This window comes from Callorhinchus milii, unplaced genomic scaffold (assembly GCF_018977255.1).
Source record: "Callorhinchus milii isolate IMCB2004 unplaced genomic scaffold, IMCB_Cmil_1.0 Scaffold2, whole genome shotgun sequence".
Taxonomy (NCBI): Eukaryota; Metazoa; Chordata; class Chondrichthyes; order Chimaeriformes; family Callorhinchidae; genus Callorhinchus; species Callorhinchus milii.
The window spans coordinates 53,338,219-53,481,636 of record NW_024704743.1 but is presented as its reverse complement, the minus strand read 5'-3'; the positions used below and the strand labels follow the sequence as shown (position 1 = coordinate 53,481,636).

General features: G+C 41.1%; 3 protein-coding genes across 4 annotated transcripts; 2 read left to right on the top strand and 1 right to left on the bottom strand.

The window, feature by feature from the left end:
* Positions 1-9,917: 9,917 nt before the first annotated feature.
* On the top strand, positions 9,918-24,975 carry gpnmb (glycoprotein (transmembrane) nmb). Its single transcript, XM_042346971.1, has 12 exons — positions 9,918-9,993; positions 12,818-12,973; positions 15,753-15,896; positions 16,455-16,628; positions 16,707-16,874; positions 17,811-18,134; positions 19,066-19,200; positions 20,373-20,475; positions 21,778-21,980; positions 23,008-23,086; positions 23,477-23,581; positions 24,638-24,975. Exons 1-12 carry the CDS (start codon positions 9,918-9,920, stop codon positions 24,804-24,806), a joined length of 1,836 nt encoding a protein of 611 aa, XP_042202905.1. The 3' UTR covers positions 24,807-24,975.
* Positions 24,976-27,246: 2,271 nt separating this feature from the next.
* Positions 27,247-34,662, top strand: malsu1 (mitochondrial assembly of ribosomal large subunit 1). The gene is made up of 4 exons (XM_042346970.1): positions 27,247-27,466; positions 30,104-30,285; positions 31,236-31,317; positions 34,194-34,662. The coding sequence occupies exons 1-4, from the start codon at positions 27,247-27,249 to the stop codon at positions 34,424-34,426; spliced, it is 717 nt and encodes a 238-aa protein (XP_042202904.1). The 3' UTR covers positions 34,427-34,662.
* A 1,178-nt stretch (positions 34,663-35,840) lies between these two features.
* Positions 35,841-130,568, bottom strand: igf2bp3 (insulin-like growth factor 2 mRNA binding protein 3). 2 transcript variants are annotated; one of them, XM_042332253.1, is made up of 16 exons: positions 130,319-130,568; positions 128,671-128,731; positions 83,254-83,302; positions 67,782-67,833; positions 67,628-67,691; positions 64,688-64,975; positions 62,329-62,463; positions 60,816-60,938; positions 60,596-60,731; positions 57,300-57,410; positions 49,796-49,861; positions 43,095-43,214; positions 40,936-41,010; positions 40,066-40,197; positions 39,673-39,786; positions 35,841-38,416 (listed from the first exon to the last, which is right to left on the bottom strand). In XM_042332253.1, the coding sequence occupies exons 1-16, from the start codon at positions 130,491-130,493 to the stop codon at positions 38,318-38,320; spliced, it is 1,800 nt and encodes a 599-aa protein (XP_042188187.1). In that variant the 5' UTR covers positions 130,494-130,568; the 3' UTR covers positions 35,841-38,317. The 2 variants fall into 2 exon arrangements, with proteins under 2 accessions (XP_042188187.1, XP_042188188.1); XM_042332254.1 differs by lacking the exon at positions 49,796-49,861.
* Positions 130,569-143,418: the final 12,850 nt, after the last annotated feature.

Genomic DNA, 143,418 nt, shown 5'->3' with positions numbered 1-143,418 from the left:
TGTCCTGTTTCTAGTCTTCCTAATAACTAATCTTTGATTCCCTTCAGCCAATTTTGATTCCAATGTCTGATGAGATTGATAGCAATTATGTCAATTTGTCAAGGAATCTCATGTTCTTTTATCAAATGCCTTTTGGAAGTAATATAATAATCCTTGCATTTGATATAGCACCTTAACACGTCTTAAGAGATGTCCCAAAGCCTTTCATGTCGGGACGACATCCCAAGGCGCTGGACAGAGTACAGCATTTCAGACACGAGGTGGGGTCAGTGCGGTGGGAAGGGGGGTGGCCGATGGCACGGTCGAAGTTGATGGGACTTGGAGGGGGCGAGGCAGAGTGATTGGGGAATGGAATTCCAGAGGTTGGGGGCAGAGTGGCTGAAGGCTCTCCTGCCAATGGTGGAGCAGGGGATGTGGAGCAGGCCAGAGCCAGCAGAGCAGAGGGAATGGGCGGGTTGGTAGGGTATTAGGAGGTCGCAGAGGTAGTGTAGGGCGAGGCCATGGAGGGCTTTTTGGTGAGGACCAGGATTTTGAACTGGATCCTCTGAAGGATAGGGAGCCAATGGAGTTGGGCGAGAATGGGGGAGATGGGGTCATGGAGTTTGGTGCGGGAGAGGACACAGGCTGCAGAGTTCAGGATTATCTCCAGCCTGTGGAGGGAGGAGTTGGGAAGGCTGACAAGCAGGGCGTTTGCATAGTCGAGCCTGGAGATGATGAAGGCATGAATGAGTTTCACGGGCCTGAGGGGTGAGGTAGTGGCGGAGTCGGGTGATGTTACGGAGGTGAGGGAAGGCAGAGCGGGTCATGAACATCTCCTCAACCTCATCACTACAAGCAGAGGAATTAGTCATAAATGTGTAAATATCATCCATTAATCCTAGGAGGAGATGCTGAAGGACACCCCCCAGGCCTGATGTAAACCACATGCATCCCCACTCTGGTCACTCGCTCGTAAAATTCAAACACCTAGATAACATTGTATTATGTGTCTTCACACAGTCAATATGGGTCATCACTTTAAAAATGTTTGAGGTTAGTCAGACATGAGCTACACTTTACCCCTTCTGAATCTGTACTGGTTGTAATTTATCGACTTATTTTATACAGGTAATATTCCATTTTCTTTGTGATGATTAATTCCAATTATTGAGGTCAGGATAACGGTTCTGTCAACTTTGTTGAATATGGTAAGCAGATTCGCTTGCTTCCAGTCTTTTGGAACCTCACCAGTAGCGATTGACTTCCTCATAATCTTGTGTCCCATTTTCATAAATCTCTTGCCTCTGAATACCTGGGGGTATATCTGTCTTGGAGGATTTAATTTTCAACCCTTTGAACCTTTCTAGAATCTCAGTCTTATTGTTATTCATCCTCTGTATGAAACACAATTACTATATTCTATATTTCTGAATAACATCAACCGTATAGTTTGAAATAGAACTGGAATGCTTTTTCTCAAATGAAAAATGTGAAGTTTTAGGCTATATGATCTCAGTGGTCACCTATAAAGGTCAGAACTATTTGTTATGCAAAATTATAATAATAGTAATCCTTGCATTTGATATAGCGCCTTATCATGTCTTCGAGACATCTCAAAGTGCTTCACAGAATATACTGTAAAATATAAATTACAGTATAAAAATAAATAAAAAATAAAAATATACATTTTTGTCAAATATTCTTTTAAAATATATATACAGCAACTTACTTTGATATAGCGCCCTACACGGGGGTTGTGTCTTGGAATGCTTAAAAGTGGCAGAATTTGATGATGAGCCAAGAAAAGGTGGGAGGAGACGGTAGGGACAATCAAAGAGAAAGGTCTTTGGTGTGATCTGAAGTCAGGTAAGAAGGGGACATAGCAGAGTGACTGGGGTAGGGAGTTCCAGATTTAAGGGCTTAGTGACTAAAAGCATAGCCACCGATGGTGGGGCAGAGGTATATGAGAGACATGCAGAAGGCTGGTGCCAGCTGAGCAAGATGGGGCAGGTAGAAGAGTAGGGCGTATATTAATCTGGTGTAATGGATAACAATCATATTGCAAAATTCTACATTTCTGAATAATATAATTTAAGGTATGTAACAAATAATAATAATAATAACAAAATGTATTAATGAATTAAGAGGAAAATCATTGCATTTCATTTATCACATAGTCAAAACATTTCAAGGTGTTTCAACGGGATTTCTGTAAAGTGCAGTGACTGTTTTTGAATTTATGGACACATATTGCCAGACTTTAATCTGATTCCATATGATTTGATGGGGTTTTAAAATAATGTAATCACATGATTGTTAAACAAAACAAGCTCCAGTCAGCTGTACCATGTGGTTTCAATATGTGTGCCTGACTGACTTCTTCATGTTACCTAAGCCAAAAACCTCCTCTCCCACTTGATCATGAGCTTCATTCTCGAAAGTTCTGCACTTTGTAATATTTCTATGAGCATATAATAGCCTTTCTTTATTACTGTTATATGCTGTACACTACCACTCAGAAATAATACAATGCAGTCCATATTCAGTTTATAAAATTCCTATTAAATTGTTTGTTCAAATAATGTTTTTTTAATGTTTTAGTAAATGCACATTTTGACTATTAACTGTCACTTCCGTAGAAATTCTTTGGAAAATAGATTTGTGATTAGTGGAACTGCAAGTCTCTATGATTTTCCCTACTTGAAGACCTCTTTGTTTTAGAAGTATTGTTTAAACAGATAGTCTTAGAAATTATGGTAAATTTGACTCAGTGAGACTATGCTGGTCTTTGTTTCTCCACAAGACCACATTTGCTGATACCCAGGATCAGAAACTGAGACCTTCAGATCTTCAGTCTTCTTCCAACTGAGTAAATTCAGGAGTAATGAAATAACATGTTCCAGAGTTACTCAATTGAAATGACGGAAGCAATAACAACAAATTTATAAATACTGGTGAAATATTTATAAATACAAATGCAGGGTGAAACTTTAGTCAAGGTTTCTTACTCCACACTCCTCTGTTTACCCAGCAATAAGTAGGAACACGATTGTCAGTCGATTGGCGGATCACTCTCTGGGGGTAATAATCCCCCCCAAAATTGTCACTCACTCCACGACTGTTTGTGAGACATTGCTGTGGGCATTTGGCTGCTGCATTTCACCTACAACATACAGTCAACCCACTTTACAATATATCCTGTGAAACACTTGAGATGTCTCAATAAGGCGCTATATCAACTACAAGGATTATTATAAAGAATATCAGCAAGGAAGCAGACTTGGTCCAACCAGTCTGTGCTGTGTATATAACTCTTCATGAGGGATAACAACTTGTAGGGCTGAAAAAGAGAAAAATTGTGGATCGAACCAACTTGTGTGATATTACAGATATCTACTCACAGATATCATAAGTCTCTCCCTGTCTACTGGCAATGTTCCCTTTGTTCCTTTAAAAACAGTCGTCACCTTGCCACCTTCAAGACCCATCTCAAGACCCTCCTCTTTGACCATGCTTTCGATCACCCTGATTCCGCCCCTGCCCTCCACCTTCCCCAATCCCAACCCCCAGCTCGAGTCTGAAACACTTGACTATCCAGTGCCTTGTAACATCCTCCCGACATGAAAGGTGCTATTCAAATGTCATTTTGCTGTTGTCGTCGTTGTTCTTGTAAGATATATATTCTTCTTTGATCCTGTACACTAGTCTGATCTCATCAATCCCAGTTTCCCAAACAATATGGATTCCTTGGAACTGATTTTGTTGACCCAAATCTTTCTGACTGGTTTCTTATCTGTGTTGAGCTGTGGTCTTGTGTTGTTCTGCAGATATTTAAATAACATTAGATTAAAGAAGCTAAACAGCAATTAAGGGGTTGAAGGGGGGTGTTAAATTTGCAGAGGCATTGTGAGAAAACAATTGAGGTAAAAAACACGAAATGCAATCGGTCAGAGTTGGTTAGAATCTAGTTACAAATAGACAAGGAGGAATTGATGACAAAATGTCTGGTGCTTGAACTTTGTATATTGGGTTATGCCTTAACCATATATGGGTAAAACAGATTGCAAATTAAGGTATAAAACCTGTGCACTTAGCATAAGAGTATTGAAGGGAGGCAAGTAAAGAAATGAACAGCGTCAGCTCGCTTCCCAGAGGAACTGGGTAATACCGTTTTCTCTGTAAAACTACCCCTTTAATCATCGTGTAGGTTAACTTTGTACTTGTTGGCTGAATAAAATTGCTTGTCATTGCACCACCATTTTGGTAGTCTCCTCTGAATCCCTCGCTGACTTACATTACAAAGTACATTTTACAGTAAATCCTGTGAAGCTCTTCAGATGCCCTCCTGACATAAAAGGGGTGACATCAAATGCAAGGATTACCATTAATATTTAAGAACCGTGAAGAAGGCTAATTAAATAAAAAAGTGATATGTTTAAATAAAAACAAACTGGAGCTAAACTGAGAATTTTTAAAATTACAAAATTTCCCCCACCCCAATCCTTTCAGTCTCAAAAAGTTAATTTAATGAAACCATAATTTAATTTAAGATGAGAAGTTGGTCAGCTGGCAATGATTTTATTTTTTTTCACGAGGATTCCAGCAAGCAACCACTTAAGGCAAATTTTAATAAAAACGTCAGAGAATTAGAAACATGTCGTTTTTATTTAGAAAAACAAAACAACAAACTGACTATGAGGAAATGTACTTGCAAAGTTCCTTCTTTTATTTGGGGATTCTGGTATATTTGTTTTCTAATTGAACTCCATTCTTGTACCAGTCAAACACAATTAGAATTTGAACACTCTATGCCTCACTACTTAACTGTACATATGCAATATATACCAGGAAAGTCTTCTTTACTTAAAAAAGTGGATGCCTCCATAGTGGCTTAGTGAATAAAAGCACCAACCGCATTGCACCATACAGAAAAAAAGACTTTGTATCTTGGACTTTGCTGAATTAGCCAATCTTAGTTAACATGCTACCATTTTCTTTTTGTTTATTAAATTACTTTTACCAATATTTAGCGAAACCTATACGTCATTCAAAAAGCGCAGCATATAATAATAATAATCCTTTCATTTGATATAGCGCCTTATCACATCTTCGAGACGTTTCAAAGGACTTCACAGAATATACTGTAAAGTGAATTGACTGTATATTTTGTGAGCAAAACGTGGCAGCCATTTGCATACAGCAGAGTCCCACAAACAGTCGGAACCAAGTTCTTTTTATTTTTGAAGGAGTTGTTACTCCCCGGAAAAGTGATCCCTCAATCGACTAACAACCGGGTTCCTATTTACTGCTAGGTAAACAGAAGCATGCGAAGTAAAGAAACTTGCCAGCCGTGGGTTGAAGTGACTAATTTATTTTTGTTTTTTTGTTCTTGAAGGATTATTATCAGGTGTGGAAACTTGCCCAAGGTTTCGCTCTGCCGGGAATCGAACCCAGGTCTCTTGCTTGTGAAGCGAGTGCTCTAGCCTCCGAGCTACAGGACTCTACTTATGTATTAGGCATAAGCAATTGAGTTAAATTTGTAGTTACATAGAAATACTAAACATAAAATGTTACAGTACAGAAACAGACCATTTGATCCAACTAGTCGATGCCAGTATTTATACTTCACGTGAGCCTCCTCCCCCTTAATCCTTTCTCGTGTACCTCTACATTTGTTTCTTCCTCATGTTCTAAGATGTTCCAACCCTTTTGATGTCGGATGTATCCTTGTAGTTTGTGTGGTCCAAACAGTGGCAATGACAGAGTTTCTTTCACTCGGAGCCATGTTGACCTCAGCTTTTTTGTTGGGGAGAACATTCAGTGTGGAATAAGTGAATGGAACAACCCTGTAACCTTCAAATCCAGTAACCTGTTCATGGACAAATCTTGTCTTCATAGGTACGAAGATCATAAAACACAAAAGCTTATTTGATGAATTAATATCTAATAAGACAAAGTTCTCAAGTTCAAAATGGCTGTGGAAACCTCCTGTACTGGCCAGGATTGAGATATCAATAGATGTAATAGTCAAGTTAATTCCTGTGTCCTGTGTTACCTGCGTTAATTGGGAGTCTCCAAGTTCTACATTTTTAGAATCCTACCAAAGTGGAAAGGGAAGGATTCTATAAATATCATAGCTCGGGCAAAGAGTCAAAGACAATTCTGTGCTGTACTTTGGTGAAGATCAAAGTTCAATAAAATTACACCTATTTGGACCGCTTATGAAATATTTCAATGTAATTCTTGGGGTCAAAGACAATATTAAGAATATGCCTTTCAAGAAAGGTCAAGCCCCCCCTAATGATTTAAACTTATTTAGCAAGACCTAAAGTCCAGGAAAGGACTCGTTCACACAGACTTCACAATCCCAGTTTCAATACCCGGTTGTCTTATCTTGGGCTGGGGCAGCAATAAGGCTATAATTGACCTCAACACCTGGATTAGGTACAGAAAGTTCAGACAGGATTCCTGTTTTTGATTACTAGCGAGTGAAGGTGCTATTTTCTTTTTGTTGTTTCACAAACTCACAAGTTGAATACACACACATACACAAACATACATGAGCTTAGCAATTTTGCTGCATCTATTATCGGTCATAGCTGTTTGTGGGACATTGACAGTGCCTTCTCACCTCAGGCACTGACAGTATCAATCTACATAGATGTACTCTACACTTCACTGAGCCAATGTGGAAACTCAGAGGCTTGTTCAAGCCTAACTCTAACTCTCTGCTTGCCACATTTCCCAATTTTTCCCTCAACAAGCTGCAGATCAACCAGAACTCTGCAGCTTGTGTCCTCTCCAGCATTAGGTTCTACAAGCCAATCACCCCCATCTTCACCCAGCTCCACTGACTTCCCATCCCCCAGAGAATTCAGTTCAAGATCCTTGTCCTCACTTTTAAAGGCCTGCACAGTCTTGCCCCACCCCTACTTCTGCACCCTCTTAAAATCTTATCAACCTGCCTACTCCCTCCACTCAGCAGTCACTGGCCTGCTTCATGCCCCCTGCCCTGCCTATCACATCATTGTTGGTCTGGCTTTCATCCTATCTGCCCCCACTCTCTGGAACTCTATTCCGGAGTCCCTTTGCCTTGGCCCTTCTCTCACTTCCTTCAAGCTCCATCTCAAAACCTTGCTCTTTGACCGTGCCTTTGGTAATCTCCCCCTCCCACCCCTTAGCACCAACCCTCCTAAATCCAACCCCCAGCTTGGGTGCAAATCCTTAACTCTTCAGTGCCTTCGACATCCTCTTGATATGAAAGACGCTATTTAAATGCAACTTTGTTGTTGTTTGTTGCTGTTGTTGTTCAATAGTCTGTGAAACATTTTTAGATATCCTCCCAATGTGAAAGGTACTATATCAATTGCAAAAATATTATTTCTGCCTTAAAGGGTCACACAAACCATTTACAATACACGAGAACCTGTCCTCTAAAAGTACTACACATTCTTACATGTTAAAAACAGAGGGAGTGATTGAATTATGGAAAAGCATTGCAGTGGACTGTATGTGTTGTTTTCAATTAATTATGAGAAGAAAACTGTTTTGTTTAGTAATTTCCAACCTTGCAGGTATCTGAAGATTTGATAAGCTATCTTCAATGGGGTTAAGTCAAATACAGATTACTTTCAGATGATATGTTTGTGTTCCTGTGCCAAGCACAAGCTGAGCAATGTGGCACTGAATCCCTCAAGTGGTCTGGAAACATTGGCTTAGTGAGTCAGAAAGTTGTGGGTTCAAATCCCACATCAGGACTTGAACTGACATAGTCAGGAGATGACAGTCCAATGCAGTGCTGGGGGCGAGTGTTGCTTTGTCGGAGGGCACGCTAAACCAAGGTCCATTCCTGTTCAGGGGGACTTTAAAGATTCTACAACACTATTCGAAAAGAGAAGGGAGTTTCTCCTGGTGTCCTGGCCAACAATTCCCCAAATAAAATTGGTCATTCATTTCACAGCTGTAAGTAGGACATTGCAGTGCTGCTGCGTTTGTCTACAAATACAGTCACCACACTTTACAGTAAATCCTGTAAAGTGTTTTGAGACGTCCTTTTAATGTGATGAGGTGCTATACAAAATGAAAGGATTATTATTATTATTAATATTAATATATTAATAATTATTAATATAATAATATCCTTGCATTTGATATAGCGCTTTTCATGACTTTTAGACGTCTCAAAGCGCCTCGCAGAATACAACAACAACAAGATTACATTTGTATAGCGCCTTTCACCTCGGGAAGATGTCCCAATATACTGTAAAGTGAATTGACTGGATATTTGTGGGCGAAACGCGGGAGCCAGTTGCACACAGCAGTGTCCCACAAACAGTTGTGGATTGAAATGACCAATTTTTTTTTTGAGGGATTATTATCAGGCAAGTGGAGTAAGGAAACTTGCCCAAGGTTTCACCCTGCCCGTAATTGAACCCAGGTCTCTCGCTTGCGAGGCAAGTGCTTTAACCTCTGAGCTACAGGACTCCATTATAACCTTGCCCTCAGAATCACTTCATATTCTCATTGAGAGTTGGCACCCCACACTACATTTGTGAAACGCCCAACAGTCGGTTTGGAGACCAAAAGCATAGACAGATAACATCACTTTGTCAGATAATATCACACAGGACCTTGGGTTAATGTCTCATCTGAAGGACTTGGCATTTCTTACAATGCTATATTATCTCTGAGTAACTGATAGAATGAAGTGGTACTATTTCAGAAATCCTGCTTCAGCTTGTTTTGCTGATGTGGTTTAGTTGACAGGAACTACAGTATGTAGTTGGTACCTCAAGACACAACCTGGATTTCAACCCAATTCGATGTGATCATTTCTTAACATAAACAGTTCGCTTTCTCGGATTCCAATCAATGGGTAATCTTACTGAACTAGTTAGCCTACAAATTATTCAGTCAATTCACTGGACAGTATATTCTGTGAAGCTTTTTGAGACGTCTCAACGATATGATAAGGCACTATATTAAATGCAAGGATTATTATTGTTACTATATGCGTTATATGTGGAAAGAATCACTGGTGCTGAGCACTACAGAAACGTTGAAACCAACCACCTCTTCTAGTTGAGAGATTGGAGGTGTATAAAACTAGAGGGTAGCGTCTCTGGCAGCTGATTAGTCAAGACAACAACGTGCAACTCCCACCTGAGGCTGTGTGCATCACTTACAATCCTGCTTTCACCTGAAATAAATGTGTAAAAAAACATTTTATCCAGTTTGCCTCGCACGATCGTCTTGGCGACAGGGTTCTGAATTATGCCAAACATTGGCGCCTTGCGTTAAATTCGAAAGATGGAGGGGAGTCCACATGTGATTCTTTTCTCAAATGGAAAAAAAACAATTTACTTAAAGTTTCACCTTTTTTCCCCTTTCAATGCCAAATGCCCCTCCTCAAATCATACCCCGTCTCTTTCTTTCTGCTGATTTCCCAAACACAATTAAGGTGGGTCTTTGACACCGAGTAATGTGAGAATCTAGCTCAGTTACAGTGAGAGGTGATGCCCCCTCCACATGGAAACACAACGTAATCGTGAGCCAAACCAAGCTTTTGGTTGCCAAGTCCTCTTCCCTGAGTCGGTCCCGCTTCTTCCTTGTCACCATGATCCAGCCCGCAGATGTGGTGCTAACATGTGTCCTCAAGGTCACAAGCGGATCGAGCAAAATCATTGGGGAATGATTCAGAGACATCTGAGTGAGTTGAGGGGAGCCACTGGCTGACAGTAATGAGGAATCAGTCGGTTCTCATTTAGACCATCACATGATAAGTCCATGAAATTGCTCATTTGGCTGGGGAGAGCCTCAGTCAGCCTTGGCTGTGTTCAGAAAGCACTTGGAGTCGTTGCACAGACATTTGCAGTGAGCAGAAGTCAGGATCTTGCCTTGGTCTTAAAACATCTTCATCCTCACAGTTAATCCTGAGCATGAGGGCTTTCCCTTTCTTAGTACTGATCGGCATCACCTTCCTGGCATCAGTCCTGGAGATAACTGCTCGCAAAAGTAAGCTGTATTTTATCCTTCTCCTCCCAGCCCTCTTCGCCAGGCTCCTCTTTCATTTTTTTTAGATTTTCTTTCCATTTCAGCAACTAACTGTTGCCAGTTGTGAACGTATAGCATGTTAAATACATTTTATCCCAGGGCCACTTGCTGGACAATTATTGATGTATATTCTGTCTATCTTCATATGAAGTTGATTGGTGTTGGTGTGTGCGGGAATCAATCTCTGGGGCTGTTGGTTGTCTGCTCTTATCATTCTTGGGAATGGGAAGGTGCTTAACTTTTGCCCTGAGCCTGAGGTACCTCTGTAACTTAATATTAATGCAAGTAACTTCAGCCCTAGAGATGGCCTGGCCTTCTGTAGCAATGTGACTGTTACCGGTGTAAAACCTTGTTTTAAATGCAAATAAAATTGGTTACCCACTCCATGGCTGTTTGTGGGATATTGCTGTGTGCAACTGGCTTCCACATTTCACCCCCGAAATACGTAGTCACTGCACTTTATAGTATATCCTGTGAAACATGGCTCGACGATGTGATAAGGCACTATATCAAATACAAGGATTATTATTATTGATAATTTAGTTATTTATTGAGAAAGGCAAACAGGACAATAGGGACAAATTGTCATAGAAGTTCCCCTTTACTCAGAGTAACGGTACTGTGTTGAGGCATACGTGTCTGCAACAGTCATAGTTTGATTCTTGTTGTGGCTCAGGTAAGTTGAAGGTACTTGCATGGACATTACTGAGTTCAGCATAGAGCTTTGGCTGAATTACCTACAGACATACGTCTTGAATGGTCTATTACTATTCAAGACCTTCCTCTTTGACTATGCCTTCAGACACCCTCCCATCTCCAACCCCCTACCCTCCACCCATCTTGATTCCAACCCTTAGCTTGGTGCAAACCCTTAACTGTCCAGCAGCTTGGAACATCCTTCCAATGTGAAAGACGCTAGATAAATGTAATTTTGTTGTTGTCTACTCTCAAGTGAAAAATGGCCACAAAGCTTCCTGCAGAATTCTAGGAGTCAGGAGGAGCCAATAGAGGTGGAGGAGGAGAGGAAGCAGAATGAGGAGAGGAGAGTAAATTAGGAAGAGGAGGAGATAGAGAGGAAAAGAACTGACATGAGGAAAAGTGATAAGCAGTGCAAACGGTTGGTACTCTGTGTGTACAGTGTTTTCCTGCTCCGGTGCACAGATACAACTGTCTTTGTGGCTGCTGGTTTGCTCGTTGTGAAATGTTCCCAGCAGTAATTACCAGTTTGCTTGCTATAGATAATTAAATTAAAAAGCTGGGCCTCAAAACAAAAGCGTACATTCAGATAACCTCTGAACTGGTTGAGTGTGTATCATTCTCTGTAAGTTTTATTTATTGTGAAAATTCTTGCAGATTTACCAAAGTTAGCACTTTGTTCAGTAAATGCACTTTGTGGGCTATGAAGCTATATGTTGCACTTTAATCACTGTTATGATTTAAAGTTTTGTTATGTAATTTGTTTTCAAGCAGAGCATTAAACAAGAGCGCTATCAATTTCCACACTGCTAATATCCTGTGGATCTGTAGTCATCTGACAGTCACATGAAAAGGATTAAGATTGTTTGCCTCTCTTCCTGTAACCCAAACTGCTCTTGTTTTCAAAAAATTAAATCCCAATTTGAATATTTTACAGATAGACTTATAATAATAATCCATCCCTTTGATTTAGCACCTTATCACATCATTGAGATGCCTCAAATGCTTCACAGAATATACTGTAAAGCGAATTGACTGTATTTTGTGGGTGAAATGCAGCAGCCAATTGCACACAGCAGTCATGAATTGAGTAACCACATTTTTTCCAAGGGATTATTACTCCCGGAAAAGTGATCCACCAATCGACTAATCAGGTTCCTACCTTACGGCTATGTAAACAGAGGAGTGTGAAGTAAGGAAACTTGCCTAAGGTTTCGCCCCACCCGGGAATCGAACCCAGGTCCTCTCGCTTGCAAGGCGAGTGCTCTAACCACTTAGCTACAGGACTCCACAATTATGAGTTCTATTTCAATATTTTAGAATTAGCAGAATTATTTGATCTTGTTTGTGATGCTGTTTCGTCTCCCTTTATATTTTGTAGTTTTTTTTCCTATATTAAGAAATTATTCTGTACACCAGGTTGAAGGAATGGAGGGATATATTGTAATGAGTTTACGTACTGTACTTGCCACTGACCTAGCAACAGGGAAGGGATAAGGAATGCAATCCTAATTCCTTAAATATTGACTTTTTAAAAAAGGTAATGATTGTATCATGTTGGCATACAATGCTAATGCTATTCAATTGATATTATTTGATTAATAATTCTATACAGAGTACTTAGTTTACTTTTTTTAAACAATAAGTAGCTCTACAAGTGAAATTGGGGATAAAATAGTAGCAGATAAATCTAGTGTTTAAAAAGCAAGTGAAGAATGCACTTTTCCAACCATTTGTAAATGTCAAAATCACTCGTACTGTTTAATAGTGTGTATTAGCACATTGTAAACCAGAGGAGAAAACATTGGTTGCATTTACTTTCCACATTCACTGCTCCTTCATACATGGTGCTAACATTTTCTCTAATTTTTCTGACTTCAGTAATGTACGTGAATAAGTAATAAGCTAAATAGAACAGTCACATGACCTGAAATCTCTGTGCAGGTGCTGGGGTTTGGAAGCATTGATATAAGTTGGATAATGTGCACCTATGCTCTACACACTGTACAGTGACCAGATAAAAGTTTAGCAATCAAAACAAAATTTTATTTATTCCGATGTGCTTCCAATTATTTCTTTGTTTTGTCAGGTTACCGTGACGTGTTAACCCATGGAAGGAAATTGTTCTTCACCTCTCGGCATTCTATCCATCTACCTGGATGGCTCCCTGATAGCAATTCCTGGGATGACCAAATCTATCCCTCTTGGAGGAAAAACGACATCCGATGGAAACACTGTTGGAAAGGTAAGTAAACGTAAAAGTATTTTTGTTTGTATTGCAGGGATTATATTTAGATGGGTAAAATGTTTCCTCTTTGACGTTGAATCTTGCTTAGTTAAAGATGAGAAAGTTTGGATTGTTAATGGTCATCTGTGAAATAAGCATTATTTTTTCCACACCACAACAGCCTGGCTCAGTTGGCAGCACAGACAGTTGTAAGTTCAAGCCTCATGTAGGGCTATTAAGTTCACTGTACACTGTTCACTGCTCACTGGTAGAGCATTGCATTGTTGGAGGTGCTCATTCCATGGAAAAAATGTTAAAGCCAATGTTCCATTTGCCCATTCAGATGGATATTAAAAATCCTATGACATTTTTTGTAATGAGAAAGGAATTTCTCGTGGCTTTCTGGCCAACCTCGGATAAAATTAGTCATTCACCTCATGATTAATTATGCACAAATTGGCTGCTGTGTCTGCCAGCAAATACAGTCACAACACCTGACAGCATTTACTTGTGAAGTCCTTTGAGACACTTTGATGTTAGAAGTGCTATATAATGTATTATTATAACTGTTTTCTGATTCAGCAACTCATGATCAGAGGCCTCTGTAGTGGTGCGAGAAATGAACATTGACGCTCTTGCAAATTTGTTTTGAGGCCTGTGTTGGAAATATAGGACACCTGAAACATTTATGCCACACTGTTAAGTTCATAAGTGTAGGCACACATTGTGCCTCAAAATTGAAATACAGACTTGAGTTATTGGTGCAGTGGACCTTCCATACTAGATGCCAGGCTTGCCAGTGCTTTCAATGACAAACAATACAATTCTACCTGGTTAAAATCCAGCAGTACCCTAAGCATCGAAGCCTCAGGTATTCCCAATCTGCGACCAATGCTCTGTAGAATTAGGTAAACAGGATGCATCCCTCCACCGAGAGTTTCATTCCATTCCAAATATGGGAATTTCTATTTCTAAGTGCATTCAGGGAATTCCAAGTTTGGTTGAGACACTCAAGTATGGTGATGGGTTTCCGCATATAATAATAATAATAATAATCCTTGCATTTGATATAGCGCTTTTCACGTCGGGAGGACGTCCCAAAGCGCTTCACAGAACACACTGTAAAGTGAATTGACTGTATATTTGTGGGCGAACGCGGCAGCCAATTGCGCACAGCAATGTCCCACAAACAGTCGTAGATTGAAAATGACCAATTTATTATAGTTTTTTGTTTTGGAGGGATTATTATTAGGCGTGTGGAGTAAGGAAACTTGCCCAAGGTTTCGCCCTCTGCCTGGAATTGAACTCGGGTCTCTCGCTTGCAAAGCGAGTGCTCTAACCACTGAGCTACAGGACTCCACAAAGCCAGCTGACCAAAATAAAATAATGGGATGCAGATAGAAAGTTATTTGAGACATACAAACTTTATTTTTGCTGTGTGATATAGTCTCTCAATGGTCTATTGGGTAATGGCAATATCTGATGCATCACAAGACCATATTAGTAGGTCATTGGTTTGAGTCTTAGTCCACACTGAAATTGGTTGATTTCACATTAGGCCTGAGCATGTCAGTTAGAGAGGGGAAAATCATCCAGGGGTCCTGTTTCCGGTCGCTATCCTGAGCCCCTGTGGGAAGATAGGTGTATGGGCGTGCTGATAAGGATAGTATTGGGTTCAGCTGTTATGGTTCCCTGTAGTCTAATAGCCTGCCACAGGTTTCAGAGGTGACTGGTACTTGTTGAACCTTTTCCGGTACGAGGCAAAATTGCCTTTACAGAGGATGAAGGTTTGGGGAGGACAGGACAAGGGGTGGGGGGACGAAATTGGGAGGAAACAAAAAGGGAGGTGCACGGCACTAAGACATGCTCAATGCAAATTCCTGTCCTCAAGTTGCATTACATTCAATGAAACAGCCTGGGGGGGTGGTGAGGAGTGGGGGTGGTGGTGGTTGTGTGTTCGAATTATCCATCTGAGTCATGAATTAAAATGAATCCAAGCCATTATTTATTCAGAAAATGTATTTTCTATTAATCAGTGGATGAAACAATTGTGATATGTGTCATATCACAATTTAAGAAAAAAGTGATACACAATAATTATAATAATAATCCTTGCATTTGATATAGCATCTTATCATGTCTTCTAAACGACTCAAAGCGCTTCACAGAATATACTGTAAAGTGAATTGACTGTATATTTTGTGGGCGAAATATGCTAAATCGTGAGGGCATACAATAGCGCTATATGCCTAAGAAATCTACAGCTGTAAGTTCCTCCCAGGGCACTAGCTAAACCTTCTACAATTAAGACTTCACCCACAAACACACAGTCACTGCACTTTACAATATATCCTGTGAAATCCTTTGGGACCTATTCCAAATGTAAGGATTATTATTATAATTTTCACAAAATTATGCCAGATCTTTGAAAAGATCTGCATTGTAAGACTGGAAACATGAAAAAGGCTTTCCCTTCTATTGGGGAAGACCTTAGTTTATGAGATGGGTTGTGGTTAGTATTGTTACTTGAATCGGACTTGCTGGATCCTGAAAAGCATGAGCTGGGGGGAGGGTAATATTTATCTTATTATCAAAACCAGCATCACCTTATGCTGTGTGTATGTGCTCTATTCACTGTGAAACCACATGAGCTCCATAATTAAAATAAATAATAATTATCCTTGTCTTTGATATAGTACCTTATCATGACGTTGAGGTGCCTCAAAGCGTTTTGCAGGAATTGTTTAGAATTTGTATATCATATGCTCTAATCTTATTGGTTGTTTTGCTCTTTCAGGTGGAAAAGTAGTAGCTCACTTGACCAACGATGGACCGACCCTGGTAGGAGCAAATGTAACCTTTGCTGTCATGCTCGAGTTTCCCAAATGTCAGAAAGAGGATGATAATGGCGATATAATATATGATTCAAACTGCAAAAATGGTAAATATGCTTATAGAGTGGAACAGACTTGGAAATGCTACGTAGGAACAAAACTTAGCAATGTCTTTTTTCTGCATTTGCAGCATTTCAACAGGACATTTTCTCTCTGATCTTCTACCCTACTCCTCCACTTGCTCCATCTGCTCAGCTAACTCAGGTTTGCTGTGCTTCCCCAGCCTCTCCATGCTACCCTTGATGGCCCAGAACTTCAGATCTTACATCCCTAACCTCCATCTACTCCTCCTTCTCTATGTATCTTTATTTCCCTCCTCAAAACCTACCTCTTCAAACTCACCTATGGCCACCTCCCCTTTCCCCTTCTCCCTTCCTTATTGTTCAACCCCATTCTTGTAGAGTGCTTTGAGACGTTACTCTATGGGAAAAGTGCTATAAATTCAAGTCGGTGTTGTATGATGAAGATTGCTTATTTCAAACTCTTCGTAAGATTTTCTTCTGTATTACAAGTTATAGGTTTGATTCCTCTGTGTGGTATGAATCACTAATAGTGGTAATAATAATAAGTTTATTTATTAATAATAACTATTGTTTACTTTGCAGCCTCCTCATTCTTTCCTGGTCAATATGTGTACAACTGGACATCTTGGATTGATGACTATGGTTGGTTTAACTGCACCAAATTTACCAAGTGTAATATCTTCCCAGATGGTCATCCTGTCCCCAGACACACAGAATGGAGGAGAAAGAACTTTATTTATATCTGGCACACACAAGGTTGGTACAGTGAACATTTCTTTCCAGTCTCAGAGATCCTCTGGTACAATTTCTTAACCAAACCTGTTTCAAATTTAGGTCAATATTATCAACAAACTGGTGGCTCCAAGATGATGCTCTCTGTCAATACAACTAACATCACACTCGCTGACCACATGATGGAGTTGTCTGTCTACCGAAAAAATCATCATGGCAAGAACAAGTATATTCCAATTACAACAGCAAGTGACCCATACACTGTTACAGGTAAGACTAGCAAGAGGATTGGGTTGATCTTTTTATGGAGTGTGCATTGGTTTCAAAATGTTTGTGTTCACCCAAAAAAGATAATAATAATCCTTGCATTTGATCATGTCTTCAAGACTTCTCAAAGCACTTCACAGAATATGCTGTAAAGTGAATTGACTGTATATTTTTGTGGGCAAAATCTAGAACCAAAAGCCAGCAGCAAAAGCAAGTTTACTGCCATGTCTGCCGGCAAAATACACAATCACTCCACTGTACATTGAATCCTGTGAATCGCTTTAAGATGTTCTCCTGACTTGAAAGGTGCAAATGATTATTAATTATATTTATAATTAAGTGTAATGATTATTATTATAGTTGGCTACTATGCCTGTAGCCTACAAAAATCAATCCAGTGTATTTATCATAATAATAATCCTTGCAATTCATATGTCACTGATTCACATTGTCAATATGTCTCAAAGTTCTTCATGTGATTTTTGTAAAGTTTGCATAGTTTTTTGTATGAAATGAAAATGAATAGTAATTTTATATTTCCTTGACTGAAATATAATATACAGGTTTTCATTCATAACATAAGCATAAGCACTCTGGGACGCTACCCCGCGTGAAGGCCGCTATATAATGGCAAGTTCTTGTTGTATAAGACATATTTCCCCATTGTAAAATGTATTTACATTCTCAAGCCTGAGTCATTAGTACCCAGAGGATTGGCTGCTTTTGCTACTTTAGAAGATGTGCTGATTGTTGAGCATTAGGATTGTCGGTACCCGGTTTCGTATCTGCTGGAGACATGTAGTCCGGTTTATGTTGAAGACAAATTGAGGAGCAAAACCTGAGTGCTAGATATCATTTATTGTCACAACTCTATTAAACATGATAAGTTTTTACCTTGTATTTCTGGTTGTCTTACTGTAAAGTTATTTTATCTTCCAGACAAGATTCCAGTTTTCGTGACTATTTCCCAGAAAAGTAAATGCAAGAACGATGAAAATGTTTATATAAAGAATCTGAAAATGATTTTCAATGTAAAAATTCAAGATCCCAGCAACTACCTAAAGAAGGCAGCCATAACCTACCGCTGGAATTTTGATGATGGAAATGAGTCCGTTTCAAAAGTCCGAACTACAACTCACAATTACACAATGTTGGGGCAATACACTCCTACTCTGACTGTTGAAGCAATCATACCAGTCCCTTGTAGCTCCATTAAAACAACCACGATGAGTCCTACTACTACTACACCAAACCCTACAAGTGGTAGGCTTGTGTTTTTTTTCCTGATTATTCAGTGAAATATCAAAATTAACCTTGTACATACTATAAACATGTAACAATTGTTTAAGTTCAGAATTAATCCTTGATTTAACTTGGTAATTATTAATATAGTTTTCATTATTCTAAATATTCCTCAAATAGGTTTATCTTTACAATATATCTTAATGCAAAAGTATATAATGGAGTTTATTTTTATATTCCTAATATTGCTGGAAACTAACCCTGGCCATAATGTAACCCCTCCTGGTTTTGTGTTCGTGATAACCACTCTGAAAACAGCAACTACTCCAGAACCCACAACTACTGCAGAAATCACCACAACTCGAGAACCCACCACGACTGCTGAATCCACTACAACTCCAGTACCCACAACTCCTTCAAAATCCACACATGCTTCAGAATCTACATCCACTCAACAGCCTACAAACACTTCAGAACCCACAAGCACCATGTCTCCTGCAACAAACTCCAGTAAGTGTCTTGTCGTGGGAGAAGAGTTTAGAAATCAGAGTGAAAATTGAATAATACTCGATGCAAAAGAATCAAGACTCAGAAAAGATTGAATGGAGATCTTATTAAATATCTTATCCTTTTCAAAATTGATATATTGTAGTTCATCAGTGGTGAGAAAGAGTTAATTTTGTAACATTGTTGTTTGTAAACTAGCTAGATTTGCCTCATAGAAAAGCTATCAATCTGATTTTATTATTCAAAATATAGTGATAGTTCCTGGTAATAGTTCCACTGATTCATTCTTATTTGAGATATTGACCTATTTCAGAAAACTGTTGTTTGGTATTTACTTGTAAAGCAAAAATCTATTTGCAACTAATATCTCCTTTACTGTAAACACATCCTCATTGACCAAACAGCATCAATTTGTCATCTGTACAACTTGTTTGCACCATTTCAGCTACTGGCTCACCAATGACCATGGGTAACACCAACTCTACGAGAAGGCCAATGCAGTTGGCAAGGAGACGGACTCCCTGCTTAGACTGCTATATCTCCCGATATGGTTACTTTAAAACAAACATCACTATTGTTGGTAGGTATTTCTTTCTGAAGGTGTTGTGCAGTTACAGTGACACTTTTTGAGGATTTGTGAGTTAATCAATTCGAATTTGTAGTTATGAAAGCTAAAGCCTGCCCAAACAATGGGGCAGTGACATAGCTAACTGGTAAGTTTTTACTGTTAATGAAGAGCTGGTTGTTTCACCAGCTTTAATAGCATTACACATGTTAAGGGTCATCCAGTCGATCAGATGGGAATTTTTAGATTGTAAAATCTTAAGTAAACAATTGCAGTTAGATTGCACTTATATTACATTTAATGCAAAGCCAAATTGGGATTAGATTGCTCCTACAACTATTCCCTCAACTGGATAGAGAAAGGATTAACAACAACAACAACTTGCTTTTATATAGCGCCCCTCGTGCAGGGTAGCATCCCAGAGCACTTGACAGTGGCGGAGCATGACACCGAACCAGGGGAGGTAGAGGTGTCTCTTAGGCACGGTTGAATAGGAAGGTCTTCAGGTGCGACCTGAAGATGGGGAAGGGAGGGGCAAGATGGAGGGATAGAAGAAGAATGTTCCAGAGTTTCGGGACCTAGTGGCTGAAAGCACGGCTACCGATGGTGGAATGGGGGGCATGTGGCCAGAGACAGTCAAGCGGAGGCTGCGGGTTGAGGGGTATGCACGTCAGAGAGGTCGGGAGGTGCCAGGGCATGAAGGGATTTGAAAACGAGTGTGAGGATCTTGAAATCAATCTTTTCGGCGATAGGGATCCAGTGGAGCCTGGCTAGAGCTGGTGTGATGGGGGTGCGGAGTATAGAGGAGATAAAAGCCACAGGATAGGAGACATTGATAGGAGCCAATGAGTATGGCTTCCATCTTGTCAACATTTAGATGTAGGAAGTTTTCGCTGATCCAGGCCCTCATGTCTGCCAGACCTGGAGTCGAAGCTGGAGAAGAAGATCATATGTTGTATATTGAGATTGTGTCAGTTTAACAAGGAAATCATGTTGAATTGACACATGGTCTAGTAGTTCTACTGAATATTGTTATAATAAAATAGGAAAAAATTGGACTAAACACTTTACAACCGCTTGCTTGTAATTTTTTTTAATGCAATAGCACATGTCTCTTAAATGCTTTTGTAGAATTAAGATTGTAGGTATATGTAAAATGCAGCAGAATTTTTTTTTATCTTTGTCAGATGGAATACTTGAAATGAAGATTGTGCAGATGACCAGTGTTCAAGTTGCCACACAACCTCTGGCAAATTCCATGGTAGACTTTGTTGTCACATGCAATGGCAGGTATGGGGCTGACTTTATTCAAGATCACATACTTACTTAAGAACATAAGAAATGCTAGCCAAAAAAAAGACCAAGGTCCATCAAGTTTGTCTTCCACCTTCCTGGCGGTCGCATGCACATATGTCCTGAACTACCTATGTACTATATCCCATAATGTTATTTCCTAAAAGAAAACTATCTAATCTGTGTTTGAATGAATCAACACTTCCTGCTTCAACCGTCACCCTCGGGAGCCTGTTCCATAGGTTTACCATTCGCAGGTTTACTTACAGTTATACTTGTCGCTGTTTCTTTTACAAAGAATAAAGTAACTTGTCATTGGCGATTTGTAGCATTGTGAGACATTCCCATCTGAACTGTCCAAGTCAGGAAAAGCCTTTCCACGCTTAATTAAAAAAATTGTAGTTTAACCAACAGATGATTCAATCATGGATGAGTAAAAGTTATTCTATGAATATTGTATATAACCTCTTTGGAAAGGTTAGATTCAATTCATTTACTTAGGCATTCTCTCACACACAATTAAACACTAATTGTCGCTATCATATTTATGGAGAAATCCCCCACTCTGCATCAAAAGGTGGGGTTGGGGGAATCATTTAAGTATGAAATCCCATTTCTCTGTGTTCTATGCCACTGAAGATTTTAGTTTTGGAGAGCATAGAGATTGGTGTAGATCAGTTCAAAGCTGGTTAGATCAGCAACATTTCTCTTGTTTTAACATGTATTTGTTCTGATTACACTCAACACACAAAACTTCCTCTCAAATGCACTGGTGCTGGATCTTGAGCTCAACCCTATATGGCAGAGGCTGGATGTTCAATGCACACTACCTAGTAGCATAAAGACATAGTATTGGCATCTCTTAAGTGAACATCAACTGAGCCTATGGAAGTAATGATAGTAATAATCTTTGCATTTGATATAGTTCCTTTCATGCTCCTTTCACGAGGATATCTCAAAGTGCTTCACAGGAATTACTGTAAAATGTATTGATTATTTTATAGCTCAATGTAACAGCCAATTTGTGCATAGATTTTCATCTAAATGCGATCGAAATTTATAGACTTCATTGGAGAGCCTGTTTAAACTTCCTTGTATTTCTATATTTGCCCACAAAATACACAATCAATCCACTTTACAGTACATTCAGTGAGACGCCTCAAAGATATGAAAAGCTGCTATATCAAATGCAAGGATTATTATTCACTGAATATTGTCTTCAAAATAACATAGGTAGTTATAATCCAGAACCACGTCTTATCGAAAGCCTTACTTTTATGGACATTTTGTGTCTTACAGTATCCCGACTGATGTGTGCACTGTGATTGCAGACAAATCATGCATGGTGCCAAAGAACATCATTTGCGATCCCATTAAAGCAGCTGACATATGCCATTTTACCCTTCGTAGAGGATTCAACCAATCTGGGATCTACTGTGTGAATATTACATTAAGTGATAATACTAGCTTAGCTGTCGCTAGTACTCTAGTATCAGTTAAAGGTATGTGGCTATTTGTGCCTTCACTTCTTTACGTAATGAGAACAATTAATTTTTTGGACTTCACTATGTAAAAATACAACATTCTATTACAACTATTACAACTGTTGCAAATTGAGGTTTCTGCTTGCACTCTGGTTACTTATCCCACAGCCTGATTCAGTGCCATTTGTGCAACATAACCATTGGATTGAGTTTGTATTTGAGATCACCTGATTCCCTTCTATAAAGGCATGGCATGTATTCAGAGAAGACCACTCTTTGATTTTGTGATGCACAGAATGATGACAGGGAGTACAGAAAAAATACAAGTCCAGTTTTTTTTTGAAGAAACATAATTTAGATTAGACACAATCCCCTTCACAAGTATACCCTTCTTTGTGTTGCTCCTTTTTTTTCCTTTCTGGCTCTCCAGCCACCATTTCAAGATCCTCATTGCCTCTTTCAGATCAGACACTATATGTGCATATATTTAAAGCATTTTTTATTCAAACACTTCCCTGTCTCAATCACTGCAATGATTCCTAACTGAATGTCAATCTGGATGCTGATCAATTGTTTCATTGGCCACCTTTTCCCCTTTGTTTTTATATCCTTTGACATCTGTATTGAGTTCTCCCTCCAAAACTGATCTAATTCTTCACAGCAACTGTATATGTTAAATCAGCAATTAAACTTCTCAAACTTGAATAAATGTGAACTGAGCACTTATTCATGCTTGGGACTGCTTTGCTTAAACCAGTACTTTGATAAAATTGAGCGACATAAATCACTTTATAGGGTAACATAATGGCCACATTTCTTGTCATTTGACTTTGGCCAGAAATGGTTGCCAATTCCTTCCCAATCTTTGAAAGGGACACTTGTCACAGAAAACAGCTGAGACAGTGATGTGAATGAATCAAGGCTCATGGTGCATTAGAGGTTAATTGGCCTCTTTCTTTGGACATGAAAATTCTCAGGAGAGATTTTCTCCCTCTTCTTGTCTGTTGACTAAATGTAATTGCTCCTCTTATTCTTCTTCCTGAAGGTACAAATTGTATAAACTGTCCTCCTCTTCCAAGAGGCCATTCTTCTTGGACACTGAGGGTGTTGGGAGGGGGTGGTTGGTAACAATTGGTCCATAAGAGCTGAGAATAGTCTTTCCCCATATACATCAATACAGTGTGTGTGATAATGGTTAGGAATAGAAAACTGGTCTTTTTCTCTCTTCACGGAAAAGGTGGCTTTTGCTGACATTTTAGAGCAAGAAGGATTCAGTTGTCTCTTCTGTTGCTTGAAACTACAATAGGAGTTGCTATCACACTTGTGCTTGAGCCAATCATTGCTTTTGGCCAGGGTCATATGTTTCCTTTATTATAAACCTTACTTCGATTGTGAAGGAGAGAACAATAAATGAAGGTTACTGAAACACGAAGATCCCAGAGAATGAATGATGTTTGCGTGGCCCATGTTGTTTTTAAAAAGTAGATGTTTTGAGGTTCAAATTCTGATTATAGTTTTAAACTTACAGGTTCAAGCAATGCTACAATACAACAAACCATCCTAATACTTGGTGCCTGTCTAGTGATTCTTATTATTGGTGTGACTGGCTTATTTTATAGGTAAGTTTAATTCTCCTCCAGGATGAGAGAAATCCTAAACTGTTTTTTGGAATGTTTCTATTGCCAACCAAAGCATTTACAAGATATCAGAATGAAGAGTACAGTTCTGAAACCATTCAGGTACCATTCCCTCTCTGAAGACAAATAAATGCTTTTACTGTTCCATCTCTAAAGTAATTGGGTGCAGTCCTATATTTGCCCAAATTAAATTTCAAAATGAAAATCTTTCAGTCTAAAATTCTAACATCTGTTGAAATGAGTGTCTCTGGTGTCTTTCCAGATCACATAACTAAATTGGATCCTGTATGTCTGAATGGCTTGCTGTAGGTTCTATGTAGTTCTATTGTGTACAATCCAGTGTTCAGAAACTTAAAAACACTGATAGATTATTTTTATAAACTTAAGGTACTTTGGAAAGTATACCAATCAGCTGTTAACCACCCAACATTAAGATATAGTTTAATATTGCAATAGGAAGATGGTATGGTGGTGATCTTGAAGGGTAAGAACATATGGGCTGAGAGCTTTCTTCATCCATACCTACCTTTTAATTGTGTGATGCATCTATAACTAATTCTTACAAACATTAGTTGTGACCAGTTAACCAGTTACTGTGAAATTACAGGTGCAGAAATATTTCCTTTCTTTTGGGTGATTTTTTTTATTATTCCAGTTGCAAAATAAAGTAAAATGACCAAAAATAGGTCAATCACTTCATGTGAACATTGCTGTGTGCAAATTGGTTAATGCATTTCCCCACAAACACCCAGTCATCACACCCAATAGTAATTACTACAAAGTGCACTGAGACATTTCAATATTATATTATTATATTCAATAGTATAAGGGCTTCATTTATTATTAGCAACACTGTAAGCTTTTCTGGGGAGGGGGAGGGTGCATGGGGGACAAGGAAGAGACAATAAATTAGACAAAATTTACACCACACTAAGAAAGAAGCATCATTTGAAGTTATGTAACTTGTTTTATATAGCGCTCTGGGATGCAACCCCCCTGAAGGGCGTCATATAAATTCAAGTTGTTGTTGTTTTGCAGGCGTTACAAAGAATATATACCAGTTAACAGACAGGAGAATGTGGGCCAAAGACAGATGGTGGTGAATGGTGAAAACAGCAGTGTGTATTTCAACAGCCTGAAGGCTGTACTTTTCACTGCAAGCAATGAGAAAAGCCCCCTGTTGAAGAATGCACCTGGAATCAATTAATGGGAGCTCCTTATTGAAGAAGAGCCCTGGTTGAGCAGTATTTAACTGCTCGTCTCAGAACCAGTGTTGCTTAAGCAAATCTCGATTATCGAAACGCCCACTTGCATTGCTTTGACTCCTCTCTGTGAACAAATGGATTACAACTTGAAACATTTGTTCCCCCTCCTTTCCCTGAAGATAAAAGCGAAACTGTACTATGAAAAATCTTTATTGTATATGATGAAACAAACACTTGTTGATGTAACTCTATGCTATAGTGAAAATTATTCAACATATTTCTGATTTAACTCTTTCCATTCTGCTACAAAATGTAATTTCTCTTCACCCTGCAAAGTACAGTAATGGTAAGGTGGCAGTGTATTGTCTAGTTTATTTGCAGTTGTTCAAATCCTGCTGCTGAGGTTACTCTGCTGCTTGTTTTCTAAGTCCATCACTATAAAGGGATGTTTGGAGAAATGCATTTGCTAATGAGGGCTTCATACTAATTTAAATAGAGGAATGGCAGACAAACTAACATTACTTTTTCAGGATGTTATTCGAATGCTTTGGATGCAGACTATGCCAAATGCACAAATAATAATGCTCACAATAAATTTTAATCCATACCTATGTTTTGTCTTTTGTTTGGGTTGCTTTCCATCCTCTATATAATAACACTATCAAAATTTCCTTCCTGTTACATCAGTTCCATCACATCAGAAAACTGAAAACAATACATCAGTTGTCTTGCTATCTAAGGTTGCTTAGATTTGGTTATGTCCAAATTTGGCTGGACAAGTACTCATCTAAAGAATAAAAATTAGATTAAGAGTAATGGTCTAGGATTATAGGAGGAAGGCCATTTGGCTCCTTGAACTTAATAATAATAATCCTTGCATTTGATAAAGCGTTTTTCACGTCTTCTAGACGTCCCAAAGAGCTTCACAGAATATACTGTAGAGTGAATTGACTGTATATTTGTGGACGAACTTTTGCTGCTGCTTCTCCAATGAAGTTATATATTCTAAGGCCAATTCCTTGGTCTTTCCCTGTAGCCTTTTGGATTGTTCCTCTTCAAAATTGTTTGAGTCAGTTGGGTCTCTGACAAATGCAGCAAACCATCACCATGCTTAATAGTGTTTTGATGAGAAATTCCCATTGTATAAGCGGAATATATATGTGGAATTCTCAGTGCCAACATGGGGCTTGAACCCACAACCTTCTGGCTCAGAGCCAAGAGTGCTGCCAACTGAGCCAGGCTGAACCATGGGGTAGTTAAGAACGAAGAGGCATGTCACATATTTCACAAATATCTGGCTTATCTTTTATCGAGTGGCTAGAGGCCCCTTCCTTGATTATTAGAAATTTCTGCTGTACTCAGCTTTGCTCCCTGCAAACTTCTGGATTCCTGGAGAGGATTCCACATCCCGACATTCTCTGTGTGAAAACGTTCCTCCTAATCTCTGTTCTGGACCCCCCCCCCGCCTCCAGTTACGATTTTAATATCATGCTCTCCAACACGAGACCCCCCGACCACTGAAAATAATCTTTCCCTCATCACCCGCGTTTGTGGAGTCGTGTAGCTCAGTGGTTAGAGCACTCGTTTTGCAAGCGAGAGACCTGAGTTCAATTCCAGGCAGAGGGCGAAACCTTGGGCAAGTTTCCTTACTCCACACAGAGCCTAATAATAATCCCTCCAAAAAACAAAACAATAATAAATTGGTCATTTTCAATCTACGACTGTTTGTGGGACATTGCTGTGCGCAATTGGCTGCCGCGTTCGCCCACAAATATACAGTCAATTCACTTTACAGTGTGTTCTGTGAAGCGCTTTGGGACGTCCTCCCGGCGTGAAAAGAGCTATATCAAATGCAAGGATTATTATTATTATTATTATTAGAGCACTCGCCTCGCAAGTGAGAGACCCGGGTTCGATTCCTGTCGGGGTGAAATGTTGGTCAGGTTTCCTTACTCCGCGCGACTCTGTTTACCTCACACAGTGGGGGAGGAACCCGGTTATCAGTCAATTGCCAAATCCCTTTCCGGGGGTCATAACCCTTTTTTAAAAAAAATGTCGTCACTCAATCCACCACTGTTTGTGGGTCACTGCTGTGTGTGAGCGCCACTCACTGTCTGTGGGGTTTCGCCCACAACACACACAGTCAATTGCCTTCGCAGTGTGTTCTGTGGAGGGGGAGAGGCGAGAGATTACCATCTAAACCTCCACCGTGTCTCCCCCTCTCTGAGCCGCACACAGACAGTGGGCACTGTGCCCAACCCCAGTGTGCGGCCCAGTGTGTGCGGGGGCGGGGCGGGAGGGCGGGGCGGGGCTGTGCTGGTGTCCGGGGCGGGGCGGGGCTGTGCGGGCCGGGCCGGGCCGGGCCGGGGGTGAGGGCTGTGCTGGTGTCCGGGGCGGGGCTGTGCGGGCCGGGCCGGGCCGGGGGGTGAGGGGAGGCCGGGGATGGCGGCCTGGCTGAGGACACTGGCGGCGGCGCTGGTTACGAACACTCGCTGTGGGGGGCGGGGGCTCCGCGCTCACCCCCGAGAGCCACCGACTCGGGGCTGCACCAACTGCCGGGGCCCGAGCCCCGGCCCCGGGCCCCAGCCCCGCCCGGGGAGCAGCCCGAGCCCCGGCCCCGGGCCCCAGCCCCGCCCGGGGAGCAGCCCGACCCAGGCCACAGGTGAGGCCCACTGCAGCCCGTGTGTGTGAGGGGGTTGGGCCGGGGTTGGGGGTGGGCCGGGGGTTGGGGGTTTGGGGGGGGCGGTTGTTGGGGTGGGGTTGGGGTGGTCCGGGGGTTGGGGGGTGGGCCGGGGTTGGGTCCGGGGGGTTGGGGAGGGTGGGGTCCGGGGGTTGGGGAGGGTGGGGTCCGGGGGGGGCGGGGTTTGGGGAGGGTGGCGTCCGGGGGGTTGGGGTTGGGGAGGGTGGGGTCCGGGGGGTTGGGGAGGGTGGGGTCCGGGGGGGGGGGGGGGGGCGGGGGTTGGGGAGGGTGGGGTCCGGGGGGTTGGGGAGGGTGGGGTCCGGGGGGGGGGGGGGGGGGGGGGGGGGGGGGGGGGGCGGGGGGGGTGGGGTCCGGGGGGGGGGGGTTGGGGAGGGTGGGTCCGGGGGGGGGGGGGGTTGGGGAGGGTGGGGTCCGGGGGTGGGAGGTTGGGGGGGTGGGTCCGGGGGGTTGGGGAGGGTGGGGTTGGGAGGTTGGGGAGGGTGGGGTCCGGGGGGGGGGGTTGGGGGGGGGGTTGGGGGGTGGGGGGGGTGCGGGGGGTTGGGGAGGGTGGGGTCCGGGGGGGGGGGGGGGTTGGGGAGGGTGGGGTCCGGGGGGGGGGCGGGGGTTGGGGAGGGTGGGGTCGGGGGTTGGGGGGGGGGGGGGGGTGGGGAGGGGGGGGGGGGTGGGGAGGGTGGGGTCCGGGGGGGGGGGTTGGGGAGGGGGGGGTGGGGGGGGGGGGGGGGGGGTCCGGGGGGGTTGGGGAGGGTGGGGTCCGGGGGGGGGGGGGGGTGGTGGAGGGTGGGGTCCGGGGGGGGGCGGGGGTTGGCCTGACATATGGAAACCCGTCTCTATCAGAAGATCCAAACCAAACTGAGAATTCCATCATCCCAACTACACATGGACATTCCCTGCCTCCTCCATGTCCGTCTTGAGATCAGAACCAAACACCTTCCTCTTCAACCGTGGCTCGGGTCAGCTCTCTCCGTGGCTCGGGTCAGCTCTCTCCGTGGCTCGGGTCAGCTCCGCTCTCTCTCTCTCTCTCTCTCTCTCCGTGGCTCGGGTCAGCTCCGCTCTCTCTCTCTCTCTCTCTCTCCGTGGCTCGGGTCAGCTCTCTCTCTCTCTCTCTCTCCGTGGCTCGGGTCAGCTCTCTCTCTCTCTCTCCGTGGCTCGGGTCAGCTCCGCTCTCTCTCTCTCTCTCTCTCCGTGGCTTGGGTCAGCTCCGCTCTCTCTCTCTCTCTCTCCGTGGCTCGGGTCAGCTCCGCTCTCTCTCTCTCTCTCTCCGTGGCTCGGGTCAGCTCCGCTCTCTCTCTCTCTCTCTCCGTGGCTCGGGTCAGCTCCGCTCTCTCTCTCTCTGTGTATTGGTGTCTGGCACAGCCACTGTTGTGCTCTGGGTCGCTGCCCCTCGCTGTATAAATGAACATTGTTGTTGTTCAGGTTAGTCAGGATAGTTCTGAGCATTTGATCAATAACAACAACAATTTACATTTGTTTAGAGCCTTTCATGTCAGGAGGATGTCCCAAGGCGCTGGACAGTCAGGGATCTGCACTGAGCTGGTGGCTGGGATCAGGAAGGATGAAGGGCGGGGAGGGTAGGAGGGTGAAGACACGGTCGAAGAAGAAGGTCTGAGATAAGTTTTAAAGGAGGCAAGAGGAGGGATTGCGGGATGGAGTTCCAGAGGGTGGGGGCAGAAGATCTGCCCACCAATGGTGGGGCGAACGAGGCAGGATACGCGAAGCAGACTGGAGCCCGCTGAGCAGAGGGCGCGGACATGTTGGTAGTGGGTTAGGAGTTCACAGAAGTAGGGGGGAGCAAGGCCGTGGAGGGCTTTGAAGGTGAGGACCAGGATCTTGAACTGTATCCTCTGTGCAATGGGAAGCCAGTGGAGTGGGGCGAGGATGGGGGTGATAGGGTCACGGAGCCTGGTGCGGGAGAGGACATGGGCTGCAGACTTCTGGATGATCTGCAGCCTATGGAGGGAGGAGCTGGAGAGGCCGACAAGCGGGGAGTTTGCGTAGTTGAGTCTGGATGTGATGAATGCGTGGATGAGTGTTGAGCCGAGCAATGTTATAGAGGTGGGGAAAGGTGGAGCGGGTCATGGTATGGATGTGGGGACAGTTGAGGGTCGAAAAGGATGCCGAGGTTCCATGTTGGCTCCATGAGGTGTAGAGAGCATCCATGAAATGTGATGCTGTCAGCGCCTGAGGCTTGTTGACATTCAACTGGAAGTTAGCTTTCGTCCAGGACTTGATGTCCGACAGGCAGTCTGTGAGGACAGCAGTGGAGTTGAGGGTGGAGGTAGAGGGATAGAGTTGAGTGTCATTCGCATACATGTGGAAGTTGACCCCATGTCTATGGATGATGTCACCAAGAGGGACACCGCCCTTGATGGGGTTGGAGGAGAAACCGTTAGTGGAGACAGTGTGAATTTTGAAAAATACTTGGAATTCAGTCTTAATTTGAAAACTGTTTTTTCTGCAATTCTTTAAACCTAATCAAGGCTTAATTTGAAAAATGTTCCACAATTCTGCACAATCTTAAATTTGGAGCAAATGGCCTTACAGGTTTGAACTTGGTGGAGAAGTAAAGGATTAAACACTTTCACTTTTGCTTTTAAATAGGTTCCATTTACAAGTCAGTGTTCACCATTGATTATTTGGTGGCTTTGCTGCGGCAGGAGAATGCGAAGGATATATGTGTTATTAAAGTGCCGGAAGAAATAAAGTACACAGATTATTTTATCATCGTGAGTGGAACTTCTGCAAGGCATTTGCATGCCATGGCCCATTACGCCCTTAAAGTGGTAAGTCGATCTTGGGAAATGTTGTCACTGAATGAGTTATATTTGTTTCGGTTAATCACAGTGCCTGTAAACTATGTGAATGAGACTTGCCAAGTCTTTGAACATGACTCAGTAGTGATCTGAATCTGTGCATGAAAATAGCAATAATAAACATTTTTTTAAAAAACGTGAAAGCCACTTTCTGAATACTCACATTCTTAGGAGGTCACCAGCTGTGAAATTATAGAAACTCTACCTGATAGTGAAATTAACCTTGTTTCTACTCTCAATGTTTTAGTTCATTTGATGGCGATAATAATAATAATAAATCCAATAAGTAATTGATGTAAGAACAGAATTACTGGAAATTTGCAGCAGGTCGATCACCTGAAACACCACATATATTTTGACTAAACTGATTATTCTGCAGAGTAGATATTATTTAAAGCACCTGGTCTGCTGAATGGTCACGGACATCCTATAGCTCAGTGGTTAGAGTAACAAGAGACCTGGGTTCGATTTCTGGCAGAGCAAAACTTTGGGCAAGTTTCCTTACTCCACACGCCTGTTTACCTAGAGGTAAGTAGGAACCCGGTTGTTAGTTGATTGGCGGATCCCTTTTCCTTCAAATTGTTTTTAAAATAATAATAAATTGGTCACTCAGCCCACGACTGTTTGTGGCACGCTGCTGTGCGCAATTGGCTGTCGCATTTCGCCCACAACATATACAGTCAATTCACTTTATGGTATATTCTGTGAAGCGTTTTAAGACGTTTTGAAGATGTAATAAGGCGCTATATCAAATGCAAGGATTATTATTATTATATGTTGTGTTTCAAACGCTGTTCTTTATAGTAAGTCACTGCAGGAAGTAGGTTGGCTAAGTAAATTGTACACAAGTATTGTAAGATTGGATTCAATTTCTCAATAAAATGCTTTGGTACAACCAAAATAATTTTGTTATTCATCAGTATAAACAGTTAAAGACAGAGCAGCTTCCTCAAGTCAACATGGAAGGAAAAGATACTGAAGACTGGAAATGTATAGATTTTGGTAAGTATCAAATATCTAGTGAACTGTACGATAACAAACTTTAATAAGACAACATAGTTATTGGGCACGAAATGCATCAATGCCAATAATATATGGCGTTTCAGATCATAAAGCTGGCCTAGCAAAGATGCCCTTTAATAAATGTTAGGTCCGGGAGTGTAGAAGTCTTAAGCAAGAGTGTTTGAAACACATTGTGAAGTACCTCTCTCACATTCTAGATCCTGAAGAGGGGCGTGGGGAAACAAGTGCTGAGCCAAGTAACCGGGGGTGGAGGTGTGGAGAAGGAACAGCCATAAAAATGTTCCTGCTTGCTAAAGCTCACCCCTGTATAAATCAAGTTCTCACTTCAGATGTTTGTGCAAATTGGCTGCCACATTCACCTACAAACAGTCAGAACACTTTACAGTAAATCTTGTGAAGTGCTTTGGGTGGGACCTTTTAATGACATGATAAAGTGCTATATCAAATATAAGGATTATTATTACTGTAATTATGAGTGGGAATCACTGGGCAATTAGGCAAGTTTCCTTACTGCGTATGTCTCTGTTTACCTAACAGTAAGTAGGAACCCGGTTGTTAAATCGTTGGCAGATCTCTTTCCCGGGTAATAATCTGTCAAAAAATGTTTTAGATCACTCAATCCATGACTGTTTGTGGGACATTGGTATGGCAATTGGCTGCTGCATCAATTGGTGCATTGCTTTCCAGGGCTAATAATCCCATCAAAAATAATAATGATAATTTGGTCACTCAATCTCTGACTGTTTGTGGGACAAACAGTGGGACGTTGCTGTGCGCAATTGGCTGCTGCTTTTTGTCCACAATCCACTTTACAGTATATTTTGTGAAGTGCTTGAGACGTCTCAGTGGTGTGATAAGGCACTATTTCAAATGCAAGGATTATTTTTATTATAAATCATATAGTTAGAGCACTCACTCGCAAGCAAGAGGACCCAGTTTCGATTCCCAGGCGGGGCGAAACCTTAGGCAAGTTTCGACATGCCTCTATTTACCTATTTACCAGAGTCCTGTAGCTCAGTGGTTAGAGCACTCGCCTTGCAAGCGAGACACCTGGATTCAATTCCAGGCAGAGGGCGAAACCTTGGGCTTCCTTACTCCACACGCCTAATAATAATCCCTCCAAAAAACAAAACAGTGATAAAAATTGGTCATTTTCAATCCACGACTGTTTGTTGTACACTGCTGTGCACTGCTGGCTGCCGCGTTTCACCCAAAATATACAGTCAATTCACTTTACAGTATATTCTGTGAAGCGCTTTGAGACGTCTAGAAGATGTGAAAAGTGCTATATCAAATGCAAGGATTATTATTAGCAGTAGTGGTAAGTAGAAACCCGATTGTTTGTCGATTGGCAGATCGCTTTCCGGGGGTAATAATCCCTCAATGGCTACCAATGTTCCACACTCAATCCACGACTGTTTGTGGAACACTGCTTTGGCAATTGGCTGCTGCTGCGTTTTGCACACAAAATACACAGCAAATTCACTTTACAATATATTCCGTGAAGTGTTTTGAAACATCCCAATGACGTGATAAGGTGCTACATCAAATGATAAAGTCATTTCCCATGTGGTTGGTATAGCCTTTTAAACAAAGGAACAAGGAACTGCCACATTATAGAGGAGTTCTTCAGAACTATTATTTGTACGCTGAGAAAGCTCTCTGTAGTGTGGCTGGATGTAGAAACAAATTGCACCACCAGATGGCAACACGGCAGTGTTGCTCACTTTCTTTAGTTCAGTGTGGACCAAAAGGCGGCCCGTGGCCCACAACCAGTGAAGACATAAACTTGGGATATAATTCATTTGAAAAACTACTTCCTAGTAGCTCCAGCTGGTACGCATTCAAGTGGACTTGTTTGAATGCTGGCCTTGACTGATTGGGATATGGTATGGTACTGAGTGAACTGCAGCTGTTTGCTAGGGGGTGTGATGGGGAGGGGGCAAGGTAAGAATTGTTGAACATGTCAGAAACGTTGCATAGGCTGAAATGACACTGAGAGTGTGGTTCATTGGTAGCCATGGTAGGAAGGAGACAAACTCCAAGGGAGTCTCTCGGCTGATTTCAATGCGGGACTATACTTTATTGCTTAACTCTGAGAATGGAGAACTAGCAGAACTCCAGCAAAAGTCCTTCAATTTGGATATGGAGTGAGACGGATCTTGAGTTAACAAGTTCCAGATTTCTTTGCCTTTAGCAAAGTCACTGTGCATGTGGCTACAGGAACATTGATGCTTTCCCTGTAACTATTTGAAAAACCTGCCAGCACTCTGTGTGGTTTCACACATTTTGGTTTGGTCAGCCGGGAGTCTGACATATGTGAAACCCATCGCCATGCTTCAAGAGTATCCAAACTAGACAGAGTATCATGCATCCCACCTACACATGGAATGTGCGCTCTCTCTCTCTCTGGAGGGACACACCCTGCTTTTCTAATTCCAGAATGTATTAGGCAAGAGCCAAGGCTTGGGGACCCCAGAATATGCATTGGAGAACTGCAGAAGTCTAGCCAGCTAAAACTGCATAGGCTTTCCCACAACTTGTCCAGCTATGACCATCCCACCTGTTAGGGCTTTGGTTTGCACAACAACTAGAGCTGAATGGGAAGAATCCCTGCCCCCAATCACTGGTCTGCCACTCATCCTAACAATATCAATACTGTACCATGCTTTGCTGCTTAACTCAGGTTTCAATGTGTTCAATAATTCTTAGAGCACTGAACAGTTTTGAGTATGACTTCAGCAGGGCCCTGGCTCAGAGGATTGACTTGGTTCTGATATTCCATTACCATTAATCAAGCGTTAGTAAGTGTTTAAGTAATACAATGTCATGTTTTCTATGTGCTTTTTTGAAAGGTAATATTGTGATACATTTCATGTTGCCTGAAACCCGGGAAGTCTATGAACTGGAGAAACTCTGGACTTTGCGTTCACATGATGATCAGTTGGCGAAGATACCCCAAGAAATGTTTCCGTCTGATTTTATATACGAACCAACAGATGTGGGCCAAAAGGAACAATCGCTTCCCAGGGCAGTTTTGGGAGAATCCACACGTGAAGCTGACAGCAACAGCAGGACCTTGTTTTGAAAATAAAATTGCTCGACAAAGCCAACAGCTTGACTCGTTTGGTTTTGCTCAAGGTGTTTGATTTTATAATCGGACAAAGAAATGAACGACAGTGCTTGTGAGACTCTTGATTGGGGAGATGACTCTGCCACTGAATGTTTTGATCTAAAATGTGCAAAATGTTGAAATAAATACACCAAACTGTCAAAAAGAAAAACTATTCTGAACCACATATTAAAACACAAACTACTTTGGAAGGAAATGTGTTAAGTGTTTAAGCATCAGAGTCTAGTAGATAGTGTATAAAGGGTGGATTATTTACCTTTTCACTAAGCTCCCAGAGGGGAGTTTATACATCTAGGCTTGTCTTACCCTCCAATAAGTTCTTGAATACTCATTGAGTTTATGCTGATGATGAATGATGCACCATTAACCACTACCAACTCAGGCTGGACTCCCACCCCATTGTACTAGGAATTGCATTTCCTACATGATTCATTAAATTTGGTTGAGTGACAACTGATAATTAAAAGGCCTTTTGTAGCAAAAGGTCACTGAAATTTACATCCCAAATCTATTTAAACTCTTATTCCAGAAGTGAAAAGGGCAATTCTAATCCTTCATAACACCTCTTATGACTATGAAATAGAATCTATTGAACAAACAGTGCTGGTTTTAAAAATCAATCCAGACTGCATAAACTTAATCTTAAATCGAGTAAGATCTCAAGAGACTGAAGTTCATCTGTAACTGAACCCAAAATGCTCCCATTTACTTATGCACATCAGCTAGTTTTTTTTTACATTTTCTTAAAGATATCCATTCCAAGCTGTTTTTAAAGCAAATTCCTTTTAGAAGCTGGAAAACTCAGAGGAGTGACATTGCTTTAATTCTATCCAATCATGCGAGGTGGGTCAAAGGTCCTCAAGGTAAGATGGATAACAGCCTGTAAATGATCGCAGCTGGTGGGGGAAAGGAAGAAATAAACTTAAAAGTCTTATAGGATGAGTAGGAGACCACAAATTAGATCTTATCTATTCAAAATAATAAATTGCAGGGTCTAATATATTGGATACTTGTCATTGGAGTTTTAGTTTCTTAATTGTTTTCCTTAATAAAGAACTGGATTTGTGCAAATGCAAGTTTCCTTTTGTAAGATGCTCACCACAGGAATGCTACTCAGATACAATCTACCTACAGAGTGGAATGACAGGAATTCTTCATAAGGAATTCCATTCAGAAATACTAAAAATTAGATCCCAACTGTCAAATATTGTAACTCCATCTTTCTCCTATTATGAAATGAATGATGTGTGTTATACAAGCAATTTATGTACAAATTAGATGTTGTAATGCCCTGTGCAACAAACATTTGTTGGGTCTATGTGGTACATTCCACTAGAACACTTCAAAGACACCAATCATAAACAAATCATATAGGAGCTAAATTCTTTATTTCATACAGAGGCATTTGACAAGTGGGGCTGCATTGGGGGCACAGTATTCAGATGAAAGAAAAAGTGAGCCATGTAATGTTTGCTGGTATCACACTTCCATTTACAGTACTACCTTCAACTAATGCCAGTTATTCCAAATACACCAGTCTCATTTGAAAAAATGAAAAATTAAAACAGGTTCTATCCTAGCAACAATCTCTATACAGTCCAGAAATTTAAATGATACAACAGCAGATATGCCAATGCAAATGCAGCATTATATGGTGAAATCAAAATCCATGGTAAATCAATTCCTTATCAAAGGTTACTTGCAATAAAGAAAATACAAGTGGGCTTATGACTTTCCAGCCTCACATCAACTCTTTTAAGCTATTATTAAATGACCTTCTGTAGTTCAGTAATTTTATCAATGTAAAAACAATTTCTAAGACTACATGGAAAAGTCACTGCCAAAAAAAATGAGAATTAATTTTGCTAAAGCTACAACATAAGCTTTTGAGAATTTTTAATTAGTAATGAATAATATGCAGGCAAAAAATACTTCAGACCATTTTTAAATTGTCCAAATCTGTACAAAAATGATCTTTGGGAAAATTAACCTATCCTATGCAGAAATGCCTCTAATTCAAATGTATCTAAGAGGTAGATCAAAAAATTGATGAAGTAAATGGTTATGCCAAGTTGTGCCCCTCCAATTCAGTGCAGCATGATGATTCTGATCATCTCATGCACAAAAAAATAAAAACAAATCACAAAGGTTCAGAGGTAATAGTATGGTTCTGCTCAGACCACATACAGCAGTGTTTATGCACCAAATATGCACTGCCTTAGTTTAAGCACTGAGGTAGATGGAATTTGGGTTCACTGAAGAAATTGATCGGAGCATTTCAACTTTACCACATATTATTTTAGCTTATTCTATCATTCTGTTAGACTACATTCTGGGAGGGGGGGAGAGAGGGAGAAGGAGGAGATATTGGCTGTCAATTTGGCCTTTTGGCATTGAAATGTATTGCTATACTGGTGTAGAATGTGCATAAAGCCTGCTGCATTCTGGTTAAGCCGAGAGAAGGAGCAGAGAAATGGAGCTTGCAGCCCCCTCAGTGGCTTAGCGTGGCCCACTATAGCAGCTGCATATGTAAACTCTTATTTAGTTTCAATAACTTTAGTGTGATCAAACAGTGTTTGACCGTTTTTCTGCCCATGGTGACTGAAATGGGTGGTTCAGTAAGTTCAACCCAGAGTGTGCTCCGGCAAAGTGTGCCAGAGTATTCTCTAATGGATTAAATCGCTCTACCAATAACTGAAGATGAAGCTTGCTCTTTGAACAAAATGGCCAAGTCCAAATGGACTGCGTCATTATGTATCAAGAGGCTGTGATGGCCAAAGGCACCAAGGGTCCATGCATTAAAAAATTACTCAGTAACACTAAAAGCCAATCCAGTTTGCAGCCACTTTTTTTTTCAACCCAAGCCTCTTGCCATCACTTCCTTGTTTTGTTCCCAAAAAGTACCATCAATCAAAAATAGGAATTAAACACTTTCATCCCATCTTAAAAAAAGAAAAAAAATGGCATTGCTGCTATCAGTATATGTTGGCATCATTCGGCGTCTTTCAAACATTCACAGAATTTTGATCAAAAGATGGTGTTGTGAACCTCAGGAAATCTGAGGCGATTCTGATTATCGAGTACTCCCATCAGCCAGCAGCTAGAAGCAAGACATCTACATCTGTATTTTTCTCTGTAGTGCTCCTGGCTTGTAGCTGATCAAATTTTACTTTTTTTATTAAAAAAATAAAATGCTCAAGACTATTACTTTTATAAAGTATACAAAATAAGCAAAAAAAAGGAACAATTGAGGTACTAAATGCCTGAGGTAGTTTAGTAAAATGCATAATAATCAATTCATGCCCTGGCCAACACCATTCAACACTTCCCTTAGGTTCTCACGGCAGTGTTTCAGTAATCTTTGTAAAATAACCAAATTTAAAAAGCCATTTTTTGTGGTGGGACAGATGCCTACAAACTAGCCACCCCCTTACCCCCTCCCCCAAAAAACCTCAAGATTTTATAATGACTGGAACTATAAGAGCAATGCCTTTTTGTAACCAGTGAAATCAGAAGAGAAAGCTTCATTAAACCCAACAGATCTAAGAGCTTTGGGAAAGCTAACAAGGCAGTTTAAAGTTTTGAAATTAGAACAAAAGAAGGGAAGTGAAAGGGTCTTATTTAAAGCTGGGTTTCACAAGGTTTCTTTTTTGAGCGCCTAAAGGACACATTCTCACAGAGACAGAGTTCAATTGTTGCCTGGTCCTCGACAAAGATGACTGGGGAAGGTGGAACATATGCTTCTTTATCAGTGATGGGTTTAAATCCTCATCTACGACTACACAGTCCATCTCTCTCTTTGGTCTGGCATCTGTCTCGGTGGTTGGTTTGAAATCCTGAACCTTTTTATTTTCTTCGGGACTGGGGTTGTCCACTCTGCGCCGTCTTCTGTTGCTGCTGTCTTTTTACCTGGGCCAAAATTTCTTGAATTTTTCGTTGAGCAAGCTATTTGTAAAAGGGATGAAAAAATTAGTCATCAGTTACTCAGTTAACATTAAATCCTCCTTCACTGGATACAAAACAAGGAAATTTAAGGAAATATAACATTTTATCTTCTAACTACAGCAGTAATTCAGCCTGGCTCAGTTGGTCTCTCTCTCGCCTCAGAATAAATTTAAAAAATCGTTCCATTTGATTTAGCGCTTTTCAGGTCTTCTAGATGTCTTAAAGCGCTTCACAAAATATACTGTAAAGTGAATTGACTGTATATTTGTGGGTGAAACGCGGCAGCCAATTGGCACAGCAGTGTCCCACAACAGCGTGGATTGAAAGTACCAATTTATTATTGGCTTTTCTTTTCTTGAGAGATTTGCCCAAGGCTTTGCACTGCCGGGAAAAGAATCCAGGTCTCTCGCTTGCAAGGCGAGTGCCCTAACCACTGAGCTACAGGATTCCACAATCCGACTCTACAGGAATCAAAAGATTATGGGTTCAAGTCCCAGTGTTACTTTTTGAGCTCACTTAGTGTAGGCTGGTATTCCAGGACAGTACTGGGAAAGCACAACATTGTTGGAGATGAGACGTTAAACTACCTATTCAAGTGAACGTAAAAGATCCCGTGGTACTAATCAAAAAGACAAGGGACTTCTTCTCAGTGCCCTGACCAACAATTCCTCAAAATGAAATTGATCAATGGCCGTTTGTGGGACTTTGGGCACAAATTAGCTTTGGCGTTCGCCTACAAAATACACTACATTCTACAGTAAATCATGTGAGGATCTTTAAGACACCCTCTCGATGTGAAAGGCTTGTATCAAATGCAATGAAATATTATTCTTGCATTACATCTTTGTCTTTACATTTGTATGGCGTTTTTCTATTTCGAGTTGGATGTTATTTTGCACAATTTGTGGTTGCAATTATTGTTTCAATCAGCAGTAGCAAGAGTTGGAATTGTTGAGGGTAGAAATTATTCTGGATTACTAGATTCTGATTCTTAAATACAATGGAAGACTGCCTCAGCAAGGAGGACCTCAAAGACTAAACTGCTATGTAAGTCACAAAGGCTGCTGTTGCACCTGCCTTTCATTTTCAGACAGATATTATAAATGATTCAGAACCCAGCAACAGCCTATTACAATTTGACCAGTTTCTCACTTGGTATAAACAGAAAATGATATCCCTGCTCAAAAGATGACGTGTTTTAATTATCTCCAAGTCCCAAGTGATTTTGTACTGGTGTGTAAAAGGAAATCTCTTACCTGACTTGCAAAGAAGTGACCGGTTATTTTGACAATAACCTGATCATTTTCATCTGGAATCTGATCACGAGGAACTACCACTTCTGCACTTGTGAGGTTCTGTAGCTCATTTACCTGAAACATTTTAGGTTAGGATTCATGAGCTGAAAGCTAGAACAGTCAAGAGCCAAGTACCTCAGCCTATTTGGGTTTGACTGACAACTTACTGACATGCATCTCAGAAACTGACAACTATTTTATATATATTTTATTTTACATTATCTTCCATCCTCCCCCATTGATCCAAAAAAAAGCCCAAATTCAATAAGCATATAGAACACCAGATAATTGATAGAGGAAAGCACAGCAGAGATTTAGATTAAAGCAATGAAATATTTTGGAAACAATGCTCACCGTTTTGCCCCCTTTCCCAATAACCCGGCCAGCTGCATGGGATGGTACTTTGATATGGGTCTCCAGTTTCACTTCTTCTTTGGGTCCAAAGAAATTCTCCTCTTTCAGTTTGCCATAGATTCGACCTTGAGCCTGAAGAAACAAAATTTTCCAGCTACATCTGCTTCTCAAAGTAATGACTTGGTGCCCATGCAGAATCAACAGTATTTCTCAGGCTGTTGAGATTTCCAAGCTACCTGTAACACAACCTTAATGTACAATTTGCAATTCAAATTGCTGTAACAATGCTGTCCAATAATAAACACGCTTTATTGTAGCGCAAATTTGCCTATACCTTTGTACTCCTGTGGACCCCCACATGTAGAACTGGCTGGCTTGCTTCTTGTGTCAGCTGGCTTTCTGCCCTAAAATGGCCAACGTCTGGGTTAATAGGTGCAGAAAGTGAATTTGGAAGGAATCTAGTATATCCTCCATCCTCGCCAGGCTCTATTGGTCTCCCATCACCACAGCAGATCGAGTTCAAGTTCCTCATCCTATCTTTTAAATCCCTTCATGGGCTTGCCCCACCCTAGCTCTGTGACCAGCTGACTCCACACCAGCCCACTCAGTGGGATTGCTTGGTTGATCCCGTCACACCTGCCCAACCATCAGTATCTGGTTTTCAGCATATCTGCCCCACTCTCTGGGCCTCCATCCCCAAGACCCTTCGGCTTGCCCCTTCCTCGCTTCTTTCAAGGTCCATCTCAAGACCTTCCTCTTAGTCTGCGCTTTTGGCCATCTTTCCCTTCCCCCCCAGCCCTCCTCCAACCCCAGCTTGTGTGAATATCCAAGACTGTCCAGCACCATATCATATAAATTCTGACAATTTACCTTAAACTGAGCTTCAGGTGGTCCTGTGATGATCACCATACGCTGTTTTGTATCTGGACTTTCAGCAGGAGCAATCTTCAACAGAATACATTGTATAAATATAAACATAGAATACATCCAACAAATATAGATACATCTTTAGAACTTAAGTTATGATGTAAAATCCAGAGTATATATTGATTTACATATGTATAATATATATATTTGGCTCTGTTTCCTTATTTACAATACTCTTAAGAGATTCTCATGTCCACTAGCCAAAAAGACCAACACAAACTCTTGTGCAACCTCCGAATATGTCTACAGAGGGCGCGTTCTTCAGCTGAAAGCTACTGTGGGAGGGAGGCTTGATTGATCGAATAGTCCAACAATACATTCAGAGGATCACAAGTATGAATAGCAACCTCAATTAGGATTAAAATACCAATTGCAATATTCCACCAATTCTCAAACTGGCTACTAGTTTAGTGTGAGCTAGCACAGCATTCCTTTTCATTGTAGATAGGAGGGAAAATGGCAATGCTCCCAAAACATATAAAAAGCTTTGTGACATTAGCACATATTGTGGAATTCAGGCTTAAACAAAAGTATGATGGCCATAAAAGGAGTAAGAATGGCTACACCTTCGTTGCAATCATGAAATGAACCAGTTTATATTCTAGAAACCATTTATTCTCTTAGATTCCTTTTCCCAACTAAAGATATCAAATAATATATAGGCCATGGAATTCAAAAATTTCATATTTAGCTGAGCTAACACTTTGTTCCATTTCTTTTCATACACAGGATCCCAGTGGCACATAGCTGTCCATCATACTATCATACTCGATCTAGATCTACACGTAGGACAAATGCTCAAGAATGGGTCAAATTAACATCAAAATTCACTTAACCTTCAGAAAGCCACTAACTACTTTCTAGTTGTACAAACAATAAGGGACACAATCAAAGCTCAAATTCAGGATTAGCTTGCATTTTTTTCAGCTGTGAAGCTATTATATATAGGTCAAGCAATACTTTGGCTCAGTCAGCAGCCTTTTGATCAAACATTTATGGGGTTGAGTCCTATACTTGAGATACTGAATGGCTGTTGCATTGTTGGAAGTATTCTTTAGATGACAAGTTCAATTAAAGGTCCAGTCTGCCTGTTCTAGTGCCTCAGGTGAATATTGAAGATTTAATGTCACGATTTCAAAGAGAAGTGATCCTCCGCCTCCCACCAATGTTCCTGCCTCACCACAAATTCACCATTCCCCAAAAAAGTCATTTATCTCAATGCTGATGCAGATTGGCTGTGTTGTTAGTAGCTTTAAGTGACTATACTTCAAACAATGTACGAAGTGTGTGAAGAGGTGCAAACACGATAAAGCAAAATGTCACCATCATTAAACTAGCAAGAAACATTGTTTGATCAAGTTAATTACTGAGCAAAAAAAGCTGACTCATTCTGAATGAAGTTTCTGAAAATTTTTGCAACAGATTTGAATTTGTCTCTACAATAAGCTGGCAAACACAGTAGACTGTCTTGCACAGTGTATTAGGGGCAATTTTACAAGAACCTAATATTTACAGTCAGAACTTAAAAATATGAAAAGACTGAGAAGTCTAGAACAAATAAAACCTTTGGGCTAATCCTGTGATCTAGTGGGTAAAGGCACCACCCATCACAAATAGAAAGTTACAGCTTCAAATTTTGTCCTGTGCTGAATTAGCTGGTGTATTATGATGGGCCAAGGATCCCACATTGCCTTCAGGGAAATGTGGATGTTGGATCAGAACTGTTTCTCAAGTTTGTCTCTCCAAGAATGGGAACATTCACTATCTGGACTCGCATATGACAACTTACCAATTTGGCCAAGGCACCAGAGGGCAGCACAACCCCAGCAACAGTTAATTAAAATGCATTAAATTCATAATGCATTTGGTGAAATCATAAAACACTTAAGAGGCTGCAAAATGGTTTAGAAATTGGTTAAAAGCAACTCCATAAAATCAGTTTACATATCAAATTAAGTATTGAACTGGTGAAAACATTCTGTAATTATTTCCAACAACAGTCACTGGTATCACTTGGCAGTCATAGATTTTATGTCTCAATTTTCACCATGATTTGTTGCAGCGCATAAATTCTTTGTCAAGTATAAAATGCTAAGAGTTACCTTAATGGAAGCTCCTGCGAAGCGAGAGAGTTGTTTGATGTGTTGTCCCTGTTTGCCAATAATTGCACCCACAGCCAGGGCAGGGATGAAGACATGAACCGTCTCAGACTCTGACTGTTGCTGAAATTAATATACAATCATTAAAAGTGTGCAACTGGCAAATACAAGAAAGGTTAAGCATATGCTTTGGCTAGCTCAGAATTTTATACAACGCAATTAGGAAATGCACAGACCAAAGAGACCATGTGGCATGTCCCAATAAAAATACTGTCAATTAAATTCTTCCTCTAATATCTATTATTTCACTCTTGTATGTCCTAACATAATACACCTCCACCACCTCCTTGGGTTTTTCCACATATGCATAACTCTGTATAAAATGCTGGGCAACCTTGTTATAATATGCCTCACTGGAGTCTGCATATTTCCTGTAGACCCATGATGTGGTCCACATCCAGCTTGTAGCAGGGACTGGCTGGCGTCTTACACGTTTCCAGGCAGTCACTCGGTCAGTCACTACTGCTCTCTGCAGTGTTAACAGGGGTCACCCTGTAATTAAGCCTCGAAATTCCATGAACCTTGCTAATCACAAGTTGTACATTTGTTGACTTATGTTAAACGTTGTTAGGTTTCACTTTGTCCATGCCCTTTAAGGATCTGGAATACTTCAATAAGATCTTGGGTGTGAACATTTCCAGCTTCTGCCGCCTCTCCTAACTCAGCAGTAATCTATTGGATATTATAAGCTTAGCCTCTGAAGGTTAATCTCACTAAAATAGAAAAAAAAACAGGTTCAAATCGACCATTTAATTGTCCGAGTCCCAACTAAAAAATTAGCTTAACTGATCTACTATAAAAAGGTTATAAAGAGTACAGAATTGTTGGGAGATTCTGTTAATACCACCCCAATCCAAACTAGAACAGCACAAGATTCTGAAGCTTAAAGCAACGGTAAAAGCATTGCTAAAGAGAGTGGTCTGGAATTTCATGGAGAATAAAGTGTAAACATATTTTCATAAGGAAGGTTAATTAAATGTCTGTGTCTGTAATTTTGAAATGACCTCTGGTTTAGACAGCAGTTGTAAAGCAAATAAATTTGAGTTACAGTACAAATAAATGCATAAGCAACAAAATAATGGGTAACCCAAAGCAAAAGTTTACATGAATAGCAACTGATTAATTGTCTGATGATTCACTCTCCTTGGGGGAAAAAATCATGCAAAAAATATAATGAAATAAGAGCTAAATGTAAAGCTCTTGTTCCCAGCACTCCACCAATTTGGAGCTGGTTGATAGGAGCTGTCAAGTGTAGTTTGAGATAACTTACTTTCCTTTGTTATTTTCACTCCCTGAAAGAAAGTGCCTAGCTACCCACTTCCACAGCACAGCTGAAGACGACAAAGTTACTGCTCAAAATCTTTTAAAAGTGATTGTTTTATGGCATGTATTATTTATTAATTTACTCAAGAAGTGTTCACAGTCTGGGTCAGATGATTGAGAACAGTATATAGTGCAAAGTTAATTGGTTGGTTAAAGCTTAAAGACCCAGCCATTGTACCAAAATGTAATCATTCTATGGCGGCTTGGAGAAAAAGGAAGAAATGCAGACACCAAAACATTGTAGTCATTTTGAAGGTGATTTTTTTGTGGCAATTTACTCGACATGAAACTTCATAACCACTGCTGCAAATCCAGTACACTGGCAGCATCCAAACATTTCAATTAAAGATTTGTAGCTACTTACAGCTAGAATTAAAAATGCAGGAAATGTTGCTGCGCACACAAATCTGGTGTGGACATGGAGCCCAAAATTTCTGCATTATAAATTAAATTTGGGGATGAACAGTCTTAAACTCTTTTTGTTTTAAAAAGCACCATATCCATATTAAAGAATTCAGTGCGTGAATTTTTTTTTCCTAACCTCATTTGCTAGTTAATTAACTATCTTAAATTGATGCCCTCTAGTTCCTAACTCACCACCCAATGGAAATAATTTTTCTACTTTTAAAGTCTGTGTGTATGTACATATTAAACATTTATAATATTAATTTGGCGCTCTGAATTAAAAGCTTATTCGTTGCTCGGAAAAGGGGATGAAGTGATTGCTGATATATTTCCATCCTTATTTCGTAGATTCTGTAGAGGGATTTCCCCATGTTTTATTATCAACCCAGGTTGTCTGAGCTTGATTGTTTGCAGCTACACGAACAACACACGCTGCAGAATAGGTTCAGAAGGAGTCAAGCCAGGCGGGTGCAGCTGAAATGTGTAGTGACTAAGCAAGTCGTCATTCGATAACGATACAACAGACAATTGAAAAACATGATAGACACTGAACAAAATCTCACAAGGCTCAGATATCACATGAGACTCAGAAATCACACAAGATTGAAGTTTTTTTTTGTTTGAGGGCAGGTGGGGGAAGAAGAGGAGGAGAAAGACAAACAAAAAACTGAATCAGGATCCTGCCAAAATTTAAAGATCTGCTTCAGATTTTTAAACAGATTGAACTTATGCCTCTTTGTCCAATTCCACACTTATGGTTAAAAAAACTTAAATTTATAGTGTCTTTCATATTGAGAAGACGTCCCAAAGTGCTTAATAGTACTGGCTGGGACCTCTAGTTGGGGGTGTTAGCTGAGGGGGTGGGAGGGGAAAGATGACCAAAAGCAGTCAGAGAGGTAGGTCTTGACACAGACCTTGAGCAAGGTGAGGTTGGGAGTCAGATGGTCTCCAGGATGGAGTTTCACAGAATGGAGGCAAAAAAAACAAAGTCTGACTGCTGATGGCAGGAGACATGAAGCCGGAGGGTAATAATAATAATCCTTGCATTTGATATAGCGCTTTTCACGTCGGGAGGACGTCCCAAAGCGCTTCACAGAAAACACTGTAAAGTGAATTGACTGTATATTTGTGGGCGAACGCGGCAGCCAATTGCGCACAGCAATGTCCCACAAACAGTCGTAGATTGAAAATGACCAATTTATTATTGTTTTTGGTTTTGGAGGGATTATTATTAGGCTCTGTTTGGAGTAAGGAAACTTGCCCAAGGTTTCGCCCTGTGCCTGGAATTGAACTCAGGTCTCTCGCTTGCAAAGCGAGTGCTCTAACCACTGAGCTGCAGGACTTTTAACTATTGCTATACAACTTGCAGCAACTGCAATGAACAAGATTGCATGAAAATAACAATTATTCCCAGACATCAAGCCAGTGGGTATTACATTATACACAGAGTCCTGTAGCTCAGTGGTTACGGGCATAAGCGAGAGACCTGGGTTTGAATCCCAACAGGGCGAAATGTTGGGCAAGTTCTTACTCCACACGCCTCTGTTTACCTAGCAGTAAGTAGGTACCCAGTTGTTAACTGATTGGCAGATTGCTTTTCCGGGGGTAATAATTCCTTCAAAAAAAAATAATGAACTGGTCACTTCAATCCACGACTGTTTGTGGGACATTGTTGTGTGCAATTGACTGCTGCGTTTCACCACAAAATATACAGTCAATTAACTTTACGGTATATTCTGTGAAGCGTTTCGAGACATCTCAAAGATGTGATAAGGCACGATATCAAATGCAAGGATTATTATTACATTATTCCCATCATAAAGCAATTTGTGCAACTGGAGGCAAGACCCACACAATCATGCTGTTATTACATCATGCAGATATTGCAATTTATGGAGTAGCAGTTTATTTTAAAAGTGGGGAGAGATTGAGAGCATTTCTGAATAAGTCATTGAAATATTCACTGAGATGATGATCCAATTTCCATACCCTGAAGTTATACTTTTTAGCTTTTGGATAAGAGCAAGAACAAAAACAGACCTTAGTACATGTCACACGCCTTTCAGAGCAATAGCATACCAGTGAGCTACTGCAATGCCTAACCCATCTGCTTGTACTAATTTAATGGGAGTGAAGTCACATCTGTGAACACACCCTTCAGAAATCACGACAGCTTGGCAGAGCAGTGTGGAACTCAAACATCACGCTAGATTCTCTTTCTGAATCAGAATATCTTAGATATGAAGTGGCAGGTGCTGCAACTTGTGCAAAAAATAGAATTGTGAAATAACCAATTCATAAAAGTCTCATAATTCATAAAAGAAAACTTGACAGAAAACTGTCCACAATCACCTCTCTTGTTCTGAAAAAATTGACTTGCAGATTTTGCAAGACCAGAAGAGGAATCTCTTTCATGTAACTTACAGTCCACAATGAGATGAATTAAGTGTTCAACTGTCCTAAGCAATGAGAACATTGTCGACCCAAAATTCCAGGAATAGTTAGGGAAGCAAATAAATTAATTGCTTTAGATTACCAACAACTTGTGGAGGATCAACAGTCAAACAAGCAATTGAAGGAAGTACTTTGTTCAATTGACAAAAGTATTAATAATAATCATTTTTGCATCTGATATAGCACTTTTTCACATCTTCTAGACATCTCAAGATGCTTCACAGAATATACTGTAAAGTTAATTGACTGTATATTTGCGGATAGAGTGACCAAATTATTTTTTTTTTCTTGAGGGATTATTAATCCCGGAAAAGTGATCCACCAATCGATGAGCAACCGGGTTCCTACTTACTGCTAGGTGAACAGAGGCGTGTGGAGTAAGGAAACTTGGCCAACATTTCACCCTGCCGGGAATACAACCCAGGTCTCTCACTTGAGACCTGAGTGCTCTAACCACTGAGCTACAGGATTCCATTAAGGAAACATAGTGCAAACATTTGCTTGACCTATGAATAGAAAAGCTGCAGTGAAAAAGAGAAAAGATACCGTGTTATCATGTTCATACTTGCGGACTGATAACACTCTTAAGCATGCAGGCATATGCCGAACCTTATTAAAACAAGTTATTTACAAAACAACCTTCATTTTGAGAGAGTTTAGATCAGCAAGTGTCAGATCAAATTGATGTCTTTTGAAGGAACATTCAATGGAATATTTAATTGAACTTTAGGCTTTCAGGGTTCATCTTTGTTCTAAGCATCACAAACAATTAAAAGTTCAGTTTTGCAATTTATACATTGAAATGACAAATATTTACATAAAGTGAAAGCTTTTTTTAAAAAAAGACTACTGTAGGTTACCACTGAAACAATTTAGCTGGTTAAGGTTAATTACCAGGGCTCTAAGCTAATTGGGAACTCAATGAAGACTTGTGACTTCTGAAGCAATGCAATTTGAATTAGCAGCTTTTGTTTAATGTTGCACTCAGTCCAGGACAGCTTTGTTAGCACCCATGCACCCAATTAATCCTGCAAGTATTACATTTCAAAGATTTTTTTTCCCCAAAAAAAATCTTTGTAGGAAAGCGACTTGAAGGGGATTGAAAAAAGGCAGGACAGTGGGATTGATTGAAAACCTTGCTTTGAGAGCAAGTCAGTGTAGTTTGATGGGCTGGATAGCCGCCTTCTGTGGTACAAATTTCTATTAAATAACCCCCCCCACCCCCTTACCATTTTCTACAATATGTATACATTACCAAAACAGTTACTTTTATACCTGCAGAAGATGAGTCATAAAACCAAATACTTTAAAGTCCTCTTTAAAGTGTTTGAAATTTGTTTTAAAGAATTACATCACTTCCTCTAAACTTAAATACGTTTTTTTAAAAATACTGCATTTCACAATTATAATCCTAAAGACCATTCTTACTCATACATTAGTGCAAAGCTCGTGAGTTTCTTCTTGTAGAATATTTAATGTGTACTCTAGAATATGGTGCTACAAATGGCTTTAACAGCCTGCAGCATTCACCAGAAAAAGTACATCCGCATCTAAACCTTAAAAAGGATAACACTTCAAAATAGAAATTGATGAAAATGTCAGGTATCCCAGGAGCACTACAGCTCTTTCTAGCATTCCAGAATAAGCAAGGAAAGCACACCCTTGAGCCTCATAAACTGAAACAGCAGCAGGTCTAATCAGGATGGGCACCCTGAGATCAGTGGTTTATTTAACAAAATATTAGTAAATTTTAAAAAACGCAGGGTACCAATTTCACATAAATACTCGAGGATAAGCCTGAAGGACTCTTCCTTGGAATGACTAAGATGTGACAGAAGAAGAATTCAGAAATCTAGTAGCTGTTATTGAGCAACTTGGGGTCTCGGATTTAAAAACAACAACAAATTGCATATATATAGCGCTGTTCACGTCAGGAGGATGTCCCAAGGTGCTGTAAATCATAATGTTAAAAGAGACAATACAATATTAATTGACATTTATATAGCACGTTTTGCCTTGTGTTGATGTGTTTAATTATAGACACCACAAGCTGAAGTGAAAGTAGTTTTCCAAAGATCATGTTTTTGAAGTAAAGTATTCTCATAAAAGTGAGGACATTACCTCTAGAATACTGTAATTTACATTGAGCTTGCTCTGCCTTCAGTTAGAAGATAATGGTTGAGATGTGTAAGAAAACAAACAATGGAACAGAAAAACTTTTCTAAGAAAATACAAACTGTACTAAGGTAGCGTGCATTCATTTTTTTTCACCCCCAACAGGTGTGTAGGTAAGCTTAATTTAAAAACATAAGACAAAACAGCAATAAATTTTACTTTAGTTGGTTTTGTTCAGTTGAAGCCCTTTTTGTACTATCATTTACTATACTTTTTGTACTATAATGAGCAGCAAAGCAGGTCAGGCAAACAATGCTGTGCAGAGCAGACTAAAAATAGTCACTTACAGCGAATTGCTGGCCCCCTGCAGCAATGCTCGGTGCCCCATACACATCACAGAAATGTGGATAGCTCTAAATCAAAGAAAATTGGCATTTAATAGATTTAAATCTTCACCATATTTGTTCAACTTAAGTCACTACATGAACATTGAAGGCATGAAACAGAAGTTCCACCATGTTTACATTTTCACTAGGTATATTTACAGTGTCTCACCACTGAAATAAATGATACATGCAATATAACCACACATTTAAGAAATTTTGATTGAATTATCTGAAGTGTATATAAAGATCACAAACATGTTGCTCCTTTTAGCAGAAGTATTAAAAACAAAGCATATAAAAAGCACCTAATTTATAGAACCAAATACATTGCTTGTATTACACATCAGAAATTGGATTGGCTCTGATACTAGCTACAATCAAAGGTTTCAATGTTCTCTTAATCCAAGTATATTAGATGCTTTATTAGAGCTGACATCAAACCTAACTTCAATGGATGATTTCATTACAGCTCCAATTCAAAATCATGCTGAGCATATAATTTAACCGAGACCTTTTCGGTTGTTTGCACTAAACTTTTACACACACCGGACCCAAACTGCAGTCTCATCTCAAGGGCAATGGATGGCAGTACAATTGAGGTGAACAGTTGCTGAAGTGCCCTACAGCTTTTGGACAGTGTCTTAATTACAATCCGTTACAAAGATGTGCTGGTTATACAATGTCTTGAGATCCATTAGAATTTATTATTAGAATGTGTTCTAATACATCTCCACAGACTTCTCTTCCCTGCTCTCCTCACTCAACCTCTCCTTACACATAAACTCCCCCACTCACAGTCACGGCCACCCACTCGATTTGGTGATCACCCGGGGCCTCAGTGTCTCGGATGTCACTATTACCGACAAGGCCATCTCTGACCACTACTTCATCTCCTTCACCACCTCCACCCCCCTCCCCACCTCCACCAGACCCACCACCATCTTCTACCGCCCTTGGAAGAAGTTACCCCCACAATCCCTAACCGATGCCTTGGAGTCCTCTGAACTCCTCTCCCTCTGGCCTTCAACCCTCACCGACCCCTCTTCTCCTCTCTCCCTCCTCCACAATACCCTCTCCTCCACACTCGATACTCTTGCCCCCATCACTTCCCGCACTGTCTCCTACTCCCGCTCCTCCCCCTGGTACACCACCCACCTCCGCTCACTGAAAAGCCAGGTGCGGGCTGCTGAACGCACCTGTGTCAAATCTGGCCTAACGGTCCACCGACAAATCTGGCTGGACCTCCTCAAAATTTACCGCTCCACTCTAGCCTCGGCCAAGTCGTCCTTCTACTCCAGGATAATCCTGGAGGCGAAGAACAACCCCAGGCTACTGTTTTCCACCACAACCCGACTCCTCCGTCCCCCCCACCACCCCGCGCAGGTCATCTCCTCCAACCTTCACTGCGAGGAGATGCTGGATTTCCTTGAATCCAAGATCAAGGGAATTCGCTCCGCGGTCACTTCCCCTCCAACATCCACCAACCCCCCACCCCCTCACTCCGACTGCTACCCATCCTCCCCTACTCACTTTTGTACCCGTTTCCCCACCCTCTGTCACGAAACTCATCCTATCCCTAAAACCAACCACCTGCTCCCTTGACCCCATCCCCACTCCACTCCTTATCTCCCAGCTCCACTTTCTTGCCCCACATATCACCGACATCATCAACCTGTCCCTCTCCTCTGGCTCTGTCCCCATTCCCTTAAAAACTGCCACCATCACGCCCACCCTGAAAAAACCCTCCCTTGATGCGTCGCAGCTATCAAGCTACCGGCCCATCTCCAACCTCCCCTTTCTCTCCAAGGTCCTGGAAAGAGTTGTCGCCTCCCAACTGCGCTCTTTCCTTTCCACCCATTCTCTTTTCGAACCCCTTCAGTCAGGTTTCCGTGCTGCCCATAGCACAGAAACTGCCCTGGTCAAGGTCACCAATGATATCCTGACCATCTGTGACCAGGGCTCCCTCTGCCTCCTCGACCTATCGGCAGCATTCGATACGGTCGACCACGCTATCCTACTCCACCGCTTGTCCTCCCACCTCAACCTTCAAGGCACTGTCCTTGAATGGTTTAGGTCGTACCTTTCTCACCGTCTTCACTTTGTCTCGACGAATGGCTTCTCCTCCACCCCCCGTACTGTCTCATGTGGTGTCCCTCAGGGCTCTGTCCTCGGTCCCCTCCTCTTCACCCTCTATATGCTCCCCCTCGGTGACATCATCCGCAGACATGGAGTTAACTTCCACATGTATGCGGATGACACCCAACTCTACCTTTCCTCCTCTACTCTCAACTCCACGACCACCGATGTCCTGACAGCTGCCTGTCCGACATCGAGTCCTGGACGAGAGACAACTTTCTTCAGCTCAACGTGCGAAAAACCGAGGCCCTCCTGATTGGCTCACGTCAGCGCCTCCGCACCTCAGGCGCTGACACCATCAGCATCCAAGGCTGCACTCTCCACCTCTCAAAGCCAGTCAGGAACCTCGGCGTTTTGTTCGACCCTGAGCTGTCCTTTCTCCCTCACATCCGCACCACAACTGGCACCGCCTTCCATCACCTCCGGAACATCGCCAGACTACGGCACTACCTCACCCCTCACGCTGCTGAAACCCTGGTCCACGCCTTTGTCACCTCAAGGCTGGACTATGGGAACTCTCTCCTCGCCGGCCTTCCCGCCACCTCCCTCCACAAGCTGCAGGTCATTCAGAACTCTGCAGCTCGTGTACTGTCCCGCACCAGGCTTCGGGACCACATCACTCCCACCCTCGCTCGCCTCCACTGGCTCCCCATCCCCCAGAGGATTGATTTCAAGATCCTCATCCTCACCTACAAGGCCATTCACGGCCTTGCTCCCTCCTACCTCTCCAACCTACTATCCCCCTACCTACCTGCCCGTACCCTCCGTTCCTCCGGCTCCGGTCTGCTCCACGTCCCCCGCCCCAACCGCCCTACCATCGGTGGTCGGGCCTTCAGCCTCTCAGCCCCGAGGCTCTGGAACTCTATCCCCCAGTGCCTTCGCCGCTTCCTCCCTTTCCTCCTTCAAGGCCGGTCTCAAAACCTTTCTCTTTGACCGAGCCTTCAGCTCCCCTCTCGACTCTCTTCCCCCTTCTCGCTCCCTCCCTTCCCTCCCCTCACCCTGACCATTTCCCCCCTCCTTGCTCCCTCCCCTCCCCTCACCCTGACCATTTCCCCCCTGCTCGGGTCATGACCCAACTGTGCAGCGCCTTGGGACGTCCTCCTGACGTGAAAGGCACTTTATAAATGGAATCTTGTTGTTGTTGTTGTTGTTGTGTTTATATCATATCCTATTAAAACTGCCTGATTAAGATAAACATTTCTGGCATGCCATGCACAATATGAAAATTAAGCTGATAAAAAATATTTTATTTCCACTACAAAAATTGTTAAATTAGCCAGAGAAAAGAAAGCCATTGATTGTAAAGATTGCATTTGATATAATACCTTATCATGTTGTTGAAATGTATTTCAACATGATGGTGTATTTATGGTGGTGTATTTATGGGTAAAAGCAGCAGAAAATATGTACTCAATGTCCCCCAACCAGTCAAAAATGGAATAACAAATTTAATTTGGACAATTGTTGGCCAAGACTCAGGGAGAAACTCCATTCTCTTTTCAAATAGTGCCATGGGATCTTTAAGGTCCATCTGAAGGGGCAGCTAGATGTCTCATTTGAAGGATGGTACTTCTAAAATTGCAGTGCTCTCGCAGCATGCACTGGAGTATCAGCTTTAATCTATATCTTTTGGACTCAGAGGTGAGTGTCACCAATTCAGCCCGGTTGAGAATAGAACCAGTGCAGAAAGTGACCTTGTATTGAATCACCGTCAACAACAACAACTTGTACTTATATAGCACCGCTCACGCAGGGTAGTGTCCCAGAGCGCTTATTGTCCAGGTAAGAACACCTGAGCAAAATAGCAGCAACACAAAAAGGATAAATGCAACAGTGGCCCCAAACACAGTCTCCATTCCCACCGCGCCCTCTCCCCCACACCCCTACCCGAAGTTGGCAATTACAATTTCAGAGTTTGAAAAGATAAGTAGGACTCTGGATATTTCCCTGGGTACTGGAAGCGTTTTTCAACCTGGTAGTGTCACATTCCCTAGCACAATTACTTATTGCACTGTACAAAGCCACAACTGTAATATAGCAACTTTAGAATAAAAAAAGGGAGGGCAGGGGGCGGGAGGTAACTGGCATCCCCTTGGAGCTGACCTGACTACAAGGTGACATGTCTGGCAATAGAATATTATGATCGAGTCAATACTTTGTGGGAATCTCAGTAGTTTGTGAATCAGTACTCCAAGACACTGTCACTGTGCAGACCAGCCAGCCTGGCTCATTGCCAGAACAGGGGGAGAACAATCACTGGGGGCAGAAATTCTTCCCATTCAACCACCGTTAACCCAGTAAATCAAAATCCTAACGGACAGGGTGGGAAAAATAGCAGGAAGCTCATCTTTCAATGGCAAATTATGCAGTTTTCACTGGTTAAACAGAACCCAACGCACACTCTGAGCTCCCCAAGATTTGGTTCTTGCCAAGCTGTGGCTAGTATTTCCTGAACTTAGGTAAGCAGGGCGAGTCACTCCAGGGAGATAAATGGGAAATATCCTTACACAAGTGCGATGCATGTATGGTTTGGATACTTTTAAGAATGACAATGGTTTCCGCATGTGTCAGACCAAAAAGTTACAATAAAAAGAATAAAATGTTCTCAAATAAGTATTTAGCTAAAAGGGTCTTGCTAAATGAACTATTGATTTTTAAATTGTTTAGAATGAATTAGATCACCCAAACAAAATAAGACTATGTATGGCAACTTTCAACCAAGTATCAAGGCTATGCATATTCTCCATCATCAATATGTGTTTATCCTAGAAATATGTTTCAATATATGGATCCGGATAATTTATACAATGCAATTTACATAGGACCTTTTATGCCAGTAAGATCTCAAAGCACTTTACAGAGCTGGCTGGGCATCTGAGCCGGCGGAAAGGAAAAAGAGCTAATATAATAATCCTTACATTTGATATAGTGCCTTATCATTTCGTCGTGAGATCCCAAAGCGCTTCACAGAATATATTGTAAAGTAGATTGACTGTATATTTTGTGGGCAAAACACAGCAGCCAGCTGCGTACAGCAATGTCCCATAAAAAACGTGGATTGTGTGACCAATTTTATTTGGGGGATCGTTGGCCAGAACACCGGAAGAAACTACCTTCTCATTTCAAATAATGCCATGGGATCTTTAACATTCACCTGAACAGGCAGATGGACCTCATTTTAACATCTCATCCGAAGAATGGCACTTCCGACAATGCAAATAGTAGGGTGGATGAAGCAGGGGACATGAAGCAAGTTCGTATTCACTAAGTGAAGAAGTGGCCAAGGTGGTAGGATTACAGGAGACCGCAGAGTTGGGTGGAGTGAGGCCGTGGAGTAATTTGAACAATAATGTTATTATAATTATTATATAATGATTGATGACTTATAATCATCCTTGAATTTGGTATAGTGCCTGATCACATCAAAACATCTCAAAGAGCTTTACAAAATTTTACTGTGAGGGGCTGGCACTGTATATTTGTAGGTGAAAGTGGCAGACAATTTATGTACAGCAAGGGCTTGGGCCACAAACAGCCATGAAGTAAATTACTCATTTTATCTGAGGGATTGTTAGCTAGGGTCACCTGTCAAATTAATTTAGAATAATGCCATCATATTCTTCCATCTCACAAAACCATCAGGAAAAGATCTGAATCCTTATTATTTATTAACAAGCTGTTAATCATTTACTAACAATCAGTGATTTTTCCCTGAGTGATATCCATTCAATATCATGCAGGATAATACAAAAGAATTGGCCCACAAATATACCAATTCTTCAACAGAACTATAAGAAACTTTAGGAATATTGCTCCGAATGTTCCAATCAGCATATTTCTTTAGTAATTAAACTTTTGATAGAGAAGCTAACAAATTCTGGTAAGAAACACAAAATGTGTTATTCAGCAGGCAAGAGTGATAGCTTTCTGTTTAGTTTTTGGATGAATAAAGTACTCTAGTCCTCCAGGAAATGGCAAAAGTCAAGTCCTTCAGTATGAAGGGTCTGCAATTTCTCAAGGAATTAATTGTATTTTTTTTTCTATTTATACAATTCTCTTGTGCAATCCTACACAAAACGATACATTAGAGTTCACTAACTCTGTTTACAAGCCCAACTTAGAGATGCACATAATTTTAATACTATTGTAGTTCAAATTAGGCTTTGGTCTCAATTAAATGGTTCTAAATGGAAGGGGACTCTGGGATGGAGTACCAAAGAGTGAGCAGGTAGACTGAAGGCCTGAGTCTGATAGTGGGGTGGGAAGTGTGGGGTGTGATGATGACCAGTAGATGCCAAGCAGAGGCAGCAGCTAGGTTGGTAGGATTTGAGGAGATCACAGATAGAGTAGAGCAAGACCATGGATGGATTAAAAAGTGAGGGCACAGATATGAAACTCGATCCTCTGGGGGATGGGGAGCCAAGCAAGGATGGGAATGGCAGGCTCACGAAGCTTAAAGCAAGAGAGAACACAAGCTGCAGAGTTTTGAATGGTCTGTAACTTGTGGAGGGAATCGTTAGGAAGTCCGGTAAGCAGAGAGTTGGTAGTGTCAAGCCTGGACATGATGAAAGCAAGTGATCATGTTATATAGTGTTGTGAAAGGTTAAATCTGATTCAATCATTTCATTTGAACATTTAAGGAATTGAATACAATTATTTGTACTGTTATTTTAAACTAGAAAATCGTATTTCACTTAATACCACAAGGCAAACCTACCTGCAAGTAATGGAAACCAAGAAGCCAATATTCTCTTTACCAAGAAAGATCCAACAACAATTAGCACATTGTCTGAACCCTACCACTAAAACTCAGTGCATATCATAACATAATAATCATACCATGTAATGTCACACCTATAACATTTTAACATCTCAGTTAATTTCTGTCAATTGTAGTGACTTTTTGTAGGGAAACACAGAAACCAATTTGTATAAGGCAATACTGCACAAACAGCTCCAAGATGAATGATTGATTAATCTAGACTCTAGAGAAATGCTGGCCTAGAAATGGGAAGAAAATTCCATCTGTTTTTGGGATGATTAACATCCATCTGAACAGACAGGACTTAAATGTCTCATTCAAAAGACAGCATCTCTGACAATGCAGCATTCCCCTGCAATGACACTGGAGTGTCATCTTAGACCACAAACTTAAAGTCCTGGCATGGGGCTTGACCCACAGCCTTCTGCCCCAGCAGCAAGAGCGATAACTAAGCAAAGCTGAAACGTATTATATGAAAGCATTTTTCGCTCAGTTTAAAATACCCTGTATCAACAATATGAATACAGCACCCACAGTACTATAGATCTGAACTTAAAAAACACTTACCCCAAATGGAGCATAAGAAGCAGCAGGCACTGAAGGTGGTGGGATAACAGGTGGAGGAGGAAATAAACCTAAAGCATTCAGGTTTAGGCCAGGGATCAAATGCGCTTGAAGCTGCAAAAATAAATGTTAACACCATAAACATGGCTCTCCATTTTGGGAAGTTTTACAGTATTTTGACAAGAAATTTATGCAATAACTTTTCCCTGTGTACATGGGCAAGATGGGCTTCTTCTGTGCTGTGAATTTCTAATGGTTCTACAGCCCTCAGGCTTGGATAGAATTGAGTTAACACAATAACAATGGTTATCTTCTCAGCTTCTTGTAATTCAATGAAATCTGATCACGTACCAATAAAGTTGGTCAAATATTAGGTTCAACTGAAGCAAGTCAAAATAAATCTACTTGAAATCCGGAGATTCTGGTTAGATATTTTTATATAAAAAATGCAACAGCAACAACTTGCACTTATATTGCATCCTTCACATAGGATGAAGTCTTGAGGTGCTTCACAGTAGCCGGGTTGGTTGATGAGCAAGGAGGAAGAAGAGGGAGGTGACAATAGGGAGGTCAAAGAGGCAGATTTTAAGGTGGGATTTAAAAATAGATGGGACTAGGCACCAAAATACACTCAGAAATTGATACAATTGAGCAAAATCTGTAGAATATTTCCTATCCCCATATCTCAACTATTCATAGCAGATTTCCTCCTCTTCTCAGATGACATTCTCCCCATGTCACCCTCCTAAGTCCTGGCAGCACAGAAAGAATTTGTTCAAGTGCTCTGAAACACTACCCTGTGTAGAGGGCCTATAAGTACACGTTGCTGTTCATCTCATTGATCCCTACATCTTTCAATAGAGTTCTCCAGCAGATACTTCTCTATTGTTTTTTTGATGGGAGTTGATGAACGCAGCATTACATCTCTTCGATCGTACCTTTGGTCATCCTTCCACCTCTCTGCCTTCCCTCAACCCTACGCCACCCCTCCCCCATGTCGGACCCCGACACCTGACTGTTCAGGGCTTTTGGACGTCCTCCTGACGTGAAAGGCACTCTATAAATGTAATTTTTTTGTCATTGTAGAGCTTTTAGATAAAAGTGACGATCATTTCATGACCTAAGATTTCAAATTATGAGAAAGACTCACAGAACTGAAGTTCTCACTGAAGTAGACAGGAGAAGATCAATGATCTAAGTCTTTAAATTTCTCAGAGGCAAAGATCTAGATGGCCATTTGGCTAAGAATGTATGTGCAGACTTGGATAGTTGTTTAAATTAAAGATGAGATTAAAAATTACTTTCTCCAATAGTTGTGGAACAGATTCCCCAAAAACTCCATTGATGCTACTGTGTCATGGGACGTCCTCCCGACATGAAAGGCACTTGACAAATGTAATTTGTTGTTTGTTGTTGTGTCAAATGAGTTATCTGGTTAAACAGTTTTGGGTAGTTACATGAAAAGATAGACATATCAAATATGCTGATAAAAATGTAAGTGCTTTTGAGCCGGGGCTTGCTTGAGAGACAAGAGGAAGAATATCAAACAGGAAGGTCAGGATTAATGGTGTGGATAATGGCGTGGGTGAATATTCTGGAGGAGTTTCTCAAATTCCATTGGTATATCAGAGAGCAGCCGTGCAGAACATTGCCCCAGGAAATAAGGTTCACTGGTGGATTTCATCATTCATTGTGTGGTCTGTAGAAAGAGCAGGTAAAAAATCATCCTTGGTTTTCCCTGCATGTTTAATGCTGTTTTGTGGATAGCCATTAAAGGTTACTTTGGTTAGATTAAAGGTCTAAACCTGGAAAGTTTATTTCTCTGCCATTAGTTGTATACCTCACATAGGTCTGGCCATGATTTGGGGGTGGGGAGAAGAGTATAGACAGGATTTGTCACCAAAACAATCTTCAAACATTGGTCTTCCAGTCATGATATTGGCACAATTGACCACAACAACAGGATATTACTATTTTCCACATCATAAAACCTTTACGACTGGAGGAAAATTGGCCAATTAGTTCTGAATTGCCAATTTTGCACTGTGGAATGTTTATTGGGGTTGACAAAGTTCAAACACAGTTAAACATCAAAGAAACTTCTTACCCCATCTGTGTGGCCTCGATTTAGACCAATACAAAAAGGTTAATGTGCACTATTAACTCAAAAACTTAACAGTACAAAGGTTCCCTGCACCACAAAGCAGACGTATCAATTAGGATACTTTTGAGACCAAAAGTCACAATAGGTTTTATGACATAGAACAAACCCATTATAGCACGGTCATCTGGGTCCAATGTCTCAGGCCCTTTGTGTATAACTAAAGGTGGGAAAATGGTCATTCAGTCACAACGATATAACTTCCTGTGTGTTGGGCCCATGACACCGGTTGCACACAATAAAAAGCCCAACTTCTAGATAGTCAGGTCACCATCACTTCCTGCGCCCTAAATGCTGACTTCACTTTCTATGCAAAGTGACATCAATACTGCTTCTTGTAGAAATCGTGCAGAAGCCCACCATTAATCTGTGAACATCTGCCTGCAGTAAATGACCCAGCAATATTGTAACTTCAGGATAAGCAGTACACTATTAGCCCATCCAATATATTCATCCAATTGAATCCTAGATTGATTTGCTGTATTAACCTCTAAACCTAATAACCTTGAATCATTTTAGTTGGTCTACTTCATATTTGAAACACTATGGAGCCTTTTGCTTTTTCTGCACCTACACACTAGGATCAGGAAGTTGGTCAGTCAACACCTGACATGTACTGCACTTTTGTATACCCCAGGACGATCATACCCCACATTGTATACGCCCCATGGTACACTGAAGCGTGAAATAACAGGGTCCAACTGTATTAGGTTGCTAAATTCTCAACAGAATGGAAAAATTGAGGATTAATCACATTTCTTGCTCTTGATGAAGATATCCATACTTAGGAAATGATTGAAATTAATTTGTGGTTTCCATCATCTCAACTCTCAAAAAATGTGTTTAATGCTGGAGCATTCAGTTCTATCCAGTACCACCATTAACTTTGAAATGTAATCACAGATGGTGAGACTATTTGCTTCAGCTTCTTTGGAAGGGGAGCCCACTTATAACATGGAGTCTTATTTTATAGACCCCCAACCACCGTATCATTAATGGAATCCAACTGCTTCTCCCCGCCCTCCCACACACATGCACAAACACAAAGTTACTCAATGTTGTTGCTGTGGCTCTGACAGACACACACCATCAAGTCCTGTACTTATTTTTGAATAAAAACATATTCTGGCAAACTTACATTCATAGCAGCCATGTCATTATCATAGGATTCCCTGATTTTCTTCATAATTTCTTCTTCAGCTTTGGAGCACGCTTCAATACTGCCTTTTAAGGTAATGGTCCTTTCTGGATTATAAAGCGTCAAGTCTTGCAAGCTGCCAAACATAATGTTTTTTTTAAATGTATTCTTAATAACAGTTCAAACACCAAAAAACTGAACACCATACATTCAAACTTACGGAGAGATAGTGATTTTGGTGTCTGTATCCTGCTCAATCTTTTTCAGATTTCTTCCTTCTTTACCAATAAGTCGGCCAACAAAATTGTTGTGTGCTAAAATCTTCAAAGGAATTTCTCCTGTGCTGCAAATAGGATTTAAAATTAAATCTTGCACATTATTTTCTGTGACTGTACAGTAGTGAAATCTGTATCAAATTAATATCAAATGTTAATAACTATAGTTAACTAACATTAAAATTATAATAATCCTGGCATTTGGAATAGTGCCTTTCACGTTGGGAGGATGGCCAAAAGCGCTTCACAGGATTTACTGTGAAGCGGAGTGACTGTATTTGTGGGCAAACCCCAGAGCCAATTTGGCACAGGAATGTCCCACAAACAGCCATGAAGTGAATGACCAATTTTATTTTGGGGTTTGTTGACCCCAGGAGAAACTCCCTTCTCTTTTTCGATACTGTCATGGGATCTTTAACATCCATCTGAATAGGCAGGTGGGATCTCGGTCTAAACATCTCATCTGAAGGACAGCACCTCCAACAATGCAAGACACCCACATTGGAGTGTCATCTTAAACTATGTGATTTCAAGACCCATTATGGGACTTGAACCCACAACTTTCTGACTCAGAGGCGAGTACTACCACTGAGCCAGGCTGGCACACATTGATAATATTCTCAGCATGCACACATTGGGGAAGAATGAAACATGTAAGACTGCCAGGAAAAGACCTTCCCCAATGGCACAGGGCCATATGGACCAGGAAGGTCCCAGGTTTAACTCCAATCTCAGCTGCATTATCTGATCTCACCTGTGTTAGCAAAAGGGAGTTGCTACAATCGTCTTCAGTTTGCCCAGGCAATGCATTAGGAAAACAATTTAGAAGAGCCAGTATACCCACTTCTAGCTCATTAGACTCCAGCAGTACACCAACACACACTCTGGAGTCCCCAAGTCATGGCTCTTCCCAACCTGCATCTAATGCTCTCTGGAAGAGGTAGGGAGAGCACGTCTCTCCTGGGAGAAAGTACACATTCCATTCCAGACACAGGGGAGTTTCCATGTGTAGGTACCATACACATGTGGAACACTGATTTGGATATCTTAATATGGTAAAATGTGTAAGACACCAGATGAACCCCAAAAATATTTATTGGTCATAAGTGGGCAATAGTTGATAAGATCAGTTGATTTCCCACCTTTCCTCTCTTCCGCCTCCCACCACCACCAACCAATAGTTAGGCTGTCAAAAACGCATAAGAGGAATACACTTGAGAAATCTATTGGAGTCATACTCATATCTGTGAAACTGCATACCTCAGCACAGGGCATTGCCTTCATAATCTAAGAAAAATAATTGGGGAGGGGGAAGAAAAAGAACTACAATGAAATAAACTATTGGAATCAAAATTGAGGCCAACATTAGTAAAGGAATGAATGCAATTGCTTTCTGGGTTCCAACTAAATTGTCTCATGTTTAGGGTTCTGAACACATCAGTTGCACCATTTACTTACAATTTTGTATCCTGAGCTTCCTTCTGCATGATTTCTGTAATCATCCTACAAGCAGCAGAACACCCATCTGGCGTTGAGTGAATAGTTATTGGTTTCTCAGCAGCACCCGCATTTTCCTTACGATGGATATCAATCCTGAACACAAATATGCAGCATTGACATTAGTAACAAGAACCAAGAGAATAATACTGAGTCTGTGTAGGTCTGTTCAAATGGCAGAGTTTCAACACATCTTAAACATGCAATCCATTTCTAAGTTGGGCTGGCAGGGGGAGGGTAAGAATAGGGAAAGGGGGAAGTACCACAACCTCCTCCCCAATTCCAATCGGCTCTTTTTGTGTCGGGCACTTTCTTCAGTAACAATGGGCTAGAAACCAACTCTCCAAACTCAGAATATAGATCAGCTCCTGAGAGAAGCAGGGCAGCAGGAATGCGCTCATCAATTTTCCATCCATGTGAGAGAAAAAAGCCTGAATCAACTTGACAGTATGGTTATAATCCAAGGCCTCGCCATGTGGAAATCAGAACATACATGAATCTTGCCATCAGATTGTTCAGTGCACTGAAGATTCAGATTCTATACCATTTCATTACTGAGCATCAGAGGAGGAATGAGCAATTCAAGTCTTCTTTCCATTGGAGACTGCATCCCTTTCTCAAACCCTATAGGTAGCTTGTAAGAACTAAGGGAATTACATTAGGAAAGTGCAAAATGAAGCATTCTAGTGAGGAAGAGAGAAACCACAAAGCATCTTAGAATCAAACAAACATTTTAATTCATATGAAGCTGCAAAGTTCTATAGTTTTAAACTTAAACACTTAGAAGCTATTCTCAATCTACATCGGTACACAGTTTTAAAAAGGATTAACCCCAAGATATTTGGGGCTTCAAAACACTCAGTTATCCACATATAAGCAACTTCACATTTTAGAAGATACAGAGGAAAAAAACAAATAGTTTCACCAATGTCACTTTCAGATTCAGTTCTGAAAATGACTCGCCCCTCCCCACCAAAAAACCCAAAGGTTTTCTCAAGTCTTAATAGCCTTATTGTTGAGTTGATTATTGTTTGCTTAATAGTTCAGTGATAAATACTGTAAATAATAACTGTGATAAAGCAGATTCTGCTAATTTGTTTATCTATCTATCAGCCACCACACCTGGCTCTGTTAACATAGCAAAGTTCAAACTGGTTGCAAGATAAACCTTTGTTTACCTTCTTTGCTATCCGATGAGTGTAGCCAAGTAACCAAATTTTTTGGAAATTTCTAAACTGAATGGAGGGGCAACACTGATAAAGAAAGCTTCAAGCTTTCAGTAAAAGGAAAAAGAATAGCGAAACGTCAGGTGAGTCTCGATTGGTTCTTAGTGAACAGCCCACAAAACATGAAGGGTGTTCTGGCTTCTGATCCGGAACAATTCTATCTCTGAGGTTTGAGATTTTGATCTTAGAAGCTTTCACAATAATAATCATCCTTGCTTTTGATATTGAGCCTTTCACATCAGGACGATGTCTCAAAGCATTGCACAGGATTTAATGTAATGCATAATGACTATTTTGTAGATGAATGTGGCAACTAATTTGTGGACAAGAATGCCCAACAAACCGCCATGAAATGAATGTCACTTTTTATCTGGGTGATTGTTGCCCAGGACAAAGGGAGAAACTCCCTTCTCTTCTTCAATAGTGCCATGGGATCTTTAAGATCCACCTGACCAGGCAGATGGAACCTCGGTTTAATGTCTCAGCCAAGGACAATGCAGCGCTCTCCCAGCACTGGATTGGAGCTTCAGCCTAGACTATATGAATTCAAAGTTCAGCCATGAGGCTTGAACCCATAACCCTCTGATTCAAGAGATGACAGTGATACTTACTGAGCCAGGCTGAAAAGATTATTGATGTAAAGATCGAAACTTCAAGTATTGGGTAAGGGATACACATATTATTTCGTTTATTTTTAGGTCCTCATATTGGAGTTTAGACTTCTTTCTGTTATGCGTGCTCTTCCCTTAGTTAGGTCAAGAACTTTGACACGGTAGGTTAATGCCCCAAGTGCTATTTTAATGCCAGTCAAGCTCTTGTTATGAGGTGGGTGTCTTTTGTGAATGTCTGAAAAGGAAAACAAATCCTATAAATATGGATTGGAATTCCTGGGTCCACATNAAAAAATGACTACGGTTGACATGCATTCATGAACTCTTAAGTTAGATATGAACTCGTACTTCCTTTATCCCAGCATTTGTCTGCAATACCCTGCCACATTCCCGCCTTCACTATCAAGTAAAAACAACTATGCTCAGACAAAATATTGAGACAATTTCCCATATTTAAAAAGCTCTGCATTGAACGATACATACTTTGATTGTGTTTGTTTGGTGATATTCCGAATTGTTGCTCCTTCCTTCCCAATGATGGCGCCTACAAACTGAGTCGGAACCATAATTCGCAGAGGAACATCAGATTGCTGTTTCGGTCGAGCTGTGCCTCCAGGAGAGCCTTGTCTGGGTGGACCTCGCTGCCCAAGCCCTCGCCGTGCTTGCGGAGGTGGCTGTTGTGAGCTCTGTGGACCAGCCATCTCATCAGGGATATACGTTACCTTTAGCGAGTAATTCTCCAACATGTAGCCATTAAGTTTCTCAATCGCTCTATTAAAGAAAATAAACTCAATGTAAAATCTGCACTAGGCTTTGCATGGGGAGGCGGGGGTCAGTGGATAAGAGTGAATGGTGTAGTGGATAGAACTTCAGCTTACAGATGGGAAGCTTGTTGGTTTGAATCTTGGCCCAGCTTGAGCTTGCTGGTTTCAGCTGGAGCTGCTTGGGGAGTCTAAATTGGTCCCAGCCTGTTGTGGTTATGAAGGTGAAAAGCAGGCAAGGTTCCCTTTACAGCACCCTCTATTGGTAGTGTGCCTGGTGCCAGCCTGGTGAGGAGGAGAGCCAGGATTGGTTGTGACACCCCCTACTGTTGAGTGACCTACAAACACTTACTTCTGAAGACTCATGAACATATAAAATATAATATTAATATTGGAGTCCTTAGCTCAGTGGTTAGAGCACTCGCCTTGCAAGCAAGACACCTGGGTTCAATTCCAGGCAGGGCGAAACCTTGGGCAAGTTTCCTTACTACACACACCTAATAATAATCCCTCCAAAACAAAAAACAATAATAAATTGGTAATTTTCAATCCATGACTGTTTGTGGGACACTGCTGTGCGCAATTGGCTGCTGCATTTCGCCCACAAATATACAGTCAATTCACTTTACAGCATATTCTGTGAAGCACTTTGAGACATCTAGAAGACGTGAAAAGCGCTATATCAAATGCAAGGATTATTATTATTATATTGTTCAGATCCAGATATTTTTATTGGCCAATTATCTCTGCGTACCGGACATTAAATTAACTCTGCAATGGTTGTCTCAGTGTACTGAGCCATTGTACCGTTATTTTAATGTCTAGTCTTCTATAACAGATACCATTGGTTTTCATCCTAAGCTGTGCTTTCCGAAAGATGTGTTGCAATTTGTATTTCATTGCTGTCATTTAGTGCAACATTTTATTAGTATATTTAATATTGCAAATTTAGCAAAATATTAGGTCAAATAATCCTTTGCAATGTATCATACTATAGTTATCAAAAATCTGCACGTTAAATGCTTACAATGCATTTACAGTGTTCGGACTCGTGACAACCACTTTAGGGCAGGATAACAGATTTAGAATTCTGTACAACGTATTTGTGTCCAACAGATACAGGAACCATGCTTGTATTTGACAAACTCTAACTGGACTACTTCTAGGAGGACAACATTGATATTTTGCCCTCTTATGGGTTAATTTACTGCTTGAGTTAGAAGTGGATACAGTATGTTCAGTAGAGACTGGCAGAGCCAGTTGTAGAGGGGATGCTAGACTCATTTAAGGCTCAGCTTGTTATATGTAGTGGTTGCATTCTAGATGGTTGAGATCAAATGGGCTGAAGGAGCTTCCTGAATTATCTGAACCAATTGTGAATTTGTGAAACTAGCTAAAGTTGGCTCTTACAATTTTTAACCACGAGAGGGCAGGATTGCCTACACAAATGCATTTTAAAAAGTTATGCTGGGATGCGAACGAAACATTCAAACGAGGCAGTTTAACAAATATGTTGATCGATCAAAAAAGTGTAACAAAAATCTCATCATTTAGAATTGGTGGTTTCCTTTCTCACCACTAAGAGATATTAAGTGGAAGTCTGACAATTTCAAGTCTAAAGTCACCCTGGCCCCTGGCACTAAAGTCTAGTCCTTCAAAATTTCTGTTGAGTCAAATAATGTTCAAAGATACAGCATTACAATCTTAAACTCCTTCTATTGAAAGTTGATCGGCTTTTGTTCCAAAAAGCTCAGAATGATTCAATAGAAGTTGTGACCCATTTTGAGCTTTTTGGAACAAAACCCAATTATGGGTGGGGTGTCCCAAATGGCCACAACATAGCCAGTTTATACGAAACACTGTTTGTTCAATCAGTACTTGCTAAGTGCACTCACGGGTTGGAGGATCTCACAGTGTAAAGTGGGCTGGATGCCGTGTGCCTCTCTCCCTATAACTTGGACTGGAGGGTCTGCTGATCGGAGTCACGAGATCCTCATTCAAGAAATAACCTTGTGCTGATTTAATTATGGTGAGACCACTATGATCAAAATCTTAAACCATTCTTTCTTCCATCCCACAAGAAGTTGTGATATCCAATTGTATCAAACTCCTAAGCTACCGAGGAAATCCAAATTCAATAGCATCCAACACTTGCATAAGTTACTGGGTAAGATTCCACCTTAGCAAAGAAACAAAAGAAAATTGCCCATTTTGTCCCATTGCAATTATGCTCCTGTGCAAGTTATGCAGATGATTGATATGAATTAGCTCATTCTAGTATTTTTGAAAATGATAAAAAGAAGCTAAAAGTAAACAATCGTTGAAAGATAATTGGTACAAAAGAAATTGCACTGAAAGGATGAGACCAGGTAAGCTACCACCTGTCAAATAGTCTTCGAAAAGATGTGATCAGGGAACATTGTACTGCAGGCTGGAATTTCATTCTGTTGAGCCATCTACAGCAAATAAGCACATTCATCACCGCAGAGATATGCAGAGGACAGACAATCATCACCAAGCCCAATCGGGGAGGGAAAACAGGATAAGGATGATGTATATAATACTCCCAAATGAAGTAAGCAATCATGTACATTTCCACATCTTGTGATTAAAGTCAAATTAAAAATAGAAGATTATTAAAGCCAGTGGATGTAATACTCACTGTCTTGCATGTTCCTTGGTAGAATACGTAACATTCACTACTGCAGTCTCTGTATCTGTGTTAACTGCAGAACAAAAAGTGTGGAGTTAAAGAAATATCAATAAAGCTACAAGAGACATCTTATAAAAACAAACCAGACTTTTTAACTACACACCTTGTTCGCAATTCTCCACTGAACCATACTGGGCTAACAAACTATCCAAGACCTAGAAAGAGAAAAATGTATGGCATGTAAATGCATAATTGACAATTTGATAGTTTAAACAAAGTTAAGAGCAAAACTATAATGTTTCAATATTAACAAGTTAAGAGCAAAAGCATGTTTTATATTTATTAGCCTTGAGTGTAGCATGAAATACATAGATATCAAACAAATTGTATAATTTAGAATTGAAGCAAGCACAGGACTTGGTAAGAATCCTTAACCTTTTACTCTACTGAGAAAAACAAGTCCATTTAACTGAACTCCACAAACATTTGTTAGTTTTTCATATTGGTCTTTATACAATCATATGGTAGAGAATTTTTCAGTAGAGATATATTGTAAGGAACAATAGCAACCATTCCGAAAGCACTGAAGGAATAAATTGCATGATGTGCTTTCTACAACTAACATTAATATAATAATAATAATCCTTGCATTTGATATAGCGCTTTTCACGTCTTCTAGACGTTTCAAAGTGCTTAACAGAATATGTTGTAAAGTGAATTGACTGTATGTATATTTGTGGGCAAAATGCGGCAGCCAATTGCGCACAGCATGTCCCACAAACAGTCGTGGATTGAAAATGACCAATTTATTATTGTTTTGTTTTTTTGGAGGGATTATTAGTAGGCGTGTGGAGTAAGGAAACTTGCCCAAGGTTTCGCCCTCTGCCTGGAATTGAACCCAGGTGTCTCACTTGCAAAGCGAGTGCTCTAACCACTGAGCTACAGGACTCCACTAAACACAATCCACAATTTGTCCAACTAGACCACTCTACCTACATTGGCTTGTAAAGTTGATCAACCATCAACAATCCTTGGATTACTACAGACCTGTCTGACTTCAAATCTACAGAATCACAGAGATGTATAACATACCAGAAGGCCTTTTGGCCCATTTTGTCATGTCAATGTATGCTCCTCTAAGAAGCCATTTCCCTGTACCCTCCAATACTATTCCTCTGCTTGTGATTGTTCAATTATTTTTAAAATGTCCCATTTTCCCTCTTCAGATGCAATACAAATCACAGGTGATACCTCACTCACCTAAGGTAATTGTTTTTAATGTTAGTCACGGGCAAGTATCTTAATATATTAGGCAGGGTCCTCGTGTGGTTAACCTTAAAAAGGTGAAAGGGCAAAGTAGACCAACTGGGATTTGAATCCACAACCTTTGACCATCTTACACCACAATCAGCTTCATAGAACCTATTTCTGCTTAGAACTAGGCTGCTTACAGTTGGTCTAATTTTGTATTTGTTTTTAGGAGTTACAATCGGGGAAAAGGGAAAGTATGAAATAACTTTGTAACAGGATAAATGCACCTATATTATTCTGGATTCAAAGTAACACTTCAAATTGCTCACCTACATTTTAGCATGTGAAGAAGAAACTTTGATCACTGAAAAGTTAATGTCTTTGGACAGGTTTAAAACAAGATGACAGATAAGACAGTATTTCGCAGTAATCATTTGACAGAAATAAAGCACTAGAACGGGGCATCATCTGAAGTGCAATCAGCTCAACCCAGTAGTTGCATCACAATTCTTTCTTACCTCTCACTTACTGCAACAAGTTGTTTTAAAGTCTCACTATAGTTTGCATAAACCATACAGGCAAGCTTTGAGAAGTGCTGAAAGTCAATAAACTCTTCCAATAATTCTACTTCAGGACAGACGCAATTTTAAATATCAAAATCAACCCACAGCAACAGGACTATATTATACAAGTAATAAACAAGGTATTCGCAATAAAGTACAATAAAACTCAACCACAAAGAACTGGAGTAAATATGCTGTGGGGTGCATGCACACAATGCTAAAACCACAGGGTTTTTCCCTGCCCAAAGCAAAGCTAATGTAAAATAGCCAATAAACCCAGCTATCCACCCCACATCTAGAAGCAATTTCATTCCCAAAATTACAACTCCATGTCTTATAGAACTCCTATGGCAGTGATGGGCCTTTCAAGCCATGTACAAGGGCACTGATCCAATCCTTCAAGGAAGTAGGGTTCAAACAAAGCCACAATTACAGAGCAGCATGTACAGTAGAACCTCACTAATCGGTTACTCAAGGGACTGGGCAAACGCGACCTACTTAGTGAGGTGACCTGACTACTGAAACAGGTTGGGTGATTCAGGTCACTGATGTAATGTTAAGGGCATTGATAATGGACAAGGATGATGAACATTCAACAACCATACTTTGCAATAAAGGCATTGTTACATTTGAAACAAAAGCTGTCATGTATTCAGCCTTCCTTTTGAGAATGTTCTGCCAATGCCATAGACTACAGCCAACTGTCTGTGACTTTTGCCCTCACTGTTTTTGGTTAAGTCCACTCTCTCACGTAAGGACAACTCCCTCTGTGGTGACATATTTACAGCTCTTACCAACAATCACTGAATCAAAACAAACAATGCACACACTAACCATGTGCTCTGAATATAGCACTTACCAGGAATTGGCTGCAAGAGCTCAGGTTAGGTCATGGACGCTGGGCGAAGTCGATTTCCCGCTCACGCAGCCGCGATCCCAACACTTCTGCCCGCGCAAGCGTGACCAGAGCCCATTCCACCCACAGCAGCAGTGTCGAGGAAACAACGCGAGAAGCCCAAGGCCTATAGCGCGCTAGTTAGTAGCTGAGGGGCTTTTTGTACCAGAGGAGGGCGCTGTAATGGCCACGATCAATGACCGTTGTACTGAAGCAGACAGAGGCTGTCTATTTAACATTGATAATGAAAGAGACTAAAAATGTGCCCGCAATTGTGAGGTGGCTGGATTACTTGAGGTGACCACAAACCAGGTTTCTATTGTATTCACATGCTGACAATCTGCGAGTTGACTTATCTGGATTGGGTTACAACATGGATGTTGTAATAATCCTTGTATTTGATACGCCTTTCACATTGGGAGATCTCAAAGCGCTTCATATTGCTTTGAGAAACAATGTAAAGAAACAATGTCTATATTTTGTAGATGATTGTGGCACACAGTAAAGTCCCACAAACAGCTTTGAAATGAATGACCAATTTTGTTTGGGGATTGTGAGCCTCAACACTGGGAGAAACACCCTTTGCTTTTTGAATAGATGGGCTGCTTGAGTCTAATAACCTTTCCAGTTTCTGAATACAATATGAAAGCTGAGTGCGTATCTGCATTCATGGGATCTTTAACATACACCTGAACAGGAAGATGTTCCAAGACATAGGCTTGACATGTCATCTGAAGAACGGACTCGTAACAGTGCAACACTCAACCACCATTGCATTGAAATATCAGTCTAGACACCCTTACACATGCGCAGCTAAGTGTGTGTCACACCCCACCCACCCAGGCATGACTCACGCGCACATGGGCAGCTTGGCAAATCACACAATACACACCAGCCAGATTGGCATGAAACTCACTAACCCTTGTAACAAATATTGCAAGAACATGCACCTCAAATCTGAGTTTTTCTTTGGTCAGCCAGTTCGCTGACATGTTGAGGAGTGGTGATGTATCACACCGCTTAACAAAACTATTCCCTGTATGGATTGCAGACTTGGAAACTGGCCAATAAGTCTTTTTTTAAAAAAAAACTGGAGGGAAAGAAATATTACAGAGGGAAAAAAATATGTAGTTTTAGAGCATGACCACAAGTTCCAATAACCCTGAATACAGAGCTTCACATCTCAGCCTGTGATATAGTCTGAAGCAGGTCTGCATTAGATTAAATAAATTGGAACAAGCAAATGTGTTCCTATCCAATTCACTCCATCATCCAAGCCCGACCATTTTTAATAGCTTTCCAATCCCAAAATCAAAGCCCTCTTCACTGAATCAGCAATAGATTTAATTGCCTTATGAATGCTTAGCCAGATCCTGGCGTGACCCATTCTAAATTTATGGATATCAAAATGACCAGCTAAGATTTCTGGCAGAATGACCAACAAAACAACACAAGGGGATTGTGTCATCATTCAGGAAATACTTAGATCTAGATCTTATTTATGGAATTGAAAGAATTCTACCACATACCTGACTGCAAACTAGTCGCAGCACACATACAAAAGACATAAACATTTTCCCCAATTGCCGTTCTAAAGTTTTATTGAAACTGATTACTGTTATGTTTTCACACCATTTCCTGATTTAAAAATGTATGTGGGCACTACACTCCAAAGTAGTGATTGAATGAGCGCTTTCTGATGTTCTCCCGACATGCAAGGAGCTACATCAATTGGAAGGATTATTATTAATTATAAAAATGTTAATCGATGGTATTGCAATGGCATTCAACTCAGTTCAAATACTCAGTAAAATGCCGAGCTAAATAAGATGTTTCAATCATCAAAGTGATTTGACAGAGCCAGTTATCTGCACTAATTGGATCTGATCCCGTTGAGAATAAGGAGACAGTTTGGATAATTGATTATCATGCCAAATAAAACTTAGCTTCAGTGCAAACCCAAATCCTCTTCCATTCAAGAGTAACTAAAGTACAATACTACCAGGCCTTCATTTACTCTGACTCTATTTCTGTAACGTTTTCTCTCAAAGAGTACAATTCCGCATAGGGCTTGAATACAGATTAAAAGGATACGCAGATACACATGAATTCTATAGACTCAAAAAGCCCATTTCCTTTTCATTCTCAACCCCATTTACTACTTTCACACCAAATTAGTCAATCCCTTCATTCAAAATTGCATTCAATTGCTCTCAAACTCATTTACACTGAAGGCTAATTTACAGGTCGTGTTGTACTAATCATTATGTATAAACATACATAGGAATGAAATTACAGGTGCCCTTAGTTATGTAATTAACCGATAAATCAGTCATCCTTTTCAATGGTTAATTACATAATTAAAATCACTTGTAATCCCCTCTGTATATAAATTTACCCATGGTTAACACAACCCATAAATTGCGCCTCAAGTCTGCTTTCACTGGCACTATTTCATAAGTATCACTTTTTTGCATTAAAAAAGTTCCACCTAACTTCCAGATTATTGATGTGATCCATCTAGAACTTTACTCTTTACTGTAGCAAATTTACCTCCACCCACTGTCAATCTCCTCAACAATTGTGGATACTTCAATTATCTTCCCATTCGCTTTATAGAAAAAAAGGCATCTTTTTAAAATTAAAATTCTTCATACCCAGAACTTGGTTGCTTGCCTCTGCCCCCTATCAAGACAAATGTTTGAATCCTTCTGGGAGGAGGTAAGAGGGTCTCCTTGGAGCTGAACTGGTTTCAAAGTGACGTGCTTGAATGTTGGAATGGAGTCAACCCTTTGTGGTGATCTGGGGCTTCCATTTCCTGACCAGTTTTTCAGGGCACTGGTAACAACAAACCAGCCAGCCTGGCTCAGAGGACTTGGAAGGGCAAACCAATCACTAGCTGAGCCCCCCAAATACAGTCAATCGACTTTATAATATATCCTGTGAAGCGCTTTGAGACTTCGATGACGTGATAAGGTGCTATATCAAATGCAAAGATTATTATATTATTATCTTTATTACTGGGAGGTGGAATGTTTCCCAGTCATGACTGGTTAATCTGCAAGCCAAAGATGGTCCTCGCCGAACAAGCAGCAGGAAGTTTGCCAGATCAAGCTCTGAATGTCCAGCTATGGATTCTTAGCTGGCTAAACTCCAGCAGTAACCCAAAGCATACTCTGGAGGTTCCCAAGACTTGGCTCTCATCAACCTGCATCTAATATCCTCTGGAATTGGATAAGGAGAGTGTGTCCCTCCAGAGAGAGTGTGCATTCCAATGTGCACAAATTGACTGCTGCACTTGTCTACAAATGTAGTCATTACACTTTACAGTATATAAAGTGTAAAGTACTCAGAAATGTCCTCCTGAGATGAAAAACACTATATCGAATGCAAGGACTATTTATTTTACCATGTAAACATAATTTAGTATCCCAATAAGAGCTACAAATTACTCAGACACAACAACAAATTTGCATTTGCGTGGCGTCTTTCATGCTGGGAGGATGTCCCAAAGCGCTGGATAGTCAAGGGTTTGCGCCAGAGCAAGGGGTTAGATTAGAGAGAGGTGGGGACCAAGGGGGTGGAGGTATGAAGATGACCGAAGGCATGGTCAAAGAGGAAGGTCTTGAGACAGACCTTGAAGGAGGCTAGGGAAAGGGCAAAGCAAATGGATACCTGGATGGAGTTCCAAAGAATAAGATCAAAAAGGCTGAAGGCCCAATTGCTGATGGTTGGACGAGCAGGGCGTGAGACGTGAAGTAGACCAGTGCCTACCGAGCGAAGGGAGAGAATGGGTTGGGAGGGTTCTAGAAAGTTACAGAGGTAGGGGTTGTAAGCCTGTGAGTGAATTTAATAGTGAAGATGACCCTCTGAGGTGGAGAGCCAGTGAAACTGGGCGAGGAGAGGAAAGAACGAGAAGGAAAGCAATAACTTATTCCAATAATTTGGAGAGAAAAAGGAGTTTAAGATGGTAGTTAGGGAACAGGCATGGATTGTGGGAGCATTGTTTAGAAATGAGTGGGAATTGTGCCGGTGGACAAAGAGGAAAAAATTATGTCCATTAGCAAGGGGGCAAGGAGGTGGAGCTGGGATGTCAGGAGAGGGGTCGGGATGAGGTCCAGGAAACACGTGGTAGACTTCATTCAGGAAATGATGGAGAGAAATGAGGGAGAGATGGGGTTGAAAATGTGGAAAGGAGAGATGGTTGGAGTCTGAAGGAGGGGTAGGTGGGGAGGGGCTGTCAGTAGCGCAAACAGAGGCAGCAGAGCAAATCCTCTCAATTTTGGACCAGAGAAAATCCATCATCTTCTCGTATTTGGAGCCTAAGGAAAGGATGGGAAGGGCATGGGAAGGTGGGCAGGGTTGGTTTCTGATGGAGGAGCCTGAGGCTGTCCTTAACTTTCAGGAGATCCTGGAGTAGGGTGATGATTTGACTGAGGCAAGCATGGAGTGAATAGTATTGGTGTGGTTCAGCCAAATCTAGAGATGGACTGTTAGGTTGGATTTGAGGCAGATACATTCGAACTACAGCACACACCTGTGATTTGAGGGAGTGGAGATGGCTTGTGTACCAGGGGGATTTCCTGGAGTTCAAGAACTGTGGGATGGTGATGGGGCAAGGGTATTGAGGATTTCAGAGAGGGAAGATGTGAAGGAGGGTGATTGAGGAGGTAAGGTCATTGTGGTAAGAGCCAGAGGGGAAGGAATTCAGATGACTGTAGGGCAGTGAAGGGGCGGGATATTTTTCAAGGGGGGGTTAGGAGTTAGAAGTGGGTTGGGTAGCATGGAATGGGATGAGTTAAGGGAGATGAAGTAATAATTAGAGATGGTTTTATCAGTGATGGTGATGTCCAAGACAGTGAGGCCCTGGGCAATCACCAGGTTGAGGAGGTGACACGCATGTAAGTGGTGGAGTTGATGTGTTGGGAGAGGTTGTGAAGAGAGAAAGGAGGAAAAGTCAACAGAGGTGAAGCAAAAAAGGATGAAGTGGAGGTTAAAAACACCCAAGATGAGGAGACATTCAGAGCAAAAGCTGAGGGAAGATAGAAGGTAGAAGATACAAATTTATAACAATAATAATAATCATCATCAGACTTGCATTTGATATAGTACTTTTCACATCAGAAGAAAAGCTTTCACAGGGATTCAAATACAATTTGATACAACAATCAAACCCCGCAAGATGATGTATACTGTTGGCCAAAGGCTGCCTTCATGAAAATATACATGAAAAGCTGTATTTCCCTCCAAAGACAACCAACAGGATGCAACCACATAAAAACAAGAAATGGGAGAAAGGGTCTGATTAAAATATTTGCAATTGGGGGTAGGACAGCTGAAGTGACACACCCACTTAGTTGTGGTTATGGGTTTGGCACCAATGTTTTTTCTGTTTAGTATTATCGGTCGCTTGCCTCTGTACCCTATCAAAGGCAAACTTTTGAAAGATTAGCCAGAACTGGGCTGGTAGTGGCGTCTGCACTGGTAGAAAGGGTTAAGTTAGATTTTTGTTGATTAAGTTGGTTCCATCGATCAGAGGCATACCATGCCACAGCTGGTTCAATCTGTAAGTGTAGATCCTGTCTACACTATTAGAGAAAGTTTACAGAACAGATCATTTGTCCCATCACAGCTGCACTGGTACCAGCTTTCCCACACTACTGCTATTTACTTTTGTCATTCTTCTCCTCTTTCCCCATAGCTTTAATATTTCCTTCAAGTATTTGTTTAATTCTCCGTTAATAGTCATTATGTACTTGACTTATTATTATCCCTGGAATAAGCGATCCGCCAATTGACTAACAACTGGGTTCCTACTTACTGCAAGGTAAACAGAGGTGTGTGGAGTAAGGAAACTTGCCCAACATTTCGCCTTGCCCGGGAATCGAACGGGAATCAATCGCTTGAGTGGTGAGTGTTAAAGGAAGGATGGTTAGGCCAGGATACTGGACAAATTTAAAAAGGTAGATTGATGCTGAGAGAAGAGAATGGTAGGGTGCGTATTCTGGAGGGATAAGATCTTACCATAGATTATATGATGGAAGGGCTTTCTTCATCCAAACTGATTGTGTGAACTTTTCAAAGATTAAATAACCACCTTCTTGGTTAGGCTCTTAAATACAATACCTGAGATAGACCAATGTCTTTACATTTGTTGAAGCTCTACTGCAGTGCTTCAACTGATTGCCTAAACTGTCCCTTTCTGATAGAAGTGTGAATAAGAACTACCAAATTCACCACTCCACACCAGCAGAATAATCGCACTGATTGCTTAATTAATAGTGTGCAAAGACTAATCAGGATGATGCCAGGAAAGTTCCCAAGTAATCTCAGTGCTTACTCCCATTTTCCCCATTGCTCTCTTCCTCCCTCCCCACTCCCCCACCCCCACATACCAAGATAAACTAAAAGTTAAGTTGACAGACTCCCGGCTGCTTCAAATTAATGCATTCCATTGCAATGCAACCCAACTCAAGGAATTTCTAGCCCAGCAAGCCTCATCATTGCACAATCTGGCAACATTTAGTCCATTTTTGTCAAGCTCGATCTCTACTGGGGCACAGTGAGCCACAAGGCTATAAATGAAACCATCAGCTAAAATATTCTAGTGGCTCGATGGTGGCTTGGAAATAAAGTACAAAGATTTGCTTAGTGGAAAACAATTTAAAATCACGATTAAAAATTGGAAGTGCAGACTCAAAACCACTGACACACAAATGATTTGGTTGCACCCAGAAAAAAGTTAAGGGGAGCAGCCATTGCAAAGTCTCAAAGCAGTTTGACATTTCCATTGCATTTGTTTTGATTAACACAAAATTTGCCACCCCAGAGGCAGCATTATCCCAGTCATATCACCAATGATACTATTACTGCAGCAGAAATCCCTTACACCATTATCCATCATTGGAGGCATTTGGAAACTGTTCTGGAATGTTTTTATGCCTCAAGATTACTGACCACCAGTGTATTTTCCACATAGCGGCATTCCGCTTAAGCATTTGTAGAAAATGACCTAAATGTATCCAAGAGCAGATGGACACCTGAAATTACTTCCATTCTCTGCCAACAAATGTAATACCTCCCAGGAACCACACCTTTTGCTCAGAACGCTTGCCATTTCCTACACCATCCATTTATAGCTGACCCACATAATATAGGATTTCCCTTGTAATTCCATGATGGTCGATAACCATTTCCATTCCACAAATAATGGGAATTGGCAAAAGAACACAAAAAGAAAAATTCAAATCTTTATACAGCTTTGAAACAGACTTCAGGCGAGCACTTGACTGGGATTAAATTGTGACCATTAGTTAAGGGCAGCTTTACAGAAGCTATGAGGTCAATTTAGCTTTGGCGCCTTACCCACTGAAACTACGTTAAAATCTTGGCTTTGGATGTGCAACTTTGTAGCCAATATATTGTCCTAGCTATTCAATCCTTCCACTCTGCTCAGCATATTTTGGAAGAATATTTATAAATATTTCAGTCCAACTATTTGGCCGCATCATACACACAGAACGCTGAGTAAATAACACATCCCAAGCAATTGCATATCTTTGCGACAAGATCCAATTAAGTGTACTTTACATACAGTATTGTTACCATTTGCTAAGTTGTGAAGGTAAGAAAAAAACTGCTATAATATGAGCTAGTTTTAATTTTCAGATACACTTATTAATGCTTCAGGGGCATTCAATTAACAGCAACTTGAAGTAAATTCAAAATAATTTTTTCAAGATCAGGCTAGAGCATAATATATACATAAACTAAGTTCTAAATCATTCTGATTGAAGTGTTCCTGGATGCTACTCGTGTGAAGTGTGCTGTATAACTGCATGTTATTGTTGTAAATCAACCATTTCCATAATCACTGGGAAATATCTAGTTTCAAACAGTTTTAAGTAGACCAGCATCCCCCAGTACATGGACATTTGTTCAATACAGCAGCACTGCATTGTTCAGCAATTGCATCATTACGGAACATGTGCTTCTGAAAATCTACTTTTACAGGACTTTCCCTGGAAAATAAGTTCAAAACATACAGCAATTGTCTTGTTCAATGAAGATACACCCCCCTATGCAGGGGTACATGTTATAAAGCCCTCACTCTAGTTCTGAGTCCATTTATAACCTAGGTCTCCTGTGGATAGGTCATTATTGAAGTGCCGTATACTTTTGGCTCCCAGCATTGCGTGGCTCAAACATTCGCAAGACCAGTCACAGCTGCCAGCAAAGCTGGGCAGGTTGCATTTGAAGCATTGGCTGAAATAACCTAATAATCTGGAAGCCAGGCCGGCACCCAGTTTTTTTTACGGCAGTTATAACATGGATGTCATCCTGGCTCAGTTGGTAACACGCTCAACTCTGGGTCAGAAGGCTTTGCGTTCAAGCCCCATTTTGGAAGTTTCAGTTCAGTTTAAGCATAGTTCCGACTGCTTCCTTCACTCCATGAACACCAGCCGGGTTCATGTCCCCTGCTCTCTCCACCTAACGATCTGCCTGACATTCACTAGATGGGCTTTCAGCCATTCTGCCCCTGCTTCTGTAACTCTATTCCAGAGTCCCTCCAACTCTCTCCCCCCTTACCCTCTTTCAAGACATAACTTAAAAGATACATCTTTGATTGCACTTTTGATTATCATTCCATTCCCCAAACCCCTCGGCTTCCATCTTCAGCTCAGGTGCTTCAACCCGAACTGGCGGATGGGACATTGGTATAATGCCTTATCTATGCCTCAGACGATACAGTGCTTCTCTCAATATTGCACTGGAGTGTCAGTCTGAACTGTAAGCTCAAAATTCCAAAGGAGGCTTTGAATGAATACCTTTCAACTCCAAGGCGGGAATGCTACCAACTATGCCAGGCAGACGAGACTTCAGTTTAATATTTCATTTGAAAAATGGCACTTCTGACAATGCAGCACTCCCATATTGGACCGTGAGCCTAGACTATGAATTCAAAGCCTCAATGTAGGTCATAAACCCACAACCATGTTATCAACTGAGCCAAGCTGAGATCTTTAAAATGTTGACACGTTTTCAGAAAATAAGCAAGTTAAAATTAAAACAACTTTTTTTTGCTATTTGAAGCAGCGATATTTGCTTTTCAAGCAGATGAGGAGGCTATGTTTGCTGAGTTGAATGAAAAGCATTTTCAGTATCCCATTATTAACAATGAAGAAATAATTTAACGGGCCATATATTAAATCTACAAGACTGAATCTTGGCAACTTCAAGTCTGACACAGCCTTTTGCTGTTTCAAACAAGCCTCATTGGGAGTGTAATCAAAGGTAATCCAGCTACTGCACACATGTCAGAGGCACTGTGCCAACTCTGTCGCTCCACTCCTGCTCTTGCGGTACTAGCACTTCAGGACCTCTCAGATTCTACCCTATTTAAGTACATGCACACTTGTCCACTTCTTCCTTCTGAAAGTTGAACTTAAAAATGCCAAGCATATGTTTAAATTATCCTACTTGTAGCCTCCAATGCAGATTATCTATGTTTGGATGTAGAAAAAGTACAATTTGAAGGCCTCAAATGAACAGAACTGTTCAAATTTGTTAGACCCGCTCCATTATGCTTCGGATTGCCTTTAGTGTTCAGATTCCAGGTTCTTCCACCACGCAGTCGTTCATTAAGTACACCAAACATCTTTTTGACCCATAACAGATCACAACGTATCACTGTGAACTGTTGCTGGGACGTGTTCAATTGCAGTTCAGGAAGAATTTAGCTTCCGGGGATGGTGGGGTGGGGGGGGGGGGGGGGTGGAAGAGAACAAAAGGAAACAGAAGAGACAGGGAGCAAAAGCGCACGTGACATTTACTTGGCCCATCTGCAGTGGATATTAAATAAAAATGAACAGCTAGTCTAAAATGTACTACACCCACAATACCTTAATTCAAACACGTTAATGGTTGTTGAGAAGGGCAACTTCACGTCTAGGAATCAGAGATGAACTCACATCCTGCTTTGCTAATCTACTGCATCGGCTACACATTTTCTCCAATAAAGTGGAGCAAACTCATGTTTTCTGACATCACCTGACAAAGACAAAAGAAACATTTCCAAAACTTCCTGCAGGAAAGAATCAAACTGAATTCTGAACCCTAAATTGATCTGAAATAAACATTCAGTTTAATTTACTTTTTTATTATGCAAAAAAAACTAAGTCAGTACTCCTAGGCTAACATTGGCTTGTGTACCCTAATTTCCCTACAATGAAGGGTTTAAAAGGCTCAATATCAGGAACCACCAAACAGCAAACAAAGAGAACAAAGACAAAAAGTTTGTCAAAGCGACCAAAAAACCAAGCAAGTTCTCCGGAATTTCTTGCCGGAGTCCCTGCGACTCATTTTCTCGCAACTCTCTTTCAAGGCACGTCTCAAAACATATCGCTTAGACTGTGCTTTTGGTCACCTTTCTCCTCCCCACCTCCAGCGGCCAGCTCACATCCCCGTCCAGTACTTGTGAAGAGCTTTGAGATCTCCTCCCAATGTGAAAGGTGCTATATAAATGTATATTCTTTTGTAACTTTGTCCAATTAGTATGAAAGCAAAATTGGATGGGTAGGTTCAGAATCAGCTTGTACACTGACACAGTGTCCTGGTTGGGCAGGTGCTTAAGAGAAAAAGAACACCCAGGATATTTGCTTCCAGCACAAGCATGCATTCTTTTAAATAATATTAGGATTAGGTTTTTCCCTGGGAGTTCTGTGGTCAAACAGCATCTGGATTTCATCGTCAAGACTAGCACATGTACAGTTGCACAACTTGGGCAAGTTGTGCCACTACCTCAGAAGGAAAGAGTCAACAAGCCTTCAGAAAGAGAGGAAAGAAATTTAGTGGAGAAATAGTAATGTGAAGTTGTCAATTCTTATAGCTAATGTAGGATTCAAAAAATATAGTAAAACTAAGGATCAAATTTATATGTCGTTTGCAAGGTAAATTACTAGCCTAAAAATGAACACTCATATTTTCCACCCAAACGACTAACAATTTCTTTTCTGGGTGAAGAGCAAGTGGACCAGGCATTCATGGTTGCTTTTGTGCTCCAAACAGATGCATTAAGGCAGCATTGGTAAAGATCAGCTTGTAAAAGATAACTGAGAAAGAAAACAGTGACTGTAGTTGGTTTTATAGCTAGTTTTGTACACCACCTGGTGGACACACCTTGGCTGGAAAAATTGTGCGACACTTGAGTGGCTCAGTTGGTAGCAATCCCTCTGAAATCAGAAGGTTGTGTGTTCAAACTCCAAACCAGGATTTTGAGTTTATAGTCTAGACTTGCCACTCCCACTCAGTGCTGGTGGAGCACTGCATTATCAGAAGTGCCTTTCGTCGAATGAGATATTAAAGAATGTCTCGTCTGCTTGTTCCAAGTGTACATCAATAATACTTTTTGCATTTGATATAGAGCTTTATCATATCAATGAAACGTGTGAAAGCACTTCCCAGAATACTTTAAGTGCTTTGCTGTGTATATTTTGTGGTCAAACAATCTCTTCATTAAAGAGAGAAGGCTGTTTGGAGGCAGTGCTGGGTGTGTAACTGCATTGATGCAGGTGCTGTCTTTCAGATGAGACATTGATCAGTTTGCATGTTCGGGTGGGTGTTAAAGATCCCATGGCATTATTCGAAAAGGGAAGGGATTTTTCCCAGTGTACTGGCCAGTAAATCCCCAAATAAAATTGGTCATTCACTTCATGGCTGTTTGTGGGACATTGCAGTACACAATTTGGCTGCCCCTTTTGCCCAGAAAGCACACAGTCGCCACACTTTACAGTATATCCCGTGAAGTACTTTAGATGTCCTACCGAAGTAAAAATCACCATACCAAATCTAAGGATTATAATTCTTATATCTAAGTTGTAGCTGTTCCGAAAGAGTAAACTGCATCTACTGGCTCAGTTTCCAAGGAGTTTTTTTTTCCCCCCCAAACTGGAATGCATCATTCTTCCTCACTTGAACAGTTTCCAATGTTTTTAACCTACAAAACTGTGCATTGCAATTTGGTCTCAATCCTTTATTAAAAAAAGATGTTAATTGCTCAATTGTAATTCTTACAAACATTTGCTAAAATACGGAAAACTTACAAAAAAAAATTGTTAAAACCTCTCCCGTTTAATTCCCCATCTCCTTGAACAGTCATGGGTGCACATCCTTCAGTTCAAGTACTTTGTCTATAAGCATTCAATCTTTCTATACACAGATTATATTGTGTTTGTTCAAACTTCACTGCCAAGAAATCCGACCTTCTGACGTGGACAACATTGCTGTCCTCATGAGATGGAAGTAACAAATTTCATGCCTAAATTCCAATACATTATCCTGTGTTCTCTGCATATAACAAATATTCCAACCTCAGTCTGCCTGTTTTTTCTTCTGACTTGTCTATTCTCCACAACACCTTCACTTGATGTGTAAGATTCACAATTATAGAAAGTATTCGGCTGCAGACTCTCTCAGCAATTGGATTGAGACAAGTCACTCAAAATCTTTACAAGATTATGCTTCCACCAGTCTAGGCACCAGGAGCGAAAGAATATCAACTAAATAATTCTGCTCTTTCTTCCAAGCAAAAGTTACAGATATTTTATTGTATTGGGCACAGGGGTAAAGTACTAAACATTTACGTAACAAGTTACTTCCAATAATATCCAATTCAATCAAGTTTAGAAATCAGCATTTTATCAGTCCAAACACAGCCAACACTTTACATAATATGTTGATAATATGAAGAAGAGACATGTAGAACTTTTTGTAAATGAGAGGAATTAATGACACTGAAATAATCAAGTTATTAAAAATCATGGGGAAAGGAAATCTGACCATGAAGATTCAACTTGGTTTAACATTTCCTCTTAATACTCTCTAAAGAAGGAAAAGAGGAAATGTATAAAGAATACAGATTTGCTTACCTCCCATTGTAAGTGAGGAGGGATATTCCTGATCTGGAGTTTCCGACTCCTGTAGAAAGAACAAATAGATTTATTAAAATTGAACAAAAATCGTGTGTAGTGTTTCCGTCAATAGAATTTAAGAGATAATTCCCAGGAGCTGACTACCAGACCGCACCTGAAGAACTTCTCTGGACTTGCAGGAAATAATGTTAACTGTTGAGCCTCAGAATATATACCCCGAAATCATATTGTTCGCTATTGCTTATTGTTATGTCTTGTCCATGTACTAAAGCAAGTCAGAACCATGAGACTTCGACTTTATCTAGTCACCTGCATATACAGTTCACCCCCAAATCACATCTGGAATACGATTAAATGGGTACAGTCACTACTAAAAGGACTTACTGCTTTCAATATAAAGGGATTCACACTAATATCACTATTTAAGAAAACGATTCTTACCCAATAAAATCCTGCAGAAATTTGTTTTACAAACTATCTTCCATTTCATGATTCATCTGCCACTGACGGGACTGTGAATGTGCACAGTTTGACGATAGTAACCTCCACAATGACAGCATGTGAATGCATAAAGCAACACAAAAAGCAGTTTAGCCATCAGTCAATTAGTGTAGTCTGCCCCATTCTAAATGGTTGCATCAATTTTTTTATTGCTTTATTTTGTGGCAAGGCAGCTTAAAAGTGGCAAAACAATTTTAAATAACATCTGCTTGCCGTGCTCACAGAACTGAAAAGGTAACAAACTTGAAAGGCTTTTAAAATGCTGGTTTAGTGAAACCCATGCAATCAAATTTGTTACGTGATTGACTACGACTGCAACACAAAAACAGTTGGTTTTAAAAGTTCTGAGCATAAAAAAGTAGAACATATGGTAATAAAACAATTCTCATGCTAAATAATAAAACTACCAAAACAAAACTTCACATAGAGTTGTAACTGCTCAGAACTTCACTTCATCATCAGGCATCACAATACTATATGCAAGCAGACATTGACAAATTGCAGAAATAGGCACAATATGGGAAGTATGTGGTCAATTATATTTAAAAACCTAGTCTTAATACAACTTCTGAGTTTTCAATAAAGCCCCCCTAATCGAAATGAATGGCAGAGAAAGTAGACAGTAGTTTCTTGAATGGGTTTAGATTTTTCAAATAGTCACTGATCAAATTGTGTCACAACAAATAAATAAAATGGTCCAGTAACTTCTTTCTAAAAGAAAATACAAGTTTTTGGTGGCTGAATTGTACTCAGCAACATTTAATTCTCCACTGAAAATTAAACTTTTAAAAAAAGATTCTTCATACCTATAGAGCAATTTCAAAATTACTGAATGCACAACTGAGTAAGTTTCATTCAACTGCACTTCAAAATCAGGTTTTCATCACACCCCCATTCAGAAAGCAAAATATTTTCAATACATTGGCTGACTTAAGATATTAGACAATTTGAAACAAGCATTTCAAGGAGAAACCATTTGGACAGATAATCCCCAAAAGTATTCAATATTTTGTAGGTTCTACCTTAAGAAATTCACAAGTCTAAAGTAATCAAAAATATTTACACATAACAGGACAATAAATTACACCAACCTTCCATACATTAAGTGACTAAAACATTCACTTCAAAATATTTCAAATCCAAATACATCATTTTTTTGCCAAATAAATTATTTTTTGTGATGGTTGACTGGTGTTGGTTTAATTTCAGCCATCTTCTATATTTAACTCATAACACCCAGTGGGACATTTCATACCAAAAGGTGTAGGTAAACAACTAAATTCTGACAACAAATTAAGATTGTGTAGATTACAATTTAGATATTCTGAGTTAAATTATGGCCCTGTTTTAAATGACAGAAAGCAGTATTCACACAAACAAACATTGATGCAAACAATATTATGATGTTACAAAATTAGAAGCATACCAAATTAGAAGTTTCCTGAGGCACAATTTTCATATGAATCAGATCGACACAAACTAAATGCAATTTGTCATTAGACTCAAACGAAAAAATCCTGAATTTTGATACATGCAGTAACTTCTGCAGATTCACTACATTTTTAAAGCTGCGTCTATTCTTAAAACATTTTGCTTGCACAATTAAGTACTGAAGAATTGAGTGGTGTTCTTTGGTATAAATATGCCAAACCAGCATTTCTCATATGTGGCGTGTGTGTGATATGTGCGACCACAAGTAGCCCCATCCACTCCCTCCGCCCCCACACTCTGTGAGATGTGCAGCTGCTATTGGCCAACTTTAGTGTCAATACAATGCTAATCGTGCAAATTAATAGAATGTGCAACAAAAACAGAAGTCACTGGGAACACTCAGCAGGTCAGGCAGCATCTATGGAAAGGAAAGTGAGTCAACATTTCGGGTTCACGATCCTTTATCAGAACCTTTCGTTGGTTCTGATGATGGGTCGTGGACCCAAAACGTTGACTAATTTTCCGTTCACCATAGACGCTGCCTGACCTGCTGAGTGTTTCCAGTGATTTCTGTTTTTATTTCAGATTTCCAGCATCTGCAGTATTTTGCATTTAGAATAAACTTGCAGTCGCACGTTTGCTCTTATTCACTAAGCTGATTCCAACTACCGACAATTCTGGTCCCAAATAATAATAATAATAATTTATGCACATCTCAAATTGTTTTCCTTTACTGTGCTGTTCACATTTTTGTGAAAAAAGTGTTTTTTCCCAAATGTGGTTTGTCAAAATGTTTAGAAATAAATGAAAACCATTTGATATGTATAATTTTTGTTCACATCTAAAATGTTTTTTTTTATTGTGCTGTTCTAATCTTGTTTCTCCTTATGCAAAGTTTTATGCAAAAAATGTGTTTTCTCAAATGTGGTTTGTCAAATGTACAGAAATAAATGACAACTATTTGGGATGTGCACATGTCTATATTTCCTTTATGTTTCATATGATTAAGTATTTTTACGAAAACCTAGCACTGCAGCTACCAATAAGTGTTGGTGGCCACACACAGAGAACCACTGTGCTAAATGCAGTTTACTGCTGATCAATTTGTGGAAGACACTGCCACCTAGTGCATTAAATATTGATTCAAGCATTCAACATTTTTTAAATCAAAATGAAGATACGGGTTTGGGATTCCAGATCAAGACAGACTGGTTTTGTACAAATTGCAACTTTAGTGAAAGATGAAAATCCATAATTGCTATGCATCACATAAGATAAATGCCACAACTTTCGCTTAATAAAGCAAAGCATCCTTCAAAAAATGTCAGTCACCTTCTAACAACATGTTTACATTTAAAAATATTTTAGCAAAGGCACTGAATAGCCCTGAATTTTACAAAATAATTATCTCCCTTTAGCAGGAGAATAAGTATAAATGGAATATTAATGCCTCAATATTGATATATTAAGTATTGTTCAAAGTGGAAAGGAACTAGGACAAGTTCAGATTATTTCTTTAGAAGCATCTGAAATACAAACTTTAGGAACTGTTTTGGGGTGATCCACTAACTGACGTGTAATAATGGCATATAGGCAATCAGCATGCGATCAAATGTACTTGAAAACGTGCATCGAATCAAAAGACTATCGTCAAAATGTTCACTGTTCAAACTTTATGAAGTTTAGATAGGTCAGTACCACATTATATCAAAAATGTAAACATTAGGATTATTTGAAACAGGACTCAAGTCAACTGCTGGCTATTCCAATTTCAGTAACCAAGTGTACAACAACAACTTGGATTTATATAGCGCCCTCCACGCCGGAAGGCGTCTCAGAGTGCTTTACAGTAACGGATCCCGGGACCGAGCCAGTGGGAGGGGGAAGAAGGTGACCAAAGGCGCGGTCGAAAAGAAAGGTTTTCAGCAGAGACCTGAAAATGGGAAGGGAGGGAGCGAGACGAAGGGAGTGAGGAAGGGAGTTCCAGAGCCTCGGAGCACAATGGCTGAAGGCACTAGTATAGTATTTAGAAAATGATATTTCACACAATATTTCACACACATATTTCACACAACGACAATTTTACTCGTTTCGCTCTGGATATTAATAATTTTATAGAAGACACTGATTTCAACCACTAAGAACTTCTTTAATTGGTAAAGCTAGGTTCAATTTTAGTAAAGCACCACCGCAAATCTATATTTACCAAACATGAAAAAAATCAGTTCAGAGAAAGTTCACACAAATGCAACCTGAGTCCACAGTTAACAACAGAATGATTGCCATGACATTTACTAACAACATGTACGTGATTAGATCACAATTTGGGGCATCAATTTATGCTTTACCAAACATGAATTTCTTTCACATCCCTATTGCAGAATCATGATTCTGCATGGCTCAAGAGAAGATATTGAGGGTATTGATGGGAAGATACAAGAGGTAGTTGTTGATTTTTATTTGCCAAAGCCCCTCACATGAGGACATGGATTAAGCAGTTGGACTTGGACCTCAAGCACAAGGTGGCACATCACACACATCACAAGCTCTCCGGTAAAGTTCTTCCTACTACACTGAAGGCAGATATCTGCCAGATAGCTGGTGAGGGGCAACTGCTGCTGGAAGGCGTTACCTGGAGTTTGAAGTCATGAACACGTGTTCATATATCCAGCACTTGGAATCCACCTTGATCGGCCTGCAGAGAGGTAAGCAGCTGCTGCTTAAGCTCCACACTTCCAACTGGTGTGCTTATTGCTCAATGGATTGGGATGCATGTCTGAGTTGTGGGCAAGAAGATGTTGGCAATGCTCTCGTGCATTTTATGCTGAGCTGTGTTGCCCATCAGGAAGCTCACGGGAAGTGCTATCCTCCTGGGGTGGGGGGCGGGGGGTGGGGAGAATGAAGAGAAGAGGTAAGATAATGAAATGAACTGGGTCCAAGGTGACATGTTTTGCAATGGAATGTTGGAATCAAGCCCACCCTCTGCGGTGGTCTCGATAGTCTAGTTCCTGAGACAGGCGGGGACCCAGTATTCCAGGGCACTGCTGGCAACAGGCTGGGTCATTGGCAGGCCCTGGAAGGGCGGACCAGTCACTGGGATAAGGGACCATTCCCATTCAGCTCCTGTTGACTCTGTAAGCCAAAGCCTTAAAGATGGGGTGGTCAAGCTGGACAAGCAGCAGGAAAGCTTGCCATTCAGTCCTCTCAATGGCAAGCTATGCGGTTTTAGCTGGTTAGACTCCAGCAGTACCCAGTGCACACTCTGGAGTCCCCAAGCCTTGGCTCTTGCCAACCAGTGCCTAATACTTTCCGGAATTAGGTAAGCAGGATGTGTCCCTCCACAAAGAGTGCGCCGTTCCATTCCAATAAACATCTCCAGAATTTCCATGTTGAGGTTGGATGAATGGAACGCTCAGTTTGGTTACACTGAACTATGGTGATGGGTTTCTGCATGCATCAGACACACCGATTAACCCAAAATATCCACATCCTTATCAAGTGCAAGGTTTAAGTAAACTTTGATGTCAAATGAATTGCAAAACTACACAGTGGCTAGAGCATATGAACAAGACATTTTGTTCCACTGCCTACAAATGACTTGCATCCATCTGTAAATTCATATAGACAGAAACAGTAAAGGGTAACCACATCCTGAGTTATATTACAGGCAAAAAGGTTTCTTTGCCTACTTACATTTAAATAGTGTCATGTAAATGCAAGACACTGCATAACTAAGATGTAGAATTATTTTGTAATAATTTTCAGCTTTGTTGAACAAATTGTCTTAAACCACCACCTCATTTAAAAAAAATTCACATTGATTTACATCTGATTGAAATTCCATTTTTTTAAAAAATTGCTTGTCCGCACTTGATCACTGTTTCATGGTAACTCTATAACTTACCCAATTCAAAAATAAACAAGCTGCCATAAAATGCAGTTATATCTGTCAATTCGACAAAGTCAATATCTGTTAAGCTTATAGCTTGAACCATGTGAAATGTTAAAGCCAAATACAACAGAGGTTTGCCTAATTGATCACATTTGGGCACTGAAATTCTTCACATTCTTAGGCCTCAACATAAAATTTTCTTGACCCTTTGTCATTTAACACGATTGCACTCGGCTCACTCTCCAGTCTGTAAACCACATTATTTACCCTATAAACAAAAGAAGTGGACACCACGATTTCCTTCCGTTTCAGTTAATTGGTAAAGCAATCACCTAACATTCCTCAATTCTGAGGCAAGAAAGAATAACAGATGCCAGAAATACCAAATAACTCTTGGTGCCTCCATGCCTTAACATTCAAATGGCTTAAGCCCACCATCATGATACACTTTCAGATATATGGGTATCAAACCTGGCAAGTTTCATTCTTTCTCTTCCCATATTAAATCTAAATGCATGTTCTAAAGTTATTTGCATAGTGCTGAAGGCATTTCAGATTGTTAACAGTTGCTGCTATTTTCATCAACTAAAAGAATCTTTTGATTTGCTTAGCACAACTTTAGTGCTTCACTAAAATTAGAGGAGGTGAGGAAAGAGAAGTTTAAGTTGTACGGTAAAATTCACATAAGTTGTATCCGTCGGGACCACTTCATTTAATATGATTTACGCGAAGTCCAAGTTTCAGGCAAACTGTATAAATCGTTATACAATAATCTATGCTGCACATGTGTAATATAATGTGGCCGGCAAGCGCGCCAGGGGTGATGGGTGAAGACTACGTTTCCCGCAATTTATGTAAGTGCACATGCACCGGTGGTCAAGAACGTCATTTCGCACGATTCAAGGCAGCCGATAAATGCGGGAGGAATGGAGGGTAAGGGAGCAAAATTACGAGTTAGGAGATGATTAATATGACTAGTGCAAAGAAATCTAAGTAGTTTTGATAGGACACTGAATGGTTACTTGGGTGAATGTAGAACTTAGGTGATTGTACAATTTATAAAGATAAGACTTATACGAGTTTAACTGTAATAGTAAAGCTGCGGCCAAAGAGATCATTTCTAAGAGGATTTTGAAGGTAGGACAAGATGGAAATCAGGAGCGTTGGAAGAAAACTCCAGTCAAGGCATAGTGCCTAAATGCTAAAACTTACAGTAATGAGCACAATCGAGATTTTACATAAAAACATTGGCTATTTTAGTTTATAGTAATAAACTCAGTAGCATTACAGCTTTGATACATGTAATTCAAAGACCAGCTTCCTCAAACAACACAAAAGGGAGGGATCTCAAAATACTGACTTGCTTATAGATATATCAAAACTTCTTGAAGTATTTTGTGAAAGACAAAAATTTTAAAAAATACATACTTTAGATTTTTAACCAAACTACTGTTCAGTTCACATAGAAAAGCTGTGAGTGAACAGAGAGGTTTGCCCAATCTCGTAATGAAGGTCTGAGGAAACCCAACGTTTTTGCTTTGAGGCATTTGTATTTACACGGCTAGATATACAACTACAGTTTCTTCTTCCTATCACCCCGAGAACATCGACCTTTGTGAGGACGTTTTTGAAATCAAGTGTTTGAAAACAAACCACAAAATCCACGACCACTAAACAATTGGAAGTGGGGGGGTGAGGGGGAGTAAGAAGAGCCAATTGAGGAAGAGAAATAAGAGAAATGCAAAAAGAGGGAGTCAGAGGTTTCCATGTACATCTATCTCATCATGATAATACCTTCTGAAAAGTGTGCATGAACACCAGACCAGAATAGGATTAGAGTAAACAGTGACCCTGTAATATTTGTTGTTTTCAATAACTAAAACATCAATGAGGGAGAAGGGAAGAGAGAGGTTTTGGGGAGGGGATTAGGAGGCACGAAGCTCACAAATTAGTTTGGGCCAAATGGTCTGATTCTGTGTTATTATTATTATTATGTAACCTGAAGACATGTATGGGATTCTCATAGACCATACTTTACAGTTATTTCAGTCTTTACTTATGCCATGCCTAAAATAAACACACAAAGAATTTGGTACACATTAAGAAGTGCAACTTAGACAAACCAACGATGGGGGCTTCAACATGGGACTGTACTTCAGCCCTAACTATAAGGAAGAGGAAACTAAAAATCCTCTGGAGGTTTTATCAAAAGCTACTCTCTCACCATTTACATCAATGCTCTTTTCCAAATTGTACAATGTACATTTTTTTTAAAACTCTCTCCACCATAATGGTTTAGTGAACATTCAGTGACAAACATTTCAGAAGGTGCTAAATTCACCAAAAGGATAAATACAGCGAAATGTTGATTATCTGGCACACTCTGCCTGACTCAAGCTTTCTCTGCTTTCTACTCTGACTTCGTTCTTAGCTCCTGAAGCATATAATAGTGTTGATCCAAGTCATGTTACAGTGCATCACTGATTTAATTGTTCACTGAGACATGACTGGTCTCACACTTGGTGCCTCAGGAAAGAAAAATACTTAGTATGGCCTTGGATTTGTAATTTGTAGCCAATAATATTTTTTCCCCAGGAGGATTTCTTATAGATCACATAGACAGCAGGAATGAAAGTATAGTTGCAAATGACCGACAGTCTTCCCCTTATTAGTCATAAATTCATTCCCCAAACAAGATATAACCATCTTACTAATTACAGGGGACTCTTTAGCACTTATACAATGATCGGAGTACAAGTGTTTCATAAAGGAAATCAAAATCTGCCATTTTCATTCACGCAACAGACCAGGTGATTTCCTATCTGTAAACAATTAATAATAATCTTTGTATTTGAAAAAGCAGAAATTAGATTATCTTCCAACATGAGAGATGATCAAGGTTCTGACTCATTTTTATAATGGCTATACTATAGTAGGTTCATAAAGGACACATTCAGATGGAAAGGAAACGGGATTTCCTGGCCAATAGTTAAGATTTTTCTTATAGACTGCAAAACTGCATGCATGAGATTACTGATAATCGAGCATCAGATGCACATTGTCTTTAGACTGAGACAAAGTGGACACAGAAAGTAATTTAAAAAGACCAAGAGCACATTCATGCCAAGTGAACACCCCATGAGAAAATCAAAGTTACATTGAAACCAGACATATAGGACTGAATTGAACAAATTCAATACTAGAAGAATTGCTGACAACTAGCAATGGCAATCCCCTCCCCCAAAAATAGATCAGAGTTAAAATCATTCTGAAATACAAAGAATGCCGACTAATATTCTTAATTAAGCCATAGGTGATACAATGTCTAATGTCAATATCCTCCAAACAGCATTTTGATTCAATGGAGGTGGTCCCCCAGTGTCACTCAAGTGCCATTATTCTTGTACGAGTCTTCAAAGCTAGTTTTAAAAAATGGCAAATCCACTCAACCAGCCACGCTCAATCTGATCCCACCCAATAGCCACACATGCAGCTCTGGAAGGTGTTGCTGGATAATGACCAGGAAGCAGAAAGAACAGCCCATTCTCTCTTCGTTAACCAAAGATAAATTAGACCAATTGCAGCAATCCTCCCCGTCTGAGATCAATTAGCTATACATAGATCTAATCTGTGAACTTCACTTCGACTCCTCACGGTATCGATTCATGGGAGAAACATTTAAGCACAAGAACGAACAATTCCAAACCCACCCCATCCAGAGACAAAACTCTGATCAACCTGGTTCGCGACTAGGCTCAAACTCCAAAGATGTTTCAGCAAATGAAAGACTGAACTTTGCAGGCATCTTTCACATTATTTGTCAGCCTCAAGAACAGGTTATATATATACACAGATAGCTCATTACAAGTTGGTATTGGTGCTAAGATTACATTTTTAAGCTTCACAGCATTGTAAACAAGAAGGAAAAATATGTTATATAGCATCCCAACAGGCTATAATTATGGTCTTGGCACCAGCGAACAAAACTAGTTAGCAAAGGCCACCAGGCTGGAGATTCATATAATTTAAGAACTAGATTTCTAGAAGCCCAACCTCACTGAAATAACCCTCTCAAAATCCTACCATCAATCAGAAGCTACCCTCCGTGGTTCTGTATTACACTTGGCCCTCCATTTCGGTTTATCAGAGATTGTAAAATCAATTAATACTGACACTGGAGTCAAACAGGTATTAAGAATTATAATCATTTCTTCAGCCAATAATATCTTACAAAATCAGCTGAGGAAAAACACTCAGGAAAGACCCTTTTCATCAGCCATCTCAGGCTAATACCCTGCTATCCCAACTCATACTGCAATATCCCAATAATGTCTTATTCTGGATAGCTTGTTATTCATACATTTCTACGTAAACCACTCCTAAGGGATACCTTGCCTAAATCAAAAACATCCACTTCTAGGTTACAAGTCTTCTGGGTTCTCTATATCAAATGTAGCAAATAGTGCCAGATTTAATAAACTGTATTAAAATACAACAGAGAAGTATCCTTGCACCTGATAAATCCATTGCTATCTAGCTGGATCTGAGCATATCAGGTGACTTGAAACTCAAGCCTGCTTCCACGCCAAAAGCAGCAAGTGCTAGAAACATTCCTTGGCCCAAGCTTCCCCTGGATGGGCACATCCACGAGGAATACAATAGTCACTGGGAAACTTATGGAAAGATTGAATCCATAATCTAACAACAGTTTTGGTCAATAGACCATTTTTGTTGACAACTAATATGTTAGGTAAGCAGAGACAAGTGGGATGTTTCTATGCATTAATGGCATTCATATGTGGCACACACAGTCTGGTTTGGATTCTCTTAAGCATGTCAATGGGTTTCCACATCTGTCAGACACCTAGCTGTTCCCCCCAAATTGCTGTGTTGGAATCCCCAATCCTGTTTGAGGAGAATGAGAATATAATTCTGACTGGAGTGATTGCAAATCTTTCCAAGAGACCAAAACCAACCTGATCTGAAAACAATTTATGATAGTTACTGCACTGGGATAGATACCCTCGTATGAACAATGAAACCCCTTCTCACATAAATCTCAAGAAACACTGCTTGATAAGCAAGAGCCCGGAGAAGGAAAGTTCCCTCTCATCAGGCAATTGTCCAACTCCCTTAGGGCAGGGGAAATAGCGAAAAGAATATTTTCCTTGTTAAAAAAAAGAATCCTTTGAAAATGGAAACTGGAGTCATCACAAAACTAATAAACAAAGTTTTTTTAAGTTGCTATGCAAATTCTGTAGAACCCAATGGGACAAAATCCAATTAGAATCTTTACATGACTGGGATTCTCTCTTTTTATAATATTAATCTGCATTTGATATGGCACTTATAATATTTTAAAGCATTTCACTGATATTTGATGTTAAGTGCAATGAGCATTTGTAGGGAAACAGCAGCCATTTTGTGCACAGCATGAGATGAATGACCAATTAATGTGGACGATAGTTGGAAAGCAGACGGGAGGACGGGTTGGAAATTCCTTCTCTTTCAAATAAACCTCTTGAGATTTATAACATTCACCTAAACAAGCAAATACACATATTGGCTTTAAAGTCTCATCTGAAACATGGCACAGCTGACAATTCAGTGCTCCCCCAATGTACTGTTGACTATGAGCATGACTGTGAGCCCCAACTATGAGCAAACCCTCCGCTATCTGGAGGCGAGTGTGCTACCAATTGAGTCAAGCTGATACTAGTGGCTGTCCACAACGAGCAAGTTGAAGAACTGAGAATATTGTACCTAGGCTTCAACCTCAAGATCTAGGCTTGGTCAACAATAAGTTACAGAAAAAACACTTTTTTTCTTGTGATACTCCATGAATAATCTCATTTCAATGCTATATGTAATACTATTTCCCCTAGTACCCATATATGGTATTGTTCTGCAACAGTATGCAGAACTGTTTATCACTTAATTCTCTGCTGGTAAAGCAACTGGGGCAAGAAACTGGGGGGATTTATAAAGTAGCTACAGCATCTAAGAGATTGAAACAAATATTAACAAGTAGTTCACTGTGACATTAGTGATAACTAAGTGTTTTCTCCAGCTCCCAACTTATTTTGCAATGTCTCCACACCTTTCAAACGTAATGGATAAATCAAGAGCATGAAACAATCTACACCTAGATTTTCTGAACTGCCGGCAAAAAACAAATTACAGGCTGGCCCTACCACATTATATAGACACTGGGCAACAGATTAGACATTACACACTGGTAATCTGGCTACCCAATCTACCAGCGGCTAGACTTAAAAATTAGAATTGTTCCTCCACATCTGTTGTACATAAATCCAAGTTTCTCGTGCCTTTTGTGCACCACAGATGCAGAAAAAATACAAGATCTCATTCTCCCACCGTCTGCAATCCCTCCCCGCCTCTTTCAACCAAGCAATCATAATTGAAACAGACGAAACTAAAAAGTTGAGATCAGCGAATCCACAGATTACAACAGCTATTTAAGAATTGGACGATGAAAATAAGCACGAATGCAGCCTCTGGTAAGTAAAATTAAAAAAAAACATTTTATACCACAACAAAACAATTTCAATCAGTTACGTACATCACTTACACAGACACGTTCAGGAAATAACATAGTTTTTACATTTCTTTTAGGAAATATATTGGGATATAGTATATAGTTTAGGACACAATGTGCATTCAACTGCCAGGTTGGTGGAAGGTGAACTTGATGCACCTTGATCTTCTTTTATCCATCAATTCTTATGTTCTTATAAATTTTGTGGGGAACTTCTTTGAAATAAAAACAGTGCCCAGGGAATAGAACTCAAGTTTGACTGATCACCAATACCTATCAAAAAAAGGAATAAGTCTCATTTTTACCATATTCAAACTATGGAACATCATTTTCAAATAGTTCACATTTATAAACCTCTGAAAACAATAAAAACTGACATGCATGATAATCCTTACATTTTGATATAATGCCTTATCATATTCCCAAGTTGTATCAAAGTCCTTCACAGGAGTTACTGTATTTTGCAGGCGTGGTGTTTAATATCTGCTGATTTTACCCACACACCAAGGAAACACCACATTAAGATGATCATCCAAAGATTGTATTTTGAAAATCATTAATTGGGATTAAAAAGTTTACCATTAAGAGCACTGTCTGGCAAGCTTCCCGCTGCTTATCCCGCTGCCCATGAGGGCTTTGGTTCACAGGATTAGCAGAAGGCGAATGGGAACAATTATGCTCCTAGTCTGCCCCTTCAAATCCTGCCAACATGGCAGGTTGGCCGATATGTCATCCAAATGCCTTAAGGTACTGTGGATCTGCCTAACTCAGGAACCACAGTGCCCAGATGGCTTATAGGTTCAACCTGATTCCGATATTCCAATTGAGTAAACATCTTTTGGATCACTGGATCGCCTCTGAAAGATTGCTTTATGAATCATTATATCTAATTTAAAGTATGCCTAAAGCCAACTGAAACCATATCAGTAACTGCTGTCATGTGTTTTGCTGTTAAGGAAACTCCATTATTTTGTGTATTATTAGCAGTTGGAACAAGTTACAGGAATAATAGTTAAGGCAAGGACACAGGACTCAATTTAAGGAACATCTTGATGCTGTAATGGGAAAACAGTAGGGTGGATTCTGAAAGGATGAGATCAAATGAGCCAAAGGGCCTTGTTCATCTGAACATCTCTTTTGATCCAAAGTAACAATAATAAGCAGGTATTCAGGTAGCATCTGAGCAGATTGGAGATGCTGCACATCTGTGGAAAGCTATTTCATTATTGATCACATAATGCAATAGCTTATGTCTGAAACACGTGAGGGAATAAACTGAGGAGTAAATACAAAGAGTGATGCTGAAGCCTCAAGGTTTTCAATTTGATCATAGCTTTCCGTGCAATAGATGGTAGAGCCTAAACCCAATATCAAGAGAGGAAATGCAGAATTTACACTTTTAATAGTGTCAATAATGTTGAAACACCTTAAAGCATTTCATAGATTTACTGTGAAGTGTGGTGACTTTTGTAGGCAAATGCAGCTGCTGCAGATGCATGTGGGAGAGATACGGTCCGGTAAAGTACAGGAAGAGAGTGTCAAAGGGAACAAGCGAGTCAGAGACCTATAGAGAGGGAGAGAGTGAAAGGGGTGGGGAGAGAAACCGAGTGATTCAGATAGACATAGAGAGAGACAGACATACTCACGGATAGACGGACAAGACAGACAACAACAAATGACACTTGTATAGCGCTCTTCACTTTGGAAAGACGTCCCAGGGTGCTGAACAATCAGGAGTTTTGGACCCAAGCTGGGAGTTGGGGTCAGAAGGGAAGGGGGTAAGAGGGCGGCCGAAGGTATGATCGAAGAGGAAGGTCTTCATACAGGACTTGAAGGAGGTAAGACAGACTCACAGACAAAGAGAGACACACACACAGACAGATAGACACAAACAGAGACACAGACACACAAACAGAGACAGAGAGAGACAGACATACAGACAACAACAAATTACACTTGTATAGCACCCTTCACTTTAGAAAGATGTCCCAGGGCGCTGAACAATCAGGGGTTTGGGATCCGAACTGGGAGTTGGGGTCAGGAGGAGAGGAAGGCAGGGAGGGGTGGGAGTGTGGCCAAAGGCATGATTGAAGAGGAAGATCTTTAGATGGGACTTGAAGGAGACAAGAAAAGGGTGTGTGTGGAGGGATTGTGGGATAGAGTTTCAGGGTGTGGAGGCAGAGATGCTAAATGCCCGACCACCAATGGTGGGGCAGGAAGTGCGGGGGACCTGAAGCAGGCCAGTGTCCGCTGAGTGGGGACAGGCTAATATGGGGTTATGAGGTCGGAGAGATAGAGTGGAGCAAGACTGTGGAGGGCGTTGAAGGTAAGAACGAGGTTTTTGTACTTGATTCTCTGAGGAATAGGGAGCCAGTGAAACCGGGCAAGAACAGAGCTGAGAGAGACAGACAAAGGTGCAGGAGAGGACATGAGCTGCAGAGTTCTGAATAATCTGCAGCTTGTGGAGGGAAGAGTTGGGAAGCCCAGTGAGCAGGCAGTTGGCATAGTCAAGCTGAGACGTAATGAAAATGTGGATCAGGGTCTCGGCAGCCTGCAGTGAGAGACAGTGGTGGGGGCGGGCAATGGTTTGGAGGTGTAGAAAGGCTGAACGGGTCGCGGCTTGAATGTGGGGTTTGAAGGATAGCTGAGGCTCGAACAAGACACCAAAGTTTCGGATTGGGCTCAGTGAGGCGAAGAGTGCAGCCACGAATGGTGATAGTGTCAGCAGCTGAGGTGAAGAGGCGCTGCCGGGAGCCAAGCAGGTGGGCCTCTGGCTTGCCAACATTGAGCTGGAGTAAGTTGGCTCTCATCCAGGATTAGATGTCAGACAGACAATTAGCCAGGATATGAATGATCCTGGAGTTGAGGGTGAAGGTGGCGAGATAAGAGTTGGGTGTCAGATAGACAGAGAGAGACAGACAGAGACACAGACGGAGACAGACACAGCCAGGTGGAGCCAGACAGCGCCAACCAGCCAGGCGGAGCCAGACAGGACCAGACAGAGAGAGAGACAGACAAAGAGACATAGAGACAGACAGACAGAGCCAGACAGGGAGACAAAGAGAGAGACAGACAAAGAGACATAGACAGCCAGAGACAGACAGACGGAGCCAGCCCAACAGCGAGAGAGAGAGAGAGAGAGACAATGACAGACAGATAGAGAGAGAGACAGACAGAGAGACAGAGACAGAGAGACAGATGGACAGAGAGAGACAGACACAGAGGCAGACAGACAAACAGACAGTCAGAGAGACAGACAGAGACAGACAGACACAACAGACAAGATATAACAGACAGAGTTACAAACAGAGAGAGACAGACAGACAGAGACAGACAGACACAGACAAGAGGCAGGCAGGCAGGCAGGCAGACAGACAGAGAGACAGAGAGAGAGGGCCAGACAGACAGACCCACCAACAGAGACAGACCCACCGACAGAGACACAGACAGACAGACAGACAGACAGACAGACAGACAGACAGACAGACAGACAGACAGACAGACAGACAGACAGACAGACAGACAGACAGACAGACAGACAGACACACACAGAGAGACACAGAGACAGACAGACAGAAACAGACAGAGAGACAGTTAGAGACAGACAGAGAGCCAGAGACAGACAGACAGAGACAGACAGGCAGGCAGTCAGACAGACACAGACAGACAAAGACACAGACAGACAGACAGACAGACAGACAGACAGACACACAGACACACAGACACACAGAGAGACACAGAGAGAGATCAAGAGAGACAGACAGAAACAGACAGACAGAAAGAGAGGCAGACAGAGAGAGAGAGAGAGACAACAACAAAATTACATTTGTAAAGTGCCTTTCACATCGGGAGGATGTGTCCATGGTGCTGGACAGACAAGAGTTTCAGACCCGAGCCCGGGGTCGGGAGGTTCTGTGGGATGGAGTTCCAGAGGGTGGGAGCAGAGTGGCAGAAGGTCCGCCCGCTAGTAGTGAGACGAGCGAGGTGGGGGACGTGAAGCAGGCTGGAGCTGCTGAGCGGAGGGAACGAGCAGGATGGTAGGGGATTAGGATGTCGCAGAGATAGGGGGGAGCAAGACCATGGAGGGTTTTGAAGGTGAGGACCAGGATCTTGAACTGTATCCACTGTGTGATGGGAAGCCAGTGGAGTGGGGCGAGGATGGGGGTGATAGGGTCACGGAGACTGGTGCGGGAGAGAACACGGGCTGCTGTGTTCTGGATGATCTGTACCCTGTGGAGGGAGGAGTTGGGGAGGCCGACAAGTAGGGAGTTTGCATAGTCAAGTCTCGATGTAATGAAAGCGTATATGAGGGTCTTGGTGGCCTGTGGTGTGAGGCAGTGGCAGAGCCGGGCGATGTTGCAGAGGTGGGGGAAGGCAGAGCGGGTCATGGCACTGATGTGGGGTAGAAAGGATAGTTGAGGGTCAAACAAGACCCCAAGGTTCCTGACCGGCTTAGTAAGGTGGAGTGAGCACCATGGGCGGTGATGCTGTCAGTGTCTGAGGTGAGGAGGCGCTGACGGAAGCCAATCAGAAGAACCTCCGTCTTGTCGATGTTTAACTGAGCAAAGTTTGCTCTCATCCAGGACTTGATGTCTGACAGTCATTCTGTCAGGACAGCAGTGGTCCTGGAGTCGAGGGAGAAGACAGAGAGGGACAGTTGGGTGTCATCCACATACATATGGAAGTTGACTACATGTCTGCGGATGATGTCACCAGGAGGAAGCACATTGATATTGAAGAGGAGGGGAGCAAGGACAGAGCCCCGAGACAGATACAGACATAGAGAAACCGACAGACAGACAGACAGACACACGCACAGAGACAGACAGACACACACATACGAGAGACAAATAGACAGACAGACAGACAGACAGACAGACAGACAGACAGACAGACAGACAGACAGTGTCACAGACAGAGACTCAGGGACAGACAGGTACAGGGAGACAGAGAGACAGACACACAGACAGGCAGACACAGGCAGATAGAGCACCACAGAGGGGCAGAGCGCCACAGACGAAGAGACACAAGGACAGACAGACAGAGACAGACACAGACAGACCCAGGCAAAGAGAGACAGACAGACCCAGGCAGAGAGACAGACAGACCCAGGCAGAGAGACAGACAGACCCAGGCAGAGAGATAGACAGACACAGGCAGAGACAAACAGACACGGAAACACAGACCGAGTGTCGCATACCCGAGAGTGTCAGAGTGTCACAAACAGACAGAGTGTCACAGACAGACAGAGACAGGCAGGCAGACACGCAGATAGAAACAGACAGAAACAGACACAGGTAGGCAGAGGTAGAGACACAGACAGACAGGCAGGCAGACACAAGCAGGCAGGCAGAAACAGACATAAGCAGGCAGAGCCCGTCCGACCGACCGAGCAGGCAGGGGCAGACAGGAGAGAGAGACAAGCAGACAGAGACAGGCAGGCAGGGAGACAGGCAGGCAGAGACAGACAGAGAGAGACAGACACACACACAAGGACAGAGAGACAGACACATACACAGACAGACCCAGACAGCCATACACAGACAGACACACACACACAGACAGACAGACACACACAGGCAGGAGGCAGACAGACAGACAGACAGACAGTGTGTTACAGACAGAGACAGGCAGGGGAAGAGGCAGACAGACAGATCTACAGACAGACTTACAGACAGGCAAGCAGGTAGAAAGACAGAGGCAGGCAGATAAACAGACAGAGGCAGACAGACAGACACTGACAGATGGGAACAGGCAGAGGCAGACAGAGACGGTCAGAGGTCGGCAGACACAGGCAGACAGATAGAGACAGACAGACACAGACAGAGAGACAGACTGAGAGACAGACAGAGACAGGCAGACAGTGAGACACAGACAATGAGACAGAGAGACACACAGCAAGGCAGGCAGGCAGGCAGAGACAGGCAAGCAGAGACAGTCAGACAGACAGACAAGCAGGCAGGCAGACAACAAATTACATTTATAGAGCGCCTTTCACGTTGGGAAGACGTTCCAAGGCGCTGGACAGTCAGGTGTCGGGGCCCGAGCATGGGGGGAGGGGTGGGGTAGGGGTGAGGGAAGGCAGAGAGGTGGGAGGGAGACCAAAGGCACAGTCGAAGAGAAGAGTCTTGAGACCGGCCTTGAAGGAGGCACAGGGAGGAAGAGAGGCAAAGGGACCGTGGGATGGAGTTCCCGAGTGTGGGGGCAGAGAAGCTGAAAGCCCGACCACCGATGGTAGGGCGGGTCGGGCGGGAGACATGGAGCTGGGCCGGAGCCCACTGAGAAGAGGGAACGGGCAGGTTGGTAGGGAGTCAGCAGGTCAGAGAGGTAGGAGGGGGCAAAGCCATGGATGGCCTTAAAGGTGAGGACGAGAATCTTGAATTTGATCCTCTGGGGGATGGGGAGCCAGTGGAGTCGGGCGAGGGTGGGAGTGATGGGGTCACGGAGTCTGGTGCGTGAGAGTACATGAGCTGCAGAGTTTTGGATGATCTGCAGCTTGTGAAGGGAAGAGTTGGGAAGGCCGATGAGGAGGGAGTTCCCGTAGTTGAGCCTTGATGTGACGAATGCGTGAGTGAGGGTTTCGGCAGCCTGAGGGGTGAGGCAGTGGAGGAGTCTGGATATGTTGCAGAGGTGGTTCAGGGTCAAACAAGATACCCAGGTTCCTGACTGGCTTAGTGAGGTTGAGTGTGCAGTCGTGGAGGCTGATGCTGCCAGCGCCTGAAGTGCGGAGGTGTTGGCGTGAGACAATCAGGAGGACCTCGGTCTTGCTGACATTGAGTTGGAGAAAGTTGATCCTCGTCCAGGACTTGATGTCAGGATGGACGCCAGTAGTCCTGGAGTTGAGGGTGGAGGCAGAGAGATAGAGTTGGGTGTCATCCGCATACATGTGGAAATTTACCCCATGTCTGCGGATGACATCACCAAGAGGGAGCATGTAGAGGGTTAAGAGGAGGGGACCGAGGACAGAGCCCTGAGGGACACCTGCGGGGGATGGAGGAGAAGCTGTTTGCTGCAACAAAATGGAGGGGGTGTGAAAGATAGGACCTGAACCAGTCAAGGACAGAACCTTGGAGATTGAGGTGGGAGGAGAGGCAGTGGAGGAGAATTGAGTGGTCCACCGTGTCAAAGGCAATGGAGAGGTCAAAGAGGTTGAGGAGGCAGAGGGAGCCCTGGTCACACATGGTCAGGATGTCATTTGTGACCTTGACCAGAGCAGTTTCCGTGCTGTGGACAGCACAGAAACCCGATTAGAGGGGTTCATGGAGGGAGTGGGAGAGGAAAGAGCGAAGCTGGGAGGCAACGGCTCTCTCAAGGACCTTGGACAGAAAAGGGAGGTTTGAGATGGGCCGGTAATTGAATAGCTGAGACAGGCAGACACAGGTAGAGACAGGCAGACACAGGTAGAGACAGGCAGACACAGGTAGAGACAGGCAGACACAGGTAGAGACAGGCAGACAGACAGAGATAGACACAGAGACAGACAGACACAGAGACACAGACAGACAGACACAGACAGACAAGAGACAGAAACACAAACAGACAGAGACACAGACACAGACAGAGACAGACACACAGAGAGAGACACAGACAGGCAAAGACTCAGAAAGCGACAGAGCACAGCGAGATGGGGGAGCCGCGTGTCAGGGACGGTGGGGGGGGGCTGCACGACGGGGGTGGGGTCAACAGGAGTGTACGGGGGCCGCGCAAGAGGGGCGAGGCGCGCGAGGCAAAGATGCCGACCAGCCGGCCCCCACATATGCACAGACACAGCACACACGCACAGGCGGTGGGTACGCACAAACAGAGATGCTCGAGCCCAGACACACACACCGGCAGACACACACACACACCGGCAGACACACACACACCGGCAGACACACACCGGCAGACACACACACACACCAGCCGACACACACACACACACCGGCCGACACACACATAAGGCAGATACACACACACCGGCAGACCCACACACACACACACACACAGAGGCAAGCAGACACAAACAAACAGGCAAGCATGCACCGACAGGCACCGACAGGCAGGCAGGCAACCACCGACAGGCAAACAGGCAGGCACCGACAGGCAAGCAGGCAGGCACCGACAGGCAGGCACAAACAGGCAAGCAGGCAGGCACAGGCAGGCACCGACAGGCAAGCAGGCAGGCACCAACAGGCAGGCACCGACAGACAAGCACCGACACCGACAGACAGATAGACGGATGCCAACAGACAGACAGACGCACGGACGCCAACAGACAGACAGACGCACGGACGCCAACAGACAAGACAGACGGACGGCCGCCGATAGACAGACAGATGGATGCCGACAGACAGACAGATGGACGGACGCCGACAGACAGATGGACGGACTCCGACAGACGGATGGACGCTGGCAGACGGACCTGGACAGACTGACTTACGGACCCGGACAGACAGACGGACAGACACCGACCGACAAAAACACGCACGCGCACACAGAGAAACCGACACACACACACAGAAACTGACAGACACGCACGCACACACACAGAGAAACCGACAGACACGCGCGCACACACGCACACACAGAGAAACCGACAGACACACACGCACACAGAGAAATCAACACACACACACACAGAGAAACCGACACACACACAAACACAGAAACCGACAAACACACACAGAAACCGACAGACACAGAAACCGATAAGACACATACACACACACCGACAGACACATACACACACACCGACAGACATACACACACACCGACAGACATACACACACACCGACAGACATACACACACACCGACAGACACAGACACACCCACCGACAGACACAGACACACCCACCGACAGACACACCCACACCCACAGAAACTGACAGACACACACACACACACACAGACCGGGCTAATACACACACAGACCGAGCTAATACACACACACACACAGACCACAAACACACACACAGAAACCGACACACACACACAGAGAAACCGACAGACACGCACGCACAGAGAATCCGACAGACGCACGCACACAAAGACAGAAACCGACAGACACGCACGCACTCGCACAGAGAAACCGACAGACACGCACACACAGAGAAACCGACAGACACGCACACACAGAGAAACCGACAGACACGCACACACAGAGAGAAACCGACAGACACGCACGCACTCGCACAGAGAAACCAACAGACACGCACGCACAGAGAAACCGACAGACACGCACACACAGAGAAACCGACAGACACGCACACACAGAGAGAAACCGACAGACACGCACGCACTCGCACAGAGAAACCGACAGACACGCACACACAGAGAGAAACCGACAGACACGCACACACACGCACAGAGAAACCGGCACGCACGCACACACACACACACACACACACACAGAAACTGAGAGACACGCACACACACCGGCCGACACACGCACAAACTCACACAGACCGACAGACACACACACACAGACCGACAGAGACACGCAGATCGACAGAGACACACACCGACCCCGACCGACCGCCGCACAGACCCCGACCGACCCACTCACACATACCCCGACCGACCGACTCACACATACCTCAACCGACCGACGCACACACACCGACCGACACACAGACCCCGTCCGACCGACCGACACACACACATACCCCGACCGACCGACTGACGCACACACACCGAACGACCCACACACCCCGACCAACTGACACACACACACACTGACCGACAGAGACACACACAAACGCGCGCGCACACACACCAAAAGACACACACCAACAGACACACACATACATACACACACACACACAGACCGACAGACGCGCGCTCGCATGCAGATCAACAGAGACATGCAGATCGACAGTGACACGCAGATTGACAGAGACACACAGACCCCGACCGACCGACACACCCACCGGCCGACACACACACACACACGCACAAACCGGCCAACACACGCACCGGCCGACATACACAGACGCCGGCCGTCACACACACAGGCCGACGCGTGCGCGCGCACCGGCCGACACACGCGCACCGGCCGACACACACGCGTGCACACCAGCCGACATACACGCACCGGCCGACACCCACGCGCACACACCGGCCGACACGCACGCGCGCACACCGGCCGACACGCACGCGCGCACACACAGACCGACAGACACGCGCAGACCGACAGACACGCGCAGACCGACAGACACGCGCAGACCGACAGACACACACACCGACACACAGATCCCGACCGACCGGCGCACAGACCCCGACCGAAACCCACACACCCCGACCGATGCACAGACACCGACCGACTGACCGACGCACAGATCCCGACCGACCGACGCACACACCCCGACCGACCGATGCACACACCACGACCGACCGACCGAAACACAGACCCCGACCGACAGACCCCGACCGACCAACTGACTGATACACAGATCCCGACCGACCGATGCACACACCACGACCGACCGACCGAAACACAGACCCCGACCGACCGACAGACCCCGACCGACCAACTGACCGATACACAGATCCCGACCGACCGACGCACACACACATACCGACCGACACACACACACATACCAACCAAACCACACACACACACCCCGACCGACCAACCCATACACCCCGACCGACACACACATACACCGGCCAACACACACAGACCAAACGACACACACACAGAGATCGACAGACACACACACACACACACACAGACCGACAGACACACACAGAGACCGACAGACACAAACACACACACACAGACCGACAGACACACACACGGACCGACAGACACACACACGGACCGACAGACACACACACGGTCCGACAGACACACACACGGTCCGACAGACACACACACGGTCCGACAGACACACACACGGTCCGACACACACACACACGGTCCGACACACACACACACACACACACACACACAGACCGACACACACGCACACACAGACACACACACAGTCCGACAGAGACACGCAGATCGACATACCCCGACCGACCGACGCACAGACCCCGACCGACCCACGCACAGACCCCGACCGACCCACGCACCCCAACCGACCCACACCCAGGTGCACACTCCCCGGCCGACCCACACCCAGGTGCACACTCCCCGGCCGACCCACCCGCACACTCCCCGGCCGACACCCTCCCCGGCCGACCCACCCACACACTCCCCGGCCGACCCACCCGCACACTCCCCGGCCGACCCACCCGCACACTCCCCGGCCGACCCACCCGCACACTCTCCGGCCGACCCACACCCACCCGCACACCAGCCGACACCCACACAGCGGCCGACACACACACACACCCCCCAACCGACCGACACACAACCCCACACACACAGACGCAAAGCCACACACACACAAGCGCAGAGACACACACACAGGCACAGGTGCAGAGACGCGCGCAGGGACGCGCGCACAGGCGCAATGACACGCGCGCGTAGAGAAAGACACGCGCGTGCGCAGAGAGAGACACGCACACACAGACACACACGCAAACACACGCACAGGCGCAGAGAGAGACACACGCGTGCGCAGAGAGAGACACACACACCCACACACACAGGCGCAGAGTCACCCACACACAGACGTGCGCACAGGCGCAGAGACGCGCGCAGGGACGCGCGCACAGGCGCAGGGACGCGCGCACAGGCGCAGAGAAAGACACGCGTGTGCGCAGAGAGAGACACACGCACACACAGACACACGCAAACGCACAGACGCAGAGATGCGCGCACAGGCACAGAGAGACACACACAGACACAGGCACAGGTGCAGAGCCGCGCGCAGGGACGCACGCAGGGACGCGCGCACAGGCGCAATGACGCGCGCGCGCAGAGAAAGACACGCGCGTGCGCAGAGAAAGACACGCGCGTGCGCAGAGAGAGACACGCACACACAGACACACACGCAAACACACGCACAGGCGCAGAGAGAGACACACGCGTGCGCAGAGAGAGACACACACACCCACACACACAGGCGCAGAGTCACCCACACACAGACGTGCGCACAGGCGCAGAGACGCGCGCACAGGCGCAGGGACGCGCGCACAGGCGCAGGGACGCGCGCACAGGCGCAGAGAAAGACACGCGTGTGCGCAGAGAGAGACACACGCACACACAGACACACGCAAACGCACAGACACAGAGACGCGCGCACAGGCACAGAGAGACACACACAGGAGCACACACGCGGGCACGCATGCAGCGACGGGCACAGCCGCAGCAACACACGTGTGCAGAGACACGCGCGCGCAGAAAGAGAGACACGCACAGATGCAGAGACACACGTGCGCAGAGACACACGCGCGCAGAGAGAGACATACACACAGATGCAAATAAACACGCAGGCACGCACGCAGCGACGGGCACAGCCGCAGCAACGGGCAGACGCGCACACGCACAGACGCGCACGCAGAGATACAGACGCAGAGACACGCGCGCACACACAGCCAGAGACACACACAGCCAGAGACACACACAGCCAGAGACACACACAGCCAGAGACACACACACAGAGAGACAGAGACACACACAGAGGCACACGGACACAAAGCGGTGGTGGGGGGGGGGGGGGGGAAGAGAAGACACGGTCGCGCAGTGAGGGCAGAAAACAGACAGAGACACAGATAGGACAGGGACTGTAATGACCCTGTTAATACAGGCATATAGTCCGATAATCTGCATTTCATTGTAATTGATAAAAGCATAAGTGACTTCAATATCTACAAGGTGTCTTGTCCTCCTGGTGTACTAATGTGACTGAATGCTTCAAATGCTTGGAAGAATACCTTGTGCTGCATGGAAAGAGGAGTTTCAGAGCAACAGTATCAGTTTCAGAGTAGAAACTCGCAGCATTCAAAGGGGAGCCAGTCATGCCCAGAGGCTCTCCACGGCTGCAATCTTTTACTACCATTTAGATCATGGCAGCCAGGATTGGGTAATCCACTGTCCCGAATTCCTCAAAATGGCAGATATTACAACAAATCAGAAGAATTTTTTTTAAAAAATAGGTAAATATTACAATAAGCAATAAAGCCTAAGTGAACCAGTGACTTAATTTTCAAGTCATTGTAGTCAAGAATGCAAACATTAGCCAGACATAAACTGTCCTTGGTGTGTTAAATTACCATTGACACAAAGCTGTGGCTTTAGGTTACCAATTTCATGCAAATGAAAAAAGTTCAGTCTCTCACTTAGCTAAGTCAGCCCTAGTCTATCTTTCCTCTCAGATAGGAGTTGTATGATGCAGATGTACATTCTGTGCAAACAAAGCTTCTACACACTGCATTGACGAAATATATTCATACCCATTTTAACCTTATAATTGGCAACCCTATCAAATCTGAAAAGTCTTTGAAGTGCACATTGCTTAACAATTTGAATGACTGCAGGCTTCCTGCCAAAAAACAGAGGAGACAGATAATATGAAATAAAAAAAACAAACATACCTGCCTGGCTACTCCAACACCAATACTCCAAGCAAAATGTTTTACACCTACCTAAAGCAGTACCTGCCAACAAGTCTTCCAGCTCAGGATCAGGACAGTTTGTACAATAAAAGCTAGTTTAGGATTCTTCACATCTCCAAAACAAATTGACCTTTTAAATCAGATATTTAGCCACCTTGAACATATTTTAAGTGAAATATCATACAATTTTAACAAAGTCTCAATTCAAAGGCTGTCAGGAACCTCATTTATATTAATGCGTGCCTACACTGTCAGCCTGCCTCAGTGTACGTCAGCTGTTGAACTGAGGTCTTATCTCCCTGTTCTGATAGACATTAAAGATCTCACAATGTTATTTGTGAAGGATTCATCCCCTCAAATTCCCCAGAGAAATTTGTCATTCACTTCATGGAGTTTGTGGAGCTTGTTGGGGCAAAACTGGATTGTTTGCCTACAAAACAAAGTCACCACACTTTACAAAACTTATTAGCGAAGGACTTCAAGACTTTTGATGTTATAGCTGCAAAATCAAATCCAAGGATTATTAATTCCCTAATGTGGACTGGGTCTCCTGTGAATTTAAACTATTCCTTTTGTGAATAATCTGTGTCAGAAAACCAACCCAACTCAAATACATTTCAAAAATAATCCAATTAACTATTCTTGGAATTGATTTCACATTTTTAACTTCAACAACAACTTACATTTGATAAGCGCCTTTTACGCCGGAAGGACGTCCCAAGGCCCTGGACAGTCAAGGATTTGCATGCGAGCTGAGGGTCAGAAACAAGAGGGTGGCCGAACTTCAAAACAACTCAAAGTGATAATTCCTGTAAAGTGACTGGGTACTTGTAGACAAACAAGGCAGACAAATTTCCACACAACAGGTCCCACAAATATTTGACAGACAGAAAAACAACCAAATTCTATAAATACTTATTGTATGTTCCTGAGATTTACACATATGCACAGATAAATGGTTCTGGTAAAAGTAGGAATGGCAGAAACCAAGATAAATCTTAAGTAAATTAATCCACAAAAGAGGAAGAATTTTAACTGTCAACGTTAGACAGATGCCGGACCTCAATTTCGAACCATAGTGACCCTTCATACAATCTTAATGAAGCATTTAAGATTAGAATCTAGGTCAGAAGGTTGTGAGTTCATACCCCATCAAGACTTGGTCATAGTTCAAGCTGACACAGCAGTGCTGCATTGTTGCAAGTGCTGTCCTTTGGATGAGATACTAAACCGAAATTGCACCTGACCGTCCAGATAGACATAAAAACATTATTTCCAAAAAGTCAAGGGAGTTCCCCCACCACCACCTGACCAAACACCTTCGGATAAATTGATCATTTATTAATGGTTACCTTCACAGAGTAACTGCTGCATCAGTCTATAACAATAGCTTGCGTTTATATAGCACCCTTAATGCGGCTAGCGTACCGGATCACTTGACAATGGCGGAATCTGACGCCGAGGGAGGGGGAAGTGACCAAAAGGAAGGGCTTTAGGCGGGATTTGAAGGTGGGGAGGGAGGGGGCAAGGCGTGCAGAGGGATTGAGGGAGAGAGTACCAGAGTTTCAGGGTTTAGTGGCTGAAGGTATATCCACTGATGGTAGAGCGGAGGGGATGAGCGACAAAACAGGACCCTGGAGCTAGCTGAGTGGAGGCAGTGGGTGGTGGAGTGAGGGGAAACAGGTCAGATAGGTAGGGAGGTGTGAGAGCATAAATGGATTTGAAAACAAGTGAGAGGATCTTGAAATCGATCCGTGCAGTAATTGGGAGCCAGTGGAGCCTGGCAAGGACTGGTGTGATGGGGTACAGAGTTTTGTGCGGGTGAGTATCCAGGCGCCAGAGTTTTGGATTAATTGAATTTTTTGTATGGTGGAGATGGGGAGATCAGCAAAGAGGACATTGGAATAGTCCAGCCAGGAACTGACGGAGGTCTGGTCGAGGGTTTCGGTTGCATTGGCTGTGAAGTACGGATGGAGGTGAGCAATGTGACGAAGATGGAAAAAAAAGCAATCGTGGTCAAAGAATGGATGTGGGGTAGAAAGAAAAGTTGAGGATTGAACCTGATGCCTAAGTCGCGCATGGGTGAAGTGAGGCTGAGGGAGAGCCAGGGAGGTTGAGGAGTTCAGACTTGCAGGAGAGAAGGTATTGACAAAGAGTATGGCTTCCATCTTACCAACATTCAGCTGCAGGAAATTTGTGTTCATCCAAGCCTTGATGTCCGTCAAATAAGATGACAGGACATCAACGGACTGGGAGTCGTAGTGGGAGGAGAAGTAATAATAATAATAATAATAATCCTTGCATTTGATATAGCGCTTTTCACGTCGGGAGGACGTCCCAAAGCGCTTCACAGAACACACTATAAAGTGAATTGACTGCAAATTTGTGGGCGAACGCGGCAACCAATTGCGCACAGCAATGTCCCACAAACAGTTGTAGATCGAAAATGGCCAATTTATTATTGTTTTTGGTTTTGGAGGGATTATTATTAGGGCTCTGTGTGGAGTAAGGAAACTTACCCAAGGTTTCGCCCTGTCTGGAATTGAACTCAGGTCTCTCACTTGCAAAGCGAGTGCTCTAACCACTGAGCTACAGGACTCCAGTAGATTTGTGAGTAATCCACATACATGTGGAAGATGACCCCATGTCTGTCGATGACATTGCTGAGAGGGAGCATGTAGATGAGGAAAAGAAGGACAAGGATAGAGCCCTGGAATACCTTGCAGTCGACCGGGTGGGAGTGGAAGAGAAATCCATGTATTGATAGCAGTTTGTGGGACTCGAACCATGCAAGTGTGGTCCCACTGAGATGGATGAGGAAGTGGGCAGTGGAGGAGGGATGGCATGATCGACTGTATTGAACACGGCAGAGAGGTCCAGGAGGATGAGGAAGCAGTGGGAGCCCTGGTCACAGAGAGTGAGGGGACGTCATTTGTTACTTTGACAAGCACTATCTGTGCTGTGGGCAGGGCGAAAACTGGATTGGAGGGTTTCGAGTAGGGAGAGGTGTGAGCAAAGTTGATTTGCAACAACGTGTTCCAAAACTTTGGCCAGGAAGGGCAGGTTTAAGATTGGTCTGAAGAGTGTGAGGTTGGAGGGGTCGAGTGTAGGGTTTTTAAGGAGAGGAGTGATGACAGTGGTTTTGAGGGGGAGTGGGACAGAGCCTGATACTGGTTGATTGTGTCAGCCAACTGTGCAGAGGAGGAGGAGTTGAGTGACCAGAAGCTGGGTGGCGAGGGGATCAAGGCAGCAGGTGGTGGGCTCTATCTGGGTGATGGTGGGGGAAAGAGAGGAGGAAGAGATGGGGGCAAAGAAGTGTAGGGTGGGGGTCGTGGTAGAAGAGGGTGATGAAGGAGGCATGGGTTGGGGGGAGTAAGCCACGGGGGGGGGGGGGGGAGGAGGAGGAGGCGGAGGCAGCAAGGTGGATGTTCTCTATCTTAGAGATAAAATCCAGGATCTCTCTACATGGCATCTGAAGCGAGAATGCTTGAGAGGGGGTGTGGAGGAGGTGGTAGGTGGTGGCGAACAGGATTTTGGGGTTGTTTTGGGCAAAGTCACTATAATTGAAAGCAATTGTCAAATTCTTTGAAAAATTTCAGGTGCTACAATAAATTCAAGGATTGGTTTATAGAATGTGGCTCAGAAAAGTTATTGCAGTAAAACTCGCACAAGTCTTATCTTGATAAATCGTACAAGATAAAGTTGTACATTCACCCGAGTCCCACTCAAGTTTCCTATCGAAACCACTTAAATTGACTTATACTACTTAAATTAAATACCTCTTAACGTGTAGCACTGCTCCCCTATCCTCCATTACTACCACACTTACTGAAAGCCTTGAAGTGGAAAATGATGTCTTGACCCATAGACGCAGGAGTACTTACCTGGCTGCATTGAATCACAGGAAATGGTCTTCATTTCCAGCGATTCAATGCAATTCCAACATTTGCCGGTAAGTATGCATGCCGTGACTGGTGAAGACGCATTGAATCGTGGGAGGAAAAAGAAGTGTAGTGGCTTTAAGAAGTGTACCGGCTGCAGGTACATATTAACTAAGTTGGATTTTCTGTGAATTCTGCAGTTTGCCTGCAATTCAGACTTCGCATTAGTCATATTAAATGTTAGGGTCTCAACTGATACGACTTGCGTGCGTTTTACTGTATTAAAAAGTTCTTTGACCATGCACTAAGCCTGTAAAACATCAGGAGCATGATCATTATTTGCTAAAGGTGCTACTTCATTTACAGGTTTTCTACATCTTTTTGCAGCTTCAATGCATCAGTTTACTTCTAATTCAGATAAAAGTTTGACATCCATTTCCAATAACATGGATCAGATATTTTTTCTTCCTCCCAATGCATCCAGGTTGGAGCCTGGACAGCAATAATCAACAGGTTTCAACAGTTAGAACCTTCATAACCGAGCCTTCTTCACTCAGCATCCGATAGGAATTACAAGAGAAATCAGCAGAAAGAACCTGGTCAGATAAATTCCTGTCCGGTGACATTGGGACCAACAATAGCCTAATAGGTATAACTATATTACTACAAGCTTCCCCAGATGGGCTTAACCAACACAAGCCAGACTGGAATCCCAGCTGGGACAGAAGGTCATTACCATACCAGATGGTGAATTTATCTACTGAGAAATAGGAAAGCTTGAAAATGCAGATCGTAACTTCTCCAGAAATCTCACACAGGTCATTAAGAGTATAGGAAAGTCAGAAGCATCAATGCACATCTAAATTTCCTAATGTCTTTGGTTAGCCAATAATTCTGCACAACCTACAAAGTGGTAAATTCATATGCATGGAACCTAACCTGGTGCTCGTTGATCCGCTGAAGCCATCTCTCTAACCTAATTCCCTGCTCTGTACCACATCTCATTATCTCTCTTCAAATGGTCACGAAGGGGCAGGCAGAAGAACGGAAAACCTTATACATAGATCTCTGTGTAAATGAACAAATATCATCCAAGTAACAAGACGAGCTAAAAGGGGTATGATATAAAGTCCTGAATATGATACAGAACATAGACCAAGAACAATACTTTTTGATATGCTAAGGTAGCAGGGCAAGAAGGCACATGTTCAGGGTTGTGAAGAGCAAGTTCAGAACTGATATCAGGGTGTGTTTCTTTGGTTCCATTGTACAGCTGTAAAGAATAGTTTATAGGAAGGATGATTAAAGCCCGTTCACTCTGTGGTCTCAATAGGAGCTGTGATGAAGGTAAAATATCCTTCAGATGAGATATTAAACCAAGGTCCCGTCTACCTGTCAGATGGACATTAAAAATTCTGTGTCAATATTCGAAAAGAGTTTCTTCTCATATCCTGGTTAGCAAACCCCCAAATAAAATTGAGTATTGGCTTCATGGCTATTTGTGGGACATTGCTGTGCCCCACTGTCCAAATTGTTTGCCTACAAATACAGCTGCTACACCTCACAGTAAAATCATATAAGTTGCTTTGAGATGGCATAACAATATAAGTATATCAAATGCAGGATTATTATTGCAACAAGGGTAACCCTAGTATCGTGGTTAGCACACTCACCTCGCAAGCAAAAGGATCAGGGTTTGATTCCGGGGGAGGGGGGTTGAAACCTTAAGTAAGTTTTCTTACTCCATACACCTATGTTTGCCTAGCAGTAAGTAGGAATCCCTTACACAATTGGCTGATCGCTTTTGGAGGTAATAATGCCTCAAAAACAAAATTTGGTTGCTCAATCCACGACTATTTGTGGGACACTACTGTGTGCAATTGGCTGCCGCGTTTCTCCCACAAAATACCCAGTCAGTTCACTTTACACTATACTCTGTGAAGCGCTTTGAGACAGCTCAACGGTATGATAAGGCACTATATCAAATGCAAGAATTATTATACATTGTAAGTTACAAATGTTTGCTTTCAATCTATTTACAGTAGTTTGTAGTGAACAGATCAGGAAGGTCCTTTGTTGATCCTGGTCTAACAAAATAACCAACAATCAATGCCAAGGATGAATAATTCATTGAGGAATCGGGGTAGAGAGAGAGTGTAAAACACTGAAGGGGAAAATAGTATTATCGTTTTATTGCATCAGAGGAATTCAGACTGCTTAATGCCGATGTGCCATGAATCTATTTTGGCTATTTTTTTCCTTTTTTTGTTTTGACTACATGGAACATGGGACGTCCTCCTGACGTGAAAGGCGCTTTATAAATGGAATCTTGTTGTTGTTGTTGTAGAATGTAGTTATGTAGTCTACATACAATGCAAAATCTGAGGCAGGTTAAAATTGCCCACTGCCATTGAAGCTTTCTCCACTGGTGACCTCCTTGGGGCAAATTTAAATTTATACAAATAAGTCAACTATGACTTTGTGTATGCAGCAATAATTCTCAGAAAGTGTCTTGAAGTTGCGGAAAACAATTCTGATCCATCCTGCTATGAATGAGTTGGTTGCATTAACAATACAATTAACATTCATATAGAGCCTTTTCCCAGGAAGACATCTCAAACACTTCACACTATCGGCTGGACACCTGAGCTGGGAATTGAACTGAATGAAGGCAGGGAGGAGAAAGATTATCTCAAGGGCAATCAAAGAAGTAAGTCTTGAGAAGCTGTTGCCTCAATAGAGGTGCCATTTTTCACCCAACTTCAGAAACTCCAGAGAAAACAGCCAGGTTGGTGTACTGCTCTCCACCAATGAGAAAGAGCTTCAAAAATAACTTTCCTTTCTGTCCATCCAACCCACAAAAGCTTGACCGTCACCACTAACCCCACCTGGATGCCTGCAGATGCAATCCGTCATCCTGCTACTCTTGCGCGCAAAGTTTTTGAGCTCTAACCATGCTGTACTGCTTTGCAAGTGATTAAGTTTTTAATTTGATTTTTTGAGGGTCAGCTGGGTATCTGACACATGTGGAAACCCATGCACATTTCAGGGATTCACAACTCAAGTACTTTAGCTGGAATGCATCAACGTTTTGAAACATTTTAAAATGTTTTGTTTGGTAAACCTAAACAGCACTGGACCTTTGACAAATTTAAGCTTCAAAACTGCAGGACAACTATCTAGCTTCACATGTAGGTCACATTACAAGACCAAATCAAATCAGCATCCCCAGCTTTAGGTTTGAAACACCCAAATTGTAGTTAAGATTACAATTAGAGTGAAGCTTCCTAAAAAAAAATGACCATACAAGACATGGAACAGTCTTGTGTTCATGTTCTCAGTGTTAAGTTGATTATGAATACTTTTGGTCATTTACTATGAATATTGTGAAGTTTTCTGTGATATCTATTGCTGTTATGAATAGTTATTCATGAGCTAATTCCCCATGTCAATAAATAGCTTGCAATCCTAGTCTTTTGCATAGGATAATCTTGAAGTGGGAGCTCAAACAGTGTGGAATATAGTTTAAGGTGCAATCAAAGAGGTAGACTTTTTAAGAAGGGTTTTGAAAACAGAGACCTGACGGTGCATTAAAGATCCAGATTGGACAACAGATTTGTACATCCAAACTTTTTTTTATCTCCCAAGACTTGCCCATTGCTGAATCAAATGATTGATATAATCATTTATAATGAATTGAGAAGAGAAACGTTTTAATATGCAAAACTTATCTAACCTTCACAGACAATGAAATACTAGCCACCTTGAGGGCTGGTAATCAAATTCAGCAGTGATCCTAAGTGGCATATTAGCACAATCCGTTAAAAATCACTCTCATACCCAACCACAAAGTTTGGACAAGAATTGCTCATGTAACACCCACAATTAATTTCTCATCTCAGCTACAGCCTGAGAAGAGATACACTCAATTAGAAAAATGAGTGATAACCTGAACAACAAGAACAAATTACACTTCCATCGTGCCCTTCACTTTGGAAAGAGCGTTGGGATGCTGAACCAACGCCTTCACACTAAATACTCTAACTTAATAAATACATTTCTGAGAAGAAATTTGAGTCCGCATTTTGAGGTTGAATGAGTCCTCCCTATATTCTGTAGTTCAGGTTGTTTTCAGGTATTAATATTCAGAATGAAATGTCAAGACTAAATTGATGTAGAGATATGCATTTTAATAAAATCTCAAATAACTCATTTAAGAAATAGCTTCATGCTGCAATGTGAAAGCAGTAATTGATTCTGAAAGGATAGCATCAAATGAGCCAGAAGGCCTTCTTCATTCAAGTCTTGTGTAGATCTTCAGGTATTTTTAATCTTCAAAATGACAAATTCTTCACCTACAAACTCTATCTGAGTATTCTTTAATATAAAGCAAATGCAAAAGGGGATTCAGATTTTCTATAAAGCAAGGGATTAACTTGCTTTACAGTAAATTGGTATAGGAATCATTAATAATCAAAAAAGTGTGATCCCAGTTGAAGCAAGTAATTCCAGTTAACATTGCAAACCTAATACACATGTTCAAACATCATGAAGACCAGGATAATCTACAAATGTGTCAGTCTAGATGTCAGCCTAGCTCAGATGGTAACGCCCTAGCCTCAGAGGCAGAAGCTTTTCTGTTCGAAGTCTTCCGTGCAAAGACTTTTTAGAGATCACTGCCTAGGCCAGTGGTCGCCAATCCGTGGTGCTTGTAGAAGTGGTCCACTAAATAACCACACCAGTCCAGGCAAGTGCACGAAAATCAACACCTGGCTTCCAATAGCTTTCAAGCCGCGATACTCACGGCGTGGCCATAAATTAAGAAAAATTCTATTAAAAAAAATTTGGTTGGCTGATCATAAAGGTTGGTGACCAGTGATCGAGGCTAACATGCCAATGCAGTGCCGAGAGTAAACTGCATTGCCAGGAATGCAGTGCTTTGGGTGAGATTTTAAACTGAGGTCCTATCTGCCTGTTCAAGTGGTCGTTTAAAGATCCCATATTATTATTCAAAAATGTGTCCTGGCTAATAATTTCCCCAGATAAAATAGCCTAATGAATGTCGCCCAATTACTGAATCTCATCTGGGCTCTCAAATATGTTCTGAGTACTGATACTATATTACAATTTACTGGATCGCACTAGTCTTAAGTACGCAATACATTATGCAAGGGAAGAAAAAATTCAAGTTGTAACTATCAGGTAATATTAAAATCAACATGGATGGGTTAATGTATATTCCAAGGTGGCAGAATAAGGAACTTCATTTTCATTCATTCCAAGACACTCTAAACTAATACAAAACCTACAACTCTTGATGCTTTCTACAAATGGCAATAGAACAATTAAAAACTAAGTTGAGTCTGTTCAAGATTTCAAAAGTATATCAGAACCCTAATTAAAGTTCAATTTATAAGGCTAATGGGTATTGACAATTATAATTAGTAATAGACAGTTTGCTCAGATCAATGTTAGTGGTTTGGTTATGTAGTCAAAAATTAAAGCTTCATGAAGTTAAAATGATCATACAATACATTTTAACACACTATGGAATTGCTTCATGCCAAGATACATCAATAGTCTCCCCACAAATTAGGCAAGACTGCAATTCAGAAAGCACACATAATTTTCTAAATAAATCAAGTGAACGATTAGCTACACAAATGATTTTTAAAAACATGTCACATTCAAAATGCAGACCCATATCAATTATAAACCACATAGGTTCTCGGTACATTTACTTTGATATTATTCAAATCTATCTTGGATTCTAACAGGATCACAACTTCTACTGAATTCCAACTCCATTTTAATATGAAATTCTGGTTTGCTTCAAATTAAATCTTAAAATGACAGTCCAGACTTTGTGCAATATTTCATAATTTGTACATAGAATTTGTAAATTCCTACTTAATCTACGAAAGAAATTAGTATAGAAATAGTATAATATTGTTTGGATATATCTGTCCCTATTGGAAAATAGAATCTATATGGCCATTGTAAATGAGATTACTGTATGCTTCTAAAGCACTCTTTCCAGACTATTTTGTACAATAGTTTTCTGTCCGATTAATAAGTTAAAAATTTAAAGAGTATAACAAATATGATTAATTAATGATTCATTCTAAATCTGCATTTGATCCCAAAATAAATCTCAATTGTTATTAGCATGAATAGAACTTGTTCTGTTCAGACCAGCTATAAAGGTTAGCATATCATTCAATTCTAGTACAAGAGCAAGTACTGTAGCAATACTATATTCAAATATTAAGTTTAGTAGTTTTAGTTACAAAACACAGGGAACCCTGTTTTTAAAAATCAAAAATTATCCTATTTTAAATTGTACTTGAATAGTGAACTCCAGATTATCCTTGAAAGAATTCCACAGTAAGCTTCCCTTAAAAGCTGAAACTTTTATCTGAACTGCTTGTTCATTTACTTTTCAGATTGTTGTATGCACTATTGCTTTTATGAAAGAACTCTACCAATTTGAATCTTGACTCTGAACATTTCTCAAATGTAGATAGATGAATTACCAAATTACTTACATAGATTTTAAACCATAAGCAGTTTTAAAATATCTAACTGCATTTCAAAATGTATTATGAATATGTTGAATGCTTTAAGTCAACTATTGGAAATAATTTAAACTCAAATGTAATCTGAGGGAAGAAGTTTCCATTTCAGTGTAAAAATGCTCAAAACAGTTGGTGCTAATCAGTTTGATCAATACATTTGTATCCTTAATCCAGGTTAAATCTTGTGCTACATTAGTTTCTAGGTAGAGAAATCGAACAAATCTATTCTTTGTTTTTAACCTGATAAGTAGTTGACATTAAATTTCACTGAGGAAAAAAAACATCTATATCAGATCCTAAGAAGAGGTTTAAGAATGTTAATTTAATAAAGTACTGCAACTAAAATATCTATCTGATGAAAGAAGACTATTAAATTGAAACTTATTTTTCTAGATACCAGTTCATTTTCTCCTTTGCAGCTGCTTATATCATTTGAGTCACTTTATGCGACACGTCACTGGAGAACTACAATTACAAATTTTACATATGTAGAAACCTTTATTCCAACAAAGCCATTTCTCTTTTCATCTCCTTAATACAAGACTCAGTACAAAAAATGATAGTTACCGCCTGGTGAAAAAGGTTTAGCAGCACAAATGGAACATCTGATTTAAGGTCATATTTTGTTCTCAATGATTCAGGGCAGATAAGAGGAAATCACATACATAATTTGGATCTTTTAAGAATCACTAGCATAGTTTGAATCTAAAAAACAAAATTAGGAAATTGTTGCAAAGCAAATTAGATTTTTTTAAAAATAACTATTTCAAATCAACTTCGATTATCAATGCTCTTTATATAACAAACTATTTTGATTATTTAGTTGGGCACATTGAAAACAACTCTTCAATGCATGGAACAGTTTAAAAATATGTATAAACCCTACTGCATTGTAGTGCAACATTTTGATACAATGGGTCCTTAGTGAGTTACAAAAAGAACAGTAAGAAAACTATTTTCAACAACAAGAGAAAAAACAATTCTTAAATTCACAGAGCACAGGTATTTTACACATATGAAATTCACAAATTTAAAATAGATTGAGAGTATCCACACATTGACATAATACTTAAGGTAACACAATGAAGACAGATGTAGAAATTCAAATACCCAATTTTAAAATGTTTGGTGAAGCTAATCACCATGCTAAACATTAGTTTGAGATCTAATATTTTTTTCATACATTTCATTGCTAATAATAGTTCCAAATAAAATGAACACAATTATCTAATGATTTTTATCAGTTCTAAAATATTCTTTACAGTCTTCTCAAATTAAATCCATGATATTTGAACATTTGTCCAAAGCAGTGACTTTAAACACTTGTTACATTAATCCAACAGGAATGTAAAATACACCACAAAAGCTGTTAAGATGCAGCAATCCAACAATTCACAAGCTTCCACTGTGCAACATTTCTGAATTGTGAAAAACTGAATACACCTTGCACAGGTCTAGAAGTATGAAAACCATTACATCCCAAGTCCATAAAAGAAGAAAAAACACAATAAATAAAAATGCTATTCAGACCTTCTAAATAGACCAAACTGGGTGCTGAAAATGCTTTGAAGCCATTTAAAATTATGTTTTAAAATAAATCGAGGACCCCATATCAATGACTAAATCATTTCAAGTCAATAGAAAGGACTGCTTGATCAACACGATTCAACCATCCATGATAAATACCATTGGAGATAATTATTTACGTTTCATCACATTTATAAACAGAACTAGAAGCTCATTACATTTTAAAAAATGTTCAGAACCCAGAACAATGAAGGAAATCCTAGAATTTTAAATTCAACTTCTTCCCATGCATTTCATATTTCACATTTAACTTTTTTTAAAAAAATATGCAAAGTACACCAATATATTACAAATTAAACAGTTCTACTGCTTCAAACTTGCAGTATATGAAGGCAAAGTTCTTAAGCCACACAGAAAAGACAAATCAGAAAAGAACACAGCCCTTTCAGAATTTAGCTTTTTCTTATTCAACATAACTTAAACATAAAACCCTAAGACAATTAAAATGAAATGCAGCAACAGCTGACAAAGCATTCCAAACTGGCTTCAGTTTTACAATTATATCAATTCACATTGTAATACTCAAATAGCTTTTCCAATATTTGAATCTCAAACAGACATTCCAGTTAATTTGTCTGGTTATGAAATGTGCAATACAACTTTTTTTTAATACAATTTCCGTTTCATGCATTGTCAACTCAAATTTGATCTTATATAGTTATTCCAAAATTTTGGTTTGAAGTAATTTTACACTTTTGCATAATAATAATTCCACAATAGAGAACAATAATAATCCTTGCATTTGATATAGCGCTTTTCACATCTCCTAGATGTCTCAAAGCGCTTCACAGAATATACTGTAAAGTGAATTGACTATATTTGTGGGTGAAATGTAGCAGTATCCCATAAACAGTCATGGATTGAGTGACCAATTTTTTTTTAAGAATTATTATCCCTGGGAAAGAGATTCTCCAATCGACTAACAACTGGGTTCCTACTTACTGCTAGGTAAACAAAGGCGTGTGGAGTAAGGAAACTTGCCCAACATTTCGCCTTGCCTGGAATAGAACGCAGATCTCTCCCTTGCAATGCTCTGAACACTGTGCTACAGAACTTCTTAGAGACAAATTAAAAAGACACAATTTAATAAAGTTTAAGTATTAAGTCCTAACCAGGAACTCCATGTTTTGCAATTATGTCAAACAATAATCATTGTTCCCATAACCTCTCTTAACCCCAACATTTGCAATAATCCTTTATCAGCTACAAGCATGGGTTGGCAGATGCAAATTAAGGATTCACATCATAAAGCAATACAGGTTGAGTGGTAGTTGCTAAAATAAAAATGTTGAAAAAAAATTACTGAACACTCTAGTTGTGCCTAAAACAATGACCGAGCCCACTTCATTTTTAACATGTATTCTACAAATCATCCAAAACAAAGTGCCCACAGGGACAAGTTTGAAAGTTCTATAAAGCAAAGGCACTCATTACAAAAAATGTTACCATTTCTGTACAACACTTGTCAATGTTACACCTAATCATCATAAGCAAAGAACATTTTCATTGAAAGTAGGTTAATTACAGCAATTTCAGTACATTCTGCAGTTTCTATTGAATGTTCTACAAAAAATGATTCAGTCTACCTTTACTTAACTTGGGGCTAAGAAGAAATTGATCACTTATTCGCTTTTCATTCTCTCTCACAAAAACAAACTCTTCTGACCACAGCAATCTTGCCAGCAAGGCATACCTTTGTCCTACCTCCTTTCTTCTTCCTCTACAAAGAATAATATTTATTTTAATTGTACAATTTTGTTCTTTTTAATTGGGCAGTTCATATCTAATACCACACTTTCCAAACCACATAAAGAATGTGTGCAAGATTAAGAATTGACGTTTTCTTAAATATTTGGTCCAGTTCACTTCTGATCCAAATCAACTTTAACCAAAATAGGCCAGTCATTATAATACTCTTCAAAATTGTGTCCATTATTCGGGTTTGGACATAAAGTGCACGCTGGTAAGGAAACCTAACCTCAAACACAAGACACTGCCCTGGCTAATTTTACCGCTGTCAAAACTAGCTCCATTACCTTGATTCCTAGATCCAGTAATTTAGTCTGGTCACTGGAGCTCACCTCATTCACTAATTTCTATGAAGTAAATCAGAAATATATCTAACATGTATAAATTCATTAGTAACAATGTTTCAAAATCTCAAACATTGGGAGTGTTTCAAATAGGTTTCATCTACTGAGAAATTCAAGACTACCACTCGAGGAAACTTGCAAAGGAAACAAGCTACAGGTATTTTTTGGAAACATTTCATATCTCAAAGAAACCACTTAAAACACAAATAAAAAGCTGTTAAGCCATTTAAGATTCTATGGTGAACGAACTTGTCAAATTATACCGTTCAGCAATTCTGTCTGCACTTGGCAAATTGCTGCTCAAAGCCTTTTCCCAGTCACAATATCGTTGCTAATTTCACAGAACAAATTAATAAGAATCTCCCTCTTTAAATTTGCAGGTCCATACAAAGTTAGTTTTTGTGGCCAGAGGCACTTTTTGTGGACATCCTCAAATAAAGAGCCGATGACAGTAGGAAATCATAATGACCATCCTGTGCAGTACAATTCACAACAATCAAAAACAGCGAGTCTGCTTTGTGTGCAATGCTGCCCCTTTACTGATTACAGTCAAAGGTCAAGGAGGAAGCAACCCAAGCCAGAACACGCACTTTACAGCCATTTCTCATTACCTGACAGGCAGAGAAAATAGAAAATCAAATTGGGTATCCATGATCTGCTCTGCAAAATACACATGAAGATTTTTTTAAAACAAAGTTCATAATTTCCTTGCAGGAAACTAAGCAGAGCTGTTTTCAAAGATTACTTGATTCACTTACATGACTGTATGATGAAGAATGCTATAAAATTCTGAAGAGGGTGATTCAGTAACCAACCCCAGGTGGCAAGTGTCAGATCCTCACCCATCCCCCAAACTAAACTGCCCATTGCACAACAAATAACAGCAGGCTGTTTGCATAATCAGATTGTAGCATGTGCATTGCCTACTGGACACCAGCTGCTCTGGTATCACAATAAAGCCTGCAGGACTTCCTATCAAAATCAAAATGAATTGAGAGTGCACAAATCAGCCATCTTAGGTACCTTCTTAAAACTAATTGGCAGAAAGTAAAAACAATCCTACAACTGCAGAATTGATTAAAGTTAAAATATTTTGTTTTCAAGATTAATTTCAACACGTTCAAGAGGAATTTTGTCACTACCCTCCCAATGAACAGCTTGCACTCAACATACGCAAAATGATGGACCCTTGCAGCTAATATTACTAATGTACACAATTGTGTTGTATAATTTATCATCTTGAAAACTGACTTAAGGATACCCAACCATGGAGGCCTGAAGTAATCTTGAAAGCTCAACCCTCCCCCACCACACATTTGCTATCAAGTAAGCCTCAACCAAGCCCCCTTCAATAGCAGTGTGTAGTCTTTCATCCTCCTGTTAACGCTTCACTAAGGGCTCTACGGCACCATATTCCCAACCTGCCTTTCACAGCAGGTACAAAGGTCGCTTTTGCAATGGTGGGCGTGTTCACGTCAATTCTGAACGTTCCAACGCGAGCTGGAATGCAGTGACTGCTGGGCCCAAGAATTTCACTTTGAATAACAAATCAAGCACACTTTGCCTCGATTGGTCCTCTGGCCTCAACGCAACTTTATGGCAACCCTAACTGACACCACCTCTTGACCTTTCTTTACGTGATGAGGATGTGGATTAGCAATACCCCCACTCATTCGCCTCCATGGCCCAAAGGCAAAGTGAGCAGAATGAAGGAAGTAACTTACTACTCATGCATGCACATCAATCAAAAAAAACTGCAGATAATCGAACAGAATTTCTCAGTTTGAAAAATGAAAATATGCCGAACTTGGCTTTTGGATAAACATGCACATTGTTCATTGATGAAAACTGGGAGGGACGACCAGGGCAAAAAAAATGCACCAGTACCATTTCATAGTTTTCTGATCAGTAAGGCTTTTGAATAAACATGCACATTTTTAATTTTTCCCATTTGGAATCACTAGCCATATTCTTTAGCTATAATCAAAGCAAAACACTTTATTTTAAAAAAAGAAAATATAACTATCAAACAGTATGGTCAACAAACAAAGCCATTCAAATCAAAATGAATATTTGTAGGAAAAGCTTTAAGTACACCGCACAGACATACCAGCAGACTGGGTGGGCTTCTGTACTCGTACATATGTAGGATTCCAGATAAAACTTAATGAAATACCAAATTATTAAATCGAGATAAATAGTTTATTTTTTTGAAATAACTGACAAAATCTTTTTCCTCCTCATTGATTACAACAGCTTAAAGTTTAGGTTTCTGGAAGAAATTAGTCGGGCACACCTAATGAGTGATGAGCACATAAACATCTACACACTATTACATTCTTAGTTTTGTTAGACTATTTCTTTTATTAAATCGATTATTTCTTTAGACAGCCTACCTACACCATTTCAAATCAGTCCCTCCCCCCCATACAAAAATCACACAATCTTATATTGCTGATTAAATAAGGAGCTCAAATGCTACAAACTAAGATCAATTTTGTAGTTACTGCAATGTCGCAATATTTAAAAATGTATACAGCTAAACAGTATAGTATAGAGCCTGTAGCCGAGTTTTATCCAAGACTTGACCAGCTTTAGGTATTTACATTAACAGCCACTAAAATTGCAAAACATTGATCATTATGACACTTAAAAATATTCAGTCATTATACAAAAATGGAAAGATGTTGACATGCATATCTAAAATAAATCTGTGTTTGAAATAATAGAATAATTAGAAAAGCAACACAAATGACAGCATTTCATTTTCCAAACTCCAGGTCATCACAATGCCAAACGAGGGCACATACATAATTCATTGATCAGAGACTTTTATCACATCCAGCTCAATCATGTTAAGAGTTATACTTAGGTGGGGAAGACAATATTGGTTGGCTCTGCTAACCTCAAAATGGAGCAATCATCAACTACCGAAGAGGAGAAGACATGCGTTGAAATTCAGGAAGAAAAGTAGAGATCCTCACATTAAAAGCAGTCAAACTAATCAAAGCTCACATGACCTCGAGGCCCCCCAAAAAAGAGGCCAGAGCTCCACTGCTGGCACTACAGGGCTAGTAAAAAGCAGTTTCTGGGAACAAATTTAAATACAAACCTTTGCATTTTTTTAAAAGAAGCTGAAAATTCTTATTGCTTATTCTTAATGAATCAGCTAGGTGTTTTCCCTTCCTTTTTGCCATTTCAGCAGACTTGCGTTTTCAACAAAATGGAGACAACTATTGTACAATGCATTCTCTGAAGTTCAGATTTTCAGTCTAAGGTCTTTCCAGAGTCACATACGTATGCTGTTTGTTTTACTATTTCAAAACATTATTGAACTCATTAAGTTCAAAATGGTATTATACACAAAGGAGTCCTAACAATACACACCAGTATCAATCCACATCAAAACTGAAGAGCTTGCAAAATTGTAATGGGCGAGATGAGAAAAAACACAAAAGTTCACTTTTGATTAAATATTGAAAACAGCCAGTATGTCACCACTGAGACAGATTCAGCTTTTGATAAACCATTGGTTATTTAGGTCAGAGAATGGTACATTTGGATTATATTACTAAGGATTTTTAATCCTTTAAAGTTTGGATCCATTCTAAAAACATGAAGTTGGTGAGAGAACAAACTAATTTACAATGTTGGTGAAAAAAGCCAAAAATGTGTTCTGAAGTAAGAACTGAATCAAATACTTTCCATTATAATTAACTTTTGCAATAAAGACCAGTATCTATACTGAAATCGTGCACAGAGTTAATTGTACAATTTCCAATTTTTGTTGTTAGAAAGGTAAGCTTGCAATGCCACTGAAAGATGACAGATAAAATCACCCTAAGTTTTAAAAATGCATCAAATTATATTGATATTTTATATCATCATCTTATATTTTGATGCCACTGAAATATTTCTTCTCGTCAACTACAAATGTAATTACATATCTTGTTACCAACATTATATACTTTAAAAATCCTTGATCATAAATATCACAAAATTTACAGTGTTAGATCTAGAATAATCATCATCAATGAGACTGGGGAACATTGATTAAGAGCAAAAAAATTCTCAATGGGGGAAAATATCCAAAAGTACAGGAAGCTAGTAAAAAGTGTTAACAATAAGTCTGTACATTCAAGTATTTCCAATAGTAAAAGAAACACACCGTTTTCAATGCATTGAGAAGCAACATCAATCACAGCACTTATTACTTGTGAATATGAATCATGCTTTAAAGTAAAAAAAAACTAATTATTCAGACTGAATCAAAACTCCACATGGCAACTGCATATTAATTAAATGACTGTAAAGCATACTATTAAAGTTTTCTTAAAAAATAAGATGCTTTCTAAATAACTCAGTAAGATGTTTAGATCGCCCATTGAAAACAGTTAACAACTCCTTCCAACCAGAACATATATAGTACAGAAGACCATGACCACAAACAGTTTCAATGTAGAAACCATGTAAAACGTTTTAAGCAATAAAATGTTGGTACAAATGACTCACGTTTCCAAAAAACCTGAAAAGGTTGACACTAACTTTGTTGTTACCCACGACTTAACCCTCTCCTTTACCGGTTAAAACAATCTCAAAACTAGGACAAGCCGATGGTTTAACGCTAAACCTCTCATTTGTGCAAGAAAATTGCCAGACAGTTTGCCATTCATACATTCACGTGATCGTGCACTTTGTGGGAACAAAACTCGTTTCGTTTTGGGGAGTTTCAGAGTGAACAGTCGACTGGACTTGAACACTGGTGCGACATGGTTTCTGATTAAAACTTTCACACTTTTTAAAAAACACGGCTCGAGTTGAGTTGTATTCGTGGACGAGAGAAGAGGAAGGGGTGGACTTGCAGTCCTCCCCCTGTCGGATTGCCCCCCTCCCACACTGATACCCCGCACACCAACACGTGAGGAGTTAACAGAGTGCAAAGCATCTCAGATCATTTCCTGCTGACGCCCAAACCTCTCTCGAAAAATATCAATTCGCATTGCATCGGGTGCTCTTCTTCTTATTATTATAACAACACGATTAATAAAAACAAAAAAAAGACATTTTCTCCAACCACTGCAAACACGGTTTACGAAATATATCCACAATAATAGGATTTGTTTGTAGTGGGAGGACACACACACACACACACACACACGGGGCATAACGGACGAAACTTAAGGCAACAGTTCACCAAACTCACACAGCAGTTATAAACACGATCCAGCGGATCCAAACAAATAATTGAATGGTGAATTAAAGTCCACGCATCCCATCGTATGGACTCCCAAAAAAAAAAAGCCCACATAACAACCCATTGCAAACAGACTGACTGGATTAACAGGTCTACCTGTTGGTTGGCACCGAAATATTGCAATGAATGAATAAACCGGTCTGTACCTTTGTCGTTTGGGAACCGAGTGTTCCACCTCTATGGACTTGCCATGTAGCTCCACTTTACCTGAGGGCAGACACAGAGAGAAGAAAAGGGGGGAAGAGGGGCAGCGTGTTAAACCAGAGAAAAAAAGATGTCAAACCATTTTATTTTTTTGTTAAAAAAACGCACGCAAAACCCAGAACACTAAGTGACCTACTACTAAGTAGTAAAGGGGGGGAGAGAGAGAAAGTCCACTGATCCTGAAAAAAAATAAGTTTGTGTCTCTGAGTAGCAACTTGCAACCGTGTGTGAAAAAACAATGATGTTACAAGTCGGACTGAGTGTTGGGGTGGGGGGTGTGGGGGGGTGTGGGGAAGAGAGGGACAATTTGGCTGAAGATTTCAACAGTCGGCTCCAGCAGCTAAAAAAGTGCGATGCAAAACACACACATCGATGCAAATAAAATAAGGAGTTGACTCAATTGTTTTGCAGCCTAATTTGCAGCCATGTTTCTGGTGGTCGAGCCCTAAAAGTCAGTATGGCCGACAAGAACAGCATTCGCGCTGTCAAAGAGAGAGAGAGAGAGAGAGAGGAGGGAGGGGAGGGGGAGAGAGAGAGAGAGAGAGAGAGGAGGGAGGGGAGGAGAGAGAGAGAGAGAGAGAGAGAGGATGCATTTGATATTGTGACCCATTTTGGGCAAAGACGAGCTCTCCTTTTGGAAGTTGTTGTTTTTAAGATTTTTTTTTGGGGGGGGGGGTGTGGGGAAAATAACAAAGGTGCAATGTGCATTATGCCCCCCTTCTCCCCCTCTCACTCTCCCCGCTTTGCAACCCCTGGTGCCCCCCTCCCCCTTTTTTTTGCTGAGCGCGCATTGATTTGAATGGTGGCTCGGGGCTGCCTGTGGGGTGGTTGGAAGGCCTACAATCGGCAAAGGAAGGTGCAGGGCGACCGGGACACAGCTCCACGGCCCACAGACAGGGAGAGGGGGACGGGGGAGAGGGAGAGGGGGAACGGGGGAGAGAGAGAGAGAGGGGGGAAAACCCCTCCCCGTTAGCTCGACGGGAAGAGCTCGACCGCAACGCAAAACGCTGCGTGTGCGCAACGCATCTTTCTTTCCCTGTCAACCAACCCCCCCCCCACACCCCGGTTGGGGGGGGTGATGGGGTGGGAGTGGGGGGTGTTTTTATCCCATCGCAAACCCGAAAAAAATTAAAAATACACCCCCCCCAAAAAAGGAACCCCTCAACCGCGTGCAGCGAGGAAAGGATGGAATGGGCTCCACCAAAACTAATTCCACCACCAACACCAACACCACCACCAACACCAAAAAAAAAAGGAGCGAAAGTTACCCAACACCTCCCCCCCTCTCCCCCCCCCTCCACCCCACACAACTCTGCACTTCCGAAAGAAACTTCTGATTTAAGCGCGTATTCGAGACTCTTTTCTCTCAAGAAAAGTCATCGATAAAATAACCCGCCCCCCGGCCAGTCCCAGGGTGGGTTTTGGTGCCCCCCCCCCCAAAAAAAAATAAAATAAAAAAGCTTTCGTACGCGAAGGAGCTTTCTTAGGCCTCTCTCTCCCTCTCTCTCTCTCCAAAGAGGGCTTTTGCGGACTGGGGTTTGCTCCAAACGGGAGACCCTCCTGGGAGACGCAAGGCATTAAAATACTGACCTGACAGGGTATCTATAGCCTTCATAGCCCAGTTGTCATCTGGGCAGTCGACAAACGCGTAGCCAGTTTTCACCAGAAACTGTCCGGTGAAGGGGATCTTCCATTCCTTGAACAGACTCTCCAAGTCCACAGTGGTTACGTTTTCGCTAAGATTCCCAATGTAGAGCTTGTTCATGTTGCTGAAAAAACTGCAAAGAAGCAAACGATCCTTTCGCTCTCTCGTGTGTTTTTTTTTCTCTCTCTCTCTCTCTCTCTCTCGTGTGTGTATGTGTGTGTGTGTGTTCCCTCCTTCTCTCTCTCTCTCTCTCTCTCTTTTCTCTCCCCCCCCCCCCCCACCACCCCCTTTTTGGAAGAAGTAAGTCAGTGAGAATTAAATAACGATACGTTCTCTCAGCAACAACAACAACAACAAAAAAATTGGTGGATGATGATGATGATGATGATGGTGGTGGTGATGATAATAATAATAATAATAATAAAACGGATTCCCGGCACAAGGAGTAGCAATGCACAGTCTCGGATGGCGGGCTGGAAAGGGAGGAGGAGGAGGAAAAAAAAACTACTTTTTTTTTTGTCTTTCCCCCAAAACCCCTTTCGCAAACAGGCTGTGAAAATGTCACACTACGTTACAAACAAAGCACCGCCTCCGAATAAAATGCCTCTCCAGAAAATCCCTGAATATTCCGGCTGAATGAGCCACGTGGTCAAACTATACATCAACTTCTCACGTGAGGAATCCCAGCTATTCAATTATACTGAGGAAAGGGGGCAGGAGGGAGGGAGGGAGGGAGGGAGGGAGGGGCCAGGGAGGGAGGGAGGGAGGGAGGGAGGAGGAGGAGGAGGAGGAGTAGTAGTAGTAGAGAGTATTGCTTTACGAGTCCTGCAAACATCACTGATTGTGGAGGAACATTTATTGGGATGGTTGTCCGGGTTTTTTTTCCCCCTCTCTCTCTCTCTCTCTCTCCCTCTCCCTCTCTTGCGCCTTCCCCATTCGCACACGCTCGCACTCTGAGATCCTATCAAACGCCTTCAGCCTCGCTGCCACTGAGTGAGGAATCTCTCCCCCCACCCCCCACCCCCCCTCCCACCATCATCCCCACCCCCTCTCTCTCTGACTCTCCCCTCCATCCCCACCCCCTCTCTCTCTGACTCTCCCCTCCATCCCCACCCCCTCTCTCTCTGACTCCCCCCCCCCCCCTCTCTCAGACTCTCCCCCCCCCCTCTCTCTCACTTCCCCCCCACCCGCCCCCCCACTCCCTCAGACTCCCTTCTTTGCCAATTCCATTCATTGGTTTAACTCAATCTGCCATTTACAAGGACGATGGCGCGAAATTTCTTCTCCTTTCTCTGCTCCACTCCCCCCACACCCCCCAGAGCCCCCTCTCCAATTTGGTGAATGGCAGGAGGACATTTGCAGTCGCTGTGGTTGGGGTTGTTCTATGTGAACACTCTGCCCTCCCCCTCCCTTCCTCCCTCCCCCCAACTCAAGCCCCAAACATGTCACCGAGACACAAGTGCCTTAAAGAGCCCTTCTCCTCCTCCTCCTCTTCCTCAGAAGTAGTCGCAACCAAATCCGAAACCCAGACTCGCCTGGTTCCTGATCTTTTAATAAAAAATACACTCACATATATATAGTATATATATATATATATATATATTCCTTTCAATTGCCGGAGTCGGGAAAATATCCTCTTTGTGCGGCTTTTTATTTTGCGCTCATTGGGTGAAATCTACGGTGGGTCCCACCACAAAAAAAACATGGTTATGGTTCCACATGAATTATTATTGGTCGGGGAGGGAGAGGGGGGGGGGGGGAAGGGAGGAGGAAAAAGCAAATCCTTGTCTTTTTAATTGATAATAAAATGCATATGAATGTTGCTGCAAACAGGTTCGTTTGAAGTCGGGGTGGGGGGGGGTTGGGGGGGGATTTGAAACGATTGCAATGTTGCAGTTGGCAAAGGCGAGACGTTCCCGTTTTAAAACGTTACAACCGGTGGAGCTCAGGTCTTTGTCTGGGGGTTGGTTTGCTTCACCGTTTGCTGTGCAAACGTGTTCCGGGGGGATATTTAAATGCAAGTTTTCTGGAGGGTTTGCACACGGGGGGAGCGAGTCATTCCCACAGATTTAACACAAGCAAAAGCAACTTCGTGTTTTTTTTTCTCGAAACCCCCCCCCCCTACACACACACACACACACCCCAAAAAAAAAACACGACTGCTCGCACCACCACTACCACCACCACCACCACCAGCTGCTGCTGCTGCTGCTGCACACAAAAAAAAACTCACGTTGCAAATAACTTCATTAGCGGAAGTGTTAAGAATCGGATCAAAAGAAGAAAGTCTGACTCGCTGGTGCTCCAGAACCATCTCTTTGGTTGCTATTTTTTTTTGAGATAGATATAGATATATATATATATCTATATATGCAAAAAGAAAATGTGTGCACTTCCAGCATTGCCGGTTTAAGTCCAAGGCTGGATTTAAAGTTAAATGGTTCTTTTGGCCACAAAGCTCCCCATCCTCGTGGTGGGTGGGTGGGTGGGTGATGGGGGTGGTGGGTGGGTGGGGGGGGGGGGAGAGGAAGAGGACGCTTTTGCAGCAGAAAGAAACAGTACCGTGTGGAGTCACTACCATTGCAACTAAATGTCTCTGTATCCGTGGCTTTGTTTTTTGTGGCGGATCGAATAAGTGGCAGATTTTCAACGCACAGACTCGCTTTTGTCCTTCGATTGTCAAGTGCCATGTGCAGCTTCATGTCTCTGTATATTTCGTTCATGCAACCTGTTGTTCAGTTGTTTTTTTTTCGATCATATGTTTCAGTTTTGTTTTCCCAACAGCTTTTTTTTTATTTGGGGGAGAACGAGGATGTATGTGTGTTTCAGGTTTGAGGTATGTATGCACAGACTTAACAGCACTCGATCCAAAGTAAAACACACACATGTATACAGTGTCGAGGTTAATGCATGTTTATATATGTTTTAGAATTCGTTTGGGTTAACTTTCTTCTATCCATTTAACTGAATGGTAATTGATTGGATAATCCTACTCGTGAGGAGGTTTAAATCCATCAGGACCTCGAGAGAAATAATTGCTGGCAAATAATTACATCTTTCAGATATTTCACATTACCCTGAAAATTGTGGCATTTTCAATTGAACTTATTTTGTTAAAATTCCTTCACATGTTTACTGTTGCATTTTTAAATAGCAAAGATGTTAGGGAGAATTATGATTTTTTTTTAAAAAAAACTGCAATATTGATGTTTGCTAAAACGTTTCTGGCACATGGGTGTTAAAAAAAACAATATATGGCAACATTGAGTGGTAAGTTTTAACCCAAAACAACTAATTGAGGTGTGCCTTGATAAGGTTGCCCAAATGACATTTTGTTCATGCTTTTTAATGCAACTCTTAACTCTTGACAAACGCTTTAAGCTGTAAAAAGGCTGGATAATCTGTACAATGTTCTTTTCTTTTTGGGGGAAAGGAATAAGCATTTTGATTTATTATTCCATCTATATAGAAAACCCAATCCCAAATGATAGAATACTGCATTACTTTGGAGTACATTTATCCATTTAAAGTTGTTTTCTGCCAATGGTAAATCGACAAAACAATTCTCAGTATTTCTCACAATCTTCCATCAATTCATTTTGATACAATTTTAAATATCACATGTTTCTATTTGTTTCAGAACATCAAAACAGATACCATTTTTTTTAAAAAAAGAAGTCATTTTAAAGGTGATGCACAAATCAATTTTTATCAAATTAAATCTTAAAATATAAAATCTTTGCTTTGAAATGTTCAATATCAGCGTTTTATTCTATCATATCTATCAAAGTGATTTTGTCCATGCTCCTAACACTTTTGGAATAGAGTTAATAAATAGCAATAATTAAAATATATCTGAATAAAACTGCAATCGTAGTTTTAAAACAATGTGTATGAATACTGTGATGTTCCATAACGTTGACGAAAACATACAATTATTTAGTTATTTTATGTTTGTTGTACACTTCTGAAAATATAGTATCAACCAACAATTAGTTACAAAAAGTTTGTGTTGGGATTCTCTATACTTTTCAAATAGACACTGGGACAATTTTTTGTTAAAGTTTACCTTGTTCATCATTTTAAAAAGATTTGTAATGTTTCTAGAAGATATTTTATTTACATTGTTACATGTACTTCGTTTTGGTGGTATTTTCTGCTAACAAATGTAAATCAAAATGGTAAATATTTTAAATATTTGTAGGTGATCTCATATTGCATAAGTTGAATGAGGTTGATGGTACAAAGCTAGTAAAATTGTTTAGAATTACAAATATTTTGACTTCTTATGATTTTAGAATTGCTTATTAGATGTATAGTAATTAAATAAATTTTGAAAGTAGAAATACTATTGATTGAAAATTGGATAATACATATTAAGTTGTGACTTTCTGCTTAATTTCTAAATGACACAAAATGGCAATTAGCATTTCTGTTTTCAAGTAGACTTAATGAGTTAAGATGTCTGTAATATTGTACACGTTATAGCAAATATTATTTACTCTACCTTACTAGTATTGTTTGTGTTTGACGAATCCGATAAATATATAATTGAAAGAGTTCCATTGTACATTTTCAGTAAATCCTAGGGAGGAAATATTGATAATCATTGGAGAAACTTGCTAATGATTTCAGTGAAAATATTTAATAATTCATTTAAATTTGGGAATATTTTCTTCAGCTGAAATCAAAAATTGGTCCATGTTCTGTTTTATCATTCTGTTCTAATTAATGTAAAATGGTAAATATAATCAAACAGAAATATTTCATTTTGATGTTTTACACAATTGTATATTCGTATTTGTACAGTAGTAGTAACATATCTTCTTGGCATATAAACATAAACTACAGCTGATCATGACATTTAAATTAGTCAAGATACTATAAAGTTAGGTTAACTGAGGTTTTCTTTGTGTTCATATGTGTTTCCAATGGGATTATCATTTACTGATTTTTTTCTAATGTAATTGTAATTATAAAAGTATCAAATCATGTAGTGTGATGCTCTAAATCTGAATTCTGCAAGTTTCTAATCAAATTTGTTTATTGCTTTAGCAAACCAAATATTCTTTAGATTCTATCTATTCTGGACTTTGTGAACTTTGCAATCAGAGAAAGTGCAATAAAAAACAATTTATGTCGCCATTGCTATCTGCACAAAAAGTCTTAAGAATTTTTGATTTAAAAATAAAGCAAATAATGTGAGTTGCACAGGTTTCAAATATCTTGTTCAGTGAAAAATTAAAATAAGCTTTGCAAAACATGAAATACAATATATTAGTATAAAATACCCTTTTATTTATAAGATGTAATAGCTTTCAGTATTCTCTGAGTGAAATGGTTGTTATCTAATGGGCTTTGTCTGTTGTTATTACGCTTCAACATTTTGCTTCATTATCTTCAATGAATTTGTGATGAGATATGAACTAGTAAAACTTTGCTCTGAAACTTGCATTCTCTGTAGATAACACTCCTATATTAATAAGTTAGCTAAAATGGCAATCATCTTTTAAATAAATTCACAAAACATTCGTGATCGTTTCTAAATTAGCACATTCGTAAGGTTTTTATTGGAATGTGTGGATTGTGATGGACACCAATGTTTGTTGTTCACTGCCATTTGGCACTTTGTTGAACTCTTTTCAATGATCACAAAGTCCCAAAGTACATTAAGCATATAGTATATAAGAAGTATTTCCAAACAGTTCTCCTTCATGGATCCAAGCTCCTCGATATTCAGTGGAGGGTTCTCCTTGAGTCCATTTACGAAGTCCATGATCAAGCAATGAGGTGGATTTGTGGGTAAAATGGGGGAAGCAGCTGCAGGGAGGGTTCTGGGCTACATTCAATTCTCACTTTGCACCCTGGAGGTGGTATCGCCTTCAGAGCAGCGTATCTGTCAAGCCCTCTCACATGAGGATGTGCATTAAGCAGTTGGTTTAGAGTAAACCTTGTACACACCATTAGACATCAATATGACTGGCACATCACAAATGGTTCTGAATAGATCCTTCCACCATGTTGAAGGCAGATGTTCAATGAAACGTTGATGAGAAACTGTGGCTTAGAACAAGAAGTACTAGAAAGATGACTTGGGGGTCTAGGTTCGTAAACACAGGATCATATATTTGTTTGATCATATATTTGTTTGCTAAGCAGCTGAATGAGTAGAGGTTTGAGTCCCAAGTTGTGGGAAGGAGAATGGTGGCAAGGTTGTTACGCATTTCATGCTGAGTTGTGCTGCTCACCAAGAGATTTGTAAGGAGTTCCTGGTGCCCGCTATCACCCCAGTGAGAACTCAAACCTCCATTTGTCACATATCTAATAATTAATTAGTGACTATCCTGGGGAGAGGGAGGCAAGGGCACTCTCCTCAGGGCTGAGTTGGCTCGAAGGTGAATGCCTGGAATATTGGAATCTGACTAACCTGTGCCTAGTAAACCAGGTACATCCCTCTGAGCAGAGAGTGCACACTCCATTCCAGACAAAGGGAAGTTTCTATGGCTGGTGTGATACGTATATGGAGCTCTATCTGGTTTCAATACTCGTAAGCGTGTTGACGGGTTTCTGCATGTATCAGACACCTAACTGACTCTCCTACCCACTCCCACCAAAAAAAAGCTTACTACGGTTTAATAAATTCTACTTCTGCTACTTTCATTTTTAAGTTTTAATTGAGATAATGCAAGCTGTCCAAGAACCATGATGGCATATGATGTTTCCTCACAATTACTTAATTTGTTTCTGAAGAATTTTGAAGGGGCCATTCCTTTCAGCAGTGAAGAAATACAGTATTAAAATGTAATTTAAAAAAAATCTGAAATGAGTTGAGTCCAGTCCAAATCACATTGCCTTCAACATTTCTATCTCTCAAAATCATATTTTTTTAAAATTCTGATTTAATATTTGTCTTGTGGTGTTTCATTCTCTAGTTTTGTTGCTTGTTTCATTCATTTCTGTATTATAACAATATTTGTTTGATTCCCACTTTCATTTACTTGGATTTTCAATGGTTTTGTATTTCTTTCTATTTTTTACATTTCCCTTAAATCTATATATTTCCTCACTCTTCCTGTTTCTGTTTAAAAAAATATTTATCAACATGATTTTTAGTTTTTATTTAGTTCCTACTGAAGTAAATTCTTTGTATTTGTTTTTTTTCTCTACCCTCTTACCTTTATTTAATTCTAATATTCCTCCATTTTCCTTTAATATTGTTGTATTTTGATTCCTACGTTTCTTTGGGAGTGTAAAGCTACTAAGATTCTCTGTCTGTGTACCTTTCTATCTTGTGTAATAGTAAGTAGTTGTAATAAGTAGTTATCGTAAGGCATTTTCTCGGTATGAATAATGCAATACAAAGTTTGGATAGTATGATAGTATGTTCAGTTCTTATAGGGTCAGATCAAAAGTATTGGTTAAGTTGCATGTAAGATGGTACTGTACTATTGTATAGTGATGGTAACAATAGATGTAGAACCACAGTATTGGTAACTTTGTCTAAGTTTCTTTGTCAGTGAGTTAATAGAGCATGGAGATGTAAGGGACTCTGCTTGTACACCCCACAGTGATACAGGCACAGAGTGAATGGAGAATGAGAGATGGGCCAGTTAAGGCTAGGTGTAGAGAGAAAAGGGGAAATCTTCGAAATGAGACAACACTGGATCAGCAGATGAAGAAAAAATTGCAGAGGCAAGTGAGAAGACAAAGGAAGCTTGGGAACAGATCACCACAATAACAGGAAGGAAAGAAGTCTAGGAAAATATGTTCTCCCATTAAGATACATTTTAATATTTTTATTTTTCATTGTATTTACTTTTTTAACTATTTGCCCTAACCACGTCTCATTTGCATCTGAAAAGTATGGAGTTTGTTCATTATGGTCTGACATAGACTCCCAGAAAGTGCACCAAAGCAATTTATTTTCTCTCTTCTCTCGCCTTGGGACGTCCTCCCGACGTGAAAGGTGCTATACAAATGTAGTTTTGTTGTTGTTGTTGTTGTGAGGAAGTGATTGGCCTTTTTGTGGTACCTTCACTAAGTAACTTAGCTGAAATGTGAACTCTGAAGAATAGGGATGAAGTCTGGAGCTCAATGTTGGTATTCCAACATACTGAATTACCTACTAACCTATATCCATTTTTATTGTTAAATAGCCAAATGTTTATACACAGAAATACAGACTCTCATTAACACTTCTTATAATACGCTACAATATATTTGGAAGTAGTAAGTCTGAATTTGCAATCTGATCGCAAAGTACTGAATTTTTTGAAGCCAAGAGTTTAATAGTGAGAAAACTGCTTATTATTGATAAAAATTATGTTTGAGATCATATCATAAGATAAAGGACAGAAATAATGCAGTTTGAATCAGAAAATTCAATACCATTCATATCCCCTCCCTGCTTGTGTCTGATTTGCAGTAACAAATGATATATTTTAAATTTGTTTTAAATTGTTTGTTCACAATTAATTATAACTTATAATAATTTAATTGGAACTAGGAAATGCAAAAATCTATAATCAAACAATAGTAGAGATGACGGTTATTAATCTTGGTTACAAATGTAAAATTGAGGGTACAATCTGATCCCTTCTGTGAAATGGTATCACAAGGCTTTGTGAAATGTTTTTGTTTCTAAGATAAAGTTGTAACATATGTGTTTTTAAACAAAAGGTGGTAAATCATTATGTTACAGAAAATTCCTGTTAAATAAAAACAACTTTAAGGCATTTGAATTGCAGCTGAAGATAGTAAAATAATGCTGATTAATGTTTCACAAAGAAAGTTATTATTATTCTCATGACTGCCTGTATGGACTGTAGATTTTACAACAGAATGCTGTTTCAATTGTTAATGTTTTTTAGAAATCAAACTATATACACTAAAACTTAAACATATCTGCATTAATTAAATGTTATATTTGTTTGTGCTAACTATTCCTTGAAAATTGAAATATTTATATGAAGCGGTGAGAATAGTACTTTCAAAAATGCAAGGATTCTTATTATTACATTGAAAAAATATTTTAGTTATAACTAGTAAATGCAAAAAACTTTAATCAACGAATAGTAGAGATTAGGATTATTAATCTTAGTTAAAGATATAAAATTGAGGATACAATCTGTATAAATGTATCTGAGAACAATGTGAAATTCTTCTGTGAAATTTTAGCTTAGTTTTCTGAAATGTTTGTTCTGTTTGTTTACAGGTTCATAGAAGGGTAAGGAAAGTAACATTTTAGGTATAAAAATATATAAATGAACTTATTGGAGAAAAGAAGATTGAGAGGGATCTCAACAACATACAAAAGTAATTTTAAGTCAAACTATTGCAGAGGTAACTAGGATGAGGACAAAATTAAGTATCAAACAATGCTGGAGATTACAATCACCTCTTCCCTGATCCGCATCCCTTCGCCCCCCCCCCCCCCCCCCCCTCCCAGTTTTAGAATGGAATAAGATTCTCATCAAAAACAATTATTCTATGTTGATTTTTTTTAAAAAAGCGAGAATATCTGGCTAACAAAAAGATTGAAGTTTATGAGAAGCTTAGATGATCAAATACTCTGGAACTCAGTGTTTCTTGTACAGCTGGAACCGTCACCATCGTGTCAGTACTTCTTAAAAAAAATTAATATTTCTATGCAGTTGTGGGAATGATACCTTCAAAAAGCTACTGTTGCATTGGAAAGGTTGACAGAAGAGTATCGGAAGAATGTGTAGGGAATGTAGCCAGTGAGAGTTAATAATGTGAATATTTTGTAATATTTTGAAGTATTCGTTCAATGATAGTCAGGTAGAAAATTTGTTTCTACTTGTTTGCTCAGATATTTTACTCCCATTTTAAAATCAGGACATAAATAGTTACTGCCTCGTGTCATAAATCAAAAATATAATGAAGGTGAAGACTCATGTGAAGTATGACTGGTTGGGTGATCCACAAAAACATCACCTGTTTAAAATTGGAAATGTAATGTAATGGTATCTTACTCTTGTTTCCCCTTTGTATTTTTTTTAAAAAAGCACAATTCTTACAGTTTTGATTTGACATAAGAAACAGAATAAACATTGGATACAATCCATGATGGTATGTTAGAAATAATAAGCTGAATGGTCCGAATGGTCTTGGCTGATTCACATCAGTTTTAAAACTGGTTTTGTCCTTCACATATTCACATATTATGGTGAATTTCTTTAAATTCCTTTAAAGGTCTCTCATTGCATAGAGTATATTGGATTTTAAAATAACGTGCATTATAAACATGCATTTTTAAAAACAAAAAATATTTTTTTCGGGTAGATAATTTTAAATAAATTTTAAGTATCTACACTTCTGTCTTATTACAGTAGATTGTAATCTTCATTGTTCTCAGATATATTTATACAATACAAAATTATATTTTCATGTTGAGAGGACATCGCAAAGCGCTGGAACACTGTGGCTCAAAGTAATAAAAACATCACCTGTTTAAAATTGGAATCTTTTTGCAAAGACAATTTTCTGTAGTTCACAAGGAAGTTGAATGTTATGAATTTGAGTTCCACAGATACCTGAAACTTTCAAAGATTTACAAAGAATTTACAGCACAGAAAGAGGCCAATTCACCCAACCAGTCATACTTCATGTGAGTCTTCACCTACGTCTTATTTCTTTCCAATACCTTTCTATTCCCCTCTCCCTCATGTGAAACTCTTTAGCTTCCTTTTAAATCATCTACCCAATCATCAACCATTACTTCAGACAGTGAGTTTCACAATCTCACCACCCTCTGTGTGAAGTAGTTCCTCCTAAAGTCTTTTTCAGATCCCCTAGTTGGTAACTTACTCTTGTTTCCCCTGGTTATGGATTACCCAACCAGTGAAAACAGCCTATTTACGTAAACCTTACTGAACCCTTTGATAATTTTAAACAGCTCTATTAGATCTCATCTAAAACTCCTCTAAGCAAAAGAAGAACTAGCATAGCCAGCCTATCCTGATAATAGTAACCTGCCAGCCCTGGTATTATCCAGGTAAATCTCTGCTGTGCTCTTTCTATCGCTGCTATAATCCTTCTTGTACAGCAACCCAAATTAGACACAGTACTTGAAATTTCGGACCAAAGATTTATATATTTAACATTACTTTTACTTCCTCACTTATTTTCTCTTAGGTTACTACCGGGCAGTAGACATCTTCTCTATTTTTTCTGCTGAAGTGAATTACTTTGCATTTTCCAATATTAAACTTCAATTGCCTGCTCATTTTGCTAGCCTGTTTATGTCTTCCTGCATTTTTCTGCAATCCCCTTCACTGTTTACTATACAACCAGTTTGATGTCATCTGCACATTTTGATACCGCACCCTTATACCTGAATGTAAATCATTTATGTATATGGTAAACAATAGTAGTCCTAAAACGGAACCCTGTAGAATATCACTTCCTATCTCATTCCAGCCTAAGAAGGTACCCTTAACTCCTACTCTGCTTTTAGTTTCCTAATTATTCTTTAATCCATTCTGCTACTTTTTCCTTGATTCCACATGCCCAGATTTTAGCCACGAGTCTTTCATGTGGAACATTACAAAGGCTTTATGGAAATCTATACACAACAACAAATTGCATTTAAATAGTGTCTTTCACATTGGGCGAACATCCCGAGATGCTGATCCGACCTGTCGTCGCCCAAATTGCCCACATCCCTGTCCCCTATCCTCCATTACTCCCACTTGGATCTCCTCTCTTACCTCCCTGCCTCCTCTTCCCCCTCGACCATCCTCAGCTTCTTTCTCTTCCAGCCTGAGAATCTTTCTCTGGGGGTATTGTGGCACTTGCTGTTGGCTATCCAAAATCAGCCACCCTTGGAGCAAACATTCTCTTAACCACATTCCCACTCTTCCTATCATTTTTCCTCCTCCTCCTCCCCTCTCCCTGTCCTGCAAAGCCCTCTGCTACCTATCCCCTAATGCATCATCCTACAAAATGTCCACTCTCCAATAAAGCCCTCACTGTCCACAACCTCATTGAAAATCTACACTACTTCCACTGCATTTCCCTTATTTACTTTCTCGGCTTTGTCTCCAATATTCAAGTTTGATAAGGTGGGTCAAGCATGACCTTTCTTTCATAAATCCATGCTGGCTGCTTATAATTAAATTCTCCTAAAATGACTGGCCTGTATTTTCCTGAATTAGCTCGATCACCCTTTTTAAAAATAGGTATTATATTGGCTATCCTGCAGTCCTCTGCACAATTCCTATGTTTACAGGATTTTTAACTATATGTACTGGAGCCTAGCTATCTTCTCCCTAGTTTTCCCTAAGGATCCTTAGGTGCACTCTGTCTGGGCCAAGTGCCTTGTCCTCTTAAAGTTTATGTAATTTATTTAATACCGCTCTTTTCCCCATTTTATCTGTAATGATTTTACGCACTGCTCATCTATTCTTACTAAACTTTCTTCATCAGTTTCCTTTGTGAAAACAGGTGAAGTATTCATTTAAGATTTCCGCTATTTGCTTATTATCTGCTGTGAGTTTATCCCTGTCCTATCCCTACTTTAATCATTATTTTATTACTAACAAACCTAGAGACCACCTTGCTATTGCTTTTTATATTTTTTGTTATGTTCTCCTCATTCAGAAGTTTGCCGCATTCACTCCTATTTTCTGCTTCGTTATTTATTCTGTAATTTTCAACTGCTTTTTTTCTTATCTGCAGTTTTGACTTTCCCTCCTTATTCATTTATGACATCCCATTACTAACTAATTTTCCTTTACATCTTAAAGCAATATATATTTCTTCTGCACTTTGGAGTCCCGTAGCTTAGCTTGACTTTCAAGGAGATGGTCACAGGTTTAATTCCAGGGCAGGTAAAAACGATAGGTAAGTTTCTTTACTCCACACGCCTCTGTTTATCTAGCAGTTAGTTAATTGGTGGATCACTTTCGAGGTAATAATCCCTCTNAAAAAAATAATTTGGTCACTCAATCCATGACTTTTTGTGGGGCACTGCTGTGCACAACTGGCTGCTTTACAATATATTTTGTGAAGCGCTTTGAGA

Excerpts from the sequence above, each read along its gene's own strand:
- gpnmb (XM_042346971.1), top strand. The coding sequence starts at position 9,918 with ATGAGGGCTTTCCCTTTCTTAGTACTGATCGGCATCACCTTCCTGGCA. Across the intron at positions 21,981-23,007 it reads TACTCTAGTATCAGTTAAAG|GTACAAATTGTATAAACTGT; the intron begins GTATGTGGCTAT and ends TTCTTCCTGAAG. Across the intron at positions 23,582-24,637 it reads GTGACTGGCTTATTTTATAG|GCGTTACAAAGAATATATAC; the intron begins GTAAGTTTAATT and ends GTTGTTTTGCAG.
- malsu1 (XM_042346970.1), top strand. The coding sequence starts at position 27,247 with ATGGCGGCCTGGCTGAGGACACTGGCGGCGGCGCTGGTTACGAACACT. Across the intron at positions 30,286-31,235 it reads CCCATTACGCCCTTAAAGTG|TATAAACAGTTAAAGACAGA; the intron begins GTAAGTCGATCT and ends GTTATTCATCAG. Across the intron at positions 31,318-34,193 it reads CTGGAAATGTATAGATTTTG|GTAATATTGTGATACATTTC; the intron begins GTAAGTATCAAA and ends CTTTTTTGAAAG.
- igf2bp3 (XM_042332253.1), bottom strand. The coding sequence starts at position 130,493 with ATGAACAAGCTCTACATTGGGAATCTTAGCGAAAACGTAACCACTGTG. Across the intron at positions 67,692-67,781 it reads AGTGGAGAATTGCGAACAAG|TTAACACAGATACAGAGACT; the intron begins GTGTGTAGTTAA and ends TTTGTTCTGCAG. Across the intron at positions 39,787-40,065 it reads TTGGGAAAGGGGGCAAAACG|GTAAATGAGCTACAGAACCT; the intron begins GTGAGCATTGTT and ends AAAATGTTTCAG.